The sequence below is a fragment of the Talpa occidentalis genome, unplaced genomic scaffold (genome assembly GCF_014898055.3).
Source record: "Talpa occidentalis isolate TD23 unplaced genomic scaffold, MPIMG_talOcc4v2.1 talOcc4.17, whole genome shotgun sequence".
In the NCBI taxonomy this organism is placed as follows: domain Eukaryota; kingdom Metazoa; phylum Chordata; class Mammalia; order Eulipotyphla; family Talpidae; genus Talpa; species Talpa occidentalis.
In genome coordinates this window covers 51735078-51866213 of record NW_023601754.1, presented here as the reverse complement: position 1 = coordinate 51866213, position 131136 = coordinate 51735078, and the positions used below count along the sequence as shown (strand labels likewise).

The 131136-nt window shown below is 72.9% G+C and overlaps 6 protein-coding genes across 8 annotated transcripts in view; 3 read left to right on the top strand and 3 right to left on the bottom strand.

The window, feature by feature from the left end:
* The first annotated feature begins 1645 nt into the window (after positions 1 to 1645).
* DUSP8 (dual specificity phosphatase 8) lies at positions 1646 to 8136 on the top strand. Its single transcript, XM_037517355.1, has 6 exons — positions 1646 to 1917; positions 3019 to 3157; positions 6069 to 6235; positions 6592 to 6751; positions 6866 to 6989; positions 7115 to 8136. The coding sequence occupies exons 1-6, from the start codon at positions 1687 to 1689 to the stop codon at positions 8133 to 8135; spliced, it is 1842 nt and encodes a 613-aa protein (XP_037373252.1). The 5' UTR covers positions 1646 to 1686; the 3' UTR covers position 8136.
* An 11016-nt stretch (positions 8137 to 19152) lies between these two features.
* On the top strand, positions 19153 to 35286 carry MOB2 (MOB kinase activator 2). Its single transcript, XM_037517384.2, has 5 exons — positions 19153 to 19220; positions 30989 to 31149; positions 31527 to 31620; positions 34546 to 34670; positions 34951 to 35286. Exons 1-5 carry the CDS (start codon positions 19204 to 19206, stop codon positions 35250 to 35252), a joined length of 699 nt encoding a protein of 232 aa, XP_037373281.1. The 5' UTR covers positions 19153 to 19203; the 3' UTR covers positions 35253 to 35286.
* A 4091-nt stretch (positions 35287 to 39377) lies between these two features.
* BRSK2 (BR serine/threonine kinase 2) lies at positions 39378 to 69209 on the bottom strand. 3 transcript variants are annotated; one of them, XM_037517391.1, is made up of 20 exons: positions 69110 to 69209; positions 54070 to 54164; positions 53717 to 53802; positions 52271 to 52411; positions 51951 to 52067; positions 51744 to 51777; positions 51379 to 51447; positions 51153 to 51299; positions 50577 to 50608; positions 50196 to 50360; positions 49980 to 50077; positions 49760 to 49910; positions 47152 to 47212; positions 46669 to 46876; positions 46353 to 46401; positions 44355 to 44478; positions 43250 to 43430; positions 43094 to 43183; positions 40938 to 40985; positions 39378 to 39486 (listed from the first exon to the last, which is right to left on the bottom strand). In XM_037517391.1, the coding sequence occupies exons 1-20, from the start codon at positions 69201 to 69203 to the stop codon at positions 39467 to 39469; spliced, it is 2010 nt and encodes a 669-aa protein (XP_037373288.1). In that variant the 5' UTR covers positions 69204 to 69209; the 3' UTR covers positions 39378 to 39466. The 3 variants fall into 3 exon arrangements, with proteins under 3 accessions (XP_037373288.1, XP_037373286.1, XP_037373287.1); XM_037517389.1 differs by lacking the exon at positions 39378 to 39486 and adding an exon at positions 39690 to 39904; XM_037517390.1 differs by lacking the exon at positions 39378 to 39486 and adding an exon at positions 39690 to 39856.
* Positions 69210 to 81043: 11834 nt separating this feature from the next.
* TOLLIP (toll interacting protein) lies at positions 81044 to 87029 on the top strand. The gene is made up of 6 exons (XM_037517382.2): positions 81044 to 81123; positions 83702 to 83851; positions 84545 to 84727; positions 84880 to 85032; positions 85132 to 85222; positions 86198 to 87029. The coding sequence occupies exons 1-6, from the start codon at positions 81091 to 81093 to the stop codon at positions 86407 to 86409; spliced, it is 822 nt and encodes a 273-aa protein (XP_037373279.1). The 5' UTR covers positions 81044 to 81090; the 3' UTR covers positions 86410 to 87029.
* Positions 87030 to 88641: 1612 nt separating this feature from the next.
* MUC5B (mucin 5B, oligomeric mucus/gel-forming) lies at positions 88642 to 111939 on the bottom strand. The gene is given in 58 exon segments (XM_054697543.1): positions 88642 to 88840; positions 89175 to 89283; positions 89381 to 89426; positions 89546 to 89668; positions 89756 to 89863; positions 90132 to 90230; positions 90441 to 90478; positions 90568 to 90672; positions 90881 to 91055; positions 91202 to 91233; positions 91409 to 91509; positions 91594 to 91662; positions 91729 to 91911; positions 91982 to 92192; positions 92328 to 92514; positions 92805 to 93055; positions 93284 to 93455; positions 93593 to 93762; positions 93893 to 94520; positions 94629 to 94772; positions 94887 to 95555; positions 95715 to 96323; positions 96384 to 96581; positions 96989 to 97576; positions 98139 to 99551; positions 99742 to 100250; positions 100344 to 100652; positions 100780 to 100977; positions 101066 to 101109; positions 101228 to 101372; positions 101462 to 101590; positions 101753 to 101909; positions 102013 to 102113; positions 102116 to 102251; positions 102459 to 102638; positions 103114 to 103227; positions 103303 to 103441; positions 103806 to 103957; positions 104065 to 104165; positions 104285 to 104340; positions 104717 to 104972; positions 105219 to 105345; positions 106052 to 106146; positions 106430 to 106594; positions 106825 to 106962; positions 107221 to 107290; positions 107395 to 107514; positions 107786 to 107924; positions 108049 to 108166; positions 108292 to 108345; positions 108348 to 108416; positions 108702 to 108903; positions 109436 to 109542; positions 109706 to 109796; positions 109874 to 109988; positions 110061 to 110382; positions 110590 to 110646; positions 111600 to 111939. Coding segments are annotated over 58 exon segments (11682 nt in total).
* Positions 111940 to 120631: 8692 nt separating this feature from the next.
* The window catches only part of LOC119248783 (mucin-5AC), a 19920-nt gene continuing 9415 nt past the window's right edge, over positions 120632 to 131136 (bottom strand). The window contains 26 exon segments of the mRNA XM_054697542.1: positions 120632 to 120890; positions 121160 to 121271; positions 121320 to 121398; positions 121496 to 121615; positions 121806 to 121904; positions 122018 to 122122; positions 122322 to 122359; positions 122470 to 122577; positions 122834 to 123005; positions 123276 to 123307; positions 123413 to 123516; positions 123600 to 123687; positions 123851 to 124029; positions 124243 to 124438; positions 124851 to 125034; positions 125117 to 125367; positions 125566 to 125740; positions 126121 to 126362; positions 126623 to 126812; positions 126872 to 127124; positions 127213 to 128669; positions 128711 to 129360; positions 129449 to 129681; positions 129728 to 129870; positions 129921 to 130720; positions 130912 to 131100. Of these exon segments, the coding sequence (XP_054553517.1) occupies positions 120632 to 120890; positions 121160 to 121271; positions 121320 to 121398; positions 121496 to 121615; positions 121806 to 121904; positions 122018 to 122122; positions 122322 to 122359; positions 122470 to 122577; positions 122834 to 123005; positions 123276 to 123307; positions 123413 to 123516; positions 123600 to 123687; positions 123851 to 124029; positions 124243 to 124438; positions 124851 to 125034; positions 125117 to 125367; positions 125566 to 125740; positions 126121 to 126362; positions 126623 to 126812; positions 126872 to 127124; positions 127213 to 128669; positions 128711 to 129360; positions 129449 to 129681; positions 129728 to 129870; positions 129921 to 130720; positions 130912 to 131100 (6458 nt within the window).

The window sequence follows — 131136 nt, the reverse complement described above, 5'->3', positions numbered from 1 at the left end:
GCCCTGGCTTCCCTGTTGGGCTCCCCCGCCCCTCCACCCTTTCTGCGGCCACCGCCGCATTTGTGGAGAGGGCGCCAACCCAGGCCCTCCCCTGCAGTGGTGGTGCCCGCAGGCGCCCCTCCCTCCCTGCCCCCCACCGTGCTGGAGCCCCCGTGCTCTGAGCCCTCGCCTGCACAGGCCCCTCGGGCACCCCCGGCTGGGGCTGCACTTGAGAAGTGCCTGGAGGTCCTGGTGGTTCACGGCCTGACAAACGTCAGGGGAGAGCCAGGATTCCCCAAAACAGCTTGTACAGAAATTGAATTGGGGGCCCCTCAGCAAGCAGGCAGGCAGGACTCCCCTTAGACAGAGCCCCAGGCGGCGGCCTTCGCCCCTCCAGGCAGCTCTTCAATTGAACCCTCCCGCTGTGCCCTCAGGAGGGGCAGCTGCCCTGGCTGCACACCAGCATCCTGCCCCCAGAGGTGCCGCTGGGGGGGTCTCTGTGCGCCCCCACACATGCCTCTCGGGGGCCCCCAGGTGCAGGGCAGCATGCAGGCCCAGAGTGCCTCCCCGATGCCCATGTAGCCGAGGTGGGAGCTCACCGGGAGCGTGGCGGGGCATGGTGGGAGACACCTGAGGAGGCAGCCCGCAGCCTGGGCTTCGGGCCAGGCTCCTTGGGGTGACCTTGGCCTGGTCCACCCTCCCTGACTCTAAAGCAGCCATATTTCCTGACGCCGCGGACTCCCCAAGGCTGTGGGGCCTGCGTGGCTTGCAAGAAAGGCCTGTTCTGGCCAGCGACAGGATAGGTGACCCCGGGGGGGGGCCGCAGAGGTCACCCCCCACCCCCCATGGGCTTGCTCAGGCTTCCCTGCTCATTCCCCAGCCTCCGCGCAAGGGCCCTGGAGGTCGGGCCAGGTCTAGCAGCCCAGAGCCCTAGGTGTGGCCCCCACCCTGGCCCTGGTCCTTGGGCTGAGCTCCCCCTGCCTGCAGCTGGCCCCAGCTGGGCCTGCACCGACCAGGACGCGGCTCTGCCAGGCAGGCGGCTACCAGTGCGCAGGGCCTGCGAGGGCCCACAGGGTGGGGGGGGCCTCCCGCGCCCCCAGGCCCTGCCCTGGCCGCTGCTCCAGGGCCCCTGGACATAGGGAGGCAGCCCTGACCAACTGTCCCTCTGTGGTGCCCTGTCCACCCGCCGCAGTCGGGATGACCCGCTTACGGCAGGGCTCTGCGGGGCGAGGGGGTGGCGGGAGAGGGGCAGGGGCTTGGCGGGGAGGGCAGGTTCCCGCCCACCTTATGAGGGGCCAGAGGCGGCGGTCAGTGGCCTGAGGAGGGGACGTCCGTGACCCCGGGAAAGGGCGGCATGTTCCAGAACGAGGGAGGGTCCGCGGTGCCTGTGCGTCCACCCGCGCCTGCTCGCTCTGCGGTCCCCAGTAGCGGGCAGGTGACCGGCCCTCCAGCTCAGGGGCCGCACTCCGGCTTGCCCCTGAGATGGGGGTGACTTCACTCAAGAGCCAAAGGGACGCCGATGGCCCAGAGGGAGGCAGCCCCAGGCGGGGGTCAGGGTCCCCACTGCAGGGCCCGGCCTGGGCGGCAGCAGCAGCGCTGACCAGCACCCCTCTCCCCGCCCGCAGGTCTAGCGCCATGCCCAGTCCCTCAGCGCTGTAGGCCGCGTCTCGCCAGGGGCCACCCCCTCCCCGCCGCCACTGCCCCACCATGGCCGGAGACCGGCTCCCTCGGAAGGTGATGGATGCCAAGAAGCTGGCCAGCCTGCTGCGGGGCGGGCCCGGGGGGCCGCTGGTCATCGACAGCCGCCCCTTCGTGGAGTACGACAGCTGGCACGTGCTCAGCTCCGTCAACATCTGCTGCTCCAAGCTGGTGAAGCGCAGGCTGCAGCAGGGCGCCGTGACCATCGCGGAGCTCGTCCAGCCGGCCGCACGCACCAAGGTACACGCCCCCGCCCGCCCCGCAGCAGGCCCCGACCCCGGCCCGGCGCGAGGCCCTGGGCCAGCCCACCCTGGGGCCTGGTGGGCTGCCCTGCCCCTCTGCTCCCCACTGGAGAGGCGGGAACACCCTCCCCGGGGGCCCTCGCTGACACCTGCTCCTTCCCATGCCTCTACCCTGTCGGGGTCCTCACCCAGCCCCCAGGAGGTCTCCACACGCCAAGCAGGGATGTGGCCTGGCCCCTCCTGGGGCTCCCCGGCCGGCGGCTCGGTGGGTGCTACTGCGGGGCGGGGCAAGGCGGGGCGGGGCAGACAGCCAGCCATACCCTCGGCGAGGGAGGGTTCCCCGGGAGAGGGCGGTCAGGGCACCGGCCCGGCCTCTCCTCTTGGGTCGCGAGTGACCCAGAGTGCTCTCTGGCCCCCAGGAATGTCTCAGCCACCACTGTGGACGGTCCTGTCACCGCTCCTGGGAGCAGCAAGTCCAGTTACGGGGCCCATTTAGCCAGTGCCCAGGCAGACAGTGGCACCTGGGGGTGGCGTGCCAGGCCGTCTACAGACTGCGGGATGGTCTCAGGCCCAGGCTCTGCCCCCGAAGAGCTGGGATGCGAGAGGGCCCAGGTGGATCCGCCTTGGGGGTATCCCCTGCCCGAGGCCAGCACTGGCTCCCGCAGCCACAGCCTCCAAGGAGGGGAACCCAGTGATTAATCACCCCGCAGGACTCCGGGCCAGAGCGCGATGCCATCGGCTGCTGGTGATATCAGCGCCCCGGCTGGCGCTCAGCTGGCCTGAGGCTGTGTGGGGGGCGGGGCGCCTCCGGGCCCGGCTGGGCCAGCACATCTGGCCGGTAGAGGGGTCCCCCGTCCCACTTGGACACCTGCAGTTTCCCCATCACTGGCACAGAGCGCAAGGGCCCCAGCCAGAGGCACCGCGATGGGCAGTGTCTGTTGCCAGGGCCGCCCTGGGAGTGTCCCTGAATGGGCGCCCGTGTGGCCCCTGGGGCCTGTTCCACCCCTGCGGCCAGGGAGTGTCCTCGGTCCTGTCCAGGTACGGGTGGGGAGCGGGTGACCACTGGCCTCACCCTGACCGCTGGCCTCACGGTCCCCAGGTGGAGGCCACGGAGCCGCAGGACGTGGTGGTCTATGACCAGAGCACACGGGATGCCAGCGTGCTGGCCGCGGACAGCTTCCTCTCCATCCTGCTGAGCAAGCTGGACGGCTGCTTCCACAGCGTGGCCATCCTCACAGGTGCGTCCTGCCTCTGTCATGGGGCTGAGGGGCTGGGAGGAGCTGGGCTCCGGCCCAGGCCAGCGTCTGCCTGGACGGGGGGGTCTCGGCTACTGGGGCCCACTGTCCCGCTGCCTGGGCCCTCACATTTCAGGAACCCTCCAATGGGACCCACCCCACCAGGAGCAGGTGCAGGGGTGGCGGGGGACACGTGTCCCTGGAAGCCAAGAGCGACCGCTCAGAGTCCCTCACTCGGCAGCATCCAGCCCTGCTGGGAGGGCCCCTGGTGCTGCTGTGTGGGGTGCCTGCAGAGGCTCCCCCCGGCTCCCCACCCCAAAACCAGTCCAGCCAGCCTGGAGGCGGGGACACCCCAGGCACCCGCAGAGCCTCCCCACAGGTGGTGACTGAGGGGGCATCTGTGGAGCCTCCCAGCCAAGGTGGCAGGGTCTCGGGCCCTGGAGCTGCCTCCCGCCCAGGCCAATGAGCGGTGCCCCGGGCCCTGGTCTGTGCGCGGGGCTGTGGCGGGGGCGCGCACGCACAACAGGCCTTGGCCGCGCACCTGCCTGAACTCCCACCAGCAGCACGGCGGGTGCACTCCGGCGCCCGCTCTCTGCGCCCTGGGCCTGCGCCCTGGGCCTGCACCGCGACCCACCAGGGTCGGTCGTGGGCTGAGCTGCCCGGGGGAGATGGGTGTGCGTGAACCCGGGGTCCCGAAGCCAGGAGCGCAGGCCCTCTGACCAGAGCCGGGAGAGGGTACGCTCCCTGCCTGGCCGTGCAGGCCCGCGTGGGGCCCCTCCGGCAGGCACGAAGCCCTGTGCCCCGGCTTTGTCTCGCAGCAGGGCAGGCGTGGCTGGGGTGGGCGGGAGGAGGGCGCTTCTGGGCCTAACTGCCAGCTCCGGGCCCTGGGGCGCCCACTCCGGCCCCCTCCTGACTTGGCCCACAGCGCCCACCAGTAATGAGCACCTTCCCCGCTCCACATGGCTCTTCCCAAGCCTGCGAGGACAGGGTGACGTGAGGAGAGGGGTGCTCCCCCCAGGGAGGACAGATGGGCCCCTCCTTGGGGGTGCAGAGTCCAGATGAGGGCGACGCACCTGGAGGGGAGGAATGCGCCCCTCCCAGGCAGCTGTGAGCCCCCCAACTGCAGGGCCAAGCAACTATGGGGTGCCGGCCAGAGGGGAGCCTGTGCCTTTAAGGGCCCAGTGGCTGCAGCCCCTGACCGCTGGGGTCCTGCTGCGGGACAGGTGTGGTCCGCGCCGACCCAAAGCCCAGCAGGGAGGTGGGGACTGGAGGACAGTGGGGGAGCAGGGTGCTGCCCTCGAGGGGTGGAGGGGGCTCTGCTGGCCCCAGCGCTCCCTTGTGTGGAGTCTGGACAGAGGAGAGAGGGGTGCCCTCTGACGCTAGATGCAGAGCAGGCAGGGCTGGGGGCCCTTCCTGAGCAGAGGCACCTCTCGGGCACCTTGGAGGCAGGGGTCCCCCGCCAGAGGACGTGCGGTTCTAGAGCCCGTGCAGACTGAGCTGCCGCCCAGGGGCTCCGGTCAGGGGCCCCCGCCCCCATGGCTAGCCGCTGCAGAGGGCCTGGGAAGGGGGGGCCCCCTGGGTGGGGGCTCTGGAGAGATGGCCCAGGCCCTGCTCCCCAGGGCTACCCCCAGGGGCCGCCGGGAGAGCCCTGGCTCTGCCCTGTGTGGGCTGGATGGGCCAAGCCCAGCAAAGCCTCCTTGGGGTGCCACAGCCTTGGCCCCTCCCTGCCCCAAAAGCTGGTTCCCCTTCTCCAAGGCTTGTGCCCAGCCCAGAGGGCCCCTCTTCTGTGGCCCCGGTGCCAAGCCTCTGTGGGGCGGGGCGTGCACACCACAGCGTTCTGCTTGGGATCTGCGCAGGCTGGCCGCTGGGCAGGCCGGGGCTGGAGACCGAGGCCCCCAGGAAGCACCAGGTCCCAGCGCAGCCTGCTCGGCAGACCTGGGGCGGGGGAGCAGGCCTGGGCTGGCCTGAGCCCCTGTCTCTTTCCTCAGCCGCCTATGTGGGGCTCAGTTGTCTGTGGACCCAGAGACCCACTGGGGAGCAGCAGCCCCCAGGCTTGGGCGGGGACTCTGCAGGGGGACTTGTGCCCCCAAGGTGGCCAGCCCCAGGTGCTGCTAGGCGGCCCTATGGAGGGCCGGCAGCCACTGGGCGCCAGGGGGTCAGAGGTGACCCCGGCAGCCCGTTGTCCCCCGGCTGCACAGGGAATTCCCGGGGCCGCGTGGCGGGCAGGGTGAGGACACCGCAGCTGAGGCCCAGCTCTGCAGGTAGTCGCTCTCCAGCGAGATTCGGCCTGAGGCCCGCCTGGCGGGAGGTGGCCCTGTGTCCACCTGTGGCCGTGGCCTTGGCTGTGGGGAGGCAGCAACCACATGCCCGCCACGTGCCCATGCACCCCGCCCCAGGGCCCCCCAGTGCGGCCCCTCTGCACCTCCATCTTCTGCCGGCGGGCCTGGCCTCACACAGCACTGTGCCCTGCCGGCCACGCCGGTTCCAGGATGACGTCATGTCGGGGGGGGCCCTCAGAAGCCCGTGCGGGCCGGCCCCTAGGCGGGGAGGGCTGGCCCATCCGGGAGAGGCGGCCTGGCCAGCCACGTGTGGGGGACGCTGCTCCCAGGCCTTGTGGTCATGGCAGGAGCCCCCGGGCCCCGAGCCGGGCCTATACGTGGCCGTGCTGGCTGGCGACCTGGAGCCCAGGTTTATGGGCATCGCAGCAGCGTCCTGGGGCTGGCCCCTAATTAGCCGGCGGGCTGTGGGTGTGGTGCAGGCCGGAAAGGCAGAGCGCCGGCCCCCACCGCCCGCTGTGCAGGCAGAGGCTCCAGCCGGCAGCAGGCTGGGTGGGGTAGGGTGGCCCCCCGGAGGGAGCCCAGGGTCCCCGCCTGCCCCCGCCACCCACCGTGCCTGTCCTGTGCTCCCTCTGCAGGGGGCTTCGCCACCTTCTCCTCCTGCTTCCCTGGCCTCTGCGAGGGCAAGCCCGCTGCCCTGCTGCCCATGAGCCTCTCCCAGCCCTGCCTGCCCGCGCCCAGCGTGGGCCTCACGCGCATCCTGCCGCACCTGTACCTGGGCTCGCAGAAGGATGTCCTGAACAAGGTGTGTGCGGGCTGGGGGCAGGTGGGGGGCGGCGGGGCCCTGGGCAGAGCCGGCTGGGGGCAGGGCCGGCAGGCCCCGGGGGAGGAGGGCGCCCTGCCTGCGCCTGGAGCACATGCCAGGAGGGTGATGTCACTGGGCCCCTGGCCAGCCTGAAAGAATCCCCTGTTGTAAAAATGGTGACTAGGGAACAGGGTGAGCCGCCACCCAGGGATGTGAAATTCCTGGGAGCGACCGACCACGGGCGGTGGGCGGGGCCCGGCCCCCCCCCCAGCAGCCTTCTGTGGGGAGCCGGGGCGGGGCTCCGGCCCCCCCCAACCTCCTGTCCCTGCCCCCTGCCCACCCCACTCCTGCCCCAGGACCTGATGACACGGAACGGCATAAGCTACGTCCTCAACGCCAGCAACTCCTGCCCCAAGCCGGACTTCATCTGCGAGAGCCGCTTCATGCGCGTCCCCATCAACGACAGCTACTGTGAGAAGCTGCTGCCCTGGCTGGACAGGTCCATCGAGTTCATCGGTGAGCGGGCGGGCGCGTGGGGGGAGAGGCGGGGAGGGCTGGCGCGGGGGCCGCTGCGCCCCGAGCGGGACCGTGGGCAGCAGCAGCCCTCACCCGGCCCACGCCCGCCCCTAGATAAAGCCAAGCTGTCCAGCTGCCAGGTCATCGTCCACTGTCTGGCCGGCATCTCCCGCTCCGCCACCATCGCCATCGCCTACATCATGAAGACCATGGGCATGTCCTCCGACGACGCCTACAGGTGGGCGTCCCCGCCCCCCAGCCGGGGGAGCCCTGCCCCCGCCCCGCGCGCCCAGGGCGGCCGGTGGGCGCGGCGGGCGGCCGGGGCCAGGGGACGCCCAGTCCGACCGAGCTGCCTGTCCCCAGGTTCGTGAAGGACCGGCGCCCGTCCATCTCGCCCAACTTCAACTTCCTGGGCCAGCTGCTGGAGTACGAGCGCAGCCTGAAGCTGCTGGCCGCCCTGCAGGGCGAGGGCGGCCCCCGCCCCGGAACCCCCGAGCCCCTCCTGGGCCCCGCGGCCCCACTGCCACCCCTGCCACCACCTACCTCAGAGAGCGCCGCCACCGGGAGCTCGGCGGCCACCGCGGCCAGCGCGGGCGGGGAGGCCCCGGCCCCGGCCCCCGCCCCGGCCACCAGCGCGCTGCAGCAGGGCCTGCGCGGCCTGCACCTGTCCTCCGACCGCCTCCAGGACACCAACCGCCTCAAGCGCTCCTTCTCCCTGGACATCAAGTCGGCCTACGCGCCCAGCCGGCAGCCCCACGACCCCGGCGCCCCCGACCCGGCCGAGGCGCCCAAGCTCTGCAAGCTGGACAGCCCTTCGGGGGGCGCGGTGGGCCTGCCCTCGCCCGGCGCCGACAGCCCCGAGGCGGCCCCGGAGACCCAGACCCGGCCGCGGCTCCGCCGGCGGCCCCGGCCTCCCGCCGGCTCCCCCGCGCGCGCCCCGGCGCCCGGCCCGGGCCTGAACCTCGCCGACGCCGCGCGGCAGACTCCGCGGCACGGCCTCTCGGCCCTGTCGGCGCCCGCGCTGCCCGGCCCGGGCCAGCCCGCCGGCCCCGGGGCCTGGGCGCCGCCGCTGGACTCCCCGGGCACGCCCTCGCCCGACGGCCCCTGGAGCTGCAGCCCCGAGGGCGCGCAGGGCCCGGGCGGCGCGCAGGACGCGGGGGGCGCGCGGCTCGCACCCCTCGGCCGGGCGGGCGGCGCGCGGCGGCGGCGGGAGGCGCTGCGGGCCGAGGCCCTGGACGCGCGGCCCGGCTGGCCCGACGGGCCGGCCCCGGAGACGCAGCTGCAGCGCCGCTGCCAGCGGGAGTTCGAGGAGGGGCGCGCGGGCGGCGAGGAGCGGGCCGGGCTGGGCGCGCCGGCGGGCGCCGAGGCCATCCGCGTGTCCTGACGCCCGGCCCGGGGACCCCCCCCACCCCCCGCCCCGCGGCCCAGAGGGCGCGCCCCGCCGCGAGGCTCCCCAGGAGCAGACCCGGTTTTGTATTTATCGAGGCCGCGGCGGGGCCGCCCTCGCCCCCACCCCGCGGCCGCAGCCGACCCGAGTCTAAGCAATACGCGGCCGAGGCCGCCTCCAGTCTCAGGCTGGGGCGCCAGGCCTGGGGGGCCCCGCCCCCAGGAAGCACTGCTGAGGGCTGCGCAGAGGCTGCCCGGCTTTCCTGCACTTTTTACATAAGAAAAAGGAGAAAAAGGAAAAAAATCCTTTGCCACAAGCTGAGCCGCCCCCCCACCCCCCTGCTCCTGTCCGGGCCCCACGGGCGTGTCCCCCCAGCCGGGGTGTGGTGGGGCGCAGCCGCCGGGCTGCCCAGGCGGTCCCGGCTGGGTGTAGAACAGGGTAGGCCTCGGGAGGGCCCGCGCCGAGCTGGGATGGAACCCCGCCTGGCCCCACCGTGTGGGCGCCCTGGGGCCCAGCCCGCCTGCAGCCCCCACCCCGGCCGGCGCAGCTGGGGTGACCCCTCGTCCAGGTCTCCCGCGCCCGCGCAGGTTGGAACTCAGGCCCGGTCCTCAGGCCCAGGGGCTTCCGGGAGGGGCGCTCTTTGCAGGGCCGGGGGCGGAAGCCCTCACCCTTTTGCTTCCAGGGCCTTAGCTCCGGGAGAGCCTCCTCCAGGCGGAGGGAGACCCTGACATGAGCAGACCCTGCAGGTGCCCCCATGTCTCTGCCCCCCATGGGGTCTCCTAGGAGAGTCCCCCCCACACCTCTTTCCCAGGGGAACTCCCTCCTCGGAGTCTCCCCGCATCCTTAAGGCGATAGTCCCCACTCCGGGCGCGGCCGGCCCTGCTGGGCGTGGCGAGCAGGAGGAAAGCCTCAGCTGCCCCCACTGCCCCGGACCACCGAGCCTTTGGCAGCGGGAGAAGGTAGGTGTCCAGCTTAGCTGCCCAGAGGCCGGGGGACCGTCCCCTCCGAAGAGCTCGGGCTTGGCATCTGGGGTGCCCAGGACTGAGTCATGGGGCGGCCGGGAGTGGGGGCTGCCCCAGCGCCTGGGTCTGGTTCTTCTCTCTGTTTTTTTCCTCCACAATCTTCTGTCCCTGTCAACCCTCCTTTAAGCAAAGTCCTGCTCCGCCCCTTCTGTCCTGACCCTGTTGCCCAGAAAATAAGCTATCATTGTTGTATTTGCAATCTATGGATTAGAGGTTTAAGTATTTATTATTGGTTAATTATTATTATTATTATTATTATTATTGATTATGTAAATCTGCCTCCTGTCTGTCTTGTTGGGTTTCGGAGGTGACCCTAGGTGTGGAGGATGCACTGCTCCCGCCTCCGCCCCCACCTCATGCTGTCCAGGAGACGGTCGGGGCCGCTGGCTGGGCCCCAGAACTCTGCAGGCAGGTCGCACGCCCTCCCCCCTCCTCAGGGCTGCCGGCACCTCACGTGGCTTCTGTCCTGGAGTGTGGGGGGCCCACCCAAAGCGAGCTGCTGAGATGGGGCAGAGGCCCTGGTTTGGCCTTTTCTGCGCTGGGGGACCGGGACCACTTGCACCCACTGTCCCCTCCTGCCCCTCCCGCCAGGCCAGTGCCCTGGCATTGGGGGTCATCCCCAGAATGGACCCAGCCCCCTCCTATTATTTGCTGGAAAGTCCAGCGAAGGAGAGGGCAGGGCCCGTGCGGCCCCGGTCCAGCCGGACCCGGCCGCCTGCTGCCCCTGCAGCCCCCGCACAGCCCCCACCTGTCCCGCCTCCTTTTGTATTTGGAAGCAACGTGTTGTAATAAACCCGAGATGGTGTTTTCTCCCCGTCTCTGGCTGCATCTTTCTTGGGCTGGTCGGGGACGGGTTGGCCTGGGGGGTGCCAGGGCTGGCTCTTGGCCCCTCAGATGGGCTGAGCCACAGGCCAGGTGGGGCGGGGTGCAGGTCCCCCACGTGCCTCTGCTGTCTTGGACTGGCAAAGTCACAGCCTGGACCTCGGGAATGGACGCGGCCCAGCCTCGGTCCGCCAGCCCTTGGCGGGAGGGAGCACGTGCTGGAATGGCCCCAGGCTCCGGCAGGCCTGGTGTGTGAGCGCCGCACATGCGTGTGCACATGCAGCAGCATCTATGCAGTAGAGCAGGGGCTGGCAGCCTCTCTGCGGCTGGCTCTTAGATGCCACTCTGGCCCAGGCCCGGGCCTGGCTTGGACGGAGCAAAGGCACAGGCGCCCCGGCGGACTGGGGCTGCAGGGCGCGCAGGTAGCCCTGCCAGGGAGGGGTGTTCTCCGCGGCCTTCCACGGGGTCTGAGCCGTAGTAGTTTCCTGGTGGCTGAGAGTCTCAGGTCACCATGACGAGGGCCCCAGCATCCCCAGACTAAGCGGTGCTGTCATCGCCTGGTGCTTTCCGGACGCCAGCTCCCACAGACGCAGCCCTGATGCCCCCCACCGTCCCGTCCAGTATGAGGCCTGCAGGGTCTGCCCCCCACCCAGGGCAGGAGGCTGCCCAGGGCCTGCGCTGGGCCTGGTGGGGAGCGCACGGGCCACCGGCCCTCCCCGGGGGAGTGGGCGCCTTGAGCCTGCATCCTTAAGCGGCTGAGCGGGGAGCAGGGTCTATCTGGAGCCAGGCTATTTTTAGCTCAGGAACATCTATTTATAACTCTGGCAGCCCCTCCGAGTCAGCGGATCCAGGACTGGGAGGAGGCTGGTGGCATCTCCGCAGCACCCCAGCCTCCCAGCCACTGCTGGGGGCAGCACCGGTGACGCGCGGCGGAGGGCCTTGGCCTCGGGCCCTGGGCAACATGAGACCCCCAAGCCCTACGTCAACCTCGACAGTCCCGGGAGGAGGCCAGAGCTGAGGGCCGGGCAGCTAACCCCCCACCTACACCCCCAGACCCCAGCTGGGGGGTTGCGCTTGGTGGGGGGGGGAGGCTGTTTCACTTCAATGCCTGGGGCACTCGGCTGGGCTGCACTGTCTGCGGGAGCCCCCAGAAGCCCCACCGACCGTGGCCCATGTGGCCACATCAGCCCTTGGGTCTTTTTTTTTTTAAGATTTATTTATTTATGCATATAAGAACTGGGGTGCAGGCCAGAGGTGTGGGGGTGAGAGGACTCCCCAGAGAGAGTGGGGAGCAGAACAGGTGGATCCACTGAAACACACTGCTGAGGGGGGCAGCAGGGAGACGGGAGGGGTCTGCTGCGCCCTGTGGGCAGCTCCCTGGCCGGGGTCCGAACTTGTGCTGCAGAGCCTGCCTACGGCTTGATAGAACTGAGACTGAACCCCTGCGCCCCCAGGGAGGCCCAGCCCTTGTGGTTCTTGCTGTGAGTACAAGTTGCACCCCCAGCACAACCAGCAGGGGCTGTGAAAACCCCAAGAGTGTTCATCACAGCAGGCCCTGGGGGCACTGGGGTTCGGCCTTGACTAGGGTTCTGAGAGCGCCTCTTTATTGGGAAAATGAAAACATGCAGCAGGAATCGCAGCGCAGGGGGAGGGGCGCCAGCCCAGCTGATTATCTGGGTCACCTGGGCTGTGGAAGGGGGGCGGGGGCGGGCTCCTCACCCAGCTGGAGGCTGACTGGCGGTAGATGCCTCGGGGCCCACAGCTTGCAGTCCTGCTCCAGCCAGAATGCTGGGGTCAGCCGCCCCCTGCAGGGAGGGCGGGTGGGGCGCTAAGGGGACGCAGGTGGGGGGTGGCTGCTGGGGTGGGTGGGCGTTTGGAGGGATGGGTGGGTGGTGGACAGAGGTGGGGCAGGCAGGCTGCGGGAGGGCGGCGGTGAGGGCGCACAGTCAGCTGCTCCCGGGAGGCTGCGCGGGGCCCCGCTCTCCCTCGCCCGGGCCGGCCCTGGGTCCTGGCACACAGCTAGTGCCGCGAGGGCTCAGCAGGTGAGCTCCGTGCAGACAGGCTCAGAGCCAGGGTGCCCAGGGCCCCAACCCACCCCTTTCTAGGCCCAGTGCCAGGGAGGAGGGCAGAGTTGGGGGGGCAGGCTCACTTTCCTGCCCACCTGAGCCGGGCGGGTCCTGGAAGGGCCCCCAGCTTCTCACAGGCCCTGAGGCTGAAGGAGAGGCCTGGCCCTGAGGACTGACAAGCTGGGGGAGGGGGGGACCAGATGAGGCCCAGAAGTCGCTCAGGGAGGGCGGGGTGGGAGGAGAGGACTCCCCCAAAGTGAGCAGGGCCTTCATTCTGGACCCTGCAGGGGCCCAGGGGTGCTGCCAGCGTCCCCCATGGTGGAACTCGTCCTCGCCCCAGGGCGGGGCGGCCCAGCGGGGTTCCTGGAGGTGCCCACCCACCCCCTCCCTGCTTGAAGGAGGCGAGCGCTGAGCCCCCCAGCCCCGCGAGGACAGACACACACCTGCGGCCACCCTTCCCGCAGGCAGGTGGCGGCCTGGGCCTGGGTGGCCCCGTGGCCCCAGACCTCGCTGTAAATAACCAAGTGGGGAGTGGAGGTGGGGGAGGGCGCAGGGAGGGGCTGGGGCCAGAGAAGCGCCCGGGGGAGCCCCCCGAAGCCGAGGGGCAGGCAGAGCCCATTCCGGGCTGCGCTGGCCACGGGTGCCCCTCGGGCTGCCCCCAGTCGGGGGCTGCGGGGACAGCAGGGAGGGGCCGGCTCCCCCACGGTCCTCGGCCGCCCGCAGCGGGGGCTCCCCTGCCGGACACGCCTTCCCGGAGGCTGCTGAGAGCCGCGGGGCTCCGCGCACCCAGGGGGAGCCGGCGGGCAGCAGGGGGCCCGGGCCCGCGCGTTGCCGGCCTCGCCTCGTGGAGCCGCCGGCCAGGCCCGGCCCCCGCCCGGGCGCGCTGAGGCCGGCGCCCCTCTTCCTGCCCGGGCCGCCCCTCCTCCTCCCGCTGGCCGCGGGGGCCGGCACCTGGCCCCGGGCTGGACAACCTCGTCCTGCGGGGCTCAGCCCGCGGCCGACCGGGGCGAAGGAGACGCCCAGGGCCGCCCCCCCCCCCGCGGCGGCCCCGCGCTCCCGCCCCGCCCAGGCCCCGCGGGGAGGCCCCCCACGCCAGCCCCGGGAGGGGCTTGGGCGCCGGGAGCGGGACGGGGTGGAGCGGCCCCCCGCGCCCTCACCTGTCCCGCGGGCGGCTGCCCGCCCCGCCCCGCCCCGCCCGCCCCCGGCCTGGGGCCCCGCCGGCCGCTGAGGGGCTGCGGGGCGGGGGGCGGGGGGCCGGTTCCGGGGCCCGGATGGATGCAGGGGCGCCCAGAGCAGCCCGGCCCCGGCCTCGGCCCCCCAAGCCCATCGCAGGGCGCCCCTCGGGGCTTCCGGCGCGCGCAGCCGGGCCAGCCCCCCGATCCGAGGGCCGGGACGCGGGGCGCGGTGGGTGCGCCCTGCTGCCCGCGGGGATCTCACGCCAGCAAGGGCCGCGCCCGCTCCCCGGGCCGGCGGCGCCCCGCACCCTCAGCTCCGCGCCCCGCCGCGCCCCCGCCCGGACCCCCGCCCCGCCCGCCGCCCCCCAGCCCGGGCCCCCGCCCCCCCCCCCCGCCCGGACCCCCGCCCGGACCCCCGCCCCGCCCGCCGCCCCCCAGCCCGGGCCCCCGCCCCCCCCCCCCCGCCCGGACCCCCGCCCGGACCCCCGCCCCGCCCGCCGCCCCCCAGCCCGGGCCCCCGCCCCCCCCCCCGCCCGACCCCCGCCCGGACCCCCGCCCCGCCCGCCGCCCCCCAGCCCGGACCCCCGCCCGGACCCCCGCCCGCGCACCCGGACGCCGCGGACCCAGAGCCCCGCGGCAGCCCCGCCTGCTGCCGGCGCGAGGAGGGGTCGCCCGCCCCTCCCGCAGGGGGACCCCGCGCCGCTGGACCCGGCCCCTCAGCCCGCAGCACCCCCCGCCCCCGGAGCCCGCCTCGCCTCGCCCCCTGCTCGGCGCCCCGCTCGGGAGACTGGCGGGGACTGGGGGGGGCTGGGGGGCTGGGGGGGCTGGGGGAGCCTGGGGGGGCTGGGGGGACTGGGGGGGCCGGGCGTCTGTCGCCCCATCCGCATCTGCCGCCAGATTTCACCCTTGACCTTCAGACCCGGAAATGCCAAGCCGGGAGGCCCCTGCGGGGCGCTGGGCTCCCCGGCACCCCGCCCTCCAGCCTGCCCCCAGCGCCCCCACTGCCCCTGCCGGAGCAGGAGCCCCCACGGGGAGCGGCCCCCTCACTGATGGCCGCCCCGCCCGCCCAGGCCTGGAAGGAGCCCCTCCCGCCAGGCTGGCCTCCCGGGCCCCCACCCTGAGCAGACGTGCCCCTCTGTGCTCAGGGGTCCGCACCTGCTCGCGCCCACACCCCCTCTGCCCCCAGAGGCCCTGCTCCCCGAGGGGCCGCTCCAGGCCCGGTCAGGGCTCCCACAGCCAGCTGGGCTGCGGCGGGGGCAGGGCACTCACATGTGGGGAGACGCCCCTCAGACCTCTCCCGTGCCAGCGCTGCCCACCGCCCTCCCTAGGAGCCAGGCAGAGCGCAGTGTGGCCGGACGGGCCGCAGCCACCCTGGACAGCAGGAAACGCCCTGGGCCATCTGGTTCGGGGCTTCCCACGGGCGCCCTTCAGGGTCCCTGGAGCGTCAGGTGCAGCCCTGGGGCCCCAGCCAGACCCGCAGGGGCAGCCAGGAGGGAGTGCTCCCGGCAGGCCGGCCCCGCCCACACCTGGCTCCCCTCAGGTCCCTCTGGGCGGGCAGCGGCTGTGTCCTTGCTGACACATGGTCCCCCAAGTGGTCTGGGCCCCTGCGGCCAGCGCTGGCGCGGCGTCGCGCCCGCGTGATGTCCTGGGCACACCGGAAGGCCCGGCAGGCTGGCCCCTTGGCGACAAGCGGGCAGGAGCGTGAGCAGCACGGGGCGAGGACCCCACCCCCTCCTGGGCGCCACCCACAGGCATCTCGGTCTCCCTCCCGCATGGACAGCCACGGGTGTGGACAGCCACGGGGGACCGGAAGGAAAGCACCGGCCGCGCCTGGAGGCACGTTCCTCCGGCAGGAGCTGGGCCCGCGGCACCCTGCGCGCAGTCTCAGCGGCAGAGCTCTGGCTGGGTCGCCACGGTCACTGTGGCCTCGGGCAGGGGCATGGGGAGGACGAGGAGGACTTCCCGGGAGGGCCAGGTGGAAGTGGGCACAGGCACGGTCCCCGCCGGCCTGCTGCAGAGACCTGGCCCGATGCCTCCCGGCTGCCGCCTGGCCAGAGCCCCGGGCACACCTGCCAGGTCGGGCAGGCCGAGCGGCCGGCTCCGCTGAGGCCGTGGGGACGCTGCCTGGTGACGGGGTGTGACTGTCTCGCCCGGCCTCTCCACACCCCAGCCTGTGCGCCACTCTGTGCCCAAATGCCCCTTTACTGGACGCCCTCATGGTCGCCTCAACCCCTCCCCTAGGTCCTGATCTTACCTACCACCACCCGAAAATGGGGCCCGAGGGCTGGTGGCTTCAACATAGGATTTCTGGGAAACGGGGCACACCTTTGCCCAACCCCCCACTCTCGGTGTTGCTGCTCCCCGGGGCACTCTGCCGCCCTGCCTGGCTGGCTCCCTCTTTCTCGTTGAGGACGCCTGCTAATCTGTGGGTTCGTGGGGCAGCGTGGGGGCGCGCCTCGGCCGCGTCTGCGTGGGCGGCGCGTGGGTGGAGGGTGGAGGCTGGTGGAGGCTGGTGGAGCAGGGGGGTGGACGGGTGGACGGGTGGACAATGGCAGGAAGGAAGGGTGGGGCGCAGGCAACCCGAAGCAGAGCCTCGTGGCTGGAGAGGTCCTGAGGCCAGCCCCGCCGTCAGCGCCCCAGAGGTGAGAGGGGGCTTCCGCCACCCCCCAGTGGCCCGCCCCGTCTGTGTAGCGGGCAGGGGGCGTGCGTGGGCCACTCAAGTTTCAAGGGTGGGGATGCCAGTCAGCTGCTCTGCCAGATGTGGTGTCCTTCCTGGACCACGTCCACGGTTGCTACCCAGCAAACGCCCCCTTCCCACTGACCAGGAGGCCTGGAGCGGCGCATGTGCTCCAGCGGGGCTGCCCGCCTGCCCCCGCCGGCCGCCCAGGCTCACGCGCGCTCTGTGCGGCCACGCGCCGGCCCCCGAAGGCCGCAGGTGTGTCGGTGCTGCCTCGGCAGCGGCACAGACCCAGCACCCGGCGACACTCGAGACGCTGAAGGAAGACGCGCCGGCCCGGGGGACTCACACGGCCCTCGGGGGCCTCCCTGGCCGCTGAGACTCGAGGTGTGGCCGCTCGGAAGGCCCAGACGCGTGCGCGCGAGCCAGGGGACAGCCACGCCGCGGGCGCCAGAGGCGGAGATGCCTCGTGACGGGCGAGCCACCAGGGCGTCCTCTTGTGCTTCAAGTAACAGAAACCTGGAATCGAAACAGTGACGTGGCCGGGGGGGTGGGGGGGGTGTTCAACCGGAGATGGGAGGGAGTTGGGGGCGGCTGTGGCGCTTCCGGAGGTTCAGCTGGAACCCGAGTTCTAGTTTCCCGCTCCGTGGACCAGCGTGCCGCGTGCACTCCTGCCTCACTTCCCTGGGTTGTTTTTTTTGAAGATTTATTTATTGATGCACACAAGAGCTGGGTGCGGGCCAGAGGTGCGGGTGAGAGGACTCCCCAGAGACAGAGCGGGGAGCAGCACAGGCAGATCCACTGAGACACACTGCCGAGGGGAGCAGCGGGGAGACAGGTGGGGTCTGCCGCGCCCTGGGGGTCACTCCCTGGCCGGGGATGGACTCAGACACAGAGGCTGGTCCAGCTTCACAGTGCAGAGACTGACCCCTGCACCCAGGGAGGCCCATTTCCCTGTTCTTGGCAGGACCTAGGATAACGGGCCGGGGTAGGGATGAGGAGGGACAAAAAGGACTTCCCGGAGGGCCTCCCTGGTGGCGCGAGGGGTTGGCACAGCACTGTGAAGCCGTCCGCGGTTCAATCCCCGGCCGGCCAGGGAGCAACCCACAGGGCGCAGCAGACTCTCCTGTCTCCCCGCTGCTCCCCTCAGCAGTGTGCGTCGGTCAGTCTGCCTGTGCTGCACCCCGCTCTGTCTCTCACTCACCCCCCGCACCTCTGGCCTGTACCCCAGCTCTTGTATTCATAAATAATCTTAAAAAAAAAAAAGGCCTTCCCGAAGCCCCCGCCAGCCCGCACGTCCGTCTTGCTGGCCACTCTCGCGGCATAGAAGGTTGGGGGGGAGGAGCAGACGGACTCGGGGCTGGCAACCCCCCTCCCCCCAGGGTCACAGGGCGCTGCTCCTGTCCAAGGAGGGGCAGTCCTGAGTGTGCCCCAAGCGAGGCAGGCTGAGCCCCACGGTGTCCCCTTCTGCTCGCCTGCCGGCCCGCGGGCCTGGCTGCTGCGGGAGACTGGGCCAGCCCTAGCAGGGAGCGCGGGCCCAGGCTGGCACAGCCGCAGCCCTGGAGGATATTCCCACGGCCCTTTGAGATGGTCTCTGGCTCCAGGGGTGGCACTTTGAACACGGGAGCCCACGACTGTGCCCCACGACTGTGCCCCCCGCTGTGTGGGCCACGCTGCCCAGGACAGTGGGGCACTGCCTGCCAAGGGCAGGGGGTAACGTCACGCAGGGGAGTGTGCAGGGCAGGTGCTGCCGGGCAAGTCCTCCCGCTCGCTGCCCGCGCTACACGACAGGGGACCTGGCTGGCTGGAGCCCAAGGGGGCAGGAGGGGAGCAGTCAGTGATGACGACAGCACCCAAAGGCTGGCAGGGCCCTCGGGGCGCCCCCTTCCAGGGAGCCCCCGGCTGCTGCCAGTGGAGAGTGGCAGGCCCCCAGGAGGACAGCTGTGACCAGAGAAGGGCAAGGCGGCCATGTCCAGGGTGGCGACACGCTGGCCTGGCATGGACCCCACTTGTCCTGCCTGGACACTGCCCAGTAAGTGGGCGCTGCTCCTGCTTGGCCTCCCCTGCTACCTCCCCCAGGCGTGGGGCAGTGCCCCTCCCACACCCCCCCCAGCAGCTGAGGCAAGAAAGGGGGGACCCTGTGCCCCTGGCAGGCAGCGCCAGGGAGACTCGGGCAGACCTGAAAGGGGGGTGGGCACAGTTCCAGCATGTAAGGGCCACGGCGAGACGCGGCAGCACCCCCTCCCCTTCTGGAAAGGAGGTCTGGGGCTGGTGCTCTTAGTGCAGGCGGGTGGCCGTGCCGTTTTGCTCTCCACCTTCTTTGGGTGTCTGAGCCCCCTTCCCGAGGCCCGCAGCGCTCCTCGCCCGGCGGGCATCCCCGGGGCGCCCAGGCCCGGGCCTCCCGTGGGCAGCACCCGCTCCCTCTGGACGGCACCGCCGGGCCCACGACCCCGCCGGCCAGGCCGGCCCCAGCGTGAGCGCGGGGCCCTGTCCTGCCCCGGCCCGGCCGGAGTCCTGGGGCGAGGGGTCCACGCAGAAGGGGGTCCACGCTCTCCAGCCGGGACCCCCGAGGGGGCAGCTCTGTGGGGTGCAGCCCCGCCCTGCCGCTGCTCCCCGCTCTCCCACGGCCCCGCGAAGCAGCAGCCCGGGGCCCCTTCCGAGGTGCCCACTGCGGGGGGCCGACCCCCGCCGCCGCCGTCCCGCCTCCCCTGCCCGGGCCGGGCTCCGCAGGCCGCTCGGGCTCCGGCTCGGCGGGGCTGGGCGGCGGGAGGCCGCGTGACCAGGCTCGCGGCAGCCCCCCAGCTCTGCGGGCCTCGCGGCGAGCCGCCCGGCACCGGCCCGCAAGTCCCTCTCTCCGCGACGGCCATGGGGGCCCCGCCGACGGCCGCGGCTGCTCGCGGAGCCCCGAGCGTGGGGAGCCGGCGGGCGGCGCGCGGGGCGGGCGGCGCGCGGGGGCCGGGCTGCCTCCCGGCGCGGGGTCAGGGTGGGCGCGGGCAGCCGGGCGGGCGGACGGGGCGGCGGGAGGGGCGGCCGGCCGGGCGCCGGGACCGTCCGGGAGGCAGGGCCAGCCGCGTGCGGGGGCGCGGGCCGGGGCCGCGGCGGGAGGGCGCGGGCGGGCGCGGCGCAGGCGCGGGCGGCGGGACTACACTTCCCGGCGGGCAGCGCGGCGCGGCGCGGCGCGGCGTCACTTCCGGCGGCGCGCGTGCGGGAGAGTGCGGGCGCGTGTTTACTTCCGGCCGCCGCCGCCGCGGGCCAGCGCCGAGGGCCGAGCGAGTCGCGGCGGGCGGCGGGCCCCGCGCAGCCATGGACTGGCTCATGGGGTGAGCGGGCCGGGGCCGGGGCCGGGGCGGGGGCCGGGGCGGACGGGGCGGGCCGGGCGGGCGGGTGCGGGCCCCGCCGGGCGTGGGCGGGGGCGGGTCTGGGCCGGGCCGGGCCGGGCGCTGGCCCAGCCGGACGGGGCCGGGGCGCGGCGCGGGGCCGGCTTCGGGCCGGGCGCGCGGGGAGGGCCAGAGCGCGCCGCACCTGGGCCGGCGCCGGGGCGGGGCCCGCGGGCGGCGCGGGCGGCGCGGGCGGCGGGACGGAAGCGCGAGGCCCGGCCGGCGAGCGCCTGTCCCGTGCGGCGTCCGCGCCGGGCGCCGAGGCCGGGGCAGGGCGGCGACCCGCGCCGGCTCTGGGGGGCGGCCCTCCCCGGCCGGGCGCGTGGTGCCGGCCCCTGCGGGGGGAGCGGGCACGGAGGCCCCGGGAGCGTCCGGGGACCCGCCGGCCGTGGGGCCGGGCGGGGTGCCCCGGGGAGCCGGGCGGCCGGCGCTGGCCGGAGGGGGTGGGGTCCGGCGCAGCGAGCAGGACAGCCGCGGGGAGGCCAGAGACCTGCCCAGGAGGCGGGGTGGGTGGTGACTGGGGGCGCGGGGCACTGCCGGGGGCTGGGAGGGCGCCCCGGCCCCCCTCCTGCTGCCCTGGCGCCTGTGGGGTGCTCGGGCAGGGCTGGGCGCTGGGGAGGTGGCTCGGGACCAGGCTGACCCCGCGCGGGCGTCGGGAGAAGTCTGCCGCGGCCTGGGAAGGGGCTCCGGGAGGGAAGCGCGGGGAGTGGGCCCCGGGGTGTCCACGAGTGGGGGCCGGCCTGCGGGGGCGGTGCGGGCGCCGCGGCCTTTTCCACTGCCCAGGCGCCGTCTTGTGCACCAGCCCCCATCCTCCTGCGGATGCCCGGTCTGACCGCAGCTGGCTGGGGGGGCCCCTTCCAGAGGCCCTCAAGAGACTGGTCTCCGGTGCCCCAGCCTGGCCGCAGCCCGCACTGGGGCTGGGGGCGCCCTGTGCTGGCGGCTGGGGGCCGTGCCCAAGGAGGACCCTCCTGTGGACCCCGGCCCAGGTGGTGCTCCAGGGCTGCCTTCAGGCGCTCTGGGGATGGTGTGGGAGGCCCCCGCTGCCCGAGTTGTGAAGCATGGGGGGTGCCCTGTCCTCAGCCCTGCTCCCCGAGGAGACGCACCCCACTACTGCTTCCACCGCCTGACCCCAGGCTGAGCCTAGAGGGGTGAGGAAGCCACGGGCTGGTCCCCCAGACTTCAGCCGACCCCTGCCCAGCCCCGGCGCTTGGCGGTGGCCTCCCCCGCTACTTTTCAAGGGACGTGCCGCGTTCGCTCCTTTCAGGTGCCGGTCTGGGGTGGCCGCACGCCGCACCCCATCTCTCAGGGCTCCTGTCTGGGGCCGGCTCTGTGTGGAGCTGGGGCTCCAGGTCATGCCTTAGCTGTGCTGGGCCAGGGCGGCTTCGGGGCGGCTGCTGCGGCCTTTCCAGCCGGGCCGGGTTCTTGCGCCTCAGTGGCCTGGCCATCCCCTGGCCGGACATGGTGCCGCTGCCGGAGGCGCTGACCCCCGAGGCCAAGCCAGACTCTCCATCGCATCCCATCCGGCCCGCGAGCGTCTGGTGTCTTCGAGCAAACCTTGTCTTGTCCCTTGCGGACCCTGAGACAAAAGTGCCAGGGCGCCTGGCTGCCCTGGTCCCCACCCCCACCCTCAACCCCACCCCCACCCTGCGGGGCGCAGGCTGGGGCCCTGGCCTGCCTGCTCCCCAGGCCGTGGAGTCGGCGCACTGCCCCCCTTGGGCTTCCTCCTCGGCGCTTCTGCTGGGCGAGGGCCTGGGCTGTGCATGTGGGGAGTGGCGGGGGCACGGCTGTTCTCTCGCCTGGGCCTGGCCGGGCTTCGTTGTGGGTAGCCGAGGCCGTGCTGGGGTGCAGACCTCTCTCCCCAGCTTCCTGGAGGTGTGACTGGCCGGCCGTAAAGCCGGCTTGTGTCCAGGGCACAACTGGGTCATTTTTGCTGAAGTGACAGGGTGTGTGGCCACCACCCCAGAAGGAGCTGCGCCCACTAGTCCCCGCAGCCTCGGCCGCCTCCGCCCGCCTCCTGGCTGGGCTGCGCTGGTGCTGGCCGCCGGGCTCGCCGCGCACTGGCCTCTGCCTCTCCTCACTGGGCGCTTCACACGTCCGCGCTGCTGCTCGCGCCCTTGCCCTGTGCTGCCGGGGCTGCCCATTCAGCCCTGGAGGTCGCGCCCCTGTGGGGGGGCGCCAGGCCAGGCTGGGGAGGCCACCGCTGCTCTCCCAGCCGGTGGAGGCCACAGCCTGGCTGGGGGGCCCCGGGACCCAGCGAGCAGGGCCAGGGTGGGCAGGCTGAGTCTGGGAGGGCGGCTAGAAGTTTCCAAGCGGGCGGAGCACCCCGCTCCTTGGCCCCCGGGAGCTGTGACCACAGGGAGCCTTCCAGGCACCGCGACCCCTGCCTGGACTGGCCTGGGGTGGCCTTCAGACCCCCTCCCAGTGCACCGCGGCCGCGGAGCCCCTGTCCACAACCCCGGGCGCCCGGCGGGCACGTGCTGTCCCGTCCGCAGGAGCCGGGTAGCGGGGGCCGTCCTGCTGGCAGGGGGCCGGACGCAGACCTGCCCGAGGGGTGCACAGAGCCCCGGGGAGGGGCCAGCGAGTGTCGCTGCCCCTGCTGCCCACCCAGCTCTCCTGCGGCCGGCAGCACTGCGGTGGGGGTGGGGCTGGGGGCCACTCAGCGGGAGCCCCGTCGACCTCGCTGCCCCAGCCCTCCCGCCGCTGTTCTGGGGGATCAGGGCCAGGAACACCCAGCCCACCCTCGTTTTTTGTGCTGGAAGTGAGCGCCTGCGCCCGGGGGCCGGGCTGGCGTGGTCTCTGCCCCACGCTGCTCAAGTGCGGGCCTTGCCTGGCTGTGTTTGCTTTTCCTTCCGCACAGGATCTCCACGGCCCGCCCAGCAGCCCCCCGGCCCAGTGGCTCCGGGAGCCGGGACAATGGAAACCACACCCACAGCTGGCTGTGTCTGGGGGTGTCAGGCCGGGCATGTCGGAAGAGGCTTTGGGCTCCCTGCGCTCCACCTTCCCTGCTCCTGGGCTCTGGGGGAGGCGGTGAAGGAGCAGGATGGAAGCACCCCCGGCCCTGCGGGCAGCGCCTCACACCCTTGCGCAGGGGGCGCGCGCAGAGTGGCGGGGCGGCCTGCTCTGTGGGGCCTTGTGCGTGGGGCCCCTTGGCGGCCTGAGGGCAGGGAGTCCCACAGGGGCTTCTGCGCCCGTGGACACAGGCGGTGTGCGGCTGAGTCGGGCAGCGCACCCACAGCTCGTGGGGCCGCGCTCCCGCCGGGGGTCTCTGGCTTGGGGACCGGCCTGTGGGTGTGGGGGGCTGACTGGCGGAAACACCACCAAGGCCCTCGGTGGCCACGGCCTTGGGGTTGAAGAGCACCAGGCGGGAGTGGCTGGACCCAGGTCAGCCCAGCTCCCACTCCCGGGAGGCACCTGGCGGGGCAGGAGGCCGTGTGCCCTGGGTGCCACCCGGAGGGCTTTGGCCTCAGCTGCTGGCCTGAAGCTGCTGAGGCCAGTGGCGTGCATGCGTGCCCTGAGCCGGTCCCTGCTCCCCGTGGGGGCACCTGGCCTGGGCCTTCTGGATCCTGCGGTGGGGACGCAGGCACCCTTTGGTCACCAGTCCACGCGCTTGTTCCATGAAGGGGCCCTTTCATCTCCCCGGCTGACCGCCCCCCCAGGGCTTGGGGGAAGCTTTGCTGTCACCAAGGGGGGTTGGCCAGCTGGGGCCACCCCGGGGCTCCCTGGAGAGCAGGTGGCTGTGCTTGGGCCTGGCGGGCCGCTGGTCGAGGCTGACTTTCCAGGGGCCCGTTGGCCTGCCCGCTTGCTCCCCGGGCCGTGGGGACATGGCTGAGCCGCGCCGGGAAGGTCCCGGAAGGCGGTCATTCTGCTCACCAAGCCGCTCCTGAGCCGGAAGCTTCCAAAACAAGTCTGCCTCGGGCGGCGCCTCTCTTGCTGTCCCCTGACGGGGGTGCTGGGGCCGCACACCCCCAGTGCACAGCTGCCTGCTGCAGCCAGGCTGGGGGAGCGGAGGCGGGGCCGCTCGGGTTGGGTTTCAGCACCACCCCCCCTCGGTTAGTGCGGCGCCCCCGGGAGGGGATGGGGTGAGGCTTCACGGAGGCACCCCAGGGCAGGGACTTGCCTTCACGGCCCCTTCCAGCTGCCTTGCTCCCTGCTCGGGCTCTGCAGCAGGCCCTTAGGTGATGAGCTGGACCCCACGGGCCTCCCACGGGCGCAGGCCAGCTGGGCACTGGGGCAGAGAGAAGGGGCCTGGGCGCCCGTGGGCCAGGAAGACCCTGCGCGGCGAGCGGGTGCTCGGGGCGTCGTCAGCCCTGGACACGCCCGTCTGCGGCTCTGCAGCTTCCGCGGTGTCGCTGGCTGCGGCGACCACTTCCTGCAGCCCGTCCCTGGCCCGGCAGCGGCACCTCAGGGGCAGGCGGGCGGACCCGCAGTGGGCTAGCGCGGCCTGGAGGTGGGGCCCTGGGTGCTGCAGGCCCTGGGGAGCACACCCTGCCCGCCCCGGGAGTGTGGGCCCCGCGGCTGCAGCCAGCGGCTGGCGGGGACCCGGTCGGGTGCGCGTCACCAGACGCCACGGCAGACGCGCCCGCTCCCCGCTCCGGAGCCCCTGTGCCACGCCTGGGGCGCGGCGGCCGTGGGCGCGGAAGGGCCTGGTGCGGTGCCCGGTCCCCCGGGATGCCCATCCGGCCTGTCTCTGCTGCCGCGGGAGGGGCGGGGCCTGCTCCTCGGGTTCCCGGGGCCGGCGGGGCGGGGGCGCAGGGAGCGCGGCTGTGGGGTCGCCCTCAGCGAGGAGGTGCTGCTGCTGGTTTCCGGGGCCAGCCCTGGCGCCTTCGGGCTGGCTCCCTGTGCTCTGTTCTCTGTGGCCCTGGCCGTGGCCCCGGGGGGACAGAGCCTGCTCCTCTGGCGCCGTCCGCGCGTTCCTGCCGCCGACCCCACGTGGGGCTCTCGGGGGAACTGGGCCGGGACCTCTTCTCCGCCATAGGGACCTGCGAGCTGCAGGTGGGGCTGCCCCCGGCCCGGCGTCCGGGAGGCCTGTGGGCTTCTGGCCAGGCCTCACACCCGGGCGCTCCCCGCGCAGCCCCAGGCCGGGAGGCGGGGCGGTGGCCCGGGCAGGGGAGCCGCGGGCTGGCTGTCTGTTGGCACCCGGCCCCACCCTGCTGGGGTCCGCGGGGGTGGGAGCAGGCCCCTCCCCATTGGCAGGAGGCTGGCCCCGCGGACCTGCTCCTGGGGGGCGGGGGGAGCCCGGGCAGTTGACGCTGCGCCGGTGCCCCTCTCCCGTGTCCGGGTCCCGGGCCCGCCGCCGCCGCTGGCCTCTGGCACAGGGAGCCGCGCTGCGTTCTGCGCGCACGGGTCGCTGTGGGGCCGGCGGCACCTGCCCAGAGCTGGGCGGTGGGCGGGTGCCCAGGCCAGGACTCGGTGCTGCCCACCACGGAGCCTGGCGCCCCGGCTCCCGTGCGTCTTGGTGCCTCTGGGGAAGGGGCCGGCCCTGCCTGCTCCTCAGGAGCTCCCACGCGGGACTGCGCCTCCCCGTGCAGGCCAGGCCGCCCGGCCCCACCCGCGCAGTGGGCACGGGGTCCGTCCAGCAGAGGCCGCCGCTGGCCACGCGGCGCAGCGATGCCGTCTGGGGCAGGGGTCGCTGCCAGGTGCGCCCGTCACCCTCATCAGCAGCCTGGAGGGGCCGCCCTGCTGCCTGGCCCTCACCCAAGTGGCCGCGAGCCCCGGGCAGGCGCGGCTGGACCAGCTGCCCTTCTGCGGGGGCCGGGGGTGCTCTCACCTGCGCGCCTGCCCCGCCCCACCTGCTCCCGCTGTGAAAGGCCTTTGATGGCCTCGCTTGTCCTAGTGGAGAGGCTGTGTCTGCAGGCGGCCCGTCCACAAGGCCCCTGCCTTTTCAGCGCCTCTCCCCGTGTCCACGGGGCTGTGCCCGAGCAGGGTGCGTGTGTGCCCGGGCCCCATCCGCGCCGGGCAGAGGGGGCTGTGCAGGCGGCCGTGGCTAGTTCTGGGTCAGGAGCCCGGGGCCAGATCTGTGGGGCCAATGGTGTCCACTAGAGGCCGTGGGCCAGGACCCAGCGACACCGTGGCCTTGGACAGCGGCCCAGGGTTGGCTCTCAGGCATGACTTCCTGGTGATGAGTTGGCACTTGACGCTGGGGGTGCCGAGGCTGGAGGCAGGGGCTGCCCTGAGGTGCCAGGTGGAAGGCAGCACCCCGCCAGCAGAGGCCGCTCCTGGGAGGCGCCCGCTCCTGAGTCTGCCTGGGCTGGGTGGGCAGGACGCGGGCCGCCAACTGTCACAGCCCGGGAATGGGGGGAACTGGGCCCGAGGGCTGGAGGCTGGGTTGGGGAGCCCTGCTCACACCCCCACCCCCAGGCCAGCCTGGCGCCAGGCTCCCGGGGACAGAGCAGGAGAGGGACACTGGTGGAGGGGCTGGAGGTGGCAGGTTGGCAGACCGGGCTGGCGGCCAGGGGTCCAGGGCCGCCAGGGACCTCAGCACGGCTTCGAGGGGCCGGAGCCAGAGCTCTCCTGTCCCAGAGCTGCACCCTCCGTGGGGCGCTCTCCCGCTTGCGTCTGAGGCGAGGCGCACCCGGCCTTGTTTCTAGAAGGTGCATGGAGGTGGAGGGGGTGCCCTGAAACCCCTTGTTCTGCCGGGTGTGGTTCTGGACCTGAGGCCCTGCAGGACAGGTGGCTCAGCCCCCACTTAGAGCTGCTGGGGCGCGGCAGAGCGGGGCTGGTGTGGGGTCTTCAGACACTTGGGCGGGGACATGGCAGCAAGAGGCAGGCGGGCCCCGTGCCCCTCTGGGGCGGAGGACACAGGCAGGTGCGGGTTCTGAGGCCAGACTGGCACGTGGGCCGGGGGAGTGAGTCACTTGGGGCCTTGGAGACCCTTGAGAGCCCTCGCCAGAGGCGCCGAGGACACAGCCGGACAGGGAGGGCCCCGAGGCTCCAGGCGGAGGGGGCTTGGGCCGGGGGGCTGTTAGAAAACTCGGCGGCCCGAGTCCAGGCGGGAATGGGGTGAGGCCAGGCACCCGCCGCCCCGTGGCGTGTCCCTGAGGTCACGCTCTGAGGTGATTTTGATCCCCATTCCCTCGTCTGCTTCCCGGCGCCCGTCTCACCGGGCTGGCAGGAGCCCCGGGCGCGCTCAGCACACACTGAGGCCTTCTGGGGGCGCGGGGCTTCCCGCTCCACCCCGCAGGGAGCTCCCCCCAGGCAGCTCCCGCCCCCTTCCGAGGGGGACTGCAGCGTCCGGGGAGCGGCCCGGGGAGCCTGGGGTCCCACGGGCTTGCCTCGCAGTGGGCCCCGCCCCGCCGGCTGCCGCAGGGCGCCGCTCCTCCCGTGGGCTCCTGTCCCTCCTGCAGACTGGCCGCAGCTCGGTCCCGAGCCGAGCTTTCCGCAGCTGGGCGGGCGGCGCGCTGCCCTTTCTGGGCCATCTGGGCTCAGCGCCTGCCCAGCTCAGCCGAGGCCAGGGAGTGAAGGGACGGGTGTCCCCGTCCCCAGACGGCCTCCCGGCAAGTCGCCGCTGCCCCGGTGGTGGCCGGCCGAGGGGGCGGGGCGCTGGCTGTGGCTGGCGCGGCTCGAGGGCCTCGGTGGGCGCCCAGCCCCTGCCCTGCACCGCGGTCCGCCTGCTCGTGCCCTGGGGCCCACTCAAGCTCAGGCTTTCGGGGACCCCGTGGTGCCGCAGTCGGGCACCCGGAGCCCAGTGTGGCCAGCGGGGCGCCCCCAGCCCACGCCTGGCCCTCATGGTCGCACTCCCCTCCCTCTGGCTTCGCTTCGGGGATCCTCGCTTCTGGTCCGCTTTCGAGTCTTCTGAGCGCTTCCAGGTCGTAGGAAACTTAAGTTCTGAGGTTTCCGGCCTTGACCCGGGGTCGGGCTCCCCCCCGTGCCACGTGCTGCGGCGGAGGGTCAGCAGCCACGTGCTTCTCGCTCCCCCCGACTTCCCCTCGTTCCCTGGGGGTGGGGGCCGCTGCTGCCCCCGTGTCCCTGCAGGGTGGCGGAGTCACTCCTGTCTGCCGGGAGGGCCAGGCTGGCTGCTGGGCCCAGGCAGGGGTGTGGCACGAGGTCCCTGGGCACCTGCCGGCTCCATGTGGGCCCAGCAACCACCGGGGCCCGCCCCCTGCCGAGTTGTGCGCATCCGAGCCCGAGCTGGCGGGCAGACCGCTCTGCCCCGGTCCCGTGGGCAGCCAGCCCGGCGGGGCGTCCCAGCAGTGCAGCCAGAGGCCTTGCCCTGTGGCCTGTGCCTTTGGCGTGGCCGCTGCACAGAATTGGGTTAAACTCGAGGAAGTGAAAGGTCAGGGGGCTGCAGGAACCTTGTGGGGGCGGGGCGGGGCCACGCTGGTGGGACCCCGATGACCCGCGCCGCCCCTGCGCTCAGAACCCAGGCCACCTGGCCAGGGGCGTCCTCCCGCGGCACCCCGTGCTGCCCATGTGCGCGCTGGGTCGAGAAGGGGCCCTCACCCTCTCCCTGCCCCCCGCCTTTCTGTGGAGCCTGCCGCCTGCCCGGCACCCACCCCAGCGCCTCAGCAGCCGGGCTCCCCGAGCCCACGCCACAGTGTCGGGGTGCAGCCGGGACCCTGTCGGCCGCTGCCCTGTCCGGGCAGGGGTCAGTCGAGGGGAGGGCGTTGGCCCGGGTGACGGCCCCTTCCCAGGGCTGGAGCCATGTCTGTCCCCACCCAGGCCGCCTCCCCAGGCAGCACCCCGCCCTGCCCCGCCCTGGCGGCGCCACTCTGGAAAGGCCATTGAGACACTCCCCCCCCGCCGGCCTCCCTGCTGCTCCCCTGCGGCTGCCCAGGGAGGGAGGAGGGGCGCCCGCCAGTGCCCACGGCCCTCCCGGGCTGCACAGCCCCGTCATGCTTGGAGCCCACGGCAGCTTCCCCGCTGACCGAGTGCGGCTCGGCCGGCCCCCCAAAGCTGGACTCAGCTGCAAAATGGCGCTTCAGGCAGTCGGCAGAGTCCTCGGGTGAGGGGCTGCCTGGCGGACGCGCGCAGCCTCTGCCACAGAAGCCGGCGGGTGGAGGGCTGGCACGGTCTGCAGCCAGCCCGGGGTCGCCGTGCGGGGCCTCTGCTGCCATGGAGCCTCGGGGCCCAGCCAGGGACCTGGTTGGAGTGTGGTCTCCCCTGAACCCGGCGCTGGCTGCTGCTGCAGGGGAGGGCGCCCCGGGCCAGGAAGGGACACGGGGCCTGGTGGGTATCTCGGGACCACGGGAGTCCTGTGCACGGCCCCCGAGTCTGCTGGCCAGGTGCCCCCCCCCCCCCCGCCTGCTCGAGACCCCGGAAGCCACCCCCTGCAGGGGTGTGCCTGCAGAGCCGGCTCCGGCGTCACCTCCCCCATTCCTGCCCCCGCGGCCTCTCGGGGCGCGCTCAGGATAGGGTGCTGGCCTGCCTTGCTCCGGGCGCTCTCGGAGCTGCGGGGCCTGGGGCTGGGTGCTGGCGGGAGACCTCTGGGGTCTTGCGCGGAGGACGGTGCGCTCTTTGGGTGAACGATGTCGTGCTCGTCTGCCGGGGCCAGGCCAGCGAGCGTCCTGCTCGTCCAGGCCTGTCTCTCCCTCTAGGCCAGCATGTGGGTCGGGGTGGGGGCACCTGAGTCCTGCCACCTGTGGTCACCTGCTGTGCACGGGGGCGGGGCCTCGCTGTGACCTCCCCGGGCCCTGCCCAGCACACCTGCCCCCCGCCGAGGGCCCTCCCTGTCTGGGCTGCAGGGCGAGGGGTGAGAGGAGGGTGTGGGCACCACGCAGAGCCACCCCCCCCCCGGGCCGGCCGCCTCCTCTCAGCCTCACTGTCCAGGAGCAGAACCCACAACTGGCTCGTGGCCCCGGGGCGTGAGCCCGGCCGCGGTGGGGTCTCCAGAGAAGAGAAGAGCCAGGGAAGAGCCAGGGAAGAGACCCCAGCTACGTGGCCGCCGGCGGGACCCTGCTTGTGACAGTGACCAGGCGCCGGCACCCAGGGAGCTGTGTGCGTGCCCCACGCCCAGCGGGTGGTGACGGGGTGTGAGTGGGGTCCTGGCCCAGGCCCTTGGAGGCCGCTGGGGAGCGGCAGGCCGGGGCCTTCCTGCAGCGCCTGGCTCTGCCGGGCTCGCGCTGGGACCTGGATCTGTGGGGAAGTGGGCGGGGCAGGGAGGGAGGGCCCAGGCCTCTGAGGCCAGGCTTGGCCCGGTGGCTCTGCGTGTGGCCATGTGGGTGGTGCCCGGCACTCAGATGCTGCGGGGCAGCCGGAGTGGAGGCGGGCACGGGGCTCAGACCTCGGGCAAGCCCTCCCCGTCTGATGGGGTGGCGTGTGCCTCACTAGCCGAGACCTGGTGTCTGGAGGGCAGGCTGGGGGGGAGGAGCTGGTGTCTTCCTGGCCCGGTCAGGTCTTCCCCCACCCGCTGGGCACAGCCTGTTGGGTGCAGCCCGAGGCCGTGTGCGCCTCGCCTTTTAAGGCGAAGATCTGCGGGGGCACCCTGGGGAAACTTTTCCTGGCATTGGGGAGCATTTTTCTTTCCTCTCTCTCTTAAATAACCACTGGCAGCTTTTCAGAACAGAAGGACGACAGGGCAGGGTTGGGGCAGTCAGGTTGCTGAGGCCTGCTCCACCCCCGCCTGGCCCACGGGCTGGAGGAGGGGCCGTACAGGGGGGTAAGTAAGGCCGGGGGACCCCTCCCTGCCCCATAGCAGGCCCCGCGCGCGTCCTGAGGCCACCTGGGCAGCGCCAGGCCCCACTGGCGGCTCCTCCAGCCCCCACAGGCACCCGCGGCCGCCATGCACACACGCCCTCCCCCCCACCTGTGCCCCCAGGCCTGGAGGCTCCAAAAGAGGCTTATACGAGGTGCCCGGCCTGCCCTGACCCTTGTGGCCCCCGAGGCAGGCCTGTCCTCAGCAGGGGCTCAGGCGGCGGCCCTGGGCCCTTGTGCACGGCCGTCTCGTTACCACCCGAGGCTTCCTGGCCCGCGCCGGGCCGCAGACGTCTGTGGGCTTCTTTGCGCTGCGTGGAGAACCGTTGGCGTGAGAGCCGGGCTCAGGCCGCTGCTGCTGGGTCCTCCTTCCAGCCCCCGCCCGGCCCTCCGGAACCCAGGCTGCACCGCAGAGGCAGCCTCCACCCCGCTCCGGCACCGCTCCGGGAGGGACACCTCCAGCTGGGCCGCAGGCGGGGCAGAGCCCTCTGGGACCCTCCCTCGTCCCTGTGGGCTGGTTCTGGGACGCGTGTACCCCAGCCCCAGGGGGGCCCGCCCCGGGGGGCCCTCAGCGCCAGAGCTCAGGCTGGGCGTTTCGTGGCTGAGTCCGCGCTGTTCGGACAAAGCAAAGACGTTTCCTGTGCGCGCAGCCGCGGCGTGGGGGGCGTCTGCGGACAGGGCTGTTCTCCTGCGCCAGCCGGTCTCAGTGGGGGGCGGCCGTCGCCCCGGCTCACGCCTGCTCGGGACGGGCGTCGGGGGCGGCCAGCGCGCTGAGCTAAATGGCCGCCGGGCTGTGGGCGCTCAGCTGGGCGGCGGGCGGGCCGTCCGCTCGGGGTACCTGGTGGGGCGGGCCTGGCTCCAGGCCCCAGGACGGGGCGAGGGTGCTGAGCAGACCCGGACGGCGGCGGGGCCTTCATCCCCACGGAGCTGCCCGCCGAGGCCACTGCGCCCCGGCGGGGCTGGACGGCCCGCCCCCGCCCCCAGCTTCGGGCCCGTGGCGGCAGCCGGCCGCGGGAGGAGGGCGGGTGGGCGCAGGCCGCCGTCCCCTCGCCCGGCCCGAGCTGAACCGGCCCCTCCGGCAGGAAGTCTAAGGCGAAGCCCAACGGGAAGAAGCCCGCGGCGGAGGAGAAGAAGCTGTACCTGGAGCCCGAGTACACCCAGTCCCGCATCTCCGACTTCGCCTTCCGGGAGCTGGTGGTGCTGCCGCGCGAGATCGACCTCAACGAGTGGCTGGCCAGCAACAGTGCGTGGGGCGGCGGGCGCGGGGCGGGCGGGGTGGCCGGCGGGGCGGCCCCACAGCTGGCAGTGGGGGGCGGACGGCCGTGAGGCGCTGGCCCGGGGACTCGGCAGGGCGCGGGCGCTCCCCTGGAGAGCGGTGGCGGGCGCGGGAGGGGCCTTCCGTGGGGGCTGGGAGCTCAGGGAGCCCGGCCCCGCGGTGGCGGGGTGGGGGGGGGGGTGCCGGTCCCCTCCTGGGACGTGAGGGCAGGCGTCCAGGCCGCGCCCCCGAGTGGGCAGAGCCACGGCCCTGCTCCCCACGGCACCCACACCAGCTGCCGGGCCGGACACGGGGCCGCCTCTGCGGGCGCGCAGGCTCACTCCAGGCCTCCTCTCCGCTGGCAGCCACCACGTTCTTCCACCACGTCAACCTGCAGTACAGCACGGTCTCCGAGTTCTGCACGGGGGAGGCCTGCCAGACCATGGCCGTGGGCAACACGTGAGTCACCCCTGCTCCCGCAGTCGCCGTCCCCGGGCCTGGAGCCAGGAGCCTGCCGGGGGCCGGCGGGCGTGTTCCAGAGGGGTGCCGAGCGGTCTCCTGAGCCGGCAGGCGGCTGTGCTGACGTGCGGTCGGGCAGGGGCGCGTCCCAGAGCCACGAGGCGCCCTGTCTCCCGGCCCTGGTGAGCTGCCCGCGGGCGCCGAGGCCACAGCGCCGTAGCAGGACGCTGCCGTCAAGGGTCTGCCGGGCCCAGGCGGGCTCTGCTTGGGCGGGCCGTCTGCTCTCCTGAGAGGGCCCGGCCTCCACACGGGCAACGGCAGAGCGGCTGCAGCGACGCCCAGGCACGGACCCTGCTTGAGGCTGGCCCCCGGGGCAGTGCCGGCGGCAGCCGCTCACCACTCGCTGCCTGCGGAGCGCATGCGCCCAGCACGCCACAGGAGGCTCAGCTGGCGGGCGGTGTGGGCACCAGCTCCGGTGAACTGGGCAGGACATGGGCGTGGGGTGGAGCGGCCTCCATGGGCAGAGCTGGGTGAGGTGCCGCACGCGAGCACGGGCACGCTGGGAGGACGTGGCTGTCGCACACCCAGTGGCGTATCGGGTGGCCGTGGGGTCCGAGGGTGCAGCACTGGGGTGGGTGGGCTCGGGGCACCGAAAAGGAGGCCGGAGAGAGGACCCGTGGGCGTGAAGGGAGGTGGACACACGGGCACACAGACAGGCCCAGGCAGAGCGGCGCGGAGAGCCAGCGTGGACACAGCAGGACAGGGGTCCCCAGGTGGCTCGTGTGGAGACGGTGCCTGGGCAGCTGCACGGAGCCACAGAGGCACCCGGTGGCGCCCCGCTCACCGGCTGGCAGGAGGGGCGCACCCACAGCGGACTGCACGGCGAGGCAGACGCCTGGGCAGACGGCACCTGGAGCACCCAGCCCAGCCCCCTGTCCCAGCGCCCTCTCCAGCGGCGGGCGCTGGGCGGGGAGGCAGCAGAGTGCGGAGCCCGCCCGCCCTCTGGCACCGCACGCAGCCCCTCGCCAGGGGAGCGGAGTCAGTGACAGCTCCTGCGCCCCTCCCGCCCGAGGGGACACCTCAAAGCCGCTAGAAGGTGCTCCGGGGTGAACTCGGTGAAAGTGAGGGGCCCCTGCCTCGCGGGAGGCAGCTGACCGCGGCGGGGCCTTGGGGAGAGCGGGCGCTTATTTTGGAAGAAGAAAGATCTCGAAATAACTTCAGCTTCCATCTTTAAACAGAAAACGAGCAAAATCCAAATTGCGCAGGAGAGGCAGGAGCAGCCATCGCTGCCCTGACTTCTGGAAACGGTAGTGCTGTAGGGCAGCCGTGGGCGCCAAACTGTTGTAGAGCAGCCCCGATGCAAAACGGGTGCCTGACTGGGTCCTCACCCGCGCTTAGAAGGACTTACCCACGCTCCACTGCAGGCGCACGCGAAGGTTCATAAAGGTTTATTCACCAGGGCAGGGGAAATGAGGAATGCACAGCTCGGGGAGAAAAGCGGGAGACAACGTTTTAAGTGCGTCCTGCCCGATCCGCCGATCAGGAATCCCAAATGGCACCTGAGAGCTGCCGCGAGCCAGGAGCCGTGAAGCCAGGAGGCGAGCGATCCCGAGCCCCCCAAGGCCCACGTGTTTGGTTTTTATACCCAGCCTGGCTGCTTCACTCCACCCTCAGGTCCCAGGCACCTCCCTTTGGTGGTGACGGGATGTGTCTCTCCCAGTGTCCTGATGGCTTTGGTCTGGAGTGGGGGTGGGGTCCACAAAGCCTGCGTGGGATTAGCTCGGGACATCCCTTCCCCCTAACAGGAGGAGGGTCCGTGGCGGCCACAGCCGGCTCCTTGGTCTGTGGCCGTGGCGAGGCCGACAAAGGTAGGGGCGCGCAGGCGCGGGGCCCGCCGCAGGGCGCACGGGCAGCGGGTGGCTCCACAGACACAAGTCCTACGCGGGGATGCAGGGCCGTGTCCTGGCGGGCGGGCACGGGGTGAGGGGCGAAGGCCACGTGTGAGAGAGACGCGCGGGTGCGCTCACGGCGGTCAGGGACAGGCCCCGGCTCAGCAGCGAGCGCCTCGGCGTGACAGCGTGACCACGCTGCACTGCCCTGCCCTCGCAGCACGCCCAGACCCCAGCCGCCGGGCGCCAGGTGAGCTGAGGGCGGCTTGGGGCAGAGACGGGCCCTGGTGCCCGCTAGGCGGGGCTGGTGCTGGAGCCTAGCAGGCCCTCGCCCCGAAGCCGCTTGGCCTTTCTCGTGGCTGGGTCAGGCCGTCCGTGAGGAAAGGGGTCTCCGTGTCCCGACCACAGGCCTGGCGGGCTGTCTGGAGCCGGCGGGGCCCTGAGCCCTGGCACTGGGGAGCTCGGGGAGCCAGCAGGGCCTGTTCCTGGGTCGGGTCTGCGGCCTGTGCCCTTAGCCGCGTGAGGGTTGGGGCCAGCAGAGGGGCATCTGCGCGTCGCCTGGAGCCAGTGTCGGCCAGGGCAGAGGCGGGGGCGCAGTCACAGATGCAGGTCCAGCCCTGGGGCCCACGGGGTGGCCAGGCTACCTGGTCCCCTGTGGGGCCAGCAGACACCCGCAGTGAGGTCAGGGAGGCCCTGGCCACCATCCCCAGGCTGGCTGCCCGGGGGGTGCTTGGGTTGGGCACCGGGGCCAGGTTTATCCAGAGGCCACTGTGCTCCCCCGGCCTGTTGGGGTGGGGGCTTCAGTCAAGAAGCTGTCGGTGGCCTTGAGAGCAGACCACCTGCCCTGCAGCGGGTGCCCAATGTCCCTGTGGCGGCACAGGCGCTCCAGGGCAGGGTCTGTGTGGGCGCCGTCCTGACCAGCCGCAGACCTCCCCGGCAGCAGCTGCGGGTCTCTGGGGGCTCCCGGAGGGGCTGCACACGTGAGCCGGGGCTGGTGTGGGCCCCCATGGTGCTGACGGCCGCGCTGATCCCACAGACAGTACTACTGGTATGACGAGCGGGGGAAGAAGGTCAAGTGCACTGCCCCCCAGTACGTCGACTTCGTCATGAGCTCCGTGCAGAAGCTGGTGACCGACGAGGACGTGTTCCCCACAAAATACGGTACGTGCGCGGCTCGGCCGGCGGCCAGCACGGAGGCACCTCTCCCGGGGCGTGCAGCCGGCTGGCTCTGAGGCGGCACAGTGGGCCCTGGGGCGTCAGGTGCCCCAGGATGGCACCTGGCCAGCCGCTCTGTGGCCTCTCTGGAACTCACAGCCCCAAGGCCCAGTCTGCTTGGGACAGCGCGTGGCGGGGCAGCAGCCGGTGGCTCCCGTGGAGACCCCGGCGGGGTGGGGGCGCGCGGGGCGGGGCGGGGCAGGCCCGCTGACCCTCCGTCCCACAGGCCGCGAGTTCCCCAACTCCTTCGAGGCCCTGGTGAAGCGCATCTGCAGGTACCTGTTCCACGTGCTGGCGCACATCTACTCCGCGCACTTCAAGGAGACGCTGGCGCTGGAGCTGCACCCGCACCTCAACACCCTCTACGTGCACTTCATCCTCTTCGCCAGGGAGTTCAGCCTGCTCGACCCCAAAGAGACCGCCGTCATGGACGACCTCACGGAGGCGCTGTGCCGGGGCGGGGGCCGTGCCGGGGACGGGACGGGGGGCGGGGGCGCGGGGGCACAGAACCACGTGAAGGAGAGGTGAGCCCGGCCGGCGTGCGCGTGCAGAGACGGTGCGGCGGTGCTGGTGGGCGCCTGTGGGCGCGCGTGCCGGGCACCTGGGAGGGAGGTCTCGCGGGCTCACAGCCGGCGGACCGGGGCGGCCCCCGCGGGCCTGTGTGCCGGGTGCGCTCATCAGGAAGACCCTCGGGCTGGTTCCTTCGCTCCACAAGCGTTTCTGCGCCTGAGCGCGGAGTCCCCTTCTGGGGTTTCTGCCCCCCCCCCCCCTGCACAGCCCGCCCGGCCCTGGGGGGGAGGCCGCTGAGAGGCGGCTTCCTCGGGGGGCTCGGGCCGCAGGCTTGTTCCCGCTTTCTCGTTCTGTCTCGGGTGGGGATGACCGGGGCCCTCCATCTCTCCCGGGCCTCGGCCCAGCCGGCTCTGGCGGTTGGCAGCTCAGGACGGGCGGGCGCGGGGGGAGGCCGGGGGTGGGGGGTGCGCATGGCTCCGTCCCGGGAGGGCCCGCGGGCGCGGCGGGCTCAGGTGGGCCTGGGTGGGGTGTGCGTGCTCGGCTCCCTGTCCAGCCCCAATAAAGAGCGTCTCTCAGGTCAGCCTGCGTGTGGTCTGCCGCGTGACCCGTGAGGGCCCAGGGCGGTAGGAGAAGGGGCCTCGCAGGGCCCCCCAGGTGGGCATTCCTGGGGCCACCTTCATGCTGCGGCCTCGCCCCTGCTGGTGACCACCCTTCCTCCCACCCAGGCGCTGTCCCCTGGCAGCTGGGGACAAGCTGGGGTCCGACCTCTCAGCAGCCCCCTGCAGGTGCACGGGGCAGCGGCAACGCCCTAGGAGCTGGGCCAGCCCGCCCGCTGACCGGCACAGACTCCGCCATCACCTCGGGGTCCGGCACCCCCCACTGCAGGAAGGCTGGGGCTCCCGGGGCACGCGCCCTGGTCCCTGCCAGGTTTCGAGCCTAGGAAGCTGCAGCCCCCGTCGCCGGGCGTGTCCAGCCTGAGCCTCTCGCCTCATCCCGCTGCCCTGGCGTGAGAGCCTAGCACGGTGCCAGGAGTCCTCCGTGTGCGGCCTGGATGCCGGGCTCCCGCCCAGGGGCTGCAGCCAGAACCAGGCTCACGTGCGTAGGCGTGGCTGCGTAGGGCCTGAGCCCTGGAGCACGGGTGTGTGCCAGGGGCTCGTTCCGCGGGGCCCCAGGGCATCCCAGGAGGCGTCTAGGGCACACAGACTGGGAGGGTGCCATCCGGGCCTGGTCCCCAGGAGTCCATATGGAGAGGGGAGTGCCACAAGGACTGGCACCGGGCTGCCCACTGCCCTCTGTCCCAGCCCGGCCCTGATGCACCCGGGACTGTCCTGCACTGGGGCGGGGCCTCCGCTGGGCCCGGCGCACTCGGGGATCCCAGCCTGCCCCAAGTGCTGGTCCACCCGGGGGGGCTCTGTCCTGCAGGCAGAATGGCGCGCTCTCCCCAGCCAAGGCGGGGGTGCAAGAGGGTGCTTCCCTGGAAGCCAGAGGGCGGGCCGAGCTGTGCCTTTGGGAGCCTGTGGCGCGTGGGGCGAGCTCCTGAGAAGGGGAGCGGGTGGGGGCCAGGCCTGGGGGCTGACACCCTCACCTCATCAAAGCCAAAGCCAGAGGGTCTTCTGGGAAGGCCTGTTCGGTTGGGGGTGGGGGGAGATTTGGGGTTGGCCCTGGCGCTCATCAGTGGACCATGGGGGGCCAGGGAGGGGCGAGGGTGTGAGCTGCCCGGGGTCTGGGCCCCTGGACGCCAACCGCGCCCACAACTGCTCAGGTGCGGGGGTGGGCGGTGCAGGCGCGGCCCTGCCGGGCGGGGCTCTCCAAAAATGGGCTCCTGGGGGGCCGGAGGCCGAAGGAGGGAGACGGCCCTGGAGACTCGGGACGGGCCGTGCCCCCACCCACGCGCGGTTCGGCGAGACCGGAGCCGCGGCAGGTCGGTGCTGCCACGCCATGGCGCTTGCCGGGCCGCAAGGATGCGCCAGCCGCGGTGACTCAGTCTGGGAGGCGCTTGACCCGCGTGTGGCGCACAGGGCGTCCCCTGACCTGCCGAGCCCTGCCCTCCCCTGCCGCCGCCCCCACGGGGCTCTGCCGCTGCACTGCCAGCTCTGCCCGCTGCACACTCGCACGAGAGGGACAGGCCACTGGACTGGGTCTGCAGGGCTGAGGACGGGGGGCCAGGCAGCACCCTCGCTGGGCAGGCAGCCGGACCCGGGCCTCAGGACGCCCTGCGTGGGGACGGTGCCGCTCTGGACCCCGCGGGGGGCCCTCCGCTGCACCCGCAAGGCCTCGGCAGGCTCCGTGTGGCTGCGGTGCTCCCCGGGACCCCAGGCTGGTGCAGCACGCACCCACGTGCTTGAGGCCGAGGGTCAGGCCCAGGCCAGGCTTGACCCTGCTGGGCCCCCCGGGTCGTCCGTTGCCTGAGCAGCCCCTGAGCTTGGGCTTCCCGGCAGTGGTGAGGCCGCCTCACGCCCGCCTGCCCGGTCCCCAGCCGGGAGCCGCCCGGCGCCGGAGGGGGCCGGAGTGCGGGGCGGGCGGGGCTGTGTCCTGCCGCCGCAGGCCGCGCAGGCAGGTCTGTGTAGCTGCTCGTCCAGCAACGCAGGTGCACGGGGCAAGAAATGTCCTCCCGGCCAGCCGGCGGGACCCCGGGGCAGCGGGGCGTTCCTTCCCGCCGCCTCGACTTCAAGCCGAGGTTAACCTGGAGCCTCAGCCTCTTGGGGTCCCTCTGGCACCACCACCTCCCCCAAAGGCGCAGGCTGTGGGGGGCTGGGCAGGGCAGGGCGAGCAGTGCCAGGCCAGCGGGCTGCTTCCCGTGCGGGCTCCACAGGCCCCTCCAGCGATGCCCCGGGGGCGGTCACTGCGTGGCTGTGGTGCCCAGAGGCCGCCGGCGGGCAGGGTGAGCACAGCCGGGCCACCCCTCTATGCAAGAGCCGCCCATAGCCACTGGGGGCTGCCGGGCGGCCAGGCCCCAGCATCCAGCCTCTCGCCCCTGCACAGGCCCCCGCGCAGACGGCCGGGGCCCCGGGAGAGGCCTCCCGCACCCCGCCGGGCCCGTCCTCTTCAGCGGGGCAGAGGCGGCGCCGTGGGGGCGAGAGGCGCCCCGGGCCCCCCCAGGGGACGGACACTTGCAGAGACGGGCGCCGCGTCTTTGCTGAAGGAGTTTATTGTTGGGAAGTCGCTGGCTCACAGTCACCTGGAGGGTACACGGGCGGGCAGTCCACTCCCCGGCCCCGCAGGCCCCCGCGGCGGGGGAGGCCGGGAGGTATTGCTTTCGGGCCCTCCGGCGGGCCTGCGGGGGCCGGGGGCTGCGGGGCGGGGGGCGCGAGAGCAGAGGCATGCAGTCCGGGCCGGCCCGGGGGGCGCCGCAGAAGCTGGAGGGGCTGGAGCCTGCCGTGTCGGCCGCCAGCCGCTTCCTGTCCTTGTTTTGCTTTTTTTTTAAAAACTTTTTTGTCATTTTAATAAAAAAACCCTGCCGGCCTGTGTGCGCTGGGGCCGGCGGGGCCTTCCTCCTGCCGCCGCCCCGGGCAGCCCGGCCAGGACCAGCCGCCCGCCTGGGCCCAGGGCCGCTCCTCGCCCTCGGGACCGCAGGGCCGAGCCGGGGCCGGGACAGGCCTCGAGCCCCGCGCGCCGCCCCGCCCACACCTTTCCAAAAACCACCAGGAAAAAAGTTTATAAAAATATCTCGCAGGAATTCTTTAAAGTTTACAGTAGTTTGCGCCGACCGGCTGCCCCGCCGCCCACACCTCACGCCCCGTCCTCAGGGCGCCTCCGCCCAGGCCCTCCCCGCCCGAGCCCAGGCCAGCCGGGCGCTGCCGCCGGCCCGGCCCGGACGGAGAAGCAGAGGGGCTCGGCGGACGGCGAATAAATAACACTGATCTCGGCCAGCCGGACGGCGCTGCGCCTCCGGGCCTGTGTCCGCGGCCGGCAAGGAACGCCAGGCCCCAGGGTGCGCGGCCGCGGCGACGCGGGTGGGGTGCGGGTTGGGGTGGCGGGCAGCGGCGCCCGGCGCTTCGGGGGAGGGCGCCGGGGAGAGGCCCTCGCCCCGCTTCGCCGCCGCGGCCCGCCGGGACGCCGGTCACTGCGAGTCTGGTCGCCGGGCGGGAGGGCCGGCCCATCGCGGCCAGGCAGGTGGACGCGGCGGGCCTCCCGCAGGCAGCAGCAGCAGCGAGGGCGGGTCCACGGCAGCTGCCTTCGGTCAGCCGGTGTCCGGCGCGGAGCACGGAGGACGGCCTCGTGGAGGTGACATGTTAACTTTTCGGGATAATTCCTGGTGCGGATGGAAACAGTGACGCCGTCAGAGACAGGCAGGGGCAGAGGCAGCGAGAGAGCGGGCGCGGGCAGGCCCAGCGAGCGGCGACCCGCGGCCCCCGCCGTCCCCCGGGCTTCGCACAGTCTAGGCGGACGGACGGGCACGGCCCGGGGTCCAGGGCGCGGGCGGCGAGGGGGCCTTGGGGCCGCCGGGCTATGTGTCTAAGGCTGCTCGCGGGGGGCGGCGGGCAGCCCCGTCTCGGCCGTGTCCTCGCCCGCTGGGTACTCGGCAGCCCGGCCAGGGCCCGCGGCCGTGCCGTCACCGAGGGGGCCCTGGGCACTCCGCTTGGGCGTGCTGGGGGCCTGGGCCGCCTGCCCGTTCTTCTCGTCTGAAAAAAGTTGTTTAATTACGTCAAAGAAGTTACTCAATGGGCTGCCTGGGGACACAGAAGACAAGAGAGAGAAAAACAGAAACGGGAGAAGAGGGAGGGAAGGAGAGAGAACAGACAAACCGATGAACGAACGAAGGGCCTGGGCGAGGAGCGGCCCAGCGCGGGGCCGGGGGCGGGCGGGCAGCAAGCGGGCGGGCGCGGGGGGCCCTGCCCGGGCCGGCGGGGGGGCTGGCGGCGGCCGGGCCCCTCCCTCCACCAGGCCGGCCCTCCCTCCACCTGTGCCCAGCCAAGCGGGCACCGTCTCGCCGCCCCCTTCAGCCCATGGCCTTGCCGGCCGGGATCCCACTCGGGACCGGCGGGGGCAGGAGGCCAGGCGTGGACGCGGAGGGCGGCTGGTGCCGGGCCAAGGCCCCGGGGCTGCCCCGGCCGGGGCGCAGCAGCTGCCTGCCGCGCTTCTCCCGGGAAGTGGGGGCTCCGCGTGGACAGAGGGCAGCAGCAGACAGACAGATGGACAGATGGGTGGACAGGCATGGAGGGTGGGGTGTGGGAGGGCGGGGGGCAGGCGGCCAGAGAGGAGGCCCCAGGCCCAGAGTGGACGTCCTGAGGGCAGGAGGGAGGGCAGAAAGGGATGGGCACCCCACCGGGGCCTGCGTCCCCTGCCTAGGTGCCCGGGGGGGCCTCAGCTCCACTCCCTAACCGAGCCCAGAGTGCGTGTGGCCCTCGCTGCTGGGGCAGCAGTAGGCGGCCCTCGGCCTCGAGGGGAGGGGCCCCTCCCCCGCCCGTGGACAGAGGGCCTGAAGCCGGCCCCTGCCCAGGGACGGGGCCCCTGCCAGGGCGCACGGGGACCCTCCCCTGCTCTAGCCTGGGGGTCATTCCCTGGCCTGCCCCATGCAAGAGCCGGACCTGCAGCTGCCCTGGGGGGCGCACAGCGGAGCGTGGCGGGTGCGCGGGCGTATCTGGACCCCGGCGTGCCCAGGGACCCCAGGACAGCCCCGGAGCAGCGAGGCAGCTGCCAGGCGTGGCCGCGGGGCGCGCGGTGGACAGGCTGGGGGGCCCCGGGAGCGTGAGGGGTTCTTACCACATTTGGAAAGCCTCCCCGTCATCATTTCCATACAGTTAGTGGTGTCTGGAGCACAGAACGGAGAGAGGAGGGGGAGACGCGTGAAAAGATGCTCTGGGCCCGCGGAGTCGGCGCTGCCCGCAGGGAGGGGCCAGGGTGCCGGGGGCGGGGCCGGGTGGGCGGGGCCTGTGGGCGGGCGGCGGGCGGGGCTTGGTGGGGCAGCGCCTGGGGGCGGGGCGGGGCTCGAGTGGGCGGGGCTCGGCTGAGGGTGGGGCCTCGGTGGGCGGGGCCTGGCCGAGGGCGGGGCCTCGGCGGGCGGGGCTCGTGCTGGGCGCGGAGCCTGGGGTGCGGGCTGGGGGGGCCGGGGTGGGCGGGGTTTGGCGGAGGGTGGGGCCTCGGCGGGCGGGGCTCGGTGCAGACATGGAGGGGGGCATGTCCTGGGCAGTGGCGGCCCTCAGAGCAGCCAGACGCTGAGGTGTGGGCAGGGCCCTGCCCTGGGTGCCTGGGCCTGCCCGTCCCCCCGCCCTGCCAGGGGTCGGGGGCATCTGGAGCTGAGTCCAGGGCTGCGCCCGTGGGCTGTGCTGGGCTCCCTGGCCCGCTGCTGTGCTATGCCCAGGCGCAGTGCAGCCCGCTTGCTCCTTGGTGGTGTCCACACCCCTCCCTGGCCCTCTCCCACCCTCTGCTGTGCCTGGGCACCGAGTGTGGCCCTGGGCCTGGGGTCCCTCGAGGTCCTCACTGCCTGTACAAGGGGGGATGTGCCCTTCGGCCACCCCGCCCTGGGGCGGGCGGGGGCCCTACTGGGGTGGTGGGTGGGGTCCCCTAAGTGACCCTGGGACTGTGCTCTGGACAGGTGTGTCCAGCGGGAAGGGAGTATGTTGGGAAAGGCTGGCGCACAGGGCCCGCAGGAGGCACTGGGGCAGGGCGGGGCAGGGGGCTTGGGGCTTGCAAAGAGCACCTGGTCTCCAGGGACAGGGGCCAGCAGGTCCCTGGGGAGGGCGTGCGCCTAGCACGCTGCTGTGTCCTGACCCAGCAAGGGGTCACGGGGCAGGGGCAGGCGGCTGCAGTGACGCCTCCGAGTGGCACGGCAGTCAAGGGCACAGCCCACGGCGGGGGGCGGTTCAGGGGCTGAGTGGTCCTCTCCGCACCTAAGCCCTGGCCTCTTCCTCCGCCACCCCAAGGCAGGTCCCTCCCAAGCCCGCTTCCCTGACCGCACTGCCCCGAGAGGAGGAGCCTTCAGGACTCGGCCCTGCTGCCCCTGCCAGCCTGGGAGTGGCCTGCGGTGGGGCTGGGCCAGCATCGGGGGTGACCAGGCATGTGGGGGCGGGGGAGACAGACGATGGAATGAGGATGGCAGGGACGGGACGAGTGGGCAGGTCTGGCCTGCAGGCCCCCACACAGAAGCACAGAAAGTGACCCCAGCAGGCTGGGGAAGGGCCCATGGAGGCCCCGGTCTGAGAGGTGGGCTGGGTGGACGCCGGCTCAGGCCTCAGGGCCACCCGCCTCACAGCTGACAGGCGTGTTCATGCCCTGCCGCAGCCCCGGCCACAGGTCCCTTCTCCTGAGTGCCCGCCTTAGCCCAGACGGGGGTCCCCGCTTTGGCAGACCTCAGGCCAGCCGTTCCTAGGCCATCACTGCTGGGCGGGTGGTGGGCAGCCCAGCAGGCCTTAGGCTCGCGCCCTCTGGGTGCTATGGGGCACAGTGGCGGGCGGCAGCCTCCCAGCAGGACCTCGGCCCTGCTGTCCCAGAGCCTGCTCTTGCTGGGCCGGGGCCAGGCCACCCCGTGTCCAGCTGCTCGGCCTGGGTACGGGGCCCACGAGGCCCGTCCAGGGCCGGGGACGCCGCTGCGTGTGAGCGGGCACTGGGTGCCCTCCTCAGGCCGGGCTGCTCACACCGGAGGACCTGCCCGCAGCCGCCTCCCGCCCAGCGGCGGGCCGGACACCTTACCTGCCAGCATCAGAGGCTACTCTCGTAGCTGGTGGCCACCTTCTGGCCCTGAAGCCCAGCGCCCCAGCTTAGTCCTGGCGCTGGCGGGGGGTGTTCTACAGTGGACAAGAGGCGCCTTTCAGTGCGGGGTGCTGGGCCCTACCTCCCTGGGTGTGCGGAGACGGGGACCTGCTCCCGGGGCCAGGCGCACAGCTCAGGGCAGGGAGGGCGTCGCGCCGAGCCCGCCTCACCTGCCAAGTGCTGGGCGGAGGGCTGGCCGTGCGTGCTCAGCAGCTGGGTCTGGATGGTCTCCACCACCCTCTTGAAGCGCCGGCTGGGGCCTGGGGGAGACCAGAGATCAGGCGGAGCCCTGCGGCTCCCGGCCCCCGCCCTGCCCGGCGCCTCACCTGACAGCAGCGTGAAGGTGACCGAGTAGATGCCGTTCTCCTTCTGCGCCTCCCCGCCCTCCGTGTAGGTGATGTCCACCTGGAACTTGACTGGCTTCTGGAACACCGCTGGGCCCCCCGTGGCCTTGTACTCGGCCCTGAAGCTCGTCTGTGAGATGACGCTGTGGCCCAGGCTGGGGATCTGCGGGGGGAGGGGCCTGAGCCGGGGGTGGGGCCTGGGCTCCGTGGGGCGTGGACCCTAGAGGGAGCCTGAGCCTGGGGGGGCGGAGTCGGGGGGACCTGAGGGGGGTCCTGAGCCGGGTGGCTGAACGGAGGGGGGCGGCCAGCCCCCGGGGCTGTGAGCGCGCGGCCCTGCAGAGGAGTGGCCGCCGCGTGAGGGCAGACGTGGAGGGCGTGGGGAGCCAGGGCACCGCAGAGCGGTGGCAGCGGGACGGAGGGCAGCCTCTGCTGATGCCCAGAGCGCTGCTGTGGCCAAGGCCATGCGGCCAGCACCCTGCTGCCCCACTGGGGCCTGCAGAGGAGCCTCTGCGACTCCGGGTGCTGCAGCCACCAGGGCTGCTGTTCAGAGCCACCAGGGCCAGGTGGGTCAGCGGGCAGCCCCAGGACACGCCTGCCACTGAGGGGCATGAGTGCTGGCTGCATCCACGCACACGCGGAGGGGCCTGGGGTCCCCAGAGCAGGAGGAGGGGCCTGGGGCCAGGTGGGCCCGCGGGGGCGCAAGCCACAGTGGCCAGGTGGCTCTGTGGAGGTCATTCCCTCCACCCCACGATGGGCTTTGCTGGGCCTGGCTGAGGGGCCCCGTGTGAGCCGTGGCTGTAGCCTGGATGGTGGGGGCGCCGACCCCCACGGGGACCCCACGCCCTGCCGGTGAGGTCCGAGCTTGGGCAGCAGGGACACAGCTTCTCCCTCTGGAGGACGCTCAGGGCCGCGCGCGCCGTCGCCCAGAGCTCAGGGAGGAAAACGGAGCTCCCCGAGGCCCCGAGCAACCGGGGGGCCAGCAGCTCTGGGGCTCCCGGGACACCCAGACGGGCCCCTGGGGCGGCCCCGGTCTCAGGCCACCAGACCTGGCCAAGGCCGCTCCCACACGGCGGCCCCGGCTGCTCACCGACAGGAAGGCGTGCACGATGTCAGCCTTGATGGAGCTCAGCGGTTTGTCCTTGATGACCACAAAGATCTGCTCCTCCTTCTCCAGGCTGATGAAGTTCCCGAACCAGGACTTCTTGGCCAGCCTGGGAGGGGCGGGCGGGGCCGGTCAGGCGTGAAGGCCTGTGCGGAGCTGCCCAAAGGTGGGCCTGCCGCCCGCCAGGCCCCGGGCGCGTGGTGCTGACGCCGGCCCAGCCTCACTTCGAGTTTGGGGTGTTTCGGTGCAGCACTCGGAGGAGGCGGCGGGGGTGGGGGAGGCGTGGACGGGAGAGGACTGCCCTGGGCTCAGCACCACAGCCACCCAAGACCTGTGGCCCCAGCCGACCCCCGCCAAGACGGAGGCTCCGCAGGCCCTGGGGCTCAGCTGCTGGCCTCTCAGGGCGGGTGCACCCGCAGGGCCAGGCTGACTGCACCCTCCACTGGCCTCGCCTCACCCCACCCCATGTCCTGTCCTCCTGTCCCTTCCCCTGGGCCCGCCTCTGCGCCCCGCACTGCGACAGACCGACCTCTCCGTGGCTCTGCCCCGAGGCTCCTGGGCCCACGGCCTGGGGTGCCTGTGACAGGCTCCTGCCTCTGCCCCGGGGGCAACAGCTTGGAGTGTGGTGGCCACCCCAGGGCAGCGCCTGGCGTGCCCACACTGAGCTTCAGACAGCATGTCCACAGCAGGCAGCATGTGTGCCGGGAGCTGGCCGCAGCGGCCATGTCCAGCATCCAGGCCGGGGCCAGTCCAGTCCAGGTGAGGACACTGCGGCCCGGACACCTGGCTGCCACCCAGCAGCTCCCACAGGCTGACTCTGTGGTGGGGCCGGCGCTTTTCGGCTGCGTGGGCGGCCAGCCCTGTCCCTCCCACTTCCACCGTGGGCTCTTCCGTCTTCTGCTGCCGTGGCCATCTGAAGCCACGGCAGCCACCACCTTAGTCCCTCCCACTGCTGGCCAGAGTGCCCAGCACGGGACGACCGACCTGTTGCCCACACAGGGTTCGCTTCTCCTCCCTCGACAGAGCGCGAGGACCAGCGGCCCCGGCTCCGTGGACTCTGCCCCCGCAGACGGGGTCACCTGAAGGGATCAGGGCTCTGGAGGGCCAGGTGCGGTGGGCGGGCCGTGTCCAGCCCGCTGCAGCTCCAGGGGCCCGCTCGGGGCCTCCCGGGCCAGCCCTGCCCTGGCGGGAACCAGCCCAGGGCCTCGACCACGCAGGTCACCCGGGGCGGCTGCCACTGGGCAGCTCCCACTTCTCAGACAAATAGCCGCAGGCAGTCCCGGGCGCTCCCAACAGGCGGGCAACGAGCATGAAGGCCGTGCGGGGACCTGCGGCCCGGCTGACACCGCCCCCGCCTCGGCCAGGCCCTGCGAGGACAGCCACGGAGCAGCCTGAGGGGTCTTGTTCCACCCGGGGGTGCTGCTCTGCTCCGCCTGGCGCCGCCCACGAGCCCCCCTGCTTGCACTCGTGGGCCTCGGCAAGGACCGGCCGCCCCCATACTGTTCCCCGCGGCCCCCACCCGCCCCCAGCCTGTTGCTCTCTGAGGCCCCCAAGGCTGTGGACTCCGCCTGGCTGCACGCGGGGGCAGCTCAGCCAGCGCCCCTCCCTGGCTGCCACCTGCCGCAGCCCCACCACGCCCGCACACACAGGGCGGAGGTGGTGTCCCCAGGAGCGAGAGCAGGTTGGGCCCCAGGGCCTGGCCATGGCTGCCCTGCCATGGGCCTGGGCTCCCAGGGGGCAGAGAATCGCCCCAGCAGCTGCCCCAGCCCGGCAGCGGCATCGTGGCCCAGCAGGAAGGAGCCGAATCCCCTTGGAAGCGCCCCCCAGGCCTGTGCCCCAACCGCCGACCCTGTGGGGCAGGTGCAGACCGGAGCTGGAGGGGGGGCAGGCGGAGGGCCGACCGGAGGGCTCGGGGAAGTGCCGGCCCCGCACGCGGGGGAGGGCCCGGAGCCTGCCCAGAGCCGCCCAGGCGGGGCCACTCACTCTGGAGACGACTCCGGGGTCAGGTTGGACATCTCCTCCGGGGTGGGAACTGCGCAGGAGAGAGGGAGAAGGTGGAGACCGCGGCCCTGCCCGCCCGCCCACCCTGCTGGGGCTCCTGCAGCCGCGCCCTGCACTGTCTGGGCACCCGGGCTCGGGCGGCCTGGGAGCTGTCCCGCCTCCTGGCGCTGAGGCCCTGCCTCCCGCCTCCCGCCTCCCGCCCCCGCGCGGCCTGGGCACCGCGAGCGGGCTGGCCGCCCCCACCCCCGCCCCCGCAGGAGTGCGGCTGCCCGGGGCCGTGCCCCCTGCACCTCCTCACCTTGCAGTTTCCGGCGGTGGAAGCGGGGCGACCCCAGGAAGCTGTTCTTGATGGAGCTGAGCCGCGTGCGCCAGGGCACCCCACCCACGCTGGGGCTGGACGGCGGCGTGGGGGTGGGTGTGCCCGCCGGGCTCTCCTTCGGCGTGTGCACCGGCGTCCCCTTGGGGGTGGGGAGGGGACTGCCCCTCGGAGAGGGGTGCGGGGTCACCTGTATGACAGGGGCAGAGTGGGTGCTTGGGCTGGTCCGGGGCGCCGGGGCCAAGCGGGGCCCTGGGCAGGGCCGGCGGGGTGGGGGTGGGGGTGGGGGTGGGGGGCTGGGCGTCGGCAGGGTCGGGGGCGGGCCGTGGGCCGGTGAGGGGGGCGGGGAGGCAGGCAGGGGCGCCTCGGGGGGAGCAAACGGCACAGAACGGAACAGCTGCTTGGCCAGGGCAGCCCGGGGCAGGGGCCGCGCGGGTGCCTGGGAGGGCAGGTGCGGTCACTCACCCGGGGGCTGCTGAGCGGGCTGGTGGAGAGGCCGGAGGAGGCGCCACTGATGGACCTAGACCTGGGGACACAGGCAGAAGGGCCGCTCAGCGTGGGGAGCAGCCTCGGGCTCGGCTCCTCTCCCCCAGGGGGACGCCCCGGGAGGCCTGCAGCCCTGGCCAAGAGCCTCCAGGCTGCCCCGGGCCTGGGGCGGGGCTGCCCGTGTGGGGCCGGCCTGCCGTCCCCGCCGGCCTCTCACAGGCCCCAGAGGGCCCCGCTGCCCGCCGGGAGCCACATCTGAACGCAGCGCGTGGCCAGCGGCCTCAGGTCCCTCGCCTTCCCTCTGCACGCGGCTGCCCCGGGCCCGAGGCCCAGGATGGCCTGTCAGGTCTTCGGTGGATGGGGGCACCAGGGGGACGGGGGCTCCCGGGTGCTGGCCGCCCTGAGCCCACCTGGCCCCCAGGTCGGGGCTCTCACAGGCTCCCGAGTCCCGTGCTGACCGGGCACCTCGCATCCGGCGAGCAGTCACCAGCCGCCCCCGCTCCAGCCCGCGTCGCGCCTGCCCAGCCAGCCCGGCGCCAACCCGCGCGTGTGGGGCGGCCCCGCCCTCTCCGCTGGCCCTCGGGGCCTGGGCAGAGCGAGGCTGGGCGGGCACGGTCAGGGACGTCTGCGGTGTGGGCCAGCCGGAAGGTGCCCGCTGAGACGCCGGCAGGGCGCCACCTGCTCCAGAGCCCGCGGCCGGGGCCCCGGCACCACTTTCCAGAGGGAAGGACACGACAGCCCCGGAGGGGCGGACAGAGGCCCTCGCGGCCAGCACCGCGGCCCCGGTCCCCCGCGACCCAGATGCCCGCCTGCCCGCGCACGACAGCCGCCCGCGGCGTTCGGAGGCCGAGAAGGGCACAGGCATCCACCGGTCGCCAGGAGCCAGAGGGCAGGGCCGTGGTCACCGTCAGGCCGGCGCCACGAGCCCCCGCCACCAGGCCTCACGTCGAGCCAGCCCAGCCAGCCACTTGGCGCCGGACGGCAGGAGGAGCAGAGAGGCGCTTCCCCACGCCCGCCTCGCCGCACGGGGCGCTAAGCTACGACTGCTGGGGGCGGGGGTGGCAGTTGGGCAGCAGGGGGGGCCGGCACTGCCCAGAAGGCCAGCCCCACACGCACCCCTGGGACCGTCGAGCCCCCGCGAGCCGGCTGCTGGGCCCGGCCGAGCCGCTGGGGCCGCTGCTTCCACTCTGGCCCGCCCCGGGCTGGGGAGGGAGGTCCGCCTGGGCCGCGGCGGCTGGCAGCCACGGGGCCTGGGGCCAGGAGAGCCTGTGGGTCTCCACTCCCTCTGGGGGGGCGCTCGCTGGCCCGCAGCCCACGCCTCCGGCCTCACCGCTGCCCCAGGCCCCCCACTCTCGGGAAGGGCTGCCTCGCCGCAGGGGGAGGGCGGGAGCACCGGCTCGAGCCGCCCCAGACCCGCCGGTCCCGGCCGGGGCGGGTGGGCGGGCTGAGTGTGTACCTGTCGTCTTTGCTGAATTGGGGGTGGGCTTCAGCGATATCCAGGCTTTTACTGAACATTGCTTTACTACAGCGGGAACAAAGTGAGAAAACACAGTTACTGACGCGGCCGCGCCGCGGCCGGGAGGCCGGACCCCACAGCTCAGCGGTGCGCGGCCCGCGCCGGGCGGGCAAGTTTGGGCCGGAGACGCCAAGATGTGGGGGCTGCTCGGACGGCCGGCCAGGTGGCCCGGAGGGGAAGCAGCGGCGGCGCGGGGGGCCCGAGACACAGGGCGGCCAGCGGCCCCTGCCCAGCCCCACCGAGGCCCGGCTGCCCCTGCGTGGGGAGGGCCGCGTCGGCACGGCCTGGGAGGGCGGCCGGCCACACGCCGGGGCCACTAGGAGAGCGGCCCCTCCCCTGGCAGGACAGAGGCCCAAAGGGCGGAGTATGGGCACCTGTTCCCGTCTCAGCCCCGCGGCAGCGGAGCCAGCCCTGTCCCCTGGGGAGGGCCTGGGAGGTCGGGCGGCAACTCCAGCCCAGCGGGCCTGACGGTGACCACAGCCCCGCCCTCTGGCTCCTGGCGACTCAAGAGGCCGGGCCAGCCCCGGAGCCTGCAGCAGGTGTGGGGGCAGGGCTGGTGGCTGAAGGCTTCACCCGTCAGGACAGTGGGCCTCGCCGGCTGCCCCTTCGGGCTGAGGGTCTGCGCGGGGCCTCACCCAGCCTCCGCCTGAGCCTGCAGGACCCGGATGCCTCGCCTTCCTCTGGGGGTTGCTGGGAAACCCCAGACCTGCTCCTCGCCTCCACACCCCACCCCCACAGTCACAGGGACCCCGACGTAGAGGCCAAGTGGGGTAGCCCCGCTGGGCTGCAGGCACTGCACACGGCCTGACCACTCTCAACCCAGCCCAGCGCCCAGTGCAGCCCAGCCCAGCTAAGTCCAGTGCAGCCCAGGCCTGTCTAGTCCCGTCCCGTCCAGGATGGCCGGACCCAACGCGGCTTGACTCCGGCCAACAGGGCGGAGTCCAGTCCCGCCCGTGCAGACCAGCAGTGTGGCCAGCCCAGGGCCGGGGGAGGCAGGCCAGCTGGAGCCAGGGCTGGGTGCTGCCGCTGATGGCCAGGGCAGCAGGGCGGCCGGCTCGCGCACGCACGCACCTCTGGCCGTGCTGGGCCATCTCGATGGCGCGCCGCGCAGGCACGGGGGAGCCGCCGTCCGTCACGCTGAGCACCTCCATGGACTTGCGCTCGGGGCGCCGCTTGCCGTGCCGGTTCAGCATCGGGGAGTCCACACGCTTCCGGGGCGGGTCTGCGCACAGACTGGGGTCAGGCCTTGCAGGGTGGAGGGCGCAGGGAGGGCAGGCTGCGGGACCAGTACCTATCTCATTCCTGGGGGGCAGGTCCTCGTCCTCGTGACTGGGGTACCTTTCTTTCCGGTCCAGGAGGAGGAAGTAGATCATCTTCTCCTGGTTTTCCCTGCAGCAGGGCGATGGGAAGGCCCAGGACGGTTGGGGTTGGCAGCTGGGGCGGCGGTCCGGGGGCCTACAGCCCTGTCCCCGGGACCCACTCCTCCCGCGGGCCCGGCCCCACGCACTCCTCCGACAGCAGGTCCTGCAGCAGCTTGTTGCGGTCCCGGAAGCAGCCCAGCGAGTGCATGCTGTCCAGCACGTCGGGGTCGATGTCCTCCAGGCTGGGCAGCGAGCGCATCTGCACCTTGCGGGGGACCGGCTGCTCCGGCTCCGGCTCGTTCTTGCCTCCTCTGCGGACAACCGGGCGCCGGGTCACCCCCGTCTGCACGCCAGGGCAGGAGCCACCCCCTCCTGGGCCCCCGGGCCGGTGGCTCTCCTGCGCCCGCTCCGCACGCCTGCTCCTGCCCGCGCCCCGCCGACCTGAGCGCACGTGGGGTGGGCGCAGCTCCCCCTGGCCCGGGCCACGGGACGGCAAAGCAGGCGGTGGCGGAGGAGCGGCTACTTACATGTACCACGTGTGCTTCTGAATGTGCTCGAGCTGCGGGAGAGAGACAGGGCGTCAGGGGGCGTCAGGGGGCGCGAGGGGCGTGCAGGGGCAGGAGGAGGAAGGGGAAGCAGGAGGGGGCTGTTAAGAGGGGTCAGGAGAGGGGGGCGCGGGAGTGGGGGGCCGTGTCCCCCGAGGCTCCGGGCGGCCTCAGGGCCGTGGAGAGGACACGGCTGCGAGAGAAGGCGGAGGGGCTGCGCCCGGCCAGGGGCCTGCGCTGGGGGTCCAAGAGGGAGGCCTGGGCGCGGGGGTGCGGGGGTGAGCCGGCAGCGTGGGACCCACCCTGCTCCCCCATGCACCTCAGGGCCAACTACTTGGGGGGCGCCAGGAGCGGCATCGCCCCAGGGTCCTGCCGCCCGCTGTCCTGGGGTCGCCGGCCCGAAGGGGGCCAGCGCCCCGGCCGGGGCCTCCTCGCGCCCCAGCAGGCCCCGGCGCCCGCCCGAGCCCCCCCCCCGCCCCCCGCCCCCCGCCCAGCAGGCGCACCCCGCGGGCCCCGCGTGCAGCCGGGCCGAGCCCCCGGGGGCCGGCGGGGACGCACCGTGAGGCGCCGCGCGGCGTCCACCTCGATCATGCCGCGCAGCAGGCCCTGGCAGTCGGGCGGGATGAAGTGGGGCATGTGGAACACGCCGCGCTTGACCTTCTCCAGCAGCTGCCGCAGGTTGTCGTCGTCGAAGGGCAGCGCCCCCTGCCGGCCGGGAGGGTCAGCGCGGGGGGCGGGGGCGCGGGGGGCGGGGGCGGGGCGCGGGGGCCGCGGGGGGCCTCACCACGAGCAGCGCGAACAGGATGACCCCGCAGCTCCACACGTCCGCCTTGCGCCCGTCGTACTTCTCCCCCTGCGGACAGCACAGGCCCGGGTGGCGGCGCGCCTCGGGGTGCACAGGCAGGGGTGGCCCCGGGGCGGCGGGCCTCGGGGTGCACAGGCAGGGGTGACCCCGGGGCGGCGGGCCTCGGGGTGCACAGGCAGGGGTGGCCCCGGGGCGGCGGGCCTCGGGGTGCACAGGCAGGGGTGGCCCCGGGGCGGCGGGCCTCGGGGTGCACAGGCAGGGGTGGCCCCGGGGCGGCGGGCCTCGGGGTGCACAGGCAGGGGTGACCCCGGGCGCGCCGGGCCGGCCCGCGGGGGGCGACTTACCCGGATGACCTCGGGGCAGGCGTAGTGGGGGGACCTGGGGCAGAAAACAGGCGTCAGGGCCGGGCCGGGCGCCGCGCTCCCCACCCGGCCGCGGGCTCCCGCCAGGTCAGCGGGGACGGCTGAGGCTCCCGCGCCCCGCGCGCCCCGCGCCCCCCGCGGAGGCCCCCGGGACAGACGGACACGGCCAGCCGGCGGCGCGGCGCTCACCCGCAGCTGGTCTCCAGCAGGCTGTCCCCCACCTGCAGCGACGCCATCCCGAAGTCGGCCACGCGGATGTTGTTCTTCTCGTCCAGCAGCAGGTTCTCGGGCTTCAGGTCCCTGTGGCTGGGCAGCGAGGCCGCGCGGCTGGTCCAGGGGCCCCGCCCGCCCCGGCGCGACCCCCCCCCCCGCCCCCCCGCCCCCCCGCCCCCGCCGCGCGAGGCTGCTGGGCCCGGGCGGGGGGCCGTCCCAGTCCCGGGGGCTGTGTGGGGCGCGGGGGTCGTGGGGGCGGGGCGGGCTCTCCCTGGGGCGCCGGGGCGGGCACCCACCAGATGGAGTGGCTGTGGCAGAAGTCCAGGGCGGAGATGATCTGCCGGAAGAACTTGCGGGCCTCCTTGGGGGTGAGCCTGCCCTTCTTCACCAGGTAGTCGAAGAGCTCCCCGCCGGACACGTGTTCTAGCACCAGGTATCTGGGGGCGCGGCGGCGTCAGGGGGCACCGGCAGCCTGCCCACCTGCCGGCCGGCCCTGGCCTGCCCGCGAGGCTCCCGGGGGCCAAGCCAGGGCCGATCCCCGCAGGGCGGGGCACCCCGTGCCCTCAGGGGGGTCTTGGAGACAGAGGCTGTGGCTGCAGGGCCCTGAGGAGCCTGGCACCGGGAGGGGGTCCCCAGGGTGACTGGGACAGGGTGCCGGACAGGGTGCCAGCCCGCGGCCGGGAACATGGGGCGGGACAGAAGGGCCGGACAGAGAGGGCAGCGCAGGAAGGCCCCAGGCTCAGGGCAGGGGCCGGGGTCCCTTGGAAGGCAGCCAGTGAGAGGGGGCTGTGAGCCTCTGCCAGCGCACGGACCCCGAAGGGCTGGGTTCTAGGAGCCACCGTGGGGGTGCCCTGGGGTCCCCGCCCGATGCCTGCCTGACCTCAGGGGCCAGGGGCACCCTGGGGCCATGGGGGTGGTAGCCTGGGGAGGGTGTGGGAGGCAGGGTGCTGTCCCTGGGGCGCCCGGGGCGGCAGTGCTGGCCTCCGGTCTCCCACAGCACGGGCCGGGGAGGGTGGGACAGCCCCTGGCACTTGGAGCCTGACTCCTCATGGGGGGGGCTGGAAACTGCGGTGCCAGGCAGGACTCCCTGCTTGTTCCTGTGCCTTCCAGCTCCCTGGGGCCCCAGGGGGACACTGGGTGCAGCAGGACCTGGCCGGGCCACCCGCCTCCCGCATGGATGGGCCACGCCGTGCCCGTCGAGCTGCCGGTGTGGCAGAGGCGCAGGGGCAGGTGGGCTGTGCGGGCTGCAGCATGACCCTCCCGGCTCGGAAGGCCTCAGCCTCAGCCTCTGCCGACGGCCACACCCGGCGCCCCGACGGAGCAGGAACCGCGGGCAGCCGGGAGCTGGCTGGCCCCAGTGACCTGCAGGCGCTGCCCCACAGCCCAGGCAGGGCGGCAGAGGCCAGACTGCTGGGACCGGGCCGCTGGGCTCCCACCCCGCCGGTCCCTCCGCGGAGACCCACCCGCCACGTTGGGTACAGGGTGAAGTCACCCGCTGGGCACGCGGGGGTCCCCAAGCATGAGATGCGCCGGCTGAGCGCGCAGGGGACAGGGCAGCAGCGGCCTTGACCCACCCTTGAGGAAGCAAGCGGGGGTTGGGGGCAGAGGTCTGAGAGCCCCGGAGCACCCCTAGGTGGCCCCGCGACCTTGGCGGCCGGGCTGGGCGCCCGCCCTTCCCCCACCACTCCCGGCGCCCTGCCTGCCCCCAGCCGAGGCCCCCACTCTGCGCCCGCGCCACCTACAAGTATTTTTTGTTTTCATAAACGTCGTGCAGCTTCAGGACGTGCGGGTGCTCGATCAGCTTCAGGATGGCGATCTCCCGCTCCACCTGCAGGGGGCGCGGTGAGGGGCCTCCCTGTGCGGGGCAGCCCCAGCCCCCCCCACCTCCCCGCAGGCCTGGGCCGGCTCCCCCCTCCCAGAGGCAGGCAAGGACGAGAGGGTTCACCCGCGGGGGGCTCAGGGTCGCGGCCCACCCACGGGTGACAGCAGGCAGAAGGACCCCCCAGGGGGCACCAGACCCACCCCCGCGGGCCGGCTGGGGGGGGTCACCAGCCCGTGGCCTGAGGGGGCGGGCAGCGCTGGACACGGCCCTCACCTTCATCAGCACAGACTCGCTGAGCTTCTCGCGGTTGACGATCTTGATGGCCACCTTCTGGCAGGTGACGCAGTGGATGCCCAGCTTCACGAGGCCTGCGGGGGGGCCCCGTCAGAGGCCAGGGCCCCGTCGCCCTCCCTGCCCAGAAACCGCCCGCCCCTCCGGCCCGGGCCCTGACCACACGTCGCCTGGCCCTCGACACCCAGAGTCCCTCTGGCCCCCCCCTCGGCCGGGCTCCCTGGGGCCCGAGGAAGCGCCCCACCCCCAGCACGCCAGCCTCCCCCACCCTGGGAGCCCCAGAGGTCACCCAACTTCCCACCAGAGCCCTGGTCAGACACACCCAGCCCTGTGCCTGCTCCCTGGGCAGCGCCCAGCCTGCCCAGCCCCGACCCGGGCCCCCAGACAGGACGGCGCCACCCGCGGGGACCACCCGCCAGGGCCACAGGGGCCTCTCCCGCCGGCTGCCCGCACCTCTGCTGGGGCCCAGGATGCCGACCCTTCCCGCCACCCCAGGCTCTCCGGGGCGGCCCTGTGGGGAGGGGCTGCGGGTCACAGCCAGCTCAGCTGGGGGTCACAGCCAGCTCCACACCCCTCCCAGGAGCACGGGCACGCCCCCCTGCTTCTTGCTCGCCAAGATGCACCCGGATTCAGAAGTCGGGCCTGCAGCACCCGGCCCTGCCGTGTCCCCTGGCCCAGCTCCAGTGGGGGCAACGGTGGGGGCAATGGTCCGTGGCCGCGCCCCTTACCCCGCTTGTGCCTCCTCCGTGCACGTGCGGCCAGCCCCTCCCCCGCAGCCGCACCCACCCCCGCTGGCCCTCGTCCCGCCGGGAGTCCTGGGATCCAGCCAGGATGGAGAACAGGGGCTCCCGAGGGAGGTGGCATCAGTGATTCAGGGGCCCAGATCGGGGGATCAAGCCTGAGCTCAGAGTGAGTCTTGTGTCCGGCAAGTCCCCAAAGAGAGGCTGGGAGGACACCAGGCCGGGGCCGGGAACCAGGAGCCCGAGCCCCGGGCAGAGCCGGCCTCTCCTGACGCAGGGTGGGGCCCGCTCTGCGCACCTGCTGGCCGGGCAAACTCCGGGAGGCACCGTGTCCCCGAACCAGAGCAGCCACCCCGCGCCTGCATGCACCCTCGCCCAGCACGCCCTCATGCCTGGGCACACCCGTTCACACACCTGTGCACACCCTCACGCACACACCTGTGCCCAGAACCCCCACCACGCGCACACACCCAGGCGCGCACACCGCGCACGCCTGCGCACTCCCCCTTCCCGGGCCCCTCGGGAGGCGGAGAGCAGGCCCGGCAGCGCGCAGAGGTCCCTTCCCAGACGGGAGCAACAAGGGTCCCGCCGGGCGAGCCGAAGCCCCGCAGGCAGCTTCAGGGGCGCAGACTGAACAGGCCGCTGCCACTGAGGCCGCAAGGAGGGACCCCAGCCTGGCCGCAGGGAAACGTCACCCCCGTTTCACACTTGGGGAGCTCGGTGGCTACAGCCCCAGCCAACGCCAGGCTCCCAGGGACTGCCTGAGCACCCCCCACCCCCCACGGAGAGGCTGTGCTGGGGCCTGCGGCCGGCCCCCCCACTGAGCTCAGTCACAGGGGAGCAGGGGACATGCGGGGGGCACCCTGGGCGACACCCGAGCACTGGCAGGCCCTCCCTTCGTCTTCCTCCCGTGCCACCCCTCTGCCCTGACTCCTGTCCTCCTGGGAGGCCCGCCTTGGGGCTGCTCTCGGCCGGCCTCGGGAGCCCGTGCCCCGGCAGGCCGGTGAGCCGCAGCCTCCTGAGCACCCAGCCTCAGGAGGTGGGGCGGTGGCTTCCCCAGAACGCCTGCACGCGCCCTAATTACCCAGCCCTCCGACGGCTCCTCTTATTTTCCAATTGTGACTGCATCTCTAATTACTGTTTACGGCAGACGCAGGCGCTCAGAGTGCAGCGCGTGGTGTCTCCAGCGCGGGCATGGGGTGTGGTGTCTCGGGCTCGGGGTGCAGGCCAGGTGCGGCTGAGGGGGCTGCCGCACAGTGCCGGGCTCCCTGGGGCGGCAGGAAGGGCTGCCCCACCATCACTCACGGGCAGGAGTGGGCACTGGTGTGGGCGCTCGCACCAGGGGTCCAGCCTAGCGAGGCCGGGGGGACGGGGGGGGGGCACAGGACAGCCCTGCCCCCAGGCTGCTCAGCAGGGCCCCCGAGGTGCCAGGCCCAGCCTGGAAGGAGGTGGGGGGACAGCCCTGCCTGTGTGCCTGGGCCCGGCGGCTCCGACGGGCTGGGCAGCTGGCAAGCAGCGGGCACCGGGGCTCCGGGGCTGGGCCGGGCAGGCCGCTCTCTCAGCCCTGCCCGGACCCCCGTGTGGAAGGTGCTGCGGGTCCTGCAGGGCCAGGCTCGGGGTGGGACGGGCCTGGGCGGGTGACCAGGGAAGCCGGTCCAGCGGCCTCTGCCTGGCCACCCTTTCCTTCCCACGGTGGGGACGATGTGTGCTCACCCACGTACCCCCAAACGCGCCCAGCGGCGCTGCGGGGGGGGGCACTGGCACCAGCGATCCCTGCCCTCAGCCGGCCCGTCTGCCCCAGGGGCTGCCCCCCCCACCAGGGCGCGCAGAGGGGCCGTGCCCGGCGAGGTCGGAGGCGGGGCGGGGCCCAGCGCGGCCGCTGTCCACGGTGCTGAAGCGGCCGCGGCGCGGGCTCCGAGCTCGGCGGCTCCCAGGCCGCGGGCGCGGCGGGGGTGACCCACTTTCCTCCACCGCCGCGCCGCGGGGGCGGACGGGGCTCCGGGCCAAACCCCGCCGCCGCCGCTGTGTGCCCGGGCTGGGGGGCGGGAGCAGCGCCGCCCGCCCGGACCTCCTGGAGGGCGGGGGGCCGGGGCGCGCGCAGGGCCCCCCGGAGCTGCCCGCCGCGGGCGGTGGAGACGCGGCTCTGCCGGCGCAGCCAGCGGCACCAGGACGGGGGGCAGCGCTGCCCCCACCGCAGGCCAGCCCGGGCCCGGCCCCGAGGCAGGCACGTCCGAGGGCGGCCAGCAGCCTCACGGAGGGCAGTGCCCGCGGGCGCGGGGGGCCGCCGCCGCTCCGCGGGTCTCCTGGGTCTGCCCTGCCCAGTCCCCCCCAGCCCACGCCCCGCAGCCCATGGTGACGTGTCCTCCCTGCCGGGGCGGGTGGGGAGGGAGATGCCCGGAGGGGGTGGGTGCTCTGGAGGCAGAGGGTGGGGTCAGTGCTCGCCACAGGCTTTGGGGCTCCGCTGAGAGCTGGGCCCAGCTGGACGGGTCAGCCAGAGGTAGTGCGGCCACAGGGCCGGCGGCCAGCCTGGCTTCCGCAGAGCCGGGCCAGAGAAGGCCGCCCTCCCGCTGCTCCCCGGGCACCGCCCCGCAGGAGGGGGCATCGCCCACTCCAGCCTTGTGCCCAGCTGCCCCAGCCCCTTCCTCAGAGGGGAACGCAGGCGGGGCGGGCCCGAGGCCCACGCCTTCTCCACCGGCGGGGCGGGGCGGGGCGGGGCGGGCGGGGCTTCTCCAAGGGGCGCTGACACAGCCCCGACCCCCATTCACTGATTCACTGGGTCGGGGCTCCCGCGAGGGCTGGGCAGAGGTGGGGCGAAGCGAGAGGTGCTGGGGGAACCCGCCGGGCAGGCAGCGGTGCTGGCCGCAGGCCCTTCAGGACCAAGGACAGAGGCCAGCGCCGCACAGCGGGGGGCGGGGCGCCTTGCGGCCAGGCCAGGCCAGCGCCTGGTCCTCCTGCCGCGCCCAGGGCGGCCCGCGCGCGTTCTGGGGCCCACAGGGAGGACGAACCCGGGCTCCAGGCCCCGGCAGGGCTCCTCCCACCCCCGAGGCCCCGTGCCCAACACAGTCCGCAGGGCCGCAGCCTCTGCCCGCCCCTCCAGCCCTGCAGGAGACCAGGCCCAGGGCCGCGGGGCTCCCCCATCCCGGCCAGGCGCGGGTGGGTGTGCTGTGTGAGCGGCTCGCCTCACCCCATCCAGCACTGCTAGGACCGACGAGCCACCCCGGCCCGCGCCGGGCCTTGGGCCTTGGGCTGAGCACCGGGGGATCCCAAGGTTGGGGTGCAGGTGCTCCCCATTGCTGGCCCAGCCTCACCCAGACAGATTGGTGAATGGCCGCAGGCCCTGCCCTCCTGCTTGCTCCCGACACTCCACCAGGCCTGTTGGCCCCTCAGACGCCGGCAGCGGGGGGGCGGGAGGGCGACGTGGGGCTAGGGCAGCCAGCACTCACCCCAACTGCAGGGCCTGCTCCCCGCGGGCAGGGGCGGGAAGCGCCCCCGAAGCCACGCGAGGTTCCTGGGCTCAGAAGCACCCCCACTGGCCCAGCCTCCTCATCCCCCAGAGGGGGCCCTCTGGACAGGACAGGGCTCCCTGGGCCTCTTGGAAGTCGCCCCCGACATCAGAGTGGCAGCCCCAGGTCTCACTTCCCTTCGCCTGCACCCCTCCCTCCCCTCCCCTCTTTTCCTCCCCCCACTCCTTTTGGGGAGCGATACCCAGATTCTGCACCCCCCAAGCTCTGCCCAACAGCCTCTTGGCCACATCCCCGCTGCCCGGCTCCCCGCGGACGCCCCTACACCCAGCGTCACGCAGCAGCTCCTGCTTCACACCCACGCGGCTCCGGGCCAGGGGAGGAACCTGACGGGGGACTCCGGAGCGGGATTGGGGTGGGGGGAGGGCGCCGGCCCCGCTCTGCTCGATATAGATCCCTTTCTGCTTCCGCCCACCAGCGCCAGGCAGGCGGGAGGGGCGGAGGCTCCGTCTCTTGGGAGACAACTGTTCAGGCTCCAAAAAGGAACCTCTCAAATTAAATTAATTAAGCCCTGAAATATTTCACACGCGCTGCAGCCGCTCGGCCGCCTCTGCAGAGCTCCCGCCCTCCATCCACAGCACCCAAACATGGCCTGGGGGGGCTGCCAGCCCCTCTGCCGCCGACCGAGCCCCTCCGCCGAGAAGGAGGGGGTCCCCCAGGAGGCCGCTCCCCACCCCTCCCGCGCCCTTCCTGCCTCTGGCCCTTCCCGCCGCCTTACGTGACCTGCACTGTCTGGGGCCCAGAGGCCCTGCCAAGGCCAGCCTTGCACCGCGGCACAGCCTGGCGAAACAGCGGTGCCCCCCAGGGCCGCCCAGCCCGGGGCCTGCTCGCTCACCCGCCTGGGGCAGGGACTGACCGAGCCGGCGCCCTGCAGCCCTGGACTCCTGGCCTCGCTCCTTCCCGCCCAGAGGCAGTCTGGGAGGACAGCCAGGAAGAGGCGCAAATGGGGGGCCCCCCAGGGTGAGGGACCCCTCTCTCCACAGCCCAAAGGCAGCCGGCAGGTTTGACATGCTCGCCGGCCCAGAGCCCTGAAGTGATCACCCACGGCCCGCAGGCCCCTCCAGACCTGAATGAAGTGGGGGCGCCGGTCACGCTGGGCTGGGAGCGGCTCGCCAGAACACAGGGACGGCCACGAAGGGCGATGGCCACGCCCAACCTCCCAGGGACCCTCCAAGGTGGCAGAGCGCTGGGGGCACCATGCAGCCTGGGGGTACAGCCCAGTAGGGGGCAGACCCTGTAGCACCCAGAGGTGCCGAAACAGCTCGGAGTGGGGGACTATCCAAGCCGGGGTGCTGGGCAGGACACAATGAGGCCATGTTCTGGAGTGACCCTCGGGACACAGGCCAGTGAGAGGACCGCCCCCAGAGACCGCTGCTGGCCAGAGAGGGGGCAGGGTGCTGCGATGGGCCTTGGGGGACCCTGCGAGGGGGGCCGAGTGGGGGGCCTGCCCCGAGAGCCACCAGGGCTGTGCAGGCCGGTCAGGTGGGTCCAGCACTGGCCTCCTACCAGCCTCGCCCTCACCATAGCCCAGAAACCTCCAGGGAAAGGGAGGGGGGTTAGGTCCTCCAGGGGACCCCTGAGCAGCTCCAGGTGTCTTGTCAGCTGGGGGCTCAGGGCAGGACCCCCCCACACACCAAGGTCAGGGACATGGCCCAGAGGCCAGAGGTGGCCCAGGCAGTGCTTCCTCCGCCGACAGGCCCAAGCCCTGCCATCAGAGTCCCACTGGAGCCCAGGGACGCCCACCCCGGGGCCCTTCTCCTCACGCCCAGCCTGCCCCCAGCAAGCAGCCAGGCGCGTCCTCGGGAGCAGGAGAAGCTGACCTGACCTGGCCGGGCAGGAGCAGCAGAGCTACTCCCGGAGCTCTTGCTCCGTGGAGGTGGCGACTTTCCAAATCCCGGTGCGGGCTACTCACGGCGCCTGCTCGCCAGGATTTAGAAAGCCGCCGCCTGCACAGAGCAAGAGCTCGGGGACAGAGATGGGGAGACAAGCGTGTGCGGCAGGCACTGGGCAGCGACGACCCCACGGCCGGGCTCACCCTCGGGGCGGCAGGAGCCACACAGGCCGCCCGGAGCCCCACCCCGAGTCCGGCAGCAGCGCGGGCCTCCCAAGAACCTGCCCGTTCCGGCCGGGCCGTTAAAGCAAGCGGCATCTTAAGGCGCATCAAAGTGGGGGCCCGGCCACTCCGGGCAGGCGGGGCCCTCACAGGCTGCTGAGCCGGCGGGCGGGCGACCTGTGGGCGCAGGGGGGCCCCCCACAGCAGGAGTTCCGGAGAGAGGAGGGAGCGGAGCAGCGCCCCAAGCATCCTCCCACAGGCCCGCGGCCTCGGAGCCGCGACAGAGGCCCGGGGAGGACCCGGCGAGGCGGGGAGGACCCGGCGAGGCGCCGCAGGAGGCCTGAAGGCGCCAGAGCCACGCGGGGGCGCGTCCGTCCCGAAGCAGCCAGGCAGGAGCCGCGGGCCCACCCCTCGGAGCCCAGGGCGCACCCGGGACTCAGCCCTTCTCAGGCAGAGAAGGGGCGCGGGCCGGGGCGGGGCCCGCGGGGGCTCAGAGGGGGCACCTCAGAGCTCTGTGGCCACAGCCGCCGCCCCGAGGCCGCGCGGAGTCCCACGTGTCCGCGGCTCGCTAGGGCGCCGCACCCTGCACGCGCGAGCACGGGCGAGTTTTCATTTAGAAACGAGCGTGTTTTGTCAGGACGGGGCGGCCGTCCCGCCCCCCGGAGCGCCTCCAGCGCCTGCCCCGCCAAGTCCGCGCCCCCAAGCGGCTGTTTTAAGGCTGGAGGCCCGAGGGCAGCCGCACGCAAAGCGACCGCAAGGCGCTGGGCCATCAGGTGCTGGGGGCCGGCCCCCAAGGAAGGGCCATTCCCCGAGGGCCCTGGGGCAGCCTAAGCCCCACTCGTTCACCCCCTCCCGGGCCCGAGGCCAGCCATGGGCCTGCATGCGGCCAGCTGCCCCTGCCTGCGGCTCCCCAGGTGGAGGTGGGGGGCCGGTCCAGCGACCCCGGGGTCCGGGTCAGGGCCCCTCCTGGCCTGCACCTGGGCGTTGACCGGCGCAGGGCGCGGGCCAGAGGGCGGCTGTGGGACACCAAGACCAGGCTCAGCCCAGCCCGCAGGCCCAGACCCCGAGCGTCCCCCCGACCTGGGGCAGGGGCGCCGAGGGAGGGGTGGGCTGGCGGGGAAGGGAGCTGCGGGGTCTCTGCGGAGGGCCTTGGGGCAGGAGAGGCCCCGGCAGCAGAGGGCCCCAGGGCCGGGCAGCCGCATTGCCACAGGCAGAGGGCCACGGCCTCACACGGGGGTGCACACGGGGGTCCCGGGTGTGGGCGGCTGGAATGCGGGGGTGAGGTGAGGGGGGGGGGCCGGAGGTCCGGGCAGGTCCGGGCTGCCGTCGACACGCAGGGGCTTCTCCACCGCCCCGCGGTCAGCCTGGGCCTCCGGGCTTCAGGGGCAAAGCAGGACAGGCCAGCGGGGGCAGAGGCTGAGCCCACAGGGTCGCCCGTGGTCAGAGGGGTGAGCCCTGCCCGCCCCCACGGTGCAGCTAGGGGCCCGGCCCCGTCCAGGCCGCTCCTGTGTGGGTGAAGCGGCGGGGGGAGGGTGGGCTGGCGCAGGGGTGAGGCTGGGCGCTCCAGGCGAAGCGGCTCAGAGGGGGCTGCACTAGGCCCCCTAGGAAGCGGCTCAGCGCCAAGACCCGCCCCATCCCCCAGGACCGGCTCCGAGCCCCAGCCCCGCCTGGCCCCAGCTGCCCCCCAGCTCCGGCCGCGGCCCTCCATCGCCATGGAGACGCTGCCCCTGCACGGGCAGCCCCAGGACTCCAGGGCGCCCCTCGCTGGCCACCGAGTCCCCCCACCCTGCCTCGCCCACTGTGCCCCCGATAAACCCCAGATAAGCCAGGGCCTGGTGAGAGCCCAGGCGGCCGCCACGGCCACGTCACAGGGACCCCCAGCAGGGCTGCTCCCCCGGAGGGCCTTCCGGGCACAGCCGCGCAGGGGGCCTCCCGCGTCACTCCTGCCACTGCCTCTCCACGGCCGCCCCGGCTCGGAGCCCCAAGTCTCCCTGTCGCCCAGAGGGCCTAATCGTCCAGACCCCGGGGCCCCAAGACGCCCGAGACCCCTGAGATACCTGAGACCCTGAGATGCCGAGACCCCTGAGACCCCGAGATACCCAAGACCCCAAGAGTCTGAGACCCCGGAACCCCGAGATCCCCCAGGGCCCCAAGATCCCGGGACACAAGATGCCTCAGACCTCGAGACCCCCAGGAACCTGAGACCCAGGGACCCGAGATACCCGCGACTCTGAGACTCCTGAGACCCCCAAGGCGTCCGAGACGCCGAGACCACACGCAGGACGCCCCAGGCATCCCTCTGCCCCCACACCCCACAGTTGACCTCTGAAGCCGCTGGTGTCCCCAAGCCCAGCAGGGGCTGCGGGCAGCCAACCTGCCCCCCCGGGGGTTTTGGCGACATGCCCCACAAACTGGGCCGTCCTCAGGGGCCAGCGCCCACTCCGCGCCCTCCGCCGGACCCGCAGGTCAGCAGAACCCAGCCCGCGTGAGCCGCGCCTTGGTCCTGCAGCAGGAGGGCGCCCGGCGCGGGCAGCCGCCTGCTAGTGGCTCTTCGGGGCCGCGGGGGCCCCGCAGGGTGAGTCCCGCTGTGCCTGGTGGGTGACCTGTGGGGACGCCACAAGCTAGGCCGGGGCCCCGAGGCCAGCGCTGGGAGGGAGTCGTAGGCTGCGAGTGGCGGGCGCCGTGTCAGTGCCGGGGTGGGGGGTGCCGGGGTGGGCAGTGGCCAGTGGCTGACCCCGCGGAGGGGGTGGCCGGCGCCCCTGGACCAGGCCCGCAGAGGGGTGGCCGGCAGGCTGGGCTGGGGGCGTGGGGCTCAGAGCCGTGGGTCAGCTCCCGCCGAGCGGGTGGCGCACAGGTCTCTGCGCCCGAGTCCACGCTGGGCATCAGCGGGCGTGTCTGCTGCTTGGGGAGCACCAGAGTCCGCAGCGGGGCCGGTCAGGCCCCACCCCTGGGCTCCTTCCAGGCAGCACGCCCACCACGTGGGAGCTCCGGGCCGCGGCCGGGGGTGTGGGGCGGTGGAGCCCAGGCCCGCCCGAACTGACCAGGAGGGGCCGCCGCCCTCCGCTGAGGAGTTCAGGACACAGCAGCGGCTGCACAGGAGGGCAGAGCGGGCAGCGCCCTGGGTGGCTCTGAGGCCACGGCGCTGCCCACCCAGGCCCTCGCCTGGATGCGACTGCCCGGCTCCCAGCAGGCACCACTGGCATCACCCCAAAGTGGTGACCCCCATGAGGACCCCTGCACCCAGGACACTGGCCTGGGAGGGGGACAGCCACCTCCCTGGGCTTCAATACGGGGACACTGCTACTGACCCCCAGGGACCTGACAGGCCGTGTGCCTCCTGCAGACGCCACAGCAGGGCAGGGTGCCGGGGTGTGACACAGGGCCACCGAGGCCAAGGCCCCATGCGGAGACGCCCCACCCGGAGCACCCCACCGGAGCACCCCATCAGCCCGATGGGGTTCGTTGCTGAGGGTCCCGCTGCCTGGGGACGCAGGGCAAATGCTGGTCACGCCGGGGGGCCCCGGTCAGCCCAGACGGGAGCTGCTCTGAGGCAGTGCCCCAAAGTTGGGGCTCCGTGGCCCTTGGGTTGGGGCAGGGCAGGTCCCGGGAGGCTCAGCGCCTCACAGCAGCCCCCGCCCCGCAGGCACGCGCAGGAGCCTGCCCGGGCTCCTGGGCCGCTGCCTTCAGCACGGCGCCGCTGGACAGCTCCCCGCTCCACCGGGCCCGGGGCCTGTCCGGGTGCTGAGGCCTGGGGCGGTGCCCACAGCCTGGTCCCCCCACCCCGCCAGGTGCGGGTGCGGCAGAGGGGACCCCAGGATTGCTGCCACTCTTGCAAAACTGGGGGGGCTGCGGAGGGGCTGCAGGCTGCCGGCGGAGAGCGGTGGGGGCCTCCTGCAGAGGGCAGGGTCCTGGGCTGCCTGGCACCCCACTCCAGCGCAAACCACACCCCCGGGGGTCCAGCCAGGCGGCGGGGCAGACCGTGCCTCCCAGGGGCCACTGGCCTCTGCGGCGCCCGGGGCGGCACCAGCCCCCTGCTGCCTCTGAAGCCCTGACTGGCGGCTCCCAGGAGACCAGGAGAGAGGGGCCGCCTTGCCCAGGAGGACGAGGCTGGGCACAGAGCCAGCGGGGCAGGCGGGGAGACCCAGGCCCCGGGGCGCAGGCCAGCGCCAGCTCTGTGCCAGGGCCTCGCTGAGGAGGCCCGTGAGTGACCGGGGCCATCTCTGCGAAGGCCACGCCCCACACGGCGGGCTCAGAGCACCGTCCCTCCGCGGTGGACGGGCCCCCGCAGGCACGGGCTACCCAAGGCGGGGGCTGGTCTGACACTGGCACCAGGGCCCAGGGCTGGAGGCTGTGTTGGGGGTCAGGAGGGTGAGCTGGCCAGATCCCCACCCACACAGGCCTCTCGCAAGTAGGGTGCCTGCCAGCATCCCATCACCCAGAAAGCAGAAGTGAGTCGTTCGGCCCCTCCCTGCCGAGCCTGACACCCCGGGGGAGGGAGAAAGACCCCAGGACAGGGGGAGGCAGAGGGACAGCAGGTCCCAGCCCCAGGTGGGCACCCCTCTGCACACAGGCCAGACACCCACACGAACCCTACCGGACACGGGGTGGGCCCCAAAGTCAGGGTGAGGCCAGCTCTCCGCTGCGTCTGTGGACGCCAGGGTGGGGATGTGGTGTCCCCCGCTGCCGTCCCAGGCCCGTCCGGCCCCTCCCAGGCAGGCCCCCCTAGAAAAAGGGGCTGCCGGCCAGACGGTGCAGGCAGGGCGGGGAGAGGGCAGCTCGGGGCTGGGGTCAGCGGCACAGCGGGACACACACAGGCCCTGGGAAACTGAGGGCGAGGTCGGGACGGCCCCCGCGAACCAGGGGACCGGGAAGACCCGCGGCCAAGAGGACGAGCAAATACCCCGTTTGGCAGGCCCACCCGCCGAGCCCATGGGCACAGTGACCGCTCGGCCCCAGGCTGACGCTGACCAGAGCCCTGACCGCACCAGCACCGCGCCCGGCTGACCCCTGGCCCAGCCAGCCGGCACCAGCCGCTTGCACTAGCCCCGCTTGCCCCAGCATCCGCAGGGCACCCCGCAGGGCACCCCACAGCGGGGCGGGCCAGGGAGAGCCGGGAGAGTGAGCCGAGGCGCCCGGCCTGGGCGCCCTACCGGCCTCCTCATACCCAGGCTCCCCACGCCTCTGCCCGTTGGGCCCCGACACAGAGCCAGAGTCACAGCCGAGCCAGCTGACCGGGAGCCCGAGGGGACAGTGAGAGGGGCGTGCGCCCAGCCTCTGGGCTGCCCTGGCCAGTGCCGCTGGCCACCCTGGGCGGCACCTTTCCTGCCCCACCCGAGGCCTCGTGGGGGTCTCTGGCCTGGACGCAGCCCCTGAGGGCACCCAACCCCTCCAGCGCCGGGGCCCGCAGTTCGCCTGGGAGGAGGCTGGGCCTGCTGCCCCCGCCCTCCCTCCTGGCCCGGAGCTCCTGGCCGAGGGCTGCCCAGAGCTTGGGGCTCCGCAGGGCGCTGCTGGCCCCGACACAGGCCACATTCCTGGCAGGGCAGCCTCCTGCCACCCCCGGCACTGGAGCGAGGCCCCTGGCGGACCCGCCCCCCCTCCGGCTGGCATCACTGGGCCACACAGCCCGGGCTCCAGCCGCCCCACAGGAGGCCCAGGGCCTGCCTGCGCCTTCCGTCCTCAGGCCCCGGCGCAGCGTGACTCGGCCCGGGCAGCCCAGGGCCCCGGCCAGCAGCGTCTGCAGGACACAGGCCGCCCACAGCACACGCCTGCCCCACGCCCCGCCGCGCTCGGAGAACACCGTCCCCAGCGGGAGGTCCAGGGCGGACGGCGAAGGCCTGTCCGCAGGGCCAGGCCACGCGCTGCTCGGGGCCGCTCAGAACACTGGCCCCTCAGAGGCCCCGGAGCCCTCAGCCCAGCCAGCACAAGCCCGGCTTTGTCCCGGCGGCCTCTGCCCAGCCCAGCGTCCATCTTGTCCGGAGGCCAGGGCGGCCAGCTCGGTGGCCAGCAGCCCTGGGGCGAGGCTTGTGGCGGTGCGGCCGTCCCAGGCCAGGACCCAGCCCTGGGCCAGGCTGCCCTCCATCCACCGCCCCCGGGCGCCCAGGCCTGTCCGAGAGGCTTCCCGCAGCACCCGGCCCCGGTAGACCACAAGACCGCCGGAGCCGCACCGCCCCCACGGCCCCGGTCCCTGTCCCCCGCCGGACGGCCAGACGCCCCAACCTGACCCCCGGACGCGTGGGGCCCTGGCCAGCAGTACAGGACCGAGCACCGGGAGCCTGGGGCCGCTCCCGACTCACTCACGGTAGGCACGAGCCAGTGTCCACTGCAGGAGGAGCCCCCAAGGCCCAGCCCCACGCACTGCAGGACCTCAGCCCGGTCACTGCCGGCCAGCTGCTGGGGGCAGGGGCTGGCAGACTCTGCCTCTGGGACAAGGCCCACCCGGCCCTCCCAGGGGAGCTGCCCCCGGATGCCCCGTCCACACAGCAGCCCAGCGCGAGGCCCCCGCGAGGGCGGGGACGCCTCCGGCCACCCCAGGCAGCCCCGTCCCGAACAGTCGCGGCCGACCCCAGCATGCACGGGCTGCGCGGTGAGCGGTCCTCGCCCCACGGCCGCTGGCCCCCGGGCAGGGGGCCACCGCTGCCAGGACCCCCGGGGTACAGCCACCACGGCCGCATCGCCCCCACCGTGCGCTCGCCGGGACCTGCGGGACACCACCCGGGGCCCGGCCAGGCGCGCTCTGGCCTCCACCCTCGCCATCTGGCCCCGCCTGCCCAGCGCCCCCCCACAGGCGCCGCCAGGGGTGCAGGTGGGCCTGCGAAGCCTTCCCTGGCTCAGAGCCCGGCCCGGGGCCAGCACACCTGGGGCGGCCCTGGCGCCTCCACCCCACCCCTCGGAGATCCCTGGGGGGCCCGCAGGGACCCACTGCTCTCAGCCAGGAGGGGCAGATGGGGCAGCGCGGGGTTGGGGCGTGGGCTTCCTGCCTACCCCGGCCCCTGCACGGGCCCCGCGCCCTCGGACCCCGAGAGCCAGCCCCGCAGAGCAGCCAAGCGGGCCAGGCCCACTGCCCTCAGAGCCGCCTGGAGCTGTTTCCTGGCCTGGAAATGGGGCGCCACAGACCCAGGCGGGAGGGGAGCTCTCAAAGGGTGAGGCCAGGGCTCCCCCCAGGACGCTGCTCGCCTGCCGACCCCCACCCCACTGGCTGCGGCCGGGCACTGGCTCAGGCGTTGCCCCCGCCCGCCCTTACCGGGACCCAACCGCTCCTCACCGGCTCCTCCAGGCGAGACTTGGGGCCCCCCAGCTCCGGGGCCCTCTCACGTGCCCCACCCCCGTTCCACCCCCCCGTGAGCCCACCTACAGGTCAGAGATCCAGCAGCAGCCCAGAGCGTCCGCGGGCAGACGGGACAGCAGGTCGCGGCCACGGCCCCCAGCCCACCAGGAGCTCAGACTCCGCCGGAGGGGCAGGGCCAGGTCCCAGACACAGACGAAGCCCTAGACCCCCAGCTGGACTCGTGGGTGGTGGACCCCGGGCCTGGGGCCTGTGCCGGGGGGCAGCGCCCGGGCGGGCAGCGGCTGGGGAGCCTGGACCAGCAGGCGAGAGGCCAGGCTGCTCCCCGGCCCTCTGCGCAGGACGTGGGCAGGAGGACTGGGGGCCGGGAGAGTGGCTGCCCCGCAGGTCAGGTGTGGGGGGCGCGGGGTTCAGCGCACAGCCCTCCTCGAGGTCCCCCACAGAAGGCCAGCCCAGACGAGGCCGGCCGGGCCGCCAGGGACACGGCGCTCCACGCTGGGCCGTCCTCGCGCTCCGCCAGCCTCAGGGGACCGCCCGGAGCTGCCCCCCGCGGGATAGCGAGGCGCCCACCCGCCCCGCCCCGGGTCTGCAGGCCCGGCCTGCGCGAGTGGGGGCTCCCCGCCGCCGTGCCCAGCCCGGGGCGCCCGTCAGGGTGCGAGGGGCCCGCCGACCTGGGCGCAGGCCCCCGCCCCCGCGCGCCCCGCCTGCGCCCCGGCCCTGGGGAGGCCCCGCCGCCCGCGCCGCCCGCGCCTGCTCCGGGGCTGACCGCGCGCGGCCGGCGGGGACAGTCGGGGCGGCGGCGCCCCGGGAGGAGAAAGGAAATGGCCGGGGCCGCCCCGGGGGTCCGCGCCGGCCGGGAGGACGCGGGCCCGGGGAGCCCCTCCCGCGCCAGGGGTCCCGGCGGGCCCCGCCCGGCCGCCCTCCCGGCCCGCAGCCGAGCGCCGAGGCGCTGTCCAGCCCGGGCGGCCGGGGCGGCGGGCGAGGGGCGCCCGGGGGCCGCGGGGCAGACGCCGCCCGCCCCCCGCGCCCGCCCCCGCGCCCGCCCCCCGCGCCCCGCCCCCGCCCGCGCCCGCGCCCCGCGCCCCGCGCCCGCCCCGCACAATGGGCCGCGCGCACAATGGGCCGCGCGCACCTGCCGCCGCCGCCGGCCGAGCCGCGTGTCCTTGGCGCGCCGGCCCCGCCTGCGGCCTGCAGGCCCCGCCAGCCCGCGGCCCCCATTGTTCGCCCGCGCCCGCCGGCCCGCGCCCGGCCCCCGCGCCCCGGCCCCCCAGGACCCCCGGCCCCCCCGGCCCCGCGCCCCCGGCCCCGGCCCCCCCGGCGCCCCAGCACCCCCGGCGCCCCAGCACCCCCGGCCCCGGCCCCCCCGGCGCCCCAGCACCCCGGCCCCCGCCCCCGGCGCCCCCGCGCCCCGGCCCCGCGCACGCACCTGTCTGCCCCTTGCCCAGCGTCTTCTCCAGCCGGTAGGGCCCCACATACTGCGCGTGCTGCGCCCCGCCGCCGTCCTTGCCCGTCGATGTCATCGCTCCGAGGCGGGCCCCGGGCGGGGCGGCGGCAGGAGGGCGCGTCCGCGAGCCCGTCCGCCCGTCCGCCCGTCCGCCCGTCCGCCCGTCCGTCCGCCGGGCCGGTCGGCGGCGCCGCGGCCGCGCGCGCCCCCCGCGCCCCCCGCGCCCCCCGCGCCGCCGCCCCCCGCGCCCGCTCGGGATCGGCCCGGCCGGGCGATGCCTCCGCCGCGCCGCGAGCTCAGGGCGGGCGGGGGCACCAGGCTTCCGCCGCCGCCGCCGAGGCCCGCGCCCCGCGCCCCGCGCCCCCAGCGCACGCCCGTCTGCCCGCGGCCGCGCAGCCGAGCCGAGCCGAGCCGAGCCGCCGAGCCGAGCCGAGCCGAGCCGAGCCGAGCCGCCGAGCCGAGCCGAGCCGAGCCGCCGAGCCGAGCCGAGCCGAGCCGAGCCGCCGAGCCGAGCCGAGCCGCCGAGCCGCCGAGCCGAGCCGAGCCGAGCCGCCGAGCCGAGCCGAGCCGAGCAGAGCCGAGCCGAGCCGAGCCGCCGAGTCGAGCCGAGCCGAGCCGCCGAGTCGAGCCGAGCCGAGCAGAGGCGAGCCGAGCCGAGCCGCGCCGCGCCGCGCCGCGCCGCGCCGAGCCCCAGCGAACGCAAGCGGCTGCAGCGGCGGTGGCCAGTGGCTCCCGGGCCCGCCAGTCAGCGCTCTGGCCAATCAGCAGCGGCCTCGCCCCGCCCCCGCCCCGCCCCGCCCCGCCCGGGCCTGTCCCGCGGCCGCCTACGCCCGGGAGCGCGGCTCCGGGAGGCCGGGCGGGGCCGGGCGGGGCCGGGCGGGGCCGGGCGGGGCGGGGCGGGCGGGGCCGGGCGGGGCGGGGCCGGGCCCGGCGGGGCGGGGCGGGGCCGGGCGGGGCGGGGCGGGGCGGGGCCGGGCGGGCGTCCCCATCCCGGGGCGCATCCCCGCACGCCGCGGCCGCGGGGCCTGGCGCGGGGCGGGGCGGGGCGGGGCGGGGCGGGGCGGGGGCGGGCGTGGGCCCGGGGCCGTGCCCGGCCGGCGGGGGGTGCGGACCCCGGGGGCGGCCTGCGGGGGCGCGCGGGCTCCCTGGGCCCCGGCGGGGCGGGCCGCCTCCTCCTGCGGGCGCGGCGCTGGGCCGCGGGCTCTCGGTCCGGCCCGAGGCGCGTCCGCGGGGCGCAGGGCCGGCCGCCCCGGCGAGCTCCGGCGCCTCCCGAGCGGGCGGGCGCGGCGGGGGCCGGACCCCGTGAGCCCCGCGCCCTGCGCCCCGCGGGCCGCTCGCCGGGGGCTTCGCGGGGACCAGGCGACCGCACAGCCGCCTCGCGGGGGCTCGGCCTCCGGCTCAGGCCGCGCGGGTCTCGGCTCCCGCCGGCGGGTCTGCAGGTGCCCGGCGGGCGGGGCCTCCGGCAGGCCCCGGGTCTGGGGGGGCCGGGCGTGGGGCCCCGTGTGACGCAGACCCCCAAGCAGGCCCCGAGGCCGGGGCTGGGGCAGCTGCACTTCAGGAGCCCGGACGCCGGGCGGGAGGCGCCCTGCGGCTCCTCGTCCCGCCGGACTCCCAGCCCGCGGGGCCTGTCGGGCGCTCTGGGGCGGGCAGAGACTCCTGGCTTCCAGGACCCCACTTCCCTCCGCCCCAGCCCTGGGGCCGCTCATCGTCCGCTGTGTCCTGCCACCACCGGTGTTTCTCCAGGCCCCTTGGCTCCCCGGCAGCCCCCACTCTGCAGCTCCACGCTCACCCTTGGCCCCCGCGAGCCCCCCCCCGCGGGGCCTGGGGGCCAGTTCCCTGCTCCTCTCCCGCACCCGCTGCCCACACGTCGCGCACTCCCTCCAGAAGGCGTCGTCTCGTGGGGGCCGAGGGGCGGCTGGCAGCCCAGCCAGCACCCCACCTCCTTGCATGGCCTCTGTCTCCGGTGCCGCATGTCCAAGCCGGGCCCGCTGAGACCAGTCGCCCTCCAGGCCCGGAGCGTGGTGGGCGGGGGCGTCTGTGAGCAGGGCCCGGGCGCGCCTCAGCCAGCGGGCGCCCCTTCCGCCGCTCCCCCCCGCGTGTGCCGACTTTAAATGCCCCAACTGGGGCTGCACAGCGCCCCACTGACTTGCCAGCAGAACACAGCCGCTGGGGCAGCCAGGGAGGGCCACGGGCAGGCCGTGGCGGGGGTGCGTCCACGCGCCCCAGCAAGGCGAGTTTGCGGACTCTGGCAACGTCTTCCGTTTTCCTCTTTACTCTTTGCCCCCACCCCGGCCGCCCCTTGACCGCGCCTGGCCACCCCCCGGCCCGCGCGCCTGTGTTCGTGCACGTGGGCTGCACACCTGCCAGCACCGTCTCAGCCCCGGCCCGGGCCACTTGTGCCGGCTCGAGACAAGAGGGCCCTGACCACCAGCCCTGACCATCCAGTGAGGCCTGCAGGGTGTCCAGAAGGGCAGGGCTTGGCTTCCCTCCTCCACCCCAATGTCTCTGTTCCTCCCCGGAGCCCCCAGGGCCGCGGGCGATGTCCCTCCGGAATGTTCCGTCGTGCCAGGGTGCTGGGTTCCTCAAGCGGCTTCTCCGCCTCCGCCGGGCGGACCGTTCAGCTGGGGCCCATCACAGCGGCAGTGGCCACGTTCTGCCCCAGCTGAGCCAGCCCCGGGCCTGCAGGGCCACCTGGCGCGGGCCTCCCTGTCTGGCATGTCCGGAGGCGCCGGGCAGCCTTCCCGCCGCGTGAGGAGCCGGGGCCTCGGCGCTGATGCCCGTGGAGTCGGCAGACCCCGCCGAGAGGCCGCGGGCCAGGACTCGTCGGCCGGGCGCCTGTGCGGGACGACTCTGTCTGGCCGCACGTCTTGAGGCCGTTTCTTCCTGAACAGTCTGCGTCCTCAGGACCCCCCTCGCCTGAGCCCGTCTCTGCTGGAGCACACCCCTGGGGGGGCGCGGGGCGCACGTGCCTCCCTCGGGCCCGGGGGCTGCGCCGTCGGGCTCACGGGCATCTCCAGACAGGACGCGCGGCGAGTTGCGGCTCACCCCCGCCCTCCCGGCCCGGCGCCCGGCTTTCCCCGCGTGACGGAGACCCCAGGGCCGCGCCCGCCGCCTCATGGGCCCGTTTATGTTTTCCATTTTGTTTTCGTTACAACTTGCCTTTCAGAGCTCCGAGCAGCACATCAAACGCGCTGTTGCCCGGAGCAGGGCCCAGGGTCGGGGCGCGGCAAGAGCCCGCCTCCGCGAGCAGGACGCAGCGGGTGCCGCGGGGTGCCGGTCATCAGGGGTGTCACTGCCCGCCGGCCGCCTCCGAGTTTGCGGGCCCGGCCTGCGTGGTCACCCGTGGCCGGTCGTCTTCCCTTCTGCGCCTTGGTTATGGGGGTGCCTGACTAATGCCGCCCCGTCGCGCCTCACGCTCACACGCGCTCAAGCACACACTCCCCTCACACACACTCACACTCCCCCGCACACGCCCACACACTCGAGCACACACGCTCACGCGCACAGGCGCGAGGAGGCCCACACAGTCCCCTTCAGAGCGTGTCTGTGTGGCTTGGCGAAAACGGTCCTCGGCGAAGCACAGCGTGGGGGTGCCCTGGGGAGGGGCCCGAGCGCCCTTGTGCCCCGATGCGGCCCTGAGGGCCGCTGCTCCCTTCTCCTGGCAAGGACAAGGCGGCTCAAGGGGGGCCGAGACCCGCACGCCCAGGGACCCACGCATGGCGCAGCCCCCCCCCGCCGCACCTGAGGCTGCTGCAGAGCCCAAGCCCGAGGCCGGGCCGGCAGGTGGGGGGGCAGAGCACGAGGGGGTCCCCCGGCAGGCCCAGGCCGGCCAGCGCGGTGGGGTCAGAGCCTGGGCGGCCGCCACCCCCACCCAGCACGGCGGCCCCACGGCCGGCCCGGCGGCCCAGCAGGCCACAGAGAAGGGTCCTCCGGGGGGACAAAGGCGGCAGCTGGCAGGTGCCCAGGCCTCCCAGGGCGCCGCCAGACGGGCAGGTGGGCCGGGCGGGGGGACGGCCAGCGGCCGTCCGTCAAGCTGAAGGCTCCTCATTTACATTCCAGCAGGAGGGGGCTCAGGCAAGGAGTGGGGCCTCCGCGGCTGCTCCTCGGGAGCACGTTGGGGGGGTCCCTGAGAATGCGGGGAGCAGGCCCTCTGTGACTTCCCCAGGGGGCTGCAGAGCACGTGTTTTAGGGGCCAGAGCTGCAGTTTGAATGTTGGGGGCAGCGCGGATGCCCCTGAGCTGCCCGCGGCCGGCTGGGGTGCAGGTGGGCCTGCTGTGCCGCCACCCAAGCCCGTGCACAGTGTTTCAGGAGAGAACAGCGCGGGGCTGCTGCCCTGCCCCCCCAGCCCCAAGCCAGTACTGCCCTGCCCCCCTGGGCCGCAGCACAGCCTGCCCCGGGGCCTGGCCCTGGGAGGCCTCGGAGCTGCTGTGGCCGGGACCCACCTCTGGGCGTCTGCGGGCAGCTCCTCTTTCTGCGGGCTCGGGCCCAGCGCGGCCCCCACGGCCCCAGGCCCACCCCCGGGCCCCGCCAAACAGCGGCAGCTGCCCCGTCTGCCGCCCAGAGCCGGGGACGTCAGGGGTGACAGCCGGCGGCGGCCAGGCCGTCGCCAAGCTCAGCACTGGCTCATGAGGCCCTGGCACCCCGTGTCTCGCTGCGCCCACAATGTGCTGGCGGCTTGAAGGACACGACTCGACGTCACCTGGACAGAGCCAAGCTGTCCCCGTAAGAGCGGCCGGAGCCAGGGAGAGCGCTGGCCGCGGGGTCCTGAGCCCGTGCCCGCTGCGCCCTGCACGGGATGGCAGTGTGCGGGGGGGTCTTCCCAGAGGCGGCTGAGGTCAAGTGGGGGTACAGGGGCTCTGACCCCAGGCCCGTGACCCCTAAGAGGAGGGACCAGGACCCACACACGCACAGAGGGGCGGCCCGAGGACGCGGGGAGGGGGCGCATCAGCCACGCCCCGCAGAGGCCCCAGGGCCCGGCCCCCACCTGGACCAGGTGACTCTGGGGAGACAGACTGGCACCGGCATCGGCTGCGGGAAGACGCGCCCTGAGGATGCAGAGGAGACCCCGAGATGGTGGGCGGGAGACGGGCCTGGGCGTCCTCTGCAGGGGCCCCGGGAGTCCGCGGGCGGGCTGTCCTCAGAGGCTGGCAGCCGCGGGCCCTGGTGCCGCCAGAGGGCGCTGGAGGCGTGGTGGGGCCGGGCGTGGTGGGGCCAGAGGCGCCGGGAGGACTCTGGCCCCTCGCCCCCCCCTTTTTCATAACCACCTTTCTCGAAAGAAGCGAACACGGAAGCCAAGAACCACGCTTGGAATGCGCCGACCCCACCAGCGGGCGAAGGAAAGTCCCGCGAGCGGACGAGAGCGGCCAAGAGCAGCCGGCAGAGCCGAGGGTCCCCGCCTGGCAGAGACAGACGCCACCGCGGCGGGCCCGGCGGGGCTGCCCCCGGACAGCTGACCGCGGCCACGGCGGGGGGAGGAGGAGGGGAAGGGGGGGAGCGGGGTAAACCAGCACCCGAAGGATGGGCCTCGCCCTGGGCCGCCTCTTCATTCCTGGCACGCGAAGGCGGCCCGGGAGGTCACTTCCTCCGGAGGCGTCCCCCAGCGACCGTAATTTTTAGAGCCACGCGTCGCGAGCAGCGCCGTCTCCGAGGTGGGCCCGTCCGCTCAGCGCTGGATTCGTTCACCCTGAACCCACCCCGCGCTGCGGGCGCCGCCCCAGCGGGCACTCGGCTTCCGGGCGACTCTGGAAGCGGCGGGCCCGTCCGGGGAGCGGTGCCGGGTGCACCCGCACGACCTGGGTTCTTCCTCCCACGAGGCTGCTGGCGCCCCGCTGTGTGGCGGCCGCTCCCGGGCGGCAGAGGACGCTCGTCGGCCGCGCCCTGGGCCCCTGCCCGGGCCGGTTGCCGGGTGTGACCCGACGGAGACCCCGTGGTGGGCCAGAGAGCCGGGCGGGGCCTGGGTGGGCCTGGCGCGCCCCGGGGCTCCAGGGCAGAGGCTCCGCTGAGGAGGGCGGGCACCGGGGTGGGCCCTGCCTGCCCCGCCAGAGGCCGGCGCCCGGCAAGGAGGCCCACACGCACGTTTCTCGGGTGCCACCGTCGCCTGCGAAGACCAGGGACCGTCGCCCTCGCGCCCGGCGGGCCGTGGGATGTTGAGGCGCAGCTCACCCCGCGCGGGTCTCGGGCGGCTGCCTGGCCGGGGGCCTCGGTCTGAGGCAGCGCGGCGTGAGAGGCCGCGGCAGGGCTCCCCGCACCACACGGGTGAGAACCGCCCCGGGAGCCAGAGCCCGGCAGGAGGGGAGCCCACGCGGCCCTCGAAGCCAGCAGGACGACGCCTCCGCGTCCTGGGGCTCGGGCTGGTGCTGGGGCGCGGCCCGAAGCAGGTGCACGGATGGAGCCTGAGGCCTGCGCAAGGGCCAGTGCTGGGGGCGGGTGGGGCCCAGGCAGGCGCCGCGAGGGGGCGGGGCGGGCAGGGGCTGGGGGGCGGCGGGTGTTGGCTGTCGGCTGCCAGCGGGGGGGACGCTGCCGCTTCTGGGTCTCACCCAGGCTGTGGTCAGCGTGAGAAGTGGCCTTTGGTCTTCGTTCTCGTCTGGGCTCGGAGCCCCCCAAACCTTGGGATTCCTGGGGAGAAAGCTGGTCCTTTCCTGTTGGTGGGGGGAGGGGCTGGTGGCCAGGAGAACCAACCAGAGGTCAGGGTGACCTCTGACCCCTGACAAAGATGCCCCTTTGTCAGTCCCGCTTAAGTGCCCAGAGCCTCCGATCACTGGCCAGTCAACCCAGGTGACAACCCAGAGTTGAGAGTGGCCGTGGCCAGTGTGCAGTGGCCACGCTGGCAGCTTGTAGAAGGGACGCTGGGGGCACCCCCGGCCCAGGGCCCCCGACTCCACTGCCCAAAGGCGCTCAGTCCAGGGGCCCCTGCGGTGTCCAGCTGTGCTTACCCTCGTGGTGACACACGTGCGGCCACCCGCCGGCCCCTCGCCACCCCCAGTGCCCCGGCCCCAGCCGCCCTGCCGCTCCTGCGGAGGCCGGGCCTCTGGGACCTCGCCTCGGTGGGCTCCCGCGGCGCTGGCCTCCATGACCACCCACCCCGTGGACAGCGCCGCGGGAGCAGGACCGGGACACCTGCAGCGGGGAGTGTGGGGCCAGTCTCCTGCGTGCCGGCTCCCTCCCCGTCCCCGGAATCCAGCCTCCCCGAGAACCGGGGAGTGTCCCCCTGACTCTTTAAGCTGGAAGTGCCCAGAGGACCCGCTACCCGCCTGGCCTGGGGGCCTCCCAGCAGGGCTGCCGGCCTTTGCCTGATGACACCCCGCCCCCCAGACAGCTGCTGACGGTGTTTGTCCGTGTTGCCAGCGGCTGTGTTGGAACAGGGAGGTCCCTAAGGGGAGGGTCCCCGGGCACCTCTGCCCGCGCCCTCTCCAGGGTGGGTCCCCAGGCGCTGGCTCTGCCACACAAACAACTGTGCTTGGGCCCCGCCTGGGTGCGGGGTGCGCTCTGGCCGCGGGGCCCCCACACTCTCGCCCCGGCCGGCAGCTGGCGGAGCCCCGCTCCTTTACCCTCCCAGCTTTCTGTGGGCCCTGGACGACGGCGGCTCCTTGCGCGTGGGCCGTCCAGGCGCACTGGCCTTGGGCACCGGGAACAGCCCTGACCTCGGTGCCCACCGTCCTGGGCAGGGGCAGTGCCCGGGCCTTGGGTGGCCGCGTGCTCATGCCCGCAGGGCCGTGCCAGCGCCTCGTGCGCAGTGACCAGACGGGCTCCTCTCGCCGCTGCCCACGAAGCCCACCGCAGGCCCACGAGCCCCGAGCGCGAGGGCCCCGGAGAGCAGAGGCGGGGGAAGGCGCACCCCTTTCTCCCCCGCCCCCAGGCAGGGCCCATTAAGAGCGGGTCGACCGCGCCCACCCCCTGCAGGGGCCGCGGGACAGCGGCGCGCGGGTGACCGTGGGGATTCGACCCCGGGGGGGGCCAGGAAAGCAAAACAAACAAGCGGGTGGCCGCGCGCCGGGGTGGCCGCAGCTCCCACGCGGGGCAGGCAGCCCGCGCGACTAGGTCACCCCGACGAGCGGGGGCCTCGCCCGTGTCGCCCGGGCACCCGCGCGCTCCGCTCAGCGAGCCACGCGCCGCGGACGCACGGACGGCGTCCAGCCCTCGCGCGGGGACAGGCGGGTCCGGGCGCAGAGGGGCCCCCGCGGCGGGGCCTGCGCTGGAGGGACGCGGCCCCCGCCTGGAGACGCGACGCCCCCGGCCGCGCCGCCCACGCCAGCAGCCAGCAGCGGAGAGGCCGAGGCCCCGCGCAAGGCGGCCGGGGAGACGCCCGCGCCCCGCGGCGGAGGACGGCGCGGGGGAGGCCGGCACGGCCGCCCCGACGCCCGCAGCCCCGAGGACGCGCCAGGGCGGGGCTTCTGCCTCGGCGGGGGGTGCGGGGCGCCCCAGGGCCGGCTCGCAGGGAAACGGGCGCCCCGCGCTGCCGGGGGCTCGCCCGGGAGGGGGCTCCGGCCGCCGCCCCCGGCTGACGAGGGGCGGCCCGAGGCGCGCCTGCCCGGCGCCCTGTCCCCGCGGGCCGCCCGGCCACCAGCTCAAGGCGCCGGCGCGCGCGCGGGCGGGCGGGCTGAGGCGGGCCAAGGGACCCCGGGGGCGGCTCAGCGGGCGCCGCGGCCCGCACCCGGCCTGGGGGGGCACGACCCGGCCCGACCCGCGCCGCGCCGCGCCGCCCGCAGCCCGCCCAGGGACGGGTCAGGCCGGGCCTCGGCTCGGGGAGCGGCCTGGGGCTCAGCCCGCGCGCGAGGAGGCGGGAGGCTCGTGGGGCCACACACGGCGGCCGCCTCAGCCAGCGGCCTCCGCAGCGGCCGCACCACTCGCCCGGGGCCCGACCGGCGCGGCGGCCGCCGCCAGCCCAGGCGCCCGCGTCCCGGCTCCCGCGGGTGGCCAGGCGCCGCCAGCAGCAGCAGCAGCAGCAGCTCTGAGACGCCGGGCCGGCCCGGGCCCTCTCAGCAGCGGCCGGGGCAGCGCCGCGTCCTCGGGAGCGGCTTCTCCTCGGAGGTCACCGCTGCGCCCTCTTCAAGGGCCGGGTCTCCGCTCTCAGCCGCCGCCTGCCCTGCCTTATATGCTCCCTCGGGGTGCCCCGCCCACAAGCCTGATTGGAGCATTTTTCAATCCTGTGGCTGATTGGATATTTACCCATCAGCCCATAGCACCTGATTGGTCCATTGCACAACCCAGGAAGTGCGCTTCGCGAGAAAGGGCTCTGAGGCTTTCCTGCCACCCCTGACTTGAGTGAGGCTGGGTCCTGGTAGCAAAAGTCTGATTGGACCACTTAGCACCAATCAGCTCATCGGTCACACCTGATTGGTCCATTCCACGAGCAGGCCGTACCCTGTTAACTTAAAAGGGCCGCGCAGCCGCTGCCACCGCGGACACACGGGCGGCCCCCGCGCCCCGGCGGGTCCCCTGACGGCTGCGCGCGCCTCTAAATTCAAGAGCTGGAGCCGCCGGGGAGACGCCTCCTGGCCAGTCAGTGGCGTCCTCTGAGGGGCAGTCGGGGGCGCCGACACGGCCCGCGCGCCGAGTCTGGAGCCCGCCCGAGGCGGGCGCCCTCCGGTCCTCTCCGAGCCGCGCCTCGGCGGCCGCCGGAGCTGCAGCCCGCGCGGGGTCGGCCTCCGCGGGCGCGGGGAGCGGCCGCCACCGGGGCCCGCGGGCCGGTCGCGGCAGCCCTCGGGGTGCGGGGCGGCGGGTGGGCGCTGGGTCCCGCCCCGCGGCCCGGGGGGGGGCGGCGGCCTGGTGGGCGCCCGGCGGGCAGCCGCGTAGGGGCTGGGGGGGAAGGGGAGACACGCGGCGTTCGGGGCGCCGGGCCGGGCCGGGCCGGGCGTGGGGCGTGGGGCGTGGGGCGGGCCGCCCCGGTGCTGCTGTGCTCGCGCCCGCGCTCCCGGGACGGGCGAGGCCACGGCCGGAGTTTGGGTTTTGTTTTTTTCTTTTTAAGATTTATCTTTATTTACTCGTTTGTTTGCTTGTTTTGTCTACACAAGCCCTGGGCACAGGCAGAAGCGCGGGAGGGTGAGAGGACCCGCCAGAGCCAGAGCGGGGAGCAGAGCAGGCAGAAGGGCCGAAGGACACTGCTGAGGGGAGCAGCGGGCGGCAGGAGAGGTCTGCGCGCCATGCGGGACCCTCCTCCGGTGGTGGCCGGGGAGCAGCCGGGGATCGAACCGGCGCCGCAGAGGCCGCGGGCAGCTTCGCCACCCAGCGCTCAGCCGCTGCGCCCCGGGGAGGCCCCAGAATCTGGGTTTGAATCCGTTATTTTGAAGATGGGCTGGTCGAGGCTCCCACCCGCACCCAATAAAAGCCAATCAGGCGGCCGAGCTGCGAGCAAGGAGCTGGGGAGGAGCGGGGGGGGGGGGAGCTGGCCGCGAACAGAGAGGGGGACACGGGCGCCCGGCGGGCGCTCCCCCCACCCCGCGCGGCGCCACCCCGGGCCGAGCGGCAGCTGCTCCTCAGAGCCCTTTTAGGTAACAGGGTACTTCCTGGGTCGTGGAATGAACCAATCAGGTGTGAGCTATGAGCTGATTGGTGCTGAATGGTCCAATCAGCTGCAAGATTGGGAAAAAGAAAAAAGGTCCGCTCAGACTCACGGGGGGGGGGCAACCAGGAGGCGCTCTGAGCGGGCGGCGGGCTCGGAGACAGACGCCGGCGGCCCCCCGCCCCCCCCCGCGCGGGGCGCCAGCCCCCCCTCACCCCCCCCCGCGCGGGGCGCCAGCTCCCCCCTCCCCCCCGCGGGGCGCCAGCTCCCCCCTCCCCCCCGCGGGGCGCCAGCTCCGGGAACGCCGCAAAGGCCACTGACCTCGGGGAGAGGCGCTGCGGCCCTGCGGGCACGGGGCCTGCGCCCAGTCTCCCCACCCTGAAGGGCCCCGGGGCCGGCGCCGCTGGGACCAGCAGTGACCGTCACTGGCCAGCGCGGTCCAGGCGACCGGCGTGACCATCCCTGAGGCCTCCCGGGGAGGCGGCCGCCCGCGTGGCCACGGCGCGCCCCGGCGGCCTGCGGGCGGCACCCCCGGCCGTGGCTCGGTGTGCGCGGGCGGCGCCCACGGACGGCGGCCGGCCCCCGCCGGGCCTGTCCTCTGCCGGGCTCTAGCCACGGGCCCTCCTGTGCGCGGTGCGTGGCCACCGCCCCGGGCGCTGCCTCTCGGGGCGCCCGTCTCGGGGCGCCCGTCTCGGCCCGGCGGCTGACCCGCCCCTCCATCGGCCCGCGCCCGCCCGGGCCGCACCCGCAGGACCCTGCGTCCGCGGACAGCCTGCTGCTGCCGCCCGCCCGAGAGTCGCGGTGGCCCGCGGGGGCAGCTCGGGCACCAACCGCCTCCGGCCCTCGCCCGCCGGGCGCCCCGCAGGGGCCGGGCGCAGGCGGGTGGCGAGCGGCGGGGGCGGTCCCGGAGGCTGCAGGCGGCTCGGCGGCCCGGACGGCCTGGCCGCGGGGGTCACTGGGCTGGGGCCGGGGCGCGGCCGGGAAGCGGCGCCAGGGCGGGGGCGGCAGGCCCGCGGGCAGGGGCAGCCGGGGGTGGGCGGCGCGCGGGCCAGCGGGGGCAGAGGCCCGGGGCGTCGTCCCGTCGAGGCCTCGTGAACCGGCCGCGGGAGACTCCCGGCCAGCCCCGCCCCCGCCGCGCGCCGCCCCCGCGCCCCGGCCCCGCGCGGCCTCCTCCCGCCCCGCCCGTACGTGCGCGCGTCCGCCGGGGGCGGGGCTCCGGGCGCGGGGCTGCCGGCGGGCAGGCGCACACGGCCCGCTCGGGAGCCATTTCGCGCGACCGCCGGCTCCGAGGAGCGACTGCGCAGGCGCGGGCCGGAGAGGCGGGCGGCGGCGCCGGAAGGGGCGGGGCGTTCTCGCGCCTGCGCGGTGGACGGCGCCCGGCGGGCGGGCAGTCAGCTGACCGGCCGCGTCCGCCTCGCGGGACGAGCGTTGGCGTCGCGGCTCGGCGGGAGGGTCCCGCGGCTCCATGGCGACCACCGTCAGCACGCAGCGCGGGCCGGTGAGCCCCGGGCCTCGGGCGGCGCGGCGGGGCGCGGCGGGGCGGGTCCTGCGCTCCAGACGGCTCCGCCGGAGGCCGCCGCCCGCCCCCCGACAGCTCCGCGGCGCCGGCGGAAGCCCGGGCCTGGCGCGGCCCCGGGCGGGGGGCCCCGGGCCTGGACCCGCGCCGAGCGGCCGGCGGCCCCCGCGGCCGCGGGAGGAGACGGCCGGAGACGGGGCGGGCCCCAGGCCGCGGCGCCGCTCCCCGCGGGGCGCTCGGGTGCCCGGGGACGGGGCCCGGCCGGTCCCCGGCCTCCGCGAGGGCCGCCCCCAGGGCCGAGGCCGCCCGCAGGCGCGTCCTGCCGGGCGCCCGTGCCGAGCGTGGGCGGCCTTGCTGGCCGGGCCCCGGGGGGCCGCCCCGGAGACGCCCTCGCTGGGCCGCTGGCGGCGCGGAGGGGAGACGCAGCGCGGGGGGCCGTGGACGCCGTGGTCAGGCCGCCGGGCCCCGCCCGCCCCAGGCGCCTCTGCCCGGCGCAGCGCGGCGGGCCCGGGTGGGGCTGTCCCCGGGGCGCCCCAGCCTGATCACAGGGTGGTTGCCACCCCCTTGGCCGGCCGGCGGGCCTCCCGCTCTGGGCGGACGCCGGGGGACTGGCCATGGGACCGGACGCTGCCCGCCGGCCGGTGGCGAGGCCCCGTGCGCACGTCGGTGCGCGGGCAGCGGCGGGCCAGGGCCGCGCGCCGGCGGGGACGTCGTGGGCAGCGGGGCGGTGCCGCCTTCCCCGCGGGGCTGGCCCTGCCTGGCGTGGGCGTCCTGGGGGATGTGCGGGCCGGGGCTCAGGAGCGGGGGGACACCGGCTTCCCTGGACGCCGCAGAGCTTGTTGCTGGGCAGCATCACGGAGCTCACGGCTGTGCCCCCGCCCCCCAGCGGCCTTCTCCCCGGATGGCAGCCGGGCACTGGGCGGGTCTGGGGCCAGTGGCCTGATGCGCGGGGGCGGCTCTTCCCTGCACGGCCGCCTGCTGCCCGCCTCGCGCCCGCACCGCCGCGCGCATGGAGAGGTGGCAGCACCTGGGAAGGGAGCCCGTCTGCCCGGCACCTGCTGGCCTGAGCGCCATCCCCTTGGTGACCCCTTCCCTCGAGCCCCCCACTACCTGTCCCCTGGACGGCTGCGGAGGTCAGGGTGCTTGTTGGGGTCCCAAAGCCCTGTCGTCAGCGTCCGGGTGTGGAGCTGCAGCGCCCCTGGGGCCGGTGTGCCAGAAGGGCCTGTGGGGGTGCCCGCCGGCTCCTGTCTGGCGCTGGCAGTGGAGCGGGGCTGCGGGTCAGCGTCAAGTCTCTCCCTGGGCACTCAGAGCCTTTTCTCTGGGAGCTGAACGCCCACGCCAGGAACCTCGTCGCGTGCTCTCGGTGGCCCACGCCTCCGCGGCCTCCTCTTGGCCCGACGGCCGCCTGGCTGGGCCGCACCGGGCGCCTGTGGAGCGGGGGCAGGTCCGTCAGCCTGGCCTGTCGCCTGCTCTGCTGCTGGGGGGGAGGAGGCTGCCCCCGGCCCAGCCCAGGTTCTCGCCCGGAGCCGCCAGAAGGCCCCTGGAGGCAGGGCAGCTGGCGCTCTGAGGGGCACAGGCGGCCACTGGGCAAGCCAGCAGCGTAGCCGGCTGGGGGGCCTCAGGGGCTGGGAGGGCAGCCCTCCCCACCTCCCTCCCAACATGCCAGGCCCGTTGCCACGGTCCCTCCCAGTCTCCCCGACCTTGTGGCCTGGTGGTCGGCCCTGCTCAGAGCAGGTCGGGGCTGATCCTCTGCCACTGCGTGCCCAGCGCCGCCTCCCGACGGGCGGCCCTGCCCTCACACCCCTTCTGGCTGGGCTGGCCATGCGGGGTGGTAGGTCCGGCTCTCCTGCCCAGCGGGAGCCTCCCCAAGCCTTGACGCCTGGCCTCCACCCCGGGTGTGGCCACCACCTCTGTTCCAGGCACCCTGATCTGCAGGCAGGCTCCTGCACGCCCCCGCTCCCCAACTCAGGGCTGCCGGGCAGGCGCCGCGTCCCCTTTGGGCCTCGTCTCTGCAGGGCGGGTCTCGTCACAGCGCCCGTTCCCTCCAGGCCCCGTGTCCCCGCAGTCATCACCACGGCCCCTGGCCGCCGGGCAGGGGCATCTGCAGGGCGCACGGCTGCCCGTCACCGGGGTCTTTGGCCACCTCGCCCAGCGCCTCTCCGACCCCAGCCTCCATCAGGGTTTTGTTTTAGTTGGAAGAGGATCCCTCCCTGCCCTCCTGGCCTCAGCCCTCATCCCCTCCCGAGGGTGGGGCCCCGGCGGGCCTGCCACCCGAGCTCTGGGCCCCGGGGGTTGGGGCGAGCACACTGCTGTGCCCCAGGTACAGCCTGTGCCCCGAGCCCTCAGGCTGGGGAAGTGACCCCCTGGGAGCGAGGACTGGTTGAAGGAGGCAGGGCCAGGGGGCAGGTGATAGTGGCTAGGGGGCTCCAGCCGCTGCTTCTTGCTCCTCGGACCTGCGCTGGTGTTCATGGACCCGGCCTGAGGGCCACGGACCTTGTTAGCCGAGTTCCTAGGGCGGGAACCCCGAGGCTGCCTGAGTACCCGCCGCCCGTCTCCGCAGGTGTACATCGGGGAGCTGCCGCAGGACTTTCTCCGCATCACGCCCACGCAGCAGCAGCAGCAGGCCCAGCTGGACGCGCAGACCGCTCAGCAGCTGCAGTATGGAGGGGCTCTGGGCACCGTGGGCCGCCTCAGCATCACCGTGGTGCAGGTGGGCGCCCTGTACCCCGGGACGGGGGGCCGGCAGCAGGCCCCATGAACCCACACAGCTGTCTGGCTGTCCAGAGGCCGGGCCCCGGACTGGTGCCCGCGGAGCCGGGAGAGGCGGGTGGTGAGGCCCAAGCCCCGCGCAGACCTGCGACACGGGGCCCAGTGTGCCTCCCCCTGGAGTGGGGTTTCGGGATGCTGGCCAGCCCCCCACTCGGTCAGCGGTGCTCCTGGGTGCTGATGGGCGCCCTGTGGAGCCTCTCCAGCCGTTTCATAAAGCATCCCGTGGCGGGGCGCCCGGCCCGCGAGCCTTGGGCTGCCTGTGCAGACGCTTGCGAGCCCAGGTCGCCCATCAGGACTGGCGCTGCAGCCAGAACCTGCGGGTTTTGACTGTGGCTTGTGGCTGACAGCACCGGGCGGGCGGGAGGAGAGGCCGGGCAGGGCCGGAGCGTGCTGGGTGCTCGATCTCAGCCTGGCTCTGAGCAAAGCCGTGGACAGACCTCCGTGACGCGTCTCAACGATGCACATGGCTGAGGGGAGAGACCCAGGAGCACCGGGAGTGTAGGGAGGGGCTGCCGGGCAGCCTGGTTCAGCGCCCTCTTCCCGGGCCCAGGGGCCTCTGGGGGGTTGGGCTCACACAGCACCCCCAGGGGCGAGCAGCAGCCCCCGCGCATCCCTTGACAGCAGCTCTGCTTAGGCCAAGCTGGCTAAGAACTACGGCATGACCCGCATGGACCCCTACTGCCGCCTGCGGCTGGGCTACGCCGTGTACGAGACCCCCACGGCCCACAACGGCGCCCGGAACCCCCGCTGGAACAAGGTCCTGCAGTGCACGCTGCCCCCGGGCGTCGACTCCTTCTACCTGGAGATCTTCGACGAGGTGAGCCGGGGCGGCGGCCCACGCCCTCCCCTCCCGGTTCCCCGCTGCCGGGCTCGGCCCGCTGAGGCGCAGCCTGTCCCCGGGGAGGGGCCATCTGGGGGCTGGGGCGGGGCTCCAGGGGTGGTGGTCCCAGTGCCCCCGTGTCCCCACAGCGCGCCTTCTCCATGGATGACCGCATCGCCTGGACCCACATCACCATCCCCGAGGCCCTGAAGCAGGGCAAGGTGGAGGACGAGTGGTACAGCCTGAGCGGGCGCCAGGGGGATGACAAGGAGGGCATGATCAACCTGGTCATGTCGTACACGGTGAGGCCCGTCCCGGCGGGAGGCCCTGCAACCTCGCAGGTCTGGGCCGGGCCGCGGGATCCCTGCTGTCCCTGAGACCCTGGCGCGTCTCTGTTTCAGGCCCTGCCGGCCACTGTGATGATGCCGCCGCAGCCCGTGGTTCTGATGCCCACCGTGTACCAGCAGGGCGTGGGCTATGTGCCCATCACAGGTGTGTCTGTCCAGGGGAGTCTCAGGGGGCCAGAGCTCAGGTTGAGGTGTGGGTGCATCAAGGGCATTCGTGCTTCCCCTTGGCCAGATGGGGGTCAGGGTCCAGGGTGCACGGCAGCGCCAGCTCTGGGGGGTTTAGGGCCGCGGGGCAGGGTCCTGATCTGCCTGTGACCCAAGCCGTGTGCTGGTCTGTCTGCCTGCCTGCTGCCTTTGTCGTCAGCATGCTAGGGGCCCGCTGCAGAGTGGCCCTGGGCTCTGCAGGTGGGTTGGCTGCTCTGCCGTGGCCATGTCTGAGCCTGCCCACTTCATCTCTGTCTGGATAGCAGGTATGGGTTGGGACCACGAGCCAACAGCGTCCCTGAACCCTGGCCCGGGCAGAGCCCAGGTGCTGGAGGGCAGGACGTGGGCAGGACGTGCTTGGAGTAAGAGCGTGGCCTCTGGGGCACAGCGGGTGGAGTTGGGGCCACCTCTAGCCCAGCTTCGGGGTCAGGCCAGCCTGGAGGAGGGTGTGTGCCAAGTGGTTGGCCCACAGGTCAGGGGTCCTGTCACTTGGGAGCCTCCTGGGAGGGCACACAGCTTTGTCCAGCAAGGAAACGGCACGACCGTGGGCAGGGCAGGCTATGGCAGAAAGTGACTGGCGCAGCCAGAGGCTTGGAAGCAGCCAATGGTGCCAAGTTCAGAAGTCGGGAAGGGCTCTCGGACCCCGGCAGAGCTCGGCCACCCTCCCACGCTCTGGGCTCCGCCCGTCCCGCGCTGCTCTGCCTGTGAGCCGGCCCCTCGTGCGGGTGCCATCTGGGCCGAGCGCTAGGGAGCGGACCGTGAGGTGTGCCTGGGGGGCGCGGTCCGTGCTGTGCCCAGGTCGGCTTTGCCCTCCCCCTGCACCGCGAAGGCTCCGTGGCTGGCTGGGTGGGCGTGCAGCGTTTCAGGAACAGCCAGCGCCAGTAATACCCTGCCCCCGCCCCACCCCTGCCTGCAGGGATGCCCGCCGTCTGCAGCCCTGGCGTGGTGCCTGTGCCCGTGCCACCGGCCGTGAGCGCCCAGCCCCGCTGCAGCGAGGAGGACCTGAGGGCCATCCAGGACATGTTCCCCAACATGGACCGGGAGGTGATCCGCTCGGTGCTGGAGGCCCAGAGAGGGAACAGGGACGCGGCCATCAACTCCCTGCTCCAGATGGGCGAGGACTCCTAGGCCCGCCCCCCACAGTGGCCTCCGCCCCCTGGGCTGCCCGCCGGCCCCGGGAGCCCTGCCCGCGAGGCTTGTGGAGGCGCCCCGCCCTGCCCTCTGCCCGCCCAGCCCACCACGCGTCTGGATGCATGTGGGGCGCCTGGCCGGCGGCGCTGGGGTGGGCGTCCTTCCCTGCAGGGCTGGCCAGGCCACACCCTCCTGCCCCGGCGGGGGCCCTTCCACCTGACTGGACAGACTAGGGCGCGAGCCCGAGCCCGAGCCCGGCAGCCGTGCGCTTGGGGGTGTTCCTGGAACTCCAGCTGGAATCATCTGTCTCTCCCTCGCTGTGCTTGTGGGCCTGGGCCGCACCGGTGCCCGGGAGCGGGCGTGCTCTGCCGGCGTCGCCCACCCTGGGCCAGCTCGGCCTCTCCTGGGTGGACTTGGCTGCGGATCCGAGGGGAGGGCAGGCATAGGCCGGCCTTGCTGGCCACCGAGGGTGTGGGTGGTGGGGCCTCTGAGGCCGTGTGGGCCTGCCTCGGGCAGGACGCCCGGGAGGGGCTCTGCGCAGCCTCGCGAACGTGACGCACTTTAATACACGCGATCCAGGACTCCGCGCCCGCCTGCTGTCGTTGACTCCAGCCGAGGCGCCGCTTCGCCCCCACCGCTGGGCAGGTCCCCCACCCCTGCGCTGACGCCCGTCCTCGGGCCGGAAACCAGAAAGGCGCCGACCCAAAACTCTCGGCAGAGGTGATGTGCACGACCCAGATCTGCGCGCCCTCCACGAGCAGCAGGCCTGCGGCAGCCTAGGACAGGGCAGCTCAGCACCCCCAAACCAGCAAGTCAGGCTGAGGCCACTGAGGGGGTCTGCCTTGTGGGGCTCCCTCCCCAGTCTGCGCCCCCGGCATGGGGCCCCCTCCCCAGGCAGCGCCCCACCTGCCTGCCAGTTTGACCATCCCCCGCATGCTCCCGTCACCACCACTAGCGGCGTGCTGGTCCTGGCGGGCCCCGGGGCATCAGCATGGGCTGCAGGGCAGCGGCCTGAGCCCGGTTGTGCCTCCCACGTGGGGCTTTGTGCCTTAGTTTCCCCACCCGGGAGACGGGTGATGACGGCACAGCGCGGAGGAGCAGAGAGACCCTGGCCGGAAGACTCCCACGTGTGCTCTGGCCCAGGCGCATGGTGCATCCCGTGGCACCTGGGCTTCCAGGCGCACGGCCTCGGGGACCTGCCCTCTCCTTGGGTTTGGGCAACCTGGCCCCGGCTCCTCAGGAAGTCAGACAGAAGTGCCCCCGGGGGCTAGCCTGACCACTGCCCATCAGGGCATCTGCAGCTTCACCGGCCCACCCAGTCACCTCTGCCCAGTGCCACAAGGGCTGCCTTACCCAGGGAGGTGGCAGTGCCCACTGCAGGAGCCCAGCCCCCCCTCACTGAGCACCCAAGCTCCCCTCAGGAGCTGGGGGCCCTGGCCAGCCCCCGGGGGCCGGTCCTCCGCAGGGGCAAGGTGCTGCCACCCCAGGAGCAGAGCAGCCTGAGGACCCACAGCGACCGGAGCAGACCTTTGCACCCCAGGCATCTCGACCAGCGCCGGGCCCAGCTCGCTCACCCTGCCTGTCCATATGGGTCCGGCGTCGGGCCCTCAACCCGGCTGGTACATCTGCTTTGTGCAGGCTGGGGCCTGAGCAACTGCAGGTGCCCCTGGCTCGGCTTCCTCTCTGGTGACACGCGTTTGAAGCCAACAAGGGCAGCGTCTGTCCCGGTCTGGCTGGCTCCCCGGCCCGCCCCGCTCCCGGCAGGTGGTGGCTGGGCGCAGGGCTCCCGACGGCGCCATGAGGAGGCAGGACGGGGTGAACACATTGCTCAGCGTTTTATTTGCTACGCGGTCGAGCTCGCATAAGCACCGCGGGTGCCGGCCCCGGGCCTCCCCCCAGGCCTGCCCGCGCCGCCTGCACTGGCCACTCTGGACAGGCCTCCACTGGCTGTGGGAGCTGGTGGGTGGTGCCCCCGCCCCAGGCTGGGGGCTGGCAGGGACCCTGCCGGCTGTGGTGTGGAGCCAGGCTCCAGAGAGGCCCTGACATGGGGCCGGGGAGGCAGGCATTGAGGTCCTGACGGGGCCCTGCAGGCAGCTGGAGGGGCTCAGGGCAGGGTCCCGGCCGGCTCCCCTCAGACTGAGCCTGGCAGGGTGGGCCGCTGTGGACCCTGAGGTTGGCCTCGGCTGGGGAGGTGCGCGGGCTGGGACTGGTGCCGGGCAGCGGCGGCCGCTAGCGTGTGAGGAAGGGGGTGCCGTCCTCGGGGGCTGCGGGCAGGCAGGACGGGGTGCAGCTGCACTCGTCCACGTGGGTGTAGCTGTGCTGGACGGTGGTGCCGTTGGGACAGTGCAGCGTCGCCACCGCCGCGTGGACCCTGGTCTCTTGGCAGCAGGTGCACTGGTGCTGCATGACCCGGGCCTCCGGGGAGTACCTGCGGCGGCAGCGCCCGCGCCCCCGCCTGAGTGCCGGGCCTGGCTCTGCCGCCCCGGGGTCTGGGGCCCTCGGGGCCACGTCTCTCCCGAGCACCCCCGGTCATCCCCCTCTCCCCCAGGCTGGCTTCTCAGACTTGCTGGCCACAGCCGGCCCCTCCTCCGGGCACTCGCCTGTCCTCGCGCCCCTCTGGCTGCCTCCCGGAAGCCCAGCCCCTGCCTGGCCCTGCTTCCTGCAGGTGGAGCTGGGCCCCCTTCCCTCCTTGCTGCCACCAGGGGGGGCCCCCCCAGCTCAGGCGACGACACCCCGGAGGGCGAGTGGGCGGGGCCACTCACTTGGACATGCCCGGGCAGGGGCCCTCGCAGAAGGGCATGTTGACCGCGGTCTGGCTGGTGCAGTCCCCCACCCTCAGGACCGTCATGCTGGCCTGTGCCTGGCAGGTCTCTGGGGGGACAGGCGTGGCTGTTCAGGGTGGGGGTGGGCGGCTCCCGCAGGCCGGCTGGGGGAGACGAGCTGGAGCAGGGGGTGGGCCTGGACTTACCCTCGGGCTCACAGGAGTAGCAGCAGCCGGATTTCCTGAGGGTGCCCTGCGGGGCGAGAATGCTGGGCTGGGGAGCCGGCCGGGCGGTGGGCGGGGCGTGGGGGGCGAGACCTCCTGGGCGGCCCGGTCAGCCGCGGAGCTGTACAGGCAGAGCCCAGCACATACCCTGCAGACGGACACGTCCGGGCAGGACGCGGGCCCGGGTGTCAGCACGTAGAGGCCGCCCTCGGCCACGCAGCGGTACACGGTGCAGTTGTCCACGAGGCTGTTGACCCAGGTCTGGTCGGGCTGAGGTGCGAGGAGGGGTTATCCGCTAGGCCCGGCGCGCCCGCCGGGGGTTTCCGGGGCAGGGGACCGGGAGCCAGGCCCCCTTACCTGGACCGGCTGGCCGTCGGGCGTGATGCAGGCCTTCTGCAGGCACTGCTCGCAGCACTCTCCGGGCACCGCGGTGTGCTCAAAGCCCTGGGGGCACGGGGCGGTCAGCTGCGCCCGAGCTCAGCACCCAGGCCCGCCTCCTGCCCTAGCTGCCCCTGCTCGGAGCCCGAGTCCTCCCCGGGGCTGTTGTGGCAGAAGCTCCCCGCCCCGTTGCTCGTTCTGGGTCTGCTGCCTGTGGCGCCCGCGCCCTCCCCGCCCGCGTCCTCTGGCGGAAATCAAGGCGGCCGCGCGGGCTGAGCCGCGACCCCCCCACCCCCGCCTGGCCACGGCCACGGGCCGCCCTCGGGGCCGGGCTCACCGGGCGGCAGGTGGAGACGCAGGCGTCCTTCGTGCACTGCACGACCGGGGCCCGGGTGCCCATGGCCAGGCAGGTGCAGGTGTGGCAGGGGACATCCGCGGGGAAGGTGGTGCCGACCTGCGGGGGGCACTCAGGGGCAGCCGGGCGGAGCCACAGCCCCACCAGGCTCGTAGCAGAAAGGGGCATCCGTGCCGCCCTTGTCCCCACCCAGACCCGAGTCCCCAGGCCCTGCTTTTGTGGCCAGAGGGGGCAGTGGCCTGGGGCACACAGGGCTGCGCCAGCCCCCACCGTCCCCGCCCGCCCCGGGCCAGGCCGCACAGCCCTTACCCCGTAAACGAAGCCGTTGTACTCGCACAGCTTGGGGCCTGCGGGGAGATGGGGGCTGAGCGCCCGCGCCCCAGCCCGGCCCAGCCCCGAGAGCCCCCAGCCCCGAGAGCCCCCAGCCCCGGCTCACGGCAGGTGAAGGCAGGGCAGCACTGGTCGTCGTCCCGCGTGCGGACCAGCTCCTCCCCGGGCCCGCACTCCGGGGGGCTCTGGGGGCAGGTGGAGGTGTTGCAGACTGCGGGAGAGGGGCCGTCAGGGCGCCGCCCTCCCCGGTGCTCCCCGCGCGTCGTCGCCCCGTGTTGGAGCCAGAGATTATTTTCCCGGGGGGCCGGCCGCTGTCCACCCCAGTGCCCTCACTGTCACCCCACAGTCTGCCCCTCCGACCCCCGGCCGGGCACCCACCCGCCGTCCCCACCCTGCTGCCGCCCGGGGCCAGGGCTCACCACACAGCGTCTCTGGGCAGCAGGTGGCCAAGGGCCCGGTCGCCGGCACGAAGCCGGGCTGGGCACATTTCGGGGGTGGGCCCGGGGCCTCGCAGCGCACGGGCTGGCACTGCACCGCCATGGAGTGGGGCTCGCACACGCAGTCCTGGCAGTCGCTCACCCACCGCTCTCCGGGCTGCAACACACCAGGTCGTGTCCCCAGGGTCCCTGCCCGTGCCCCGCCCCAGGCTGCGGCCAACGCAGGGCGCCCCCCGGGGCCGCAGGGACAGGCACCCCCTCCCGCCCAGGGGCGCGGTGGGTAGCGGGGTCGGGCCCACTCACTAATCTGGGGAGTCCGTCGGGTCCCACGCAGGCTGGAAGGAAAAGAGCAGCAGCTCGCGGGGTGCTGGGGCCGCGCGGAGGCCTCAGGCTGCAGCGGCGCTTGTCCCCGGACCCCCCGGCTCTCCCCCCGCGGGGCCGCCCCGGGCCTCGAGGGGCACGGAGGGGGCTCTGTGCTGGTGCCCGGGGCCGGCAGGGCGGGGCGCTTACGGCACTGGGGCACACACAGGCCCGTGTGTGTGTCGAGGAGGAGCTGGCCGTCCAGACAGAAGCAGCCCTCCACCTGCGCGGTGCTCTCGGGGGCTGGGGCCCTGCGGGGGCAGTCCACGCGTCACGTGGGGGTGGGGCCCTGTCCCTCCCAGGCCCCCGGCCGCCCCCCTCCCTCTGGGCCTCACCTGGAGTCGCAGGTCCTGGGCTGGGCGGGCCCGCAGGGCTTGTACACCTTCCCCGGGGGCAGGTGAGGTCTGGGGGCGCAGAGAGGGGTGTCAGGGGCTGGAGGAGCTGGGCCCGCGCCAGGCGGCCACCCCCACTCACCACACAGCCCGTGGGTGGCGTTGCGCCAGTCGCTGCAGACGCCCTGGGCCCGGCAGAGCGCCGCATAGACCTCCAGGCTCTGGCACGGGTGGGTGGGACGCGCCACCCCGCAGCTCTCTTTGACGCAGGCGTTGAAGAAGGGGCCGGGCGGGACGAGGGGGTGGCATTCGGCGAAGAGCCTGCAGGCAGGGCTGGTCAGAGGCCGTGGGCGTGCCGGGGTGGCGGGGGTTGGGGGTGGGGTGGACTCACTGGCTCAGCAGCAGCTCACAGACAGGTGGGGCGGGGCACGGGCTGGTGGTGGGCCCCGGGAACGTGCTCCTGGGGCTCGGGCTGGGCCGCACCTCGCAGCCCTCCCTGCTGCTGTCAGGGACCAGCCAGGTGGCGGCCATGTCCCGGCAGCTGGAGGCCATGGTGCCGTCCTGCTGGCGGCAGTCGTCCCCCTGGTTGTTGGTGCAGGTGCCTGGGGAGCGAGGGCCAGAGCTGACCCTGGGCCCCGCCGGCTGCCCTCTGGCCCACCAGGGCTTGCGGGCTCCCGGCCCCACGGTCGCCTCTGGTGGGCGGGGCCGGGGGCGCAGGGGCCGCGCGCCCCACTCACCGCACTGGCCCTCCGTGTTGTAGCTGAAGCGGCTGTAGGACAGCTGGATCTGGAACGTGTGCCCGTTGAAGCTGATGCTCACGCCGGCGGCCATGATGTCAAGGGCCATGGCGGTGGCCTCCCGCTGGGACACCTTCACGCCGGCCTTGCTGAAGTCCTGGCTCACCCGCACTCCGTTGAACAGGATCTAGGGCACGGAGGAGCCGTAAGCAGGGACACTGGACACAGGCTGGCCTTTGGGGCCCTCCTGGGCACCCTCACCCTGGAGCACCGATGCCCCTTGGGGCCTGGGCCCAGCTGCCTGCGCCAGGCGTCCGCTGGGGGCACCCCAGGGGCCCCCTGCCTTGAACCTCGCCCTGCTGGACCTGTCGCAGCATCCGCGGTGCCCATCCCACTGCAGAGCGCCTTCGGGCTGCCCTTGGGCTGGGCTGCACCTGCCGGGCACACCCTGGGGGTGGGAGGGGCCGCACCACTCACCAGGCCCTGGTCCTGCCTGCTGCCCGTGGTGGTGAGGATGACCTCCTGGGACGCAAAGTGGATGATGATGGCGCGCGGGCAGTGGGTGGCGTGCGTGGCGGCCTTGCAGTAGTGGTTGTCCAGGAGCACCATGAGGTTCCCGTAGCGAGGGGAGATCTCCCGCAGGAGGATGCTGGTGCAGTTGTCCGAGTAGGAGTAGGCGGTGCCGTCGAAGGTGGAGTAGTTGGAGCCCCCCCAGCCTCTGCAGATGCCTGTGGGGGACAGTGGCGGCATCACCCAGCACCCCCAGAAGTGGGTGCGGGGGCACCCTCGGGACAGGGTCTTCAGATCACCCAGGGCCTGAACCCCTCGCAGCATCACATCAGGGGAGCCAGAGGGCGGCTGAGCCACAGCAGGGCAGACAGTGGGGCCCGGGAGCTGGGGGCCGGTGCGCAGGCCGGGGGGGGGGTGTGCCTGTCCCCGCCGCCGCCCGCACTCACACTCGCACTCGTAGTGGTAGGCGCACGGCTTGTCCTCGGGCCACATTTTGATGGGCAGCTGCCCGCTGGCGCAGATGATGCTGTCCACGGGCTCGGGCTCCAGCAGGGTGATGTGGTTGTGACCCTCACACCTGGCCACTGTGCAGTTCTCCAGGGTCCAGGTCTCGTTCACCTGCCAGAGCAGAGGTGCTCGCCGGTGGGCCCCGCAGCCCGGCCCCCGCAAGGGCCCAGACCCCGCAGGGCCCCCGTCCAGCCCCCGCCCCCATCCCGCCCCATCCAGCGCGGCCGGGGGTGAGGGGATGGACACACCTGCCGGGGAGGGATGAGCAGGTCACAGCCCGAGACCGGGGTGGTGGGCTGCCGCGTGGGGGGCGAGACCGTGGGGCAGGCACCCGGGAAGCGGTCCAGCTCGCAGTGCTGGTTGCAGACGGCGTAGAAGCGGCAGCCGGCCGCGTCCGTCCTGTTGTAGACGATGTCCCCTGCGAGGCCCACGCCGTCAGCCGGGTGGGCGGGGGAGCAGCGGGCGGGCCCAGGAGGCCCCAAGCAAGGGGCACGGGGGGACCCTGGTGGGCCAGGATGGGGCCCGGGGACACAGGGAGTTTGACTCACCAGGAGAGAAGAGGGACCCAAAGGCCTGGCAGAAGCAGGGTGTGGCCGGGCTGGGCGGCAGCGTGCGGGAGGTGGCCAGGCTCCCCCAGGGCAGGGTGGGCGTGGCCGTGGGGACAGTGGGTGCCGGGCTGGTGCAGGCCGGGGCGACCTCGCAGCACAGCAGGCGCACCCGGTAGTTGTGGCAGAAGTGCTGCGGCCCGTGCTGCTCCCGGTTGCGGCACACCAGCCCCAGGCTCGCGTTGCAGACCACCACCTGGCCCAGCGCTGCCAGGGCCGCGTCCGGGGCCTGCTCCGAGCGGCACTCGATGGCCTGGGGGTGCGTGCAGACGTGGTGGCCGGCAGCGCGAATGACCGCCAGGGTCTCGAAGTCCCCGTCATCGGGGTCGGGCGTGGGGTAATCCTCGTCGAACCAGTCCGTCCACGTGCAGCGAGGCTCACAGACCCCACGGGTGGGAGTGGCTGCCGTGGCCATGCCGGAGACAGGCGTGGTGGAGCTGGGGGCCAGCGAGGTGCCGAGGGTGTGTGGGGTGCCAGGGGTCTCGGGGGATGCAGATGAGTGGGGAACAGTGACCCTCCTGGTGGGCCCAGGGGTGGAGGGTCCAGTACCGGCGGTAGGGGTGGTGACCCTCTGGGTGGTCCCGGGGGAGGAGGGTCCGGTGCCGGGGGTGGTGACCCTCTGGGTGGTCCCGGGGGAGGAGGGTCCAGTGCCGGGGGTGGTGACCCTCTGGGTGGTCACGGGGGAGGAGGGTCCAGTGCCAGGGTTGGTGGTGGTGACCCTCTGGATGGTCACGGTGGAGGAGGGTCCGGTGCCGGGGGTGGTGACTGTCTGGGTGGTCCCGGGGGAGGAGGGTCCGGTGCCAGGGGTGGTGGTGGTGACCCTCTGGGTGGTCCCGGGGGAGGAGGGTCCGGTGCTGGCGGTAGGGGTGGTGACCCTCTGGGTGGTCCCGGGGGAGGAGGGTCCGGTGCCGGGGGTGGTGACCCTCTGGGTGGTCACGGGGGTGGAGGGTCCGGTGCCAGGGTTGGTGGTGGCGACCCTCTCGGTGGTCACAGGGGAGGAGGGTCCGGTGCCGGGGGTCTTGACCCTCTGGGCGGTCACGGTGGAGGAGGGTCCGGTGCTGGGCGCGGTGACTGTCTGGGTGGTCCCAGGGGAGGAGGGTCCGGTGCTGGGGATCTTGATCCTCTGGGCAGTCACGGGGGAGGAGGGTCCGGTGCCGGGGGTTGTGGTGGTGACCCTCTGGGTGGTCCTGGCAGAGGAGGGTCCGGTGCCAGGGGTGGTGACCCTCTGGGTGGTCACGGGGGAGAAGGGTCCGGTGCCGGGGGTGGTGACTGTCTGGGTGGTCCCAGGGGAGGAGGGTCCAGTGCCAGGGGTAGTGGTGGTGACCCTCTGGGTGGTCCAGGCAGAGGAGGGTCCGGTGCTGGGCGTGGTGACTGTCTGGGTGGTCACGGGGGAGGAGGGTCCGGTGCTGGGGGTCTTGATCCTCTGGGTGGTCACAGGGGAGGAGGGTCCTGTGCCAGGGGTGGTGGTGGTGACCCTCTGGGTGGTCCCGGCAGAGGAGGGTCCGGTGCCGGGGGTGGTGATGGAGGGTCCGGTGCCGAGGGTGGTGACCGTCTGGGTGGTCCCGGGGGAGGAGGGTCCGGTGCCGGGGGTTGTGGTGGTGACCCTCTGGGTGGTCCAGGCAGAGGAGGGTCCGGTGCCAGGGGTGGTGGTGGTGACCGTCTGGGTGGTCCCGGGGGAGGAGGGTCCGGTGCCAGGGGTGGTGGTGGTGACCCTCTGGGTGGTCCAGGCAGAGGAGGGTCCGGTGCCAGGGGTGGTGGTGGTGACCGTCTGGGTGGTCCCGGGGGAGGAGGGTCCGGTGCCAGGGGTGGTGGTGGTGACCCTCTGGGTGGTCCCGGCAGAGGAGGGTCCGGTGCTGGGCGTGGTGACTGTCTGGGTGGTCACGGGGGAGGAGGGTCCGGTGCTGGGGGTGGTGGTGGTGACCCTCTGGGTGGTCCCGGCAGAGGAGGGTCCGGTGCCGGGGGTGGTGACCGTCTGGGTGGTCCCGGGGGAGGAGGGTCCGGTGCCAGGGGTGGTGACCCTCTGGGTGGTCACAGGGGAGGAGGGTCCGGTGCCGGGGGTGGTGACTGTCTGGGTGGTCCCGGGGGAGGAGGGTCCGGTGCTGGGGGTCTTGATCCTCTGGGCGGTCACAGGGGAGGAGGGTCCGGTGCCAGGGGTGGTGGTGGTGACCTTCTGGGTGGTCCAGGCAGAGGAGGGTCCGGTGCTGGGCGTGGTGACTGTCTGGGTGGTCCCGGGGGAGGAGGGTCCGGTGCCAGGGGTGGTGACCCTCTGGGTGGTCACGGGAGAGGAGGGTCCGGTGCCGGGGGTGGTGGTGGTGGCCCTCTGGGTGGTCACGGGGGAGGAGGGTCCGGTGCCAGGGGTGGTGGTGGTGACCCTCTGGGTGGTCACGGGGGAGGAGGGTCCGGTGCCAGGGGTGGTGACCCTCTGGGTGGTCACGGGGGAGGAGGGTCCGGTGCCAGAGTTGGTGGTGGTGACCCTCTGGGTGGTCACGGGGGAGGAGGGTCCAGTGCCAGGGGTGGTGGTGGTGACCCTCTGGGTGGTCCAGGCGGAGGAGGGTCCGGAGCCGGGGGTTGTGGTGGTGACCCTCTGGGTGGTCCCGGGGGAGGAGGGTCCGGTGCCGGGGGTGGTGACCGTCTGGGTGGTCCCGGGGAGGAGGGTCCGGTGCCAGGGGTGGTGACCCTCTGGGTGGTCCCGGGGGAGGAGGGTCCGGTGCCGGGGGTGGTGACCGTCTGGGTGGTCCCGGGGGAGGAGGGTCCGGTGCCAGGGGTGGTGACCCTCTGGGTGGTCACGGGGGAGGAGGGTCCAGTGCCGGGGGTGGTGGTGGTGACCCTCTGGGTGGTCCCGGCAGAGGAGGGTCCGGTGCCAGGGGTGGTGACCCTCTGGGTGGTCCCGGGGGAGGAGGGTCCAGTGCCGGGGGTGGTGGTGGTGACCCTCTGGGTGGTCCCGGCAGAGGAGGGTCCGGTGCCGGGGGTGGTGACCCTCTGGGTGGTCCCGGGGGAGGAGGGTCCGGTGCCGGGGGTGGTGACCCTCTGGGTGGTCACGTGGGAGGAGGGTCCGGTGCCGGGGGTGGTGACCCTCTGGGTGGTCCCGGGGGAGGAGGGTCCGGTGCCGGGGGTGGTGACCGTCTGGGTGGTCCCGGGGGAGGAGGGTCCGGTGCTGGGGGTCTTGATCCTCTGGGCGGTCACAGGGGAGGAGGGTCCGGTGCCAGGGGTGGTGGTGGTGACCCTCTGGGTGGTCCAGGCAGAGGAGGGTCCGGTGCTGGGCGTGGTGACTGTCTGGGTGGTCCCGGGGGAGGAGGGTCCGGTGCCAGGGGTGGTGACCCTCTGGGTGGTCACGGGAGAGGAGGGTCCGGTGCCGGGGGTGGTGACCCTCTGGGTGGTCACGGGGGAGGAGGGTCCGGTGCCAGAGTTGGTGGTGGTGACCCTCTGGGTGGTCACGGGGGAGGAGGGTCCAGTGCCAGGGGTGGTGGTGGTGACCCTCTGGGTGGTCCAGGCAGAGGAGGGTCCGGAGCCGGGGGTTGTGGTGGTGACCCTCTGGGTGGTCCCGGGGGAGGAGGGTCCGGTGCCGGGGGTGGTGACCGTCTGGGTGGTCCCGGGGGAGGAGGGTCCGGTGCCAGGGGTGGTGACCCTCTGGGTGGTCACGGGGGAGGAGGGTCCGGTGCCGGGGGTGGTGGTGGTGACCCTCTGGGTGGTCCCGGCAGAGGAGGGTCCGGTGCCAGGGGTGGTGACCCTCTGGGTGGTCCAGGCAGAGGAGGGTCCGGAGCCGGGGGTTGTGGTGGTGACCCTCTGGGTGTTCCCGGGGGAGGAGGGTCCGGTGCCGGGGGTGGTGACCGTCTGGGTGGTCCCGGGGAGGAGGGTCCGGTGCCAGGGGTGGTGACCCTCTGGGTGGTCACGGGGGAGGAGGGTCCGGTGCCGGGGGTGGTGGTGGTGACCCTCTGGGTGGTCCCGGCAGAGGAGGGTCCGGTGCCAGGGGTGGTGACCCTCTGGGTGGTCCAGGCAGAGGAGGGTCCGGAGCCGGGGTTGTGGTGGTGACCCTCTGGGTGGTCCCGGGGGAGGAGGGTCCGGTGCCGGGGGTGGTGACCATCTGGGTGGTCCCGGGGGAGGAGGGTCCGGTGCCGGGGGTGGTGACCCTCTGGGTGGTCCCGGGGGAGGAGGGTCCGGTGCCGGGGGTGGTGACCCTCTGGGTGGTCACGTGGGAGGAGGGTCCGCTGCCGGGGGTGGTGACCCTCTGGGTGGTCCCGGGGGAGGAGGGGTGGGCCTGGCCAGGAGTCTTGGACCACGGGAGTGGCCCCCTGGTGGTGCTGGCCGTGGGCCCGGTGGGGGCCGGCGTCCCGGGGCAGTGGCTGTAGTCGCAGCAGAGCACACGCACCTGGTAGTTGAGGCACATCTTAAAGCTGCCGGCCTGGTCTCGGTTGCGGCACACAAGCCCCTCCTCCAGCCGGCACTGCACGACCTGGCCCAGCCGGTGCAGGGGCTCGCCCGGCCTCGACTCTGCCCGGCACTCCAGCTCCACGGGCCGCTCGCACACTGCCCCGCCGGCGGTGCGGATGTTGTCGTAGGTCTCGAAGTCACCCCCAGAGTCCCCCGGCTGCGGGAAGCTGCTGTCCAACCAGTCTGACCAGGTGCAGCGGGGCTGGCAGGCCGTGGATGTGCCCGTTGGGGTCACGGGGACTGACGTGGGGCCAGAGGTGGGCTGGGCTGACGTCTGTATGGGGCCTGGGGGCGAGGTGGCCAGGCTCCCTGAGGGCCGGGTGGGCCTGGCCGTGGAGGCGGTGGCGGTGGCCAGGCTGGGCGGCAGCGTGCGGGTGGTAGCGCGGGTGCGGGGCGCCAGGCTGGTGTGGATGGTGGGGCCGGCGGGGCTGGCTGCTGTGGGCGTGCCAGGGCTGGGTGTGGGCCGGGGGGTTGGCCGGGTGGCTGGGCTGCTGGGGCAGTGGCGGACATCGTCGCAGCAGAGCACACGCACGTTGTAGTTGAAGCACATGCTGAAGGGCCCCTGCTGGTCCTCGTTCCTGCAGACCAGCCCGGTCTGCAGGCTGCAGGTCAGTACCTGCCCGATCTGGTCCACGCTCACCTCGGGGTAGCTCTCTGCGCGGCACTCTATCTTCTGCGGCGTCGCGCAGATCCTGCCCCCAGCCGCCCTGATATTCTCGTAGGTCTCCACGTCCCCCCCCTTGACCCCCGAGCTGGGGAAGTCTGTGTCAAACCACTCTGTCCACTCGCACTTGGGCTGGCAGTTGGTCGAGCTCTGGCCAGTGGTGGCCTCCGTGGTGGCTGCTGATGTGGTCCCTGTGGTGGCTGCTGCGGTGGCCTTTGTAGTGGCCACTGATGTGGGCCCTGTGGTGGCCGCTGTGCTGGCTACTACTGTGGACCTTGTGGTGGCCACTGATGTGGTCCCTGCGGTGGCCGCTGTGGTGGTCTCAGTCCCTGGTGTCGACTCCGCCCTCCATGTGCTGGTCTCAGTGTGTGAGGTGGGTGGCCGGCTCTCAGTACTGCCGGTTGAGCTCTTCTGCTGGGCTGTCCCCAGGGGTGTGGTGGACATCCCCACCGTAACAATTGAAGGGGTTTGCTCCCGCGAGGTGAGCCCTGTCGTCCCCTGTGTGGTTTCCTGTTGGGGAAGGATAGTTAAGGCCCTGTTGGGGGTGCCCGGCTCCCTAGGCCCTGGAGAAGTGGCCCTCCCGGGGGTGGACATCACCATCCCGCCGGTGTGGCTGGGGCCTGGGGACATCAGCCCCGTCGAGAGGACAGGGGTGGCTGTGGTGCTGCCCGGGGAGCACCCGTTGCCCCCGGCTACTCACCGGCCAGGTCCCCGGCACTGTGGTCAGAGGCGTGGAGGGTGAGACGGTGCTGGTGGTCGCGGCGCTGGAGGCCCCGCGGGTGAAAGGGCTGGCCGTGGGCGCCGTGGCCGTGGGCTGCTTGCAGTGCTCAGCGCTGCAGCACAGCACCCGGATCCTGTAGTTGAGACACATCTTGAACAGCCCCGGCTGCTCCTCGTTCCTGCAGATCAGGCCCACCTTGGGGTCGCAGTGCACGTGCTGGCCCAGCTCGGTGGGCGTCTGGCCAGGGAAGTTCTCCGCCTGGCACTGGATGTCCCATGGCTGCTCGCACAGGACGTGCCCGGCGCCCCGGATCTTCTCGTAGGTCTCCATGTCCCCCCCGGCCTCCTCGGACTTGGGGTAATCCTCGTCAAACCACTCTGTCCAGTGGCAGCGGGGCTGGCAGGGGGTGGTGCCCGGGGCCGTGGGGCTGGCGGTCCCCAGGGTGCTGATCGCCTTGGACGGCATAGAGGGGGTGGGGGTGCTGGTGGCTGGGGTGGACCCGGGGGTGGTGGTGGTGCCGCCTGGCGTGGGCGGGGACGGGGAGTGGGGCGTGGGGGTGGCTGCGCAGGGGGCCAGCTCGCAGCACAGCACCCGCACCTCGTAGTTGTGGCACAGCGGGGGGTCCTGCTCGCTGTTGCGACAGGTCAGCCCCAGGGCCGGGTCGCACTCCACCTTCTGGCCCAGCGCCCCCAGGGGCGTGTCCGGCAGCAGCTGCGCGCGGCACTCGAGGCCGGCGGGGGCCGGGCAGACGCGGAAGCCCTGCTCGCGCAGCCTCGCCAGGGTCTCCACGTCCCCGCCGCCCGCGCCGGGCTGGGGGCGGCCGCTGTCGTACCAGTCGGACCAGCTGCACAGCTTGCGCACGCACACGGTGGTGGGGACGGGCGCCGAGCCTGCGGGCGGGTGCCGTCAGCCGCCTCGGCCTCTCGCCCGGGGACCCCCGCCCCTGGCCCCGGTGGGCCGCACCCCGCGCCCGGCTCCTCCCCCCTCGAGCAGCGGGGCCAGGCGACGCAGGCTCACCCGCTGAGGGGGGCGGCGCCGTGCCGGTGGTGAAGGTGAAGGGCGTGGTCGGCGGCAACCTGGGGCAGTCCACGGCCGTCCGGTGGATTGTCCCGTTGTCCCCACACACGGCGACCAGGCACCCCCCGAGCCCGTCAGTGGTGTTGTAGACGATGTCCTGGTAGCCGTAGGTCCTGCCCTCGTAGGTGCACCTGCAGGCTGGGGTAGCGCGGGCTCCTCCCGGTCAGTGCTGCCCCCGCCCCGCCCACCCGGCCCGCGCCCCCAAGCACAACCGGCCCCTCCTTACCCTCAAGGCTGTGTGTGCACTGGAGGCCTCTGGCGGTGCAGTCACTGGAGGGAGAGGGGGCAGCCGAGGGACTGGGGTGGGCCCCAGCCCGGCACCGCCCGCCCTGCTCTGTGCTCCACTCGGCCCCTCGCCGGCCCGGCCCCTCCCGCCCCGGCCCCTCACCAGCGCTGGCAGTTCTCTGCCGTGGGGACCCTCACGCCCACTTCGTAGTAGTCGCCGTCCTCGCTGTAGCAGCCGCACTGGGCCACGCACTGCATTTGGTCCTCACTGAAGAACGGCTTGCTGGCTGGGCACTCTGGGTAGCAGCCTGGGTGGGCACAGGGCAGGGCGAGGACTCAGCAGGGTCCCGGGGTGTTCTGGGGGGCCTTGCGGCTGCCCTGCCAGCTGGTCCCTCACCTTCCAGGCCGGGCAGGTCCATCAGGCAGTGCCCACTGGGGTTCCGGCAGGTCCGCATGCAGGGCGCCCCGCAGGGCCGGTAGTGCCACTCGCACTCCCCTTGCGGGTTGTAGTAGTCGCAGAACAGGGCTGTGCGCAGAGCTCGGGGTCAGCCTGCCGGCCCCTGGGTCAACCCCGAGGCAGGCAGGCCCCTCCGCCGCCTTGCGGCCTCACTCCTGGGCCCTGCCCTCTCTTGCTGTCCTGCAGGGCGCCGCCCGCACCCCGCCCCAGCCCCGCGGACGCCCGACTCACGGCAGATGTCGGGGGTGCGCCAGGCCACGCACACGCCCACGTCGTGGCAGGCCTGGGCGTAGGCGGCCACGGCCGTGCAGAAGCACTCGCAGTCGCCGCCCAGGTCGCAGGCGCAGGCGTCGCTCACGCAGGCCTCGTAGTACCCGGCCGGCTCCACCTGGGGGCAGAGGCCGCGGTTTCCCGGAGCTCAAGGCCAGCCCAGGCCCCTGCGCGGCCCCCTGCGGGCCCCGCTGCCCCCCGCCCCGGGGCCGGGGACACACGTGGGCGCGGCAGGCGGCGAAGGCGGGGCCGTGGATGACGCTGCACTGCTTCTGCGCCCAGGGGCGGCGGTTCGGGTGGACGCTGCAGGCGTCCTGGGGGGCGGGGCGTCGGGGCAGGACGGGGAGAACTTCCAGCTGTTGCCGAACTCCAGCGCGTCGCCCACCACGGACAGGCTGCGCGTGGTGAAGTCGTTGGCCGCGTTGTCGTCGAAGTTCCCGCACAGCCCGCAGACCCTGCCCTGGGGGACACGGGCGGTGGGGGCGCCGTGAGGGGCCGGGGCCTGCAGGCGTGGGCAGGTGGGGGGTGGGCAGATGTGCCGGCAGCGGGGCAGGAGCGGAGGGGCTTGCGCCCCCGCCGAGCCTCAGCCGAGAGCAAACGGCGGCTTTTCTGTCAGCAGCAGGCACAGCCCTTGGCCTGTCCCTTTAGGGCCCATGAGCACCCTCACCTTGTAGTCCTGCTCCAGCCGGATGAACACGCTGGTCTTCCGGTCCCAGGCCACGAGCAGGCCGCTGCGGGTCTCCACCACCAGGTAGATGCCCATGAACCGGACCCTGTAGGGCAGGTCTCCGCCAGGGCCCCTCTGCACCACTTTGTGGGTCCCCTCGTGGAGGATCAGCTCGTAGCTCTGCGGGGGCACACTGGGGTTAGGGGCCGACAGTAGGGCCAGGCTGAGGCTCCGGGCTGCTCAGGCCAGGCTGGCCAGGAGGGTGGGGTGCTCCTGGTGCCCTCGGTGGACATGGGGCTGCGCAGGAAGCTGGGAGTTGGGAGGCTTGGACAAAGTTGGGGCCGGCGCAGCAGAGGCTGGGGCCCCAGCGCTGGGCCAGGGCCCACGTGGGATGCAGACTCAGCCAGCCCCTCCAGCCAGGGCTGGGCCCTGCTACCTCCCGAGGGCAGCACCCCCAGCAGCGCTCTGCCCTGGGCCCTGGTGCCCTCTGTCCCAGGTGGCCTGGGCTCTGTGTTTTGCTGGACATAGTGACGCCTTCTAGCGAGATTGGTCAGCCGAGTCCGCAACAGGTGTGTCAGGACGGCCAGGTCACAGCGGGGCTGGGGTGCCGGGGGCTCCAGCCGAGAGGCAGGGGACACTCCTGTAACCCGCTCACCTCCAGGAAGATCTTGATGGCCTTGGAGCAGGTGATGCCCGTGGTGCCGCAGGGCACGTTCTCGGTGACGATGCGGAAGGTCCCATTGGACGCGCCGCTGCCCCCGCAGTGGTCCTGGGTGGAGAGGGCACAGCTGTGCGGGTGGCCCCTCAGCCCCGCGCGGGAGTGGGCGCAGGGAGGGGCGCATACCTGGGCCAGTGTGTACTCGCAGCTGCCCTCGAAGCTGTAGCGCTGGCCATCGAAGGTGATGACGTGGCCGCCCCCATAGGCCACGCAGGTGCCCAGGCAGGGCTGGTGGCTGCACTCCCACTTGCGGTTCTTGCATTTGCTATGAGGGGACACCAGGGGGTGCCCCGTTTGCAGGCCCGCGCTCCTCAGAGTTGGGGTCCCCAGTGGCCCTCCCGCTGGAGAAGGGGGCACAGTGTGTGCTGGCACAGCCGCCCCTCCCCCCCGCTGCCGTCGCCGTCTAAGGCACCTGAGCAGCGGGCGGGTGGACCGGCCCTCCGCTGGAGGCTAGCCCTGGGGTGCCGTCTGGAGGACAAACAGGAGCCCTTAGCTGCCCCAGGGTGGGGCAGTGCTGCCTCAGCGGCGCCTTGCAGCCTCCCAGTGAGGCTGGCTCCGGCCTCCGGCCTGCGACGAACCAGCCGCCACTCTCTGCCACCCCTCCTGCCACGCCCGGGCCCTCCACCCACCAGGTGTTGCAGTCCACCCTGATGGTCTCGCCCGGCCGGTAGCTGGCCTCGTTGTGCCAGCAGGGGCAGTCCTCCGGGGCCACGCAGCCCCCGCTCCCGTCGGACACCAGCCCCGGGGGGCACACGCAGCCGGACACGCAGTCGGTGCTGAACTGTGGGCAGGAAGTTGCCGTCAGGGGGCCTATCCCCCGCCAGACCCTGGACACCAGGAACAGAGGGGCACCCAGGGGCGTGGCGGCAGTGCCTCCCCGGAACTCACACAGCCCACGTCCAGCGTGTGGCAGCTCCTGAGGCACTCGGCCCCGTGCGCGCCCGCAGAGGCGTTGCTGCAGTTCAGGTACACCATGGGGGGCTGACACCCTGCGGAGGGAGCTTGTGGGAGGGGTCCTGCAGAGCAGGGGCGCGGCGGGGGGGGGCAGAGCGGGGCGGAGGGCGGGGCGGGCCGGGGGCGAGGGCGGGAGGGCCGGGCAGGGGCGTACCCACGCTCTTCTGCTCCGCGGCTCCTAGGCAGTTCAGCTTCCCACTCGCACACGAGCTAGGACAGAGGAACAGCCGCGCCTGGACCTCTGTCCGTCTGCCCACCCCAGACCTCACCCGAGCTGCGTAAGGTGACCACAGCGCCCGCTCCCGGGCCTGGTGAAGACCCTCGCCGGCAGCCCCAGGGCTTATGGCACCGTGTGCAGGAAGGCGGTGCGGGCTGGGCCAGGAGGACCGGCTGGTAGGTAAGGGGCCGCCGTGACGCGGGGTGGGAGGGCTGGTCCGAGGAGAGGGCTAGGCCGGGGTCGGAGCAGGATGGGGGCCTGGGGCGGAGTCTGGGCGAGGGAGGGGCGCCGCCCCCGTCCTCCTTGTGGGCCCCACGGTGCCAACAGTCCCCGGCCAGGACAGGGGTCCCGCTTTCTGAGCGCCCTCACCACACCACGCCGTTGTCGTGCACGACCTCCCCGGCGGCCAGCGTGGAGCCGCGGAAGTAGCAGGGGCAGGCCTCGGGGGGCACACAGATGCCTTTTTCGTCCAGGAAGGTGCCCGAGGGGCAGGTGCAGCCGTCCACTGGCACGAAGGCCACGCCGCAAGTCACGTCCGCCTGGCTCAGGGCGCGGCAGGTGGGCTGGCAGCGGTCCACCACGTAGGCGTAGCTCTGCGACTTGGGGCAGCTGCTCGTGTACTTGGCTGGGGGCGGGGAGGACACTCAGCTGGCCGGCCGCGTCGCTATCCGGCCTGGCTCTGCCGCGGGTGCGTCCAGACTCGATTTCCCCTTGGGGCCCCAAGCACCACGAGAGCACAAAGCTCTTGCTTGGACTGAGAAGGGTGGGTACGGGTGCTCCCAGGACCACCCCCAGCACGCCCGGCCTGCAGGCCCCACGTGGGTGGTCAGTGGGGTGCGGGTGCTCCCGGGGGCCCCCGCGGGGCACTCACTGCAGACGCCGTCCCTCCAGCCGTCCAGCAGCACGCCCAGGGCGGCGCAGGCGCGCACGTAGGAGGACAGGGCCGCGCACATGCAGTCCTCGCTCTTCTCGCAGTTGCAGGTGTCGAACATGCAGTTCTGGGGGCGGGGGGCGGTCAGGGGCCCGGCCTCCAGGGCCCCTCCTCTCCTGGGAGCCCCACCCCACGAGGGCAGCAGGAGGCGTGCCCCCGGCCACCAAAGGAGCCCTGGGGCCAGCTGGCAGGCAGTGCAGGGAGGTGGGGCCATGGGGGGATGGGCAGTGTCCAGCACAGGTTCCAAATGGCCACTCTGGTTGGGGCGTGGCGGCCAGGAGGTGGCGAGATGGTGCATAGGCTGAGCAGGCAGGTGCTGGCAGAGCTGGGGTGCACGTCCCCACAGTGGGCAGCAGGACACACCCTCCCAGGACAGGAGTCACTTTTACTGGGGCCTTTGGGCTTCCGGAAGGGTGGCCGCTGGGCCACTGGCTGTGGGCTGGACTGTGTCCAGAAAGAGGAGCTTGCCCCGCCCCTCGGCCACTGGGACAGGACCTTCTTGGAAATCAGGCCTTGCCGTGTGCTAGGTTCCGGCATGGAGGGCTGGGGGTGATGCCAGCCTGTCGCTGCGGGTCTGGACCCTTCCCCAGAGACCCAGCACCCATGCAGTGTTGGCCCCTAGCATGCAGGGTGCAGCCTGTCCAAGGGCCAGCCTGGCGGGGGCTGGGGGAGGGTCAGGGTGCTGTGGCAGCCCCTGTGCGGGGCTGTGGGGAGGCGGGGAAGGAGCCTCTGCCCTGGGCAGCCCCTCCCGCCCGTCCCGCCCAGCGGCTCACCGCGTGGAAGGGTGTCGGGGAGAGCAGGGAGTGGCAGGCTGAGAAGGCGCCCGTGGGGTCGGTCAGCAGGGAGCACCAGTGCTGGGCGTAGTTCTCTGGGGGCGAGGGGGCAGCGTCAGGGGCGCCTCAGCGCCTCTCCTCCCCCTGCATACCCTGCCCCTGCCTCTGCTCAGGACACGCGTCCTGTCCTGGGAGCGCTGGAGCGGGCTCTGCTCTGCCGGGGCCGGAGGACGTGCTTCCTGTAGCAGGCGGCACTGACCTGCCTGCCTGACCCCCCGCCCGCCTGCACCCCTGACTCTCTGGGCCCCGGAGACATGAGGCCCCTGAGCCGCTGCTGCTCAGGCCGGCACGAGGCAGCCAGGGCCCAGGAGGGAGTACCGTTCTCCACGCTGAGCGCGCAGGGGTCCTCGAAGCCGTTCCGGACGTCGGGGCAGGTGGCCTGCGTCTTCCAGCTGTTGGCGAAGGCGGCGGCCGTGCCCTCCACCACGCCGCTGAGCGTGCGGAAGTCGTCGGCCCGGTTCTGGTTGAAGTTCCCGCAGAGCCCTGGGGGCGGGGGGTGAGCGGGGGTCAGCAGGCCGTCCAGCGCCCGAGGCACTGCAGCCCCTCCAGCACCACCCACGGTCGCCTGGCCCTGAGCCTCAGCCCAGGATTTTGGTTCCAGAACCATCTACAGGTGAACCCTGGTGGGTCTCAGCCCCCATCCCGCTAAGTGACGGCAGCAGTTCCCCGGGGGCGCCCCCTGCCTCCCTGGCTTGCAGCCCAGCCAGCCTCACCACACGTCTGGCCTCTGTGGACGGGCTCCAGCCGGATGTACACCTGCATGAGGGGCACCAGCTGCACTTGCAGCTGCAGCCCGAGGCCCGTCTGCACCAGGACGAAGAAGGACGTAGGCTGGAAGATGGTCATGTTGGCTGGGAGGGGGGCAGAGGGGAGCCGTCAGAGATGGCTGGCAGCTGCACGGCCACCCTGCCCCAGGCCCCAGGTCGGGAGGGGGTGCTGAGCGCAGTGGGGATGGGCAGAAGACGGGGGCGGCCAGTTCCCAGGGCCGTGGAGGGGCCGCTGACGCCGGATAGGCAGGCAGGGGGCCAACAACGGGATATTCTGCACCTGCCCAGGCCACAGAGAGCTGGCGAGGGCAGCGTGGCTGGTGGGCGGGTGGCTGTGCACACCTGCAGACACAGGCAGATGGGTGTAGATGGAGTTCAGGAATACCCCTCCGTTGGCCTGGATGCGGATGGCCTGTGGGGGGCAGCAGGTCAGGTAGGAGACGCTCCCGGGGCTCCCCCGTCCACCTCTGCCCTCCGCTGCCTGGGGCGCGGGCAGGCCCCCCAGTCTGCACTCACCGTGTCCCCGCCGTGCAGGCTGAGCGTCACGGCCCTCAGGCAGGTCTCGCTGTCGGTCAGCCCGCACCTGCGCAGCTCGGCCAGCACCGAGAAGGCCTCCAGCCCCTTCTCTGCACAGTTCTGATCAACAAAGCCCACCGAAGCCTTGGCACGGGAGCCCCGACGTAGGCAGATGGCAGCCTGGGGGTGCCCGGGAGCCATGGAGGGTGGAGGTGGGCGAGGGGCCACCTGTGACCTCAGGCATCTCCTCTCAGAGCCTGGGCCTGACCCCCCAGCGTGAGCCTGGGGGCCTCCTCAGCCTGAGACCTGGGGGGGCGCCACCTGCTCTCGTGGCATCACTGGGGGACCCTTTGGGGCAAAAGGGGCAGCCCTGCCCGGGCCCACACAGCACCTTGGCCAACACGTAGCTGCAGTCCCCGTGCACGTCATACAGCTTCCCGTCGAAGGTGGACACATGCGAGCCGCCCTTCACAGAGCAGGTGCCAGGGCATGGCAGGTCCTGGCACTGCCAGCGCCCCCCGGAGCAGGTGCTGGGGTGAATGCAAGGGGTGCCGTCAAGGGACGTGCGCCAGCCAGCAACAACCCCGCGGGGCGGCCACACACGGCACCCCTCTGGGGCGGGCCCAGGGAGGTGGCCCCTCGGGGCGGGCCTACCAGGAGCGGCAGTTGGCAGTGAAGGACTCCGCCGCGGTGTAGGTGCGGCCTCTGTGCGAGCAGGGGCACCGCTCCAGGGGCACGCAGCCCGCGTGGCCCACGTCGTCCAGTACCGTGCCTGGGGGTGCGCACGGGTGAGCCGAGGCCGGGCTCTAGCTCCTGAAGCCCGGTGACCAGCGGCCGCCCTGGGGGGTGGAAACTAAGTTCCTAGGGAGGGGCAGTGCCAGAGGCCGGGGGACCTGCCTGGGGGGCAGAAGCAGCCGTCCACACAGTGGTCCTCGCAGAGCTGGCTGCGCTCGGGTTGGAGCAGGTGTCAGCGCAGGGCGAGCCGCACTCCCGGTGCTGCATGCCGGGCGGGCACGTCTGGGCTGCGGGGGGACATGCTTGCCTCAGCCGCCACCGGGCCCACAGCGGGCAGGGGCACTTCAGGTGCTCCCCCTGCGGCCCAGGCAGCCCCCTGGCACCCCTGTACCCGCTTGGCTCTTGTCCTTTCCCGGTACCCAGCCTCTGCGCTCCCACCCGCCCTCTCCGCCCCACCTGAGCCGCATCCCCGCCTGGGTGCTGGTGTCCTGCCCGGGCCTTCCCCTCCCAGCGCCGCCCCCGGGCCCTGGCGGGGTGTCAGGGTGAGGTCCGGGCCCTGTGGGGGCACTCACGGCAGAGGTCAGGGCTCCTCCAGCTCTGGGGCTGGCCCCCCGCGTGGGCGCACTGGCGGGAGTACTCGGCGAAGGTGGCGCAGGGGCATTCGGGGCAGCGGCAGAGGTCCTGGGTGCAGGCGGCCACGTACACCTCGGGGTCCACCAGCGCGTGGCAGAGGCTGAAGGCTGGGCCAAGCAGCGTGCGACGGCACACGCCCTCCTGGGGAGCACAGCACACCTGTGACCCTACCCAGCGCCTCCAGCCCGCCACGGCCCACCCCTCCTGGGTCCGGCCATACCCCCCACCCCTCAGGCCCTCCAGCCAGCTGCCCCCTAGCCGACCCCAGCCCCTCCTGCTGACTTGAGCTGCGCTGGGCTTGGCCTAGAGAGGGAGCCAGTCCTGGGCTCCTGCCCAGCCAGGGCCCTGCCGTGGGGCCGGAGAGGCACGAGGTGGAGAAGGCAGAGGCCCCGCGCGCCCCAGCCCCGCTCCAGAGGGCAGTGCCGGGTCCTGTGCCCCTCTGAGGTGGGGCTGCTCGACCGCTGGGGCTCCAGGGTCCTCCAGTTAGGGATGGTCTCCTTGCCCGGGCTCCCCAGCGCCCGCGCAATGGCCTGTGTGTGGTGTGTGGGCATTCCTGGGGGCACTCAGGTGGCGAGGGCGCAGGGCGGAGACCGAGTGCTCACGGCCGACCCCCGTGCGCACCCCACAGAGGCTCTGCCTCCCGCCTCCCCGCCGGGGGCGGGGCGGGGCGTACCCTGTCCGTGCAGTTTTCGGGGGGCAGGGGCAGGACGTCGGGGCACTGCTCCGTGGGCCCGTCCAGCTTCTGCAGGTTTCCAAACTGCAGGGGGGTCAGCCTGGTGTCTGTGGGAGGAGGGGCTTGGTGTGGGCGAGGTCCGGGGCGGGGAGACCCCAGCTCCCTGCGGAGTCCTGGAGCACCCCCCCACCCAGCTCCTGCGTCACCTGGTGGCCGCGCTCTGCCCCTGGCAGACTGCCCGGCACCTGCCCGCGGCGGGGTGGCACTCACTGTGCGCGTAGAGCTCACGGACGGCCGGCTGCCCGTTGAAGTCCCCACACAGGCCGCAGGTCTGGTTGGCGTACTTGGGGTTGAGCTCCAGCTGCGGGGAGCGGCAGTTCAGCCTCCTGCCGCGGGCAGCGCGGCCCCAGGGAGGGGCGGGCAGGGGGAGATCCTCACCAGGGCGAAGTCCTTCCCGTTCCACATGAAGGTCAGCACCAGCCGGATGTCCACCCTGACGTAGGCGCTGCTCTGCTCCACCAGGATGCCCGCGCGGCTGTAGGGCAGCTCCTCCCTGCATGGCAAGTTCCAGTCCTTCCCTGCCAGGCCCGCCCCGGACCCGCCCGGAGCCCCGGCAGCCGCTCACCGCCGCCCGTTGACCAGGACGGAGCCGTTGGAGGCCTCCAGCACCAGCCCCTGGGTCTTGAGGACGACGTGGGTGATGGTGGGCTGGGTGCCGTCCAGGCCGCGGCGCAGCTGCACGTTGAAGTCCTCGTAGGCGGCCCCGCAGTGCGCGGAGAACACGTAGTTGCAGCGGCCGGGGAAGCGGAAGACGTCGCCGTCGAAGGTCTTGTAGTGGAAGTCGCCCCAGGCGCTGCACACCCGGCCGTGGTGCGCGGGGTTCAGGGCTGCGGGGAGCGGGAGGCGGGTGCGGGCTGCCTGGGCGCTGCTGTTGCCGCTGTGCCCGCCTGGCTCCCCGCAGCCGCCGGGCCCCAGCCTGCCCCTCCCTCGCCCCCCGCGGGGGTGTCCACTTACGGCTCAGGATGGGGGCGGCCACGGTGGGGGGGCGAAGGCCACGCTCTGGGCTGCGGAGGGCAGGCAGGTCACGCCGGGACCCCACGCAGGTCCACCCCACCGCCAGGACCCCCCCCAGGGCCCCCGGACCCTGCACCTACCAAAGCCCATATGCTTCTGGGCCACCCAGTGCTGCTGCTGCGATCCGCCCTGGGTCCCTGTGAGAGGGGACGTGAGGGCTGAGGGGCCTGGCCGGGCGGCCCTGGCTGCGGCTGGGGCAGGTGGGCAGCCCGGGCTCCCCGGTGCTCTGGGGGCCAGGCCCAGCTCGGGTGGCTCCGGCAGGGAGCAGACCCACGGGCGGCCAGGCGCCGGGTGGGGGAGTGGGAGAGGCCGGCGCTGGCACCGCTGACCCCGCCGCCTTGGACAGGGCCTCCCCCAGCCCCGCGCTCGTCCCTCGGGGAAGGACAAAGACTGGCTTTGTTGGGGACAAGGAGCGCCAGGGAGGCCCTCGGGTGTGACTTAGCAGAAACCCAAGACTAGCACCTCGCCAGGCCAGGGTAGGGCGCCCGGGATGCCCGCGTGCCCTCGTCCCGCGCGGCCAGGCCCTGCCCTGCTGCATGATGGACAGGGAGCTGAGCCCCCAGGGCCCTCGGGCGCCAGCCGGCCCCCTGCGCTCGCTGGCAGTGGGAGGGGGCCCCGGGGAGGGAGGTGGCAGCCTCCTCTCGGGCCTCCCCAGCTGACAGGCCGCAGGGACTGGCAGAACCCACCCTCCAGCTCGCCCCCCCAGAAGCTGCTCTGCTGTTACCCCACCCAGACAGCGCGCGTGACCTGGCTGGGCCCACCCGCCCGCCCAGGTGTGAGGCCACCGGCCGGTGTCCAGACAGGTGCCCTCTGCCGTGACCTGTCCCTGAGCCGGGGGCTCCAGCGTCGCCACCAGCAGCTCCCTGCCCGGCGCCGGCTCCTCCGCGAAGAACCTGCTTGGGCCCAGCCCGCACCCCTAAAGGGGCTCCACCTGGGAAACTCCCTATGGCATCTGTGCCGGGCACACACCCCCAAACCCCAAGTGCCAGTGGTGGGGGCCGCTGCGGCCGTCAGCGCCCCAGCACCCCCGCCCCAGCCCTGCCCGTTCTCCAGAAAGGCAGCTTGGGGCAGAGGCTTGGGGGGGTGCCACCAGCCTGGACCTGGCGGAGGCTCAGGAGCAGGCGGGGCGGCATGGCCAGCAGCAGCGCCCGGCAGGCCAAGGGGTTCCCCGATGCCCAGCGCTCCCGGCCCCGAAATGAAGTAGGGAGGAGCCGCAAGCTGCGGGGTGGCAGCACCCCAGGGTGGCCTTGGTGGGTGGCCGACTGGCAGGACCCGTCGGGGCTGCCCCGCAGGGCCCCCCTTGGTGCCCACCGTCCAACCCTGAGGCCCAGACCCTGGGGCATGTCCTCCAGGCCCCCTGTGGTGCCAGGCGGTGTCCGGGCGGGTGGGCTGGGCAGGAGGGGTGCCCGCCGTGACCAGGGCTCGCCCATCCTTACCTGCCCTCTGCACACAGAGCAGGACCGCGAGGGCCCAGGCGGGCGCCCAGCGTCGGCTCCAGGAGCCCATCCCGGCAGGGTGCTGTGTGGCAGGAGGGCGGTCCGGGCCTGGGGGCCTGGGCTTATGTAGCGGGCGGGCGGCGTTGGCCAGGAGCCGGCCCGGGGCCCCTGGGGCCCTGCCCTTTCCCCTCCTCCCGCCACGTGTGTGCGCGCCCTCGGGGAGGGGCCGCGGCCGGAGGAGGAAGGATTTACGGCCCCACAGCCCGGGCCAGAGGCGGAGACCCCGGCCCCCAGCAGCCTCTGAGAACCCTCGGAAGGGGCTGGGCCTGCCCGCGGGGGGCCAGGAGGGAGGGGCTGGGCCCTTCCGAGCAGAGCCCTGGCAGGGGCGGTGTGGGCTGGGGCCGGGGGCTGGGCAGCAGCCCCTGCCGAGCTGGGGGGCGGGGGCCCAGCAGGGACAGGTGTCCATGCAGCCATGTGCCCCAACAGGCTGGGGGGCTCGGCCCTGTCTCTAAGTGGGGGCCTCGAAGACGCCGCTCCCCCAGCTGCTCTGGTGGATTTCTGGGGGCCCATGTGGCAGTGCTTCCCCTCTGCTCACACAGCCCCACGCTTCTCCCCTTCACGGGGGCCTGGGCGTGGCCCCTGGATTCACCTTGGGGGGCTCCCCTCCCATTCGCCGTTCTGAGGATCAGTTCCCGGAACTGGAATTGCTGCGGCAAAGGGGGCCGCTGGGGGCTGCGCGTCCCCTGTGGGTTCCTGTGGACGCCGGGCCCCGGGGGCAGGACAGTCTTGGCACAGCTGCGCCCCCCCACCCCACCCTTGCTGCCCTTCCCAGGCTGCAGGTTCCCTGGGCTGGGGGTCCTTGGGGCCTCCAGGGTTCTCTGTGGAGGGACGGCCCTCGAGGATGGGGCGGGGACACGCAGGTTGTGGGGTGCGGGGCCCCCTGAGCCAGAGGCGCCCCCGGGCAGGGCTCTGTCTGCCGACCCTGGCACACAGTGGGCGCTCGATGCGTGCCCCCACGAGTGCGGGCAGAGCCAGCTGGCCGCAGCCCGCCTGCCCTGCGCCGGTCGCTGTGACTGAGTCATCCCGGATGCGGCCGCGGGAGCCGGGCCCGTTTGCCCAGAGAGTTTACCTCTTCACACTTGAGGGAGCCCAGGACAAGGCCCAGGAAGGAAGCGAGTCCTGGGAGGAGGCTGGCCGGGGCTCCCGGCGCGGGGAGGCTGCCGGGCCGTGCCAGGGGCCGCCGGACAGGGTCACAAGGGCCAGCCAGGCCAGAGGCGGGCGTGATCCCGCTGTGGGAGACCCCCCAGCTCCGGCGCTCAGAAGCAGCCGCCCCGCCCCGCGCCTCGCCACAGGCGCAGACCCCCCCCCCCCCCCCCCGCGCCCCACTAGTCGCAATTTCCTTTCCGCTCTGGCTTCAGGAACTCGAGTCTTTCTTCTTCCTCCCGCTGGCTGGACGGGGCCGTTTTGCCCGTCTTCCCAAGAGTCAGCTTTTGGTGGTGCTGGTTTTCTCCGTGGTTTCCGCTCTCTATTTCCTTTTTGCCTTTCCTGGCCTGGAGCGCACGCCCGCTGCTGCTTCGCCCGCGTCGCCTTCTTTTTCTGGCCGCTGACCGTTGGGTCATCGACTTGTGACGTTGCTTCCTTCCCGCGTCGGTGTCTGCAGCCGCGGGTCTCCGCCCCGCATTTCCTTGCTGGGCCTCATCATCTCGGGAAGGCCGGCGCCGGAGGGGGGGCTGGCGGGCTGGGGGTGCGCCGCCGCCGGCCTGCTGAGCGGGGAGCACCTCTCCCACGGGGGCTCCCTCAGCTCCTAACTCCCAGTGGGGAGCAGCGAAAACCTGGGGCCATTTTCATTCAAGGTGTGTTTTCAACACACTCGCACAAAGGATGTAGCGTGGCCGGCTCTTCAAAGGCGGTCCCCGGGACAGGCCGGGGGGCGCCGGGGGCAGCGGCGGCAGGCAGTGTGCCCGCAGGAGCTAGCGCTCAGGGCCGCCCCCTCTGCTGCCCGCTCCCCACCACGACAGGCCGAAGCGCGTGACCGCACAGCTGAGCTGCCCTGCTGGCCGCAAGGCCGGGGCCGCTGACGCCCCGCAGGCTCCGCCTCGGCGGTTATTTGGGACTGCCTGCCAGAGCAAGGCGGCGGCTCGGGTCGCGCCCCGGTCTGAGGGCCGCCTCGGGGTGTGCAGGCCTCAGGGCAGAGGGAGTCCAACGGCTCCTCTCACCGCAGTCCTGACTTTGTTTTCACTTGTCCCTGATTCCGGCTCCTTGTCTGGCACAGCGATTGGTTAAGGGTTTCTGTGTCGGGCTCCCCGGGGGCGCAGCGGGTTGAGCGCCGCGCTGCGGAGCTGTCCGCAGCCTCTGCTGCGCGGGTTCGATCCCGGCCGGCCAGGGAGATGCCCACAGGGCGCAGCAGACCTCTGCTGTCGCCCCCTGCTCCCCTCAGCGGTGGATTTCAGTCCGTCTGCCTGCTCTGCTCCCCACTCTGTCTCTGGGGAGTCCTCTCACCCCTGCACCTCTGGCCTGTGCCCTGTGTGTGTCAGTGTATAAAAATAAATAAATCTTTAAAAAAAAAGTTTCTGTTTAGGGAGGCTTCCCTGGGGGCCTCGGGGTTCAGTCTCAGGCTGTCACCACTGTGGCCTGAGTGCGATCCCCGGCCAGGGAGTGACCCACAGGGCACAGCAGACCCCCCGTCTCCCCGCTGCCCCCCTCACAGTGTGTATTAGTGGATCCGCCTGTTTTGCTCCCCACACCCCCCACACGTCTGGCCTGCACCCCAGCTCTGCACACACAAAAAGTAGTTACTATTTAATTTCCACATACTTGGGAAATTTAGTATTTCTTCTATTATTGACTTGTAACGTCGTTCGTTGGTGGTTTGAAAAGACACTTTATAATTTTAAGCCTTTAAAATGTACTAAAACTCATCTTGGACCACAACATACAATTGACCCCGAAGGATGTTTCCAAGGCCCTTGAGAAAACGCGTGTTCTGCTGCTGTCGGGTGGCGTGTCCCGCGAGAGCCCGTGATCGTCCGGCGGCTCTTCCCTTTCTGGCCCGCCCGGAGGATCCGTTCATTATCGGAAGCGCGGCGCCCGGTGTCCCACCATCGTCGTGTCTGTCGCGCCCGCCGCGCCCGTCAGCGCCTGCTCCGCGTGTTGTGAAGCGATCTTGCGAATATGTTTACAACCCCTGTGTTTTCTTGCTGAGTGGACTCACCCACACGTGACAGCCTTCGCCTTGTGAACTTTTTTTTTTTAAAGATTGATTGATTGATTGATTGATTGATACCAGCACTGGGCACAGTCAGAAGTGCGGGAGGGTGAGAGGATCCACCAGAGCCAGAGCGGGGAGCAGAGCAGGCAGAAGGACCGAGGTACACTGCTGAGGGGAGCAGCGGGCGGCAGGAGAGGTCTGCGCGCCATGTGGGACCCTCCTCCGGTGGCCGGGGAGCAGCCGGGGATCGAACCGGCGCTGCCGAGGCTGCGGGCAGCTTCGCAGCCCAGCGCTCAACCGCTGCGCCCCCGGGGAGGCCCATGTGAACTTTTTTTTAACTTAAAGCCTGTTTGTCTGGCCTCGGTGTGGCCGCCTCTGCGTGCTCTTCCTATTTGCCTGAAGCCGCCTTTTCTAACCCGTAAGCGCCCTCAGTTCTACAGCGAGTGTCGTAGGCGGCCCGGAGCCGAGCTCTGTCTTCTGTCAGTTCCACCGTTGCTGCCTCATGAATGGCGCTTAACCCCGTTCACCTTCGTTTGCTCCCTCGGCCGCCTCCGGCCGTCTGTCCTCGTCCCCCGCGATCGCCTTTTCTGGTGCTGGCTTCGTTTCTTGTGGTGACAAGTCTGGGTCCTTTCTCCTTTCTTTTTTCTTAAAGATTTATTTATCGATGCACACAAGAGCTGGGGTGCAGGCCGGGGTGGGGGAGGACTCCCCAGGGACAGAGTGGGGAGCAGAACAGGCGGATCCACTGAAATCCACCGCTGAGGGGAGCAGCGGGGAGACGGGAGAGGCCTGCTGCGCCCTGCAGTTAGCTCCCTGGCCGGGGATCGAACTCGTGCTGCAGGGGCAGCCGACAGCGTCACAGTGCTGGGCTCAAGCCCTTGCGCCCCCAGGGAGGCCCCTCGTCTGTCTTTCAACAGTCTGTCCGTGGTGGGTGTCAATGTCCGAGTTCGTCCTACTGGGAGTTGGCTGAATTTTTGGAAGTTTCAGCTGTTGTTGCCGCAAGTGATGGCTCTGCCTGGTGTCCCTCTGTGGGCCCCTGGCCATGTCCTGTCCGTCCACTGGCTGGCGGCCCACGGAACCTTTGTCCTTGATCCTTTATTTTTTTTTTAAGTTTTATTTATACAAGAACAGGGCTACAGGCCAGATGCATGGGAGGGTGAGAGGATTCAGCAGAGGGCCTCCCTGGTGGCGCAGGCGGTTGAGCGCAGCGCTGGGAGGCTCGCTGCAGCCTCTGCAGTGCCAGTTTGATCCCGGCCGGCCGCGGAGATACCCACATGGCGTGATAGACCCCTCCTGTCTCCCCTCAGCAGTGTATTTCGTCAGTCTGCCTGTTCTGCTCCCTGCTCTCGGCTGAATCCCTGCTGGGATTTTTTTTTAAGATTTATTTATTTATACAAGAACTGGGGTACAGGCCAGAGGTGTTGGGGCTGCCCTGAGTGTCAGGAACGTCTCAGCCCTGGCCCTGGCCACGGACCTGCCCTCTGGCCCACCCGCCCTCAGCCCAGGGTGCGTCTTGGCTGGTCTCCACTGTGGCCTTCACCCTGCAGCTGTCCCCTGGCCTCCACCAGGACTGAGCTGGGCCCTCGGGGCGCGGCACCGTGGTCCGCAAGGACATTCTTTGCTGCTTTGGGGTTTTCTGAGGGGGACGGGACTCGCCTGGCAGCCCCAGCCCCAGCCCCAGGCCCCACCCTCTCGAGGGCAGCCATTCTCTCCGGACTCTAGACGCTGGACGAGGCGCCTCGGGCTCGGGGGGCTCGGACAGTCTCTGCTCTTCGTTTATGTGGGGAACAAGGCTGAGGGCTTCCCAGTTCACCAAATCCCCAACTGATTTATGCTTTTAAAAGATCCATTCTGAAAACAGGCGTTCACAGAGGATGAAGGACAGAGTGGGAGAGGGACGACCTCCCCAGCGCGCCCCGGGGAAGCGGGAGCGGCCGCCACCTCGGGACCTCCTCGGGGCCACGCACCCCCAGGCCCTCCCTCATTAATTCCAGGGGTGACTTTCCGGCGAGCACCTCGGGCCCCAGCTGAGGGGCACCCTCCGACCCGGGCACCAGGGCGTTTCAGGGTGCTGGCACCTCACACGGCCGGGAGCACAGAGACAGGCCGAGGCCACATTCCCCAGCAGAGGACAGAGGGCCCAGCAGCCTGGCCCAGGACTTGGGGGCACGGGGGCCGGGGCCTGTGCTTGGGAGGCTGCCAGGGGGACCCAGCCAAGCGTGACCCCAGCTTCCAGGAGACATTCCTCCGTTTCAGGGTGAGGGGGCACACTTCCTACCCCCAGGTGGCTCGGCACGTAGACCGGGCGGGCAGGCGGGCAGGGAGGTGGCGTAGGACAGAGGGAGGCGGGCACCAGCCCCCCGCGTCTGGGCAGGGCGGCGGCGGGTGCTGCGTCCACTCCCCCAAACTCAAGGCCGTCAAGACGCAAAGCTGCCCAGCTCCATGCTGGCTCCATGCAGGGCGACCCATGGACACCGCCCAGCTGCCCCTCTGGGCCAGGCCGCGGCGAGGGGGCTTGAGAGCCCGGGGCTCTCCCTGGGAAGACCCTCGTCCAGGCAGGGGCCGGCTGCGGGCCGGCGGGCGCGGTCCTGGCGCGGGCAGGGGTGACGCGGTGGCCTGCGTGCGCAGGCAGGTGTGCGTGGAGCGGGGCCAAGGCAGGCGCGCCCGTTTGCTCAGGCTCAGGGGAGGAGAGCAAACAGCAGGGGGCCGCGGCCAGGAGATTACCGGGTGTCCGCGCGGGGCGGGGCGGGGGGGCGGGGGGGGGCCCTCCCTCCAGGAAGCCCGTGTTGACTCTGCGCCCAGGGCTGAGCCCCCTGCACCTGTGGGGGCGGGGCGGAGGGGCAGCAGCAGCCCCTGCAGGGCCCATCCTAGGTGGGGACAGGGCGAGGGGTGGCCGCCGCCCCAGCGCCCCGACTCCGGCCTCGGCCTTTGGTGGGGAAGAGGAGAGGGCCCGGCCGCACCGCCTCCTGTCTGCCCCGTCGGACCCCGGCCCGCTGCGCCCCCGGGCTGGGTCTGGGAGGGCCGTGCTGGTAAGCGGCGGCGGGCGCACCCAGCCCGCCTGGAGCTGCACGGAGGCCTGGGTGGGGGTGACCTCCGGCAGCCCTGGAGTGACTGCAGAGCCAGAGCCCGCCCACCTCCCCCTGCCCACTCCCGCCCGCCGTCCACAGGGTCGTTGGCCACTGAAGGGCAAAGGGGTGGGGTCGGGCATCCCCCCTGCCGGCTGCCCATGTCTCCTGGAGCTGCCCTGTCCCTCCTGCCCACGCCTCCACCTGCGCCCGCCTCTTACCCTGCCCACACCGGCCCCTCAGCGTCACCAGCAGGCAGCAGGTCCGGGCCCCGGCCCCCAGCCCTCCAGGACCTGTCCTCGCCCCCACCTTGCGCCCTCACCCCAGCCCCGCCACCTCCCGGAGCCCCGCCCACCTCAGCCTCTCCAGGTCACTCTGGCGGCCCGCTGCCCCCACCCAGCCCTGCCGCGGGCCTCCTCTGGGGCCCCACTCTTGCTGCGCACCGGAGGCCTCCCTCATGGCCCCCAGCAACCCGGATATTTGGGGACCTCCGTCGCCCATTTCTGGTTTGGACCGGGCCCCCCGGGACCCGCTGGCTGAGCCTCCGAGCCCTGTGTCCTCCAGGCCCCGCTCCGTGTCCCCCGGGGCCGCAGGGCGGCTGGGTCCACCTGAAGGAAGCCCCAGCCTGACCCCAAGGGGCTTCGCAGAAGGTGGGGCCCTAATGCCCAGGCCAGCCGCAGCCTCTGGGGCCAGCCTCCTGCACCCCGGGCGATGCGTCCTCCCCACCTGCCCGGGCCCCGAGGGGCCCGGGCTGAGGCGCCACACCCAGCTCCCCGCACCTCCCCCTCTGCAGCCTGGGGATCTGGCGGGCGGGGGGCTGCGGGGTGGGTCCGGTTACTTCCCGCCACTGGGCCCCTGTTCCAGGCAGGCAGGGGGCTGTGCGCGCCCCAGGAGGTGGGGATTAGTCAGCGCACCTCCACCCGGAGGAGGGAACCCGATCCACTCGGGGGGGCCGGACGCAGGTCAGGGAGCGCCGCCGGGCTGCCGGGTCAGCCGGTCACTGGGGCAGCGGCGCCCAGAGCCGGGGCCCTGACTTCCTGTTCCCAAGGCGGGTTCCCTGCCTGCTGGGGCCGGGTCAGCCACCTGTGCTGCAGGGGTCCCCTGGCCCAGAGGCTGGCCTGCTGCCACCCCCATCTGCGCTCCTGCCTGGCTGCCAGGGCGCCGGCTTCAGGAGGGCCCCTGGGGCCCCTCAGGGCCACCCAGGCACCGAATCCCTGAGGGTGACAGCCCTGGGCCCTGCTTCCTCATCCTCAGCCAGGGCTAGCCTCAGGGCGGAGGCCCAGGTGCTGCCTGCTCTGATGGCCACAGGGAGGCCCCACCTGGGGCGGGGAGGTCAGTGTGCACCCAGCCCAGCCGCTCCCCCCGCCCGGCCCCGCCCTTGTAGGCAGACAGTGGGGGGGGGGCGCGGAGGCTCTAGTGATGGAGCGGGGGCGGGGGAGTCGCCCTGCGGAGCCTGGCACGGGAGCCCTGGGCCCTGGGCCGGCCTGGGCTGGGCTGGGCTGGCCTCAGCAACCCTGTTTCCCGTGCGGGGCACAGGCTGGGCAGGAGGGCGGCGAGCCCCGCTCCCGCTGTCACAGCGGACACCCGCTTGGCCCCTCCGAGCATGCCGGCGTCCCTGGGCGCCCAGCGCTGTCCTGCCTTCCTGCCTGGTTGGGGCCCAGCACTGCCCGGCATCCTCGCCGCATCTGCTGGCCACTCTGGTCCTACCGGCTGGTCTGCTCTGGGCGCCCCACACTCAAGACTCGGGGAGCTGGGGGCCCCCCGGGTACTCCTTTGTGCACTGACCTAGGCCTAGGCTGACCCGTGCTACCCCGTCCCCTCCCTCCCGCACCCCCAGGGCTGGCCTGGGAGACAGTGGGCTCCCGCCACGACCCTCCCCTGCCCAGGACAGCCTCCAGACCCTGGGCCTGCTCCACATGCTGCCCAGGCCAGCGGAGCCTGGGGCCCTGGGGGCGCGCTGCTGCCTCCAGGGCAGAGCGTGGGCTTGAGGAACCCTGAGGTTCTCAGGGCGGGTTGGGGGTTACAGGCTTCCCTTGCCCCTCTGTGCGCGGGCACACTGCACACCCTGCACGGTGTCTGATGGGAGAGCACCGGAGCCCCTGGAGAGAAGACGAGGCTTCCGGGGTTCCCTGGTCAGGGGGTAAAAACAGTCCTGAGGCCCTGGGGGGCAGCACCCCCCACGTGGAGGGCATGGGGCGCCCCTGCCCAGGTTTCCCAGGTGTCGCGGACGAGCTCAAACACCACACGGAGCCACAGCTGCAGGCGCCAAGTGTATTTGTGAGGCCACGGCCTCGGGCAGGGTCGGGGTGCAGGGCAGCCGCCGTTGGGCTGGAGCCGGGCGCGGCCGCCGGGGGTCGGGACGTGGCCTCGGGCCAGGGCGCTGGGGAAAGGGCGGGAGGTGGCCGGGGCGGCTTCACGGGTGGGGCCCAGGGCCCCGCGCCCAGCTCCTGCGGCGCCGGGAGGAGGGCTGCCCCGTGCTCAGCGCGGGCTGGGCCTCGAGCTCGCCGTGGGGGCCGCAGCGCAGGGTGGCGCAGGCGCACTCCTCCGCCCGCACGTAGCTGAAGGCCTGGCGGGAGCCGTCGGCGCAGTGCAGGGTCACGTTGTGCCGCGAGACGCGCAGCTCCTGGCAGCACGAGCACTGGCGTTGCAGAACGTTGGCCTCCAGGGAGTACCTGCGGGCAGGACCGCTCAGCCTCGCTGCCCACCCGCCCGCTGAGGCCCGCAGGGGCGGGCACGGGGCCCAGCGGGGGCCGGGGGGCCGGAGGGGTGATGGAGGGGTGCAGGAGTCTGGGGTCCCCTGGGCGGAACAGGCCCTCTGGGACCCTGGTCCAGCCCCTTGGTTTCCTCAGACCCTGGGGCTGCCTGGGCGTGGTGACCCCATGTCCCTCCTGTCCCTCCCCGACCCGGCCCCAGGCCCCCCGCGGCGGCCCAGCTCACGCACTTGGAGGAGTCCTCGCAGTAGCCCTGGCAGCGCGAGAGGAGCACGGGGCCAGCCGAGCTGCAGTTGTTGCGCCGGATGACCTGATGCTCTCGGAGGACGGCGCATCTGGACACTGGGGCAGAGCCAGTGGGTCAGCGCCGGGCAGGGCAGGGCAGGGTACCCGCCGCCCCAGGCCCCCACTTACTTGGAGGTGTGGGGCAGATGTAGCAGCAGCCGTCTTCACTCAGCTGGGCCTCGTCCTGGGTGGACAGAGGGGGGCCATCAGTGTCGGCGCCTCTTCACCCCCAGGCACAGGGGCTGGGACACCGGCAGGCGGGGGGTCAGCCCTGGACTCACCAGGGGGCACTGGAGGGGCGGACAGGCCCTCTTCGTGGTCACCACCACCAGCCTGCCCTGGTGCCTCTCGCACTCGTGGACCTCACAGGGGTTCCCGGGGTCGGTCCAGCTCTGTCCCGGCTGCGAGGAGGCCCAGCGGGGGTGAGGGCCTGGCGGCCGGTGCGCGTTGCCATCCGGGGTGGAGCGGCCCTGGGCCAGGCCCCCGGCTCTCCCCGGGAGGGTGTGCTGGCCGCCCCCACTCCATCTGGGTCCCCCGGGCTGCCCACCGGACCCTCCCAGGCGCCCGTGGCCAGGCCAGGGCAGCACTCACGTTCAAGAGGTGGACGGAGCCGTCGCTGCCGTTTATGACGCAAGCCACCGGCACGCAGACCCCGCAGCAGCGGCCACTCGGCACCTGGTACTCGAAGCCCTGGGGGCGGCACACACCTGAGCTGGGCTGGGGGCTGCCGGGGAGGGGCAGCTGGGCAGTGGGCAGGGTGGGGCTGCTCGCCACAAGCCCTGAGGGGCTGTGGGGTCACTCACCACGGGGCAGCTGGTGGTGTTGCATTTGACGAGCTTACAACGGACCATGAAGTTGTCCTCACATCTGCAGGTTTCACACAGGTTCTGGTAGACCACGGCGCCAGGCTGGGGCAGGTGGGGCACAGGGGCCAGTGAGCTCGGGGTGGTGCCCCCCTTCTGCCCCCCCAGGACCCCCCGCCCAGCCCGTCCGGCTGACATGCCCCGGGGTATCGCTGGGCACAGGGCCAGCCGGGAGAGGCCCCAGCTGCCCTCCTCTGTGCAGGCGGCTCGGAGGTGCTGGCCTCTGTGCGGGGCTGGGCCTCACCTGGTACACGGTGCCGTTGACGTTGCAGCCGGAAGGCCCTGGGCAGGAGACAGCAGCAGGCTGAGCCCCGAGCTGCCCGCCAGGCCCCCCACCCTCCCCCTGCGACGGGGCTCAGTGGCCCGGGTTCTCCCAGCCCCGAGCGACAGACACTCACTGCAGGTCTCGATGGGGCAGCAGGCCCCGTCCTCGTGGGTCAGCTCCTGGCGGAAGCCTGGGGGACACTTAGCAGGCGGGGGGCAGTAGCTGGTGTTGCAGTCTGCAGTGGCGGGAAGAGGGCTCAGGCCCGCGCCCTGCGCACGCCCCCAGCCCGCCCCTCCTGGGGCTCCAGAGAGCTGACTGCCGGGGTGGGGGGGATCCCGGCTGCCCCGAGACAAGGCTCCCCATCGGGGGCGCCCACGCCCTAGAGCCCACAGTGGGTGCCGCCAGCCCCCCACCCCGCAGCGCTCCCCAGACGCCAGCGCCCCTGGCCCGCGTGCACGGCCAGCCGGCCCTGAGTGGGCGCCCGCGCTCACCGCAGCTGTAGTCGGGACAGCACTGGCCGGGCAGCAGGGCGGTGGGCACAGGCACGAAGCCAGGGATGAGGCAGGGGAGGGGCGCCGGGCAGGGCTGCCGGCGGCACTGCAGCGTCCGGGTGGGCCCGTGGCAGGTGCACTCCTGGCAGTCGGCGGTGACGGTCTGGCCCGGCTGCACAGGAGACGCTGGTGAGCCCGGCGGCCGGCCGCGAGGGCAGCAGAGGAGGGGGGTGCTTGGCTGCTGCAGGGGCTCGGCCAGGCCAGGGGGCAGGGGCAGGGGGCGCGTCCCCCCACCTCCACCCTCGGAGCATCAGAGTGGAGAGCAGGGTGGGCCTGGCGCGGGGCTCCCGGCCACCCTGGGGGCGGGCACGTCCAGGGCGGCCACCTGCGTCCTGGATGGCCTCTCCCCTCCTTGGAGCCCCGCCCCAGCGTGCCCACTCACCTCCACAGGCTCTCCATGGTGCCCCAGGCATTCTAGGGGGAAAGAGAGCGCTCACCTGGGGTGCAGCGGCCCTGCCCTCCAGGGAGGCCCCGGGGAGCAGGTGGAAGGCTTCCCTGCTGCCCACACCCTGGACATACCGGTACAGTTTGCGGGCACGCAGATGTCGGCTTGAGCGCTGAAGGGCATGGTGCCCTGGGGGCAGAAGCAGCCCTCTGTGAAGTCCCCGGCCTCCTCCAGGATCCTGTGAGCAGGAGGCAGAGGGTTGGGGCCTGCTCCCTGCATGGGGGGGGCAGGGATGGGGGGCCTGAGCGCTGGGGCACCTACATGAGGCTGGTGCTGGCAGTCCCATAGCAGTAGGTGGGGCTGGACGGTCCGCAGGGCTGGTACTCCTTGCCGGCAGGGCAGGGGAAGTCTGCGCAGAGAACCGCCCCTGAGCAGGAGGGCACCAGCCAGGGGCGCGCCCCCAGCGCTGGGCCCCCGAGCCCCGACGCCGGCGGAACCCGGGGGTGTCCCGCACCACCCAGGGCCGGGCCTGCGGCCTCCAGGACGCCCCCGGGCGCCGTCCCAGGCCTCACCGCACGTGTGGTTGGTCCAGGGCCGCCAGTCCACGCACACGCCGTTGGCGGCGCAGAGCGCGGCGTACAGCTGCAGGCCGGAGCACACCACGTCCGCGAGCGCCATGTAGCACTGGTCGAACACGCAGCCTTCGTAGTAGGGCCGCGGGGGGACCACGGAGTGGCACTTCTGGAAGACGCTGCGCACAGGGGTGTGGGTCGCGCTGAGAGGGCGTGGCAGCGCGGCCCCCCCCTTTTCTGTACCTTCTCCGTGGGCCTCCCTCACCCTGCACGCCAAGCGCCCGGCATCCAGGCCCGACGGGGGGGGGGAAGGGTGGCCACGGCTGGGGCTCTCCTCCCTCTCCCTCAGGGGCCCCCGCAGCCCTGCCCTCCCCTCCCCCCGCGCCTCTCACTCGCTCAGGATCAGCTTGCAGAGGGGCGAGGGCTGGCAGGGCGTGGGGGGCTTCAGGGTGGGCGTCGGGGGTGGCCCGAGGCAGAACGACTGGTTGGAGTCTATCACTTTCCAGTGGCCAGCCATGGCTGAGCAGGAGGAGACCACAGTCCCCCCGGGCAGGCGGCACTCGTCCCTCAGGTCATCGGTGCAGGTGCCTGCGGCGGGAGGCGGGTCAGGGCGGGGCCGCAGCGCACCACCATCCGGGGCGCAGGTCCCGGCACCGCGTCGGGGTCACTGGGCAGCGCTGGCCCAGAGCAGACCCGGGGCAGTTCCGTGGAGGGTGAAGGGGGGCCTCCCGGCAGGCCGGGGCAGCGCAGCCCTGGGGCCTGGGACAGCTCTCGCTGTGCGCTGGAGAGCACCCGCAGGCTCGCGGAGCGCACGAGGCCTTCCCCCCACAAGCCTCGCCCAGGGGGCCCGCTCACCCCAACACTCAGCCACATTTGCTGACCAGGCAAAGGACCCAGTCGGAAGCAGGGGAGGGGGCTGGGGGCGGGGCGGGGCCGGCCAGTCGGGCCCCGGCGCCCTCCGAGCCGCCAGCGGGTGTGGACGGGTGAGGGCGGCGCTCACCGCACTGGCCCTCGGTGTTGTTGGCGAACTTGCTGAAGGGCACCTCCACCGAGAAGATGAGGCCGCTGAACATGACCTGCACGCCCAGCTCCGGGATGGTCACGTACATTTTGATGCCGATTTGGGAGATGATGATGCCGTCCTTCTGGAAGCCGGAGCTGACCACCTCATTGTCGAAGAGGATCTGGACACGGGCAGCGAGGGCGCCAGAGTGAGCGGGCCCGCCGCTGCCCGACCCCGCGCCCGGGAGCCCTGGGCACGCCCACCTCATTGGTCATGAGCCCGTGGACCGGCTTGCGGGTGAGCACCACGCGGGCCTGGCGGTACTCGACGGTGATGGACTGCGGGCAGGAGAGCCCGTCCTCCGCGTCGCAGAAGTAGTTGTCGATGAGCACGCGGAAGTGGCCAAACACCGGCACGATCTGCTGCACCAGCACGTAGGTGCAGTTGTCCAGGAAGGTGTAGTAGGTGCCGTCGAAGGTGATGTAGTGGGGGTCGCCCCAGCCGCTGCACACGCCTGCAAGCCGAGCACTCAGCGCCGCCGCCCGCGGGGGCAGCAGGGCTGTCGGGCGTCGGGGGACATGCCCCCAGAGCGGTCCAGGCGGTGCCCGCCGGACGGCCTCCGCCCCCAGCCTTCACCCCCCCGGCCCCCGCAGCGCCGCCCTCCCGCACCCAGCGCGCCCGAGCACAACGCCCGCCCGCGGCTCCCGCTTACACTGGCACTGGTACTTCGGGCAGCAGCTGCCCGCGTCGGTCACCAGCACGGCCGGGTAGCCGTTGGCGCAGGTCAGCTCCTTGGGCGGCGGGCAGTGCAGCGGGCTTACGGAGATGACGTTGTTTTCCTTGCACGTGACCACTGAGCAGTTGGCCAGGGTCCGGCTGTGTCCCACCTGCAGAGCCAGGACCGCTGCAGTCAGGCCTCCCGCCACCGCAGACCCCGAGACCCAGGGGGAGAATGGGGGTCCAGTGTGGCCCCCATGCCCGCCCGCTGTGCCCGCCGAGGCGTCTCCAGTCTGTGTCCTGAGCTGCCCCAGGCCCTGGGGATGTGGTGGGGGTCCCCCCAGCACTGCAGCCAGCACGCGAGCTGCCCTCCCAGGCTGTGCCGCACGACCACGACCCCGCCTCCGCCGCCTGACCCGCCGGTGTGGTCGGGCTCTGCGCCTCTTCCCCGGGTGGACCGCACCGCCGGCCTGCAGGCCGTGGGAGGCCTCAGCCTGACAGAGGACGCCGCGTCCCGCTGCAGCCTGGCCCCGGAGGGGAGGACAGTTACCTGTAGTGGGGGGATGATCTTGCAGACGGAAGGGGTGGTGGCCGTGGGGGCGGGCGTGCTGGTGTGGTGGGCGGGCGTGCTGGTGTGCTGGGTGGGCGTGCTGGTGTGGTGGGCGGGCGTGCTGGCGTGCTGGGCGGGCGTGCTGGTCTGGCAGCCGGTGCCCCTGACCACGTGGCAGTCCAGGGTGCACACCGCGTAGTAGCAGTTGCCAGCGAGGTCGGTCTTCTCATAAATGACAGATCCTGTGGGCAGAGGGTGCGGTGCTGGGAGGCGGCGGCTCCACCCGACCCCACCTGCCCAACCGACCGTGGTGGTGAGTGGAGCGCCCAGCAGTTTCCTCTGCTCTCTGGGCGCCGCCACCTTGTCCCCAAGCCCAGGGACACCCCCCCCCCACTCCTCGCAGGGGTCAGGGCCAGCACACGCTCGCAGGTCACTTACCCCCTCGGTAGAGCTTTCCGGACACGCTGCAGTAGCAGGGTGTGGTGGCGATTGGGGTCACGACCAGGGTCGTGGGGGTGAGAGTGCTGGTTGTGGGAGTAGAGGCTGTGCTGGTTGTGGGAGTAGAGGCTGTGCTGGTTGTGGGAGTAGAGGCTGTGCTGGTTGTGGGAGTAGAGGCTGTGCTGGTTGTGGGAGTAGAAGCTGTGCTGGTTGTGGGAGTAGAGGCTGTGCTGGTTGTGGGAGTAGAGGCTGTGCTGGTTGTTGGTACAGAGGTTGTGCTGGATGTGGTCTCAGTTTGGCTGGTGATGCTCACACTTGGGGTGCTGGTAGCTGCAACAATATGGGAGGGCATCGGGCAGCCTTCCCGGGGCTCACAGCATAGCACGCGGACCTCATAGTTGAGACATATCTTGAACGGGCCCTCCTGGTCCTGGTTCCAGCACACCAGGCCCACGTCCGGCCGGCACTGCACCACCTGGCCCAGCTGGTCGATGCTGACCTCGGGGTGGTTCTCAGCCCGGCACTCCAGGTGTGTGACGTACTCCTTCCGGCACATCTTCTCTCCCCTGCTCACGATGTTGTTGTAGGTTTCAAAGTCCCCTCCGTGGGGCCCGGGAGCCGGGAAGTCCACATCGAACCACTTGGTCCACGTGCACTGGGGCTGGCAGTCCGTGGTCGAGTGTGTCGGGGGGTGTGTCTCTGTAGTAGGAGCAGAGGTTGTGCTGGTCGTGGGAGAAGAGGTTGTACTGGTTGTGGGAGAAGAGGTGCTGGTCGTGGGAGAAGAGGTTGTGCTGGTTGTGGGAGAAGAGGTGCTGGTCGTGGGAGAAGAGGTTGTGCTGGTTGTGGGAGAAGAGGTTGTGCTGGTCGTAGGAGAAGAGGTTGTGCTGGTCGTGGGAGAAGAGGTTGTGCTGGTCGTGGGAGAAGAGGTGCTGGTCGTGGGAGAAGAGGTTGTGCTGGTCGTGGGAGAAGAGGTTGTGCTGGTCGTGGGAGAAGAGGTGCTGGTCGTGGGAGAAGAGGTTGTGCTGGTCGTGGGAGAAGAGGTGCTGGTCGTGGGAGAAGAGGTTGTACTGGTCGTGGGAGAAGAGGTGCTGGTCGTGGGAGAAGAGGTTGTACTGGTTGTGGGAGAAGAGGTGCTGGTCGTGGGAGAAGAGGTTGTGCTAGTCGTGGGAGAAGAGGTTGTGCTGGTCGTGGGAGAAGAGGTGCTGGTCGTGGGAGAAGAGGTTGTGCTGGTCGTGGGAGAAGAGGTGCTGGTCGTGGGAGAAGAGGTTGTACTGGTCGTGGGAGAAGAGGTGCTGGTCGTGGGAGAAGAGGTGCTGGTTGTGGGAGAAGAGGTCGTGCTGGTCGTGGGAGAGGAGGTGCTGGTCGTGGGAGAAGAGGTTGTACTGGTCGTGGGAGAAGAGGTGCTGGTCATGGGAGAAGAGGTGCTGGTCGTGGGAGAAGAGGTTGTACTGGTCGTGGGAGAAGAGGTGCTGGTCGTGGGAGAAGAGGTTGTACTGGTCGTGGGAGAAGAGGTGCTGGTCGTGGGAGAAGAGGTTGTACTGGTCGTGGGAGAAGAGGTGCTGGTCGTGGGAGAAGAGGTGCTGGTCGTGGGAGAAGAGGTGCTGGTCGTGGGAGAAGAGGTTGTGCTGGTCGTGGGAGAAGAGGTGCTGGTCGTGGGAGAAGAGGTTGTACTGGTCGTGGGAGAAGAGGTGCTGGTCGTGGGAGAAGAGGTTGCTGGTTGTGGGAGAAGAGAGGTTGTGCTGGTCGTGGGAGAGGAGGTGCTGGTCGTAGGAGAAGAGGTCGTGCTGGTCGTGGGAGAGGAGGTTGTGCTGGTCGTGGGAGAGGAGGTTGTGCTGGTCGTGGGAGAAGAGGTTGTGCTGGTTGTGGGAGAAGAGGTTGTGCTGGTCGTAGGAGAAGAGGTTGTGCTGGTCGTAGGAGAAGAGGTTGTGCTGGTCGTAGGAGAAGAGGTTGTGCTGGTCGTGGGAGAAGAGGTTGTACTGGTTGTGGGAGAAGAGGTGCTGGTCGTGGGAGAAGAGGTTGTGCTGGTTGTGGGAGAAGAGGTGCTGGTCGTGGGAGAAGAGGTTGTGCTGGTTGTGGGAGAAGAGGTGCTGGTCGTGGGAGAAGAGGTCGTGCTGGTCGTGGGAGAGGAGGTTGTGCTGGTCGTGGGAGAGGAGGTTGTGCTTGCGGGAGTAGAGGCCGGGGCGGTGGTGCTGGTCCCGCACACGTTCACCCACTCACAGCACTGGATCCGGATCTCGTAGTTGTAGCAGATGGGCGGGAGCTGGTCCTTGTTCAGGCACAGCAGCCCCACCTGCGTGTTGCACAGCAGGTTCTGCCCCAGCTGGGCCAGCGGGGTGTCAGGGAAGCTCTCGGCCCTGCACTCCACGGCTTTGGGCCTCTGGCAGAACTTGTAGCCCTTGGCCCTCAGGTTGTGGAAAGTGTCGAAGTCCCCCCCGTTTCTGTCGGATTGGGGGTAGCTGCCGTCGATCCACTCAGTCCAGGAGCAGCGATTCTGCAGGCAGGATGTCGGGGTCGGTGTGTCCGTGGACACGGTGGCCGGGGTGGACGTGCTGGTGGTGGAGAGGGGGGTGGGGATGGAGGTCACGGTCATGGGAGAAGAGACTGTGCTGGTCGTGGGAGAAGAGGTGCTGGTCGTGGGAGAGGAGGTTGTGCTGGTCGTGGGAGAGGAGGTTGTGCTGGTCATGGGAGAAGAGGTTGTGCTGGTCGTGGGAGAGGAGGTTGTGCTGGTCGTGGGAGAAGAGGTTGTGCTGGTCGTGGGAGAAGAGGTTGTGCTGGTCGTGGGAGAAGAGGTGCTGGTCGTGGGAGAAGAGGTGCTGGTCGTGGGAGAAGAGGTTGTGCTGGTCGTGGGAGAAGAGGTTGTGCTGGTCGTGGGAGAGGAGGTTGTGCTGGTTGGGAGAGGAGGTTGTGCTGGTTGTGGGAGAAGAGGTTGTGCTGGTCGTGGGAGAAGAGGTTGTGCTGGTCGTGGGAGAGGAGGTTGTGCTGGTCGTGGGAGAGGAGGTTGTGCTGGTCGTGGGAGAAGAGGTTGTGCTGGTTGTAGGAGAAGAGGTTGTGCTGGTTGTGGGAGAGGAGGTTGTGCTGGTCGTGGGAGAAGAGGTTGTGCTGGTCGTGGGAGAGGAGGTTGTGCTGGTCGTGGGAGAAGAGGTTGTGCTGGTCGTAGGAGAGGAGGTGCTGGTCGTAGGAGAAGAGGTTGTGCTGGTCGTGGGAGAGGAGGTTGTGCTGGTCGTGGGAGAAGAGGTTGTGCTGGTCGTAGGAGAAGAGGTCGTGCTGGTCGTGGGAGAGGAGGTTGTGCTGGTCGTGGGAGAGGAGGTTGTGCTTGTGGGAGTAGAGGCCGGGGCGGTGGTGCTGGTCCCGCACACGTTCACCCACTCACAGCACTGGATCCGGATCTCGTAGTTGTAGCAGATGGGCGGGAGCTGGTCCTTGTTCAGGCACAGCAGCCCCACCTGCGTGTTGCACAGCAGGTTCTGCCCCAGCTGGGCCAGCGGGGTGTCGGGGAAGCTCTCGGCCCTGCACTCCACGGCTTTGGGCCTCTGGCAGAACTTGTAGCCCTTGGCCCTCAGGTTGTGGAAAGTGTCGAAGTCCCCCCCGTTTCTGTCGGATTGGGGGTAGCTGCCGTCGATCCACTCGGTCCAGGAGCAGCGATTCTGCAGGCAGGATGTCGGGGTCGGTGTGTCCGTGGACACGGTGGCCGGGGTGGACGTGCTGGTGGTGGAGAGGGGGGTGGGGCTGGGGACCGGCGAGGATGGGCTGCTGGCGCTGGTTCTGGAAGGGCCCGGGGGCGTGGAGCAGGGCTGGGGGGTGCAGCACTGGACCCTGATCTGGTAGTTGTGGCACAGCCCGGAAGCCTGGTCCCTGTTGCGGCAGACCAGCCCCGTGGCCGGGCTGCAGACCACACGCTGCCCCAGCACCTGCAGCGGCACCTCGGGGGCGTCCTCGGCCCGGCACTGCACAGCCCTGGGCGCCTGGCATAGCCGGTACCCGTGGGCGCGGAGGTTGTCCAGCGTGTCGAAGTCGCCGCTGTCGGCACCCCGTCCCGGGCGGCTGACATCCAGCCAGGGCGACCACTGGCACTCCTCCCCGCAGGGCCAGGGCTCGGTGGTGGCTGGGCTGGGGCTTGGGGTGCTCTCGGGATGAGTGACAGGCGGGGGCGTGGAGCTCACGGCTGAAGGCAGAGAGGGTGGAGGGCGGTCACTAGGGCCGGAGCGGGCTGGGTCGCCCCGTCCCCCCGGCGGGGGCCTGCCTCTCCCCCTCTCCTGCCCCCGGGGCCCCGGACACTGCCCGCCGCGGATGGGACCGGGCGGCCGACCTGCGACTTCCACCCGCTCCGACGGGCCCACTGCCCGGGCCACTCACCGAGCGGGGTCGTGGAGAAGGAGAAGACGGTGGGGGGCACGGGGGTGGAGGAGCCGCAGGGGAACACCTCCGTGTGGATGGTGCCGTTGTGCCCGCAGCGGGCGGAGATGCAGCCCCCGGTGCCGTCCGTGGTGTTGTAGATGATCTCCCCGGGGGGGTAGGACCGCCCGTCGTAGATGCACACGCAGGCTGCGGGGACAGCGGGTTAGGGGCTGGGAGGGCCCC

Coding starts and splice junctions, on each gene's coding strand:
- DUSP8 (XM_037517355.1), top strand. CDS start 1,687: ATGGCCGGAGACCGGCTCCCTCGGAAGGTGATGGATGCCAAGAAGCTG. Junction 1,918..3,018: donor AGCCGGCCGCACGCACCAAG/GTACACGCCCCC, acceptor CACGGTCCCCAG/GTGGAGGCCACGGAGCCGCA. Junction 3,158..6,068: donor CAGCGTGGCCATCCTCACAG/GTGCGTCCTGCC, acceptor CTCCCTCTGCAG/GGGGCTTCGCCACCTTCTCC.
- MOB2 (XM_037517384.2), top strand. Junction 31,150..31,526: donor CGAGTGGCTGGCCAGCAACA/GTGCGTGGGGCG, acceptor CTCCGCTGGCAG/CCACCACGTTCTTCCACCAC. Junction 34,671..34,950: donor CGTGTTCCCCACAAAATACG/GTACGTGCGCGG, acceptor TCCGTCCCACAG/GCCGCGAGTTCCCCAACTCC.
- BRSK2 (XM_037517389.1), bottom strand. CDS start 69,203: ATGACATCGACGGGCAAGGACGGCGGCGGGGCGCAGCACGCGCAGTAT. Junction 52,412..53,716: donor TATGAAAACAAAAAATACTT/GTAGGTGGCGCG, acceptor CCGCGCCCCCAG/ATACCTGGTGCTAGAACACG. Junction 39,905..40,937: donor GGGGAGGCTTTCCAAATGTG/GTAAGAACCCCT, acceptor CTGTGTCCCCAG/GCAGCCCATTGAGTAACTTC.
- TOLLIP (XM_037517382.2), top strand. CDS start 81,091: ATGGCGACCACCGTCAGCACGCAGCGCGGGCCG. Junction 84,728..84,879: donor ACCTGGAGATCTTCGACGAG/GTGAGCCGGGGC, acceptor GTGTCCCCACAG/CGCGCCTTCTCCATGGATGA. Junction 85,223..86,197: donor GGGCTATGTGCCCATCACAG/GTGTGTCTGTCC, acceptor CCCTGCCTGCAG/GGATGCCCGCCGTCTGCAGC.